General features: G+C 46.0%; 1 pseudogene; it reads right to left on the reverse strand.

The window, feature by feature from the left end:
- Nucleotides 1–19,514: 19,514 nt before the first annotated feature.
- On the reverse strand, nucleotides 19,515–72,849 carry LOC115651256 (annotated as a pseudogene).
- Nucleotides 72,850–144,179: the final 71,330 nt, after the last annotated feature.

A 144,179-nucleotide genomic window follows, 5' to 3' on the forward strand; every position in this document is an offset into this window, starting at 1 on the left:
AAGATAGTACCTGAATCACTGGACCATTCTCACCTTCACTGTGCCCAACTCAGCAATTCAGCCATGCTGAGAAAAATGCACTAAGCATCATCTCTACAGCTCACTGTGCATCCCTGCCTCTCCACCCCAAAGCAGCTGCAGTTGGATGTGTCCATCTGTGAGCAATGTGATCCAAATGTTCATGAAGGGCAAGGGCCATCTTCTTCCTGAAATAGATAATCTCAGCATTAACTCAAGGAATTTCACGTGTTTTCACCTTCCTCTGCGGCATGAGGCATGGATCATATGCTGGGCCTGGCTCATCCAATCAGTTCCCTGCCATTTCAGGAGCCTTGGGCATTGATGGTACCTTGGTCTCTCCTGTTCTCTGTCTGTGGCATGACATTAGTCTCCTGAGGACTGAAATGCTTTAGTCTAACTAAAGTCTTTGGGCTTTATATAGTAATATTTGGGTAAAAATTAAGGGCCTGCAAAGGTCCCTTCTGGCTCTAAAGTCAATGAAACTATGAATCAGAGGCTACATCTACACTATAGGATAAATTCGAATTAGCTTAAACCTATTTTATAAAACAGATATTATAAAGTCAATTGTGCGTGTCCACACTAGGCACATTAATTCAGTAGTGCGCGTCCATGGTCCAAGGCTAATGTTGATTTCTGGAGTGATGCACTGTGGGTAGCTATTGTAAAATAATGAGGCTAATAACTTCAATTTGCGTCCACACTAACCCTAATACGATATAGTAATATCAATTTTAGCATTACTCCTCTCGTTTTGTAGGAGTACAGAAATCGATTTAAAGAGCCCTTTAAATCGATATAAAGAGCAGTGTAGTGTGGACGGGTGCAACGTTAAATCGATTTAATGCTGTTAAAATCGGTTTAACAGCATAGTGTAGACCAGGCCTCATGTATCACTTTTAGCCATTCAGAACTCCAACAGGAAAAAGCGAGTGGCTTCTTTGCTATAATAACACGAGGCAGGAGGTTAATACTTTGGCCAAACCAGCAGTAAAACTCAACCCCCAGCAGAGGGTGAGGTATGAAAACTCCTTCTTCTTGGCCTGATCCAAAGGCCGTTGAAGTCAATGGGTGACTTTCCATTGATTTCACTGTACATTGGATTGGCACAATGGTCATTTTCTGACGAGAAATTAAATAGATCATGATTTACTACATGAAACACCCTTGGGTTGTAGGTATCAAAAGCCTCCATGATTCTGATGGGGGGAGAATCACAAGTGAAGTAGGAATTACTGAAATTAAGGACATCTGCCCTTTCTGGGATATTAAAGGCCAAAAAAGACAAACAGCTGCTAGAACTTGTGTCCACAACCTTTTCTGCGTCCTCCAGCAGGGCAAATTTGAAACAGACAAAAGCATTAAGTGGAACATAGAATTAAACATGGAACTCATTGCCACACAAAGGAAATAATGTAGTAATTTATGATTAGCAAATATAGTTACATTAATTACAAGGTTTACCAATCCCAGTTTTTCAAGGTATAATGTGAGCACCCTCTAGTGCCTAGATGAAATTCCCCACCAGAGGGCTAAATTTTGCAGCCTGGATGCTGATGAGCGCTTGAACTCACATAAGCGGCCCCACTAAGTCAATGAGGCAGGATTCATATGATCAAGTGTACAAACTAGACTATAATACATACCATTTCACATTTAAAACTATTATGGAGCTGTTACATGTTTTTCAGCTGCATTTTCTACTATTGGAGAAGAAAATCTATACTTCTGTCACACCTCTCTTTCAAGATATTTGATATATATCAAGCCATGCTCTTCTCTTTCTCTCTCCAGCTTTCCTAGAATCTTAGAAATTGGACCTACAGCATTAAGGCATTTAGGATCACATTTTCAAAGGTATTAGGTGCTGGAAGATTCAGATAGGCACCGAGTAGGTTTTTCAAAAATGCCTATACAGCTAAGATACCTAGCTTCCAAAGATTTCAAAGGGAGTTAGACACCTAAAAGTTTTCGAAAATTCCATTAGACACCTAATTGAATCTTCAGTCGGCACTGCATCATCATTCAGCACTGGTGAAGCCACATCTGGAATATTACGTCCAGTTTTGGGGCCCCCCACTGCAGAAAGGATGTGGACAAATTGGAGAGAGTCTAATGGAGGGCAACAAAAATGATAAGGTGGCTGGGGCACATGACTTACGAGCAGGGCCAGCTCTAGCATTTTTGCCATCCCAAGTGGCGGGAAAAAAAAAGCCGCGATCAGCAGCACTTCGGCAGCAGCTCTACCACCACCGCCTCATTCTTTGGCTGCAATTCGGCAGCAGGTCTTTCCCTGCAAGACAGACTGAGAGACCTGCAGCCCAATTGCCGCTGAAGAGCCAGACATGCCGCCTCTTGCCATTGGCCACCCCAAGCACCTGCTTGTTGCATTGGTGCCTGGAGCCAGCCTGCTTACGAGAAGAGGCTGAGGGAACTGGGCTTGCTTAGTCTGCAGAAAAGAAGAGTGAGGGGGGATTTGATAGCAGCCTTTAACTACCTAAAGTGGGGTTCCAAAGAGAATGGAGCTCGGCTGTTCTCAGTGGTGGCAGATGACACAACAAGGAGAAATGGTCTCAAGTTGTAGTGAGGGAGGTCTAGGTTGGATATTAGGAAACATTATTTCACTAGGATGGTGGTGAAACACTGGAATGGGTTACCTAGGAAGGCGGTAGAATCTCCTTCCTTGGAGGTTTTTAAGAACCGGCTTGACAAAGCCCTGGCTGGGATGATTTAGTTGGTGTTGGTTCTGCTTTGAGCAGGGGGTTGGACTGAAGGACCTCCTGAGGTCTCTCTCAAACCTAATCTTCTACAATTCTATGATTCAGTCACTTACATGTCTTCAAAAAGGGAAAAAGCAGGGGCCAGAGAACTATAGATCAGTCAGCCTCACCTCAATAGCTGGGAAGCTACTAGAGCAATGTATAAAACAGTCAATTTGTGAATACCTGGAGGATGAAGGGGTAACCACTAGCAGCCCACATGGATTTACTAAAAACAAATAATGCCAAACCAGCTTGATTTCCTTCTTTGCCAGGGTAACTGGTTTGGTGGATGGGGGAATTTGGTGAACATTATAGATCTGGATTTTAGAAAGGCTTTTGACACAGTCTCATATGACATTCTGATAAGTAAGCTGGAGAAATGCGGGCTCAGTAAAACTATCATTCAGTGGATACATAACTGGTTAAGCAATCCAAGAATAGCTGTTAATGGACTGGAAGGAGATCTCCAGTGGGGTTTAGCAAGGATCTGTTCTCTGTCCAGTGTTATTTAACATCTTTATTAAAGTACAAATGTAGGAATAAAGCATATTGAACAAATCTGCACATGACACAAAGCTGGGAGAGTGTTTGCAAACACTTTGGAGGATAGAGCTAAAATATAACGGGATTCAAAGGGATAAATTGGAGAACTGTGCTATAGAAAACAAAATGAAATTCAACAAAGACAAATGTAAGGTGCTACACTTAGGGAAGAAAAAACAAATGCACAAGTATAGAATGAGGGAAAACTGGAATGGCAGCAGCACAGCTGAGAATGATCTGGGAGCTGTGGGGAATCACAACCTCAACATGAATCAGCAATGTGATGCTGTTGCAAAAAAAAAGGAAATGGAATTTTGGGTTGCATTAGCAGAAGTATAGCATGCAAGTCGCGGGAAGTGCTAGTACGGCTCTACTCCGCACTGGTTAGTCCTCAGCTGGAGTACTGTGTCCAATTTTGGTCACCAGTGTATAGAAAGGATGTAGAAAAACTGGAAAGGTTCCAGAGGCGAGCAACGAAGTTGATCAAAGGGATGGAATACAAGCCATTTGAGGAAAGGTGGAAGGGACTGGGTAAGTTTAGTCTGGAAAAGAGGAGATTAAGTGGGAACATGATAGGGCCTTCAAATACTTGAAATGCTGCCATAAAAATATGGAGAAAAGTTATTCTCTCTTGCTACAGAGGGCAGGACAAGAGGCAATGGGTTCAAACTACAGCATAGCAGATTTAGATTAAATCTCAGGAACAGACAGCCTAGGGACCTTGTGGAAGCTCCTTCACTGGAGGTTTTCAAAAGGTGGCTGGATAGCCATCTGTCTTGGATGGTTTGACCCAAGTAATGCTGCATCTTGTTAGGGGATTAGACCAGATGACCCATGTGGTCCCTTCTAGCCCTACGGTTCTTTGATTCTATGAAAATCTGACCCTTTGTCCATCTCCAACCAAAAAAACATTTCTGATTTCACTAGTTGTCAGTTAACCTTGTTGATTAAACAAACTGTCTTTAATGAACTTACCATCAACTGCTTGCCATCTAGTCAGCAGGCTGGAAGGTACTTGCCTTTTCTAAAATGTCCAAACAAATTAATGACACTCCTGTGCCAAGAATCCAGACTCTATCTGATGTTGCTCTGGGCAGAGAATCACACCTAGCTGCAAAGGTTGCAGTAATTTAACATGATTCTAAGCTAAAATGCAAGACAGTATCACCATATCCCCTGGTTGCCAATAATTCTTTCTTAGATGATGCAGGACACTTATGTAGATACTGAAACTTTAGGACCTCAAACTCCCCCTAGATTCTTCCTTGCCAAAACGTCCTACAGAACTAAGCAATTCGTTTTTGGGGTAGCCATTTCATTGCAATCCCTTTGTATTGATCTCAGGTCCAACATCCACCAGCTTTCGTCATCTCCGATTCTTCACTGCAGAGGTTCTTAAATGTGTTCATCGTGGGGAGCCAATCTTAATTAATTGTCTCATGGGCACTTCCCCTCCCATCCAATAACATTCCTGCAGTGGCTACAGCAATTGCCTGTGTGGAAAAACAACATTAGTAAAGTATCTTAAGTATTTTTAACTGAGTTTTAATGCAATGTAATAGTTGGAAACAAGGGGGACCTGCACCATGTCAGCAGTCTGGGCCCTGCAGATCACTCATTGTTAAGGCTAAGATTTTGTCATGGTTATTTTTAGTAAAAGTCATTGAGATGTCACAGGCAATAAACAAAAATTCACAGAAGCCATGACCTGTTTGTGACTTTTGCTGCTGAAGCTCCATGGATTCCCCTGCTGGGAGATGTGGGGCCAGTTCCTCCTCTGCCTGCAGCAGCTGGGAGCTGCAAGGTGAACATATTTCCCAAAGAGAAAACAGGACAACCCCAGCCGTTTGCCCGAGGTTCTCTCTCCCCCACTGCCGCTGCAAGTCTGTCGCCCGTCACTGGAATCCCAAGGAGAACCCCCTCAGCAGTCTGTCATCTGTCACTGGAACATTGCAGGGGGCCCCCTTTGCTGATGTCGCCTGTTGCTGGAACCCTGCCAGGGCCCTGCTGGCCGCCAGCTCCAGAGTCCTGCAGCCACTGGGGCTGAAGCAGAGAATGTCACAGAGGTCTCTGGAAGTCAAAAATTCCATGAATTCCATGACCTCCATGACATAAACGTAGCCTTATTGTTCAAAGAGAGGACAGCATCCATTTCCTCTGAAAAACACAATCATCAAATTTACCTTGCAGGAGGAAGATGGTTTCTTGTTCCCACAGGAAACAGAAGTTGCCATCCTGCTTCAACTCCAGAATTAGCAATGGTTCATCTTAAAGAGACAAGGTGGGTGAGGTAATATATTTTATTGGTCCAACTTTCAAGCTCCAAAGAGCTCTTCTTCAGGGCTTGGAAAGGTGCTCAGAGCATCACAGCTAAGTACAAAGTAAAACAGATTGTTTAGCATAAGTCATTTAAACTTATTTTAAAGAACTATTCAAGGTAAAGTGGCCCATTAATACCCTTGCAGTCATAGGACAAAAAAAGACTGTTGTAAAAAGCCATAAATCCTGTGTCTTTATTAAGACCATGATTTTTGGTGTCAAGCAAAGTTATGAATTTAAGTTCCCAGGCTCATCTTTCCTTTGAGGAAAGGATTGAGAGGTCAGATATGGAGTGATCATTTTGTGAAAAGTGTTGGACCTGGGACCAACATGGCTATAATAACACAGCAAACAATGAGCTATCTTGTCCAGTATTATTCCATCTGCTTTACTGGATCAGACTATAGGTCCACCTACCGTAGCTTGGCAATGGTCAGAGAAATGGAAAAGCTCCCATAATTCATCTGCTCAGACATATAATGGTGTACTCTACATGGTAAAGTAGAAGAAACAAATAGGATCTTGCAGTACAATAGTAGCATAGCTGATTCTAGATCAGAAGGTTGTATATTCAAATCACATTGGTGGGTCAATTCTTCTTTAATCTAGCATAATGAGAGCCAAATGCTGGAAGTTGAATCTAGACTAGTTGAGAGTGGAAATAATGTGCTAACTTTTAACAATGAGGGTAATTGACCATTGAAACAGCTTATCTCAGGATTTAGTAAATGCTCTATCACTTGGCATCTTTAAATAAAGATTGGATATTTTTTCAAGAAGATACAATCTTGTTCAATCACAAGTTGCAGGGCCTGATGCAGAAATATGTAGGCGAAATTCTCTCAGCTGCATAACGCAGGAGGTCAGCACAGATAATCATAGTGGTTCCTTCTAGCCTTAAAGTCTATGAGTCTAGGAATTACTTCTCATCCCCAGCTGACCATCAATTTGTGAAGTGTGAGAATTTTAAAATTCTTTGTCACAGGCTGTCTGGCTGGTCCTTTAAGATCACTCGGCTCAGCCATACCTGTGCCAGATAAGCGAATCCCTCTTCCCCAAAACTAGTCCTGATCAGATGAGTAATTTATTTAAAAGGCTGAAGAGAGCTCAGCAGAGGGAGAGCTGGAGAAAGGGGCCTCAGTTCTCAGTAGAGCTGTAAGATGGAGGGTGTCTTTTGTGGAAGGCCTAGGAGGAGAGAGGGCAGACATCAGAGGGAGAAGAAAGCTGTCCTGCCTGTACAGCCTCAGAAGGAGGCTTATGGGCCCCTAAACCCAGGACTGGAAACGAGCTACTGGTGACCTGGAGGAACATGACCCTAAACACAGCCCATGTCCTAGGGCCAGCCCACAACATTTTGGCACCTGAGGTGGGGAGCTCAAATGGTGCCCCCTTGCCCTCTGGCTTGGGCCAAAACTTTGAAAAGTCTCAATTCTGCCTTCTTCCTGTTCTACTCCTCTCATGGTACTGCTCTGCTACCTACCCCAATAAAGGAGAACTAACAACTTAAAATACCTTGTTCAAAAATTTTAAGTAACACTTAACTTTCAAACACCTGAACAGCAAATGTAACTTTTCTTGTCTGCATAGTAAACAGTGGCATTTTTAAATGTTTGAATAATTAGAGTGGTGCTTTCTGTGCCTTCTTGGTTGCAAAGATTTGAACTGCTTCCTGAAGGTCTACAATCTGGGCCAGCTCATGCTCTCCTGAGATGGTTGCAAGACTGACCAGCCTCTCCTGTGTCATTGTGGAGAGTAGATGTGTTTTTATTAACTTCAGCTTGAAGAAGCTGTGTTCCCCACTGGCAACTGTTATAGGAAGTGTTAGAAGTATGCACAGAGCAACAAAAGCATTTGGAAAGAAAGTGGTCATCTTATTTGTGTACATATATTCCAGAACAGCCTTTGGAGTTGATCCTGCTGAAATGTATCTTGAAAGAGCTTTCAGTTTGCGCATGTGATCATGTGTCAACACTGTCTCTAGTGTCCTGCATTGCTGGTGTAGGTCTTGTTCAGGTACAGCGAGGAGTTTTGGAATATCATACAACATCCCAAATATTCTGCTGTGTTCCTTGAGCTGCATGAAATGTTCTTCAAATGACTGTATTGCATAATCTAGCACCTGGTTAAAGAATTCAACTTTGAATTGTTGTTTGGGGTCTCTTATGGGATTATCCCGTGCCTCATAATCAAAATGTCTTCTTTTTCAGTGACTCTTGTATTCTTGAATGGGTGGGAAAATCGCTTCAGTGTGAAGTTCATCTGCCAACTTCTGTGCACTCTTCAGAATGTTTTGAAATCCCTCATGTGACCGGTAAGACTGTAGGTGTGACTTTGCTTTGTCCAGTTGTTCCATTGCTCCAGATGTATCAAGGTCAATACCTTGGAGTCCCTTGCTTACATTTATTTCAAACAGTCTGTCATGCCACAACACTAAGCCACACAAAAATTTGAAGTTATGTATGTTTCTGGTGTTTCCATTTCCCTCTACCACTGTTCTCCCACGAACGGTTCCTGTCATAGTATTATCCTCCATAATGGCAACTATGGCATCATCTATCTTCCCAATTTGGCTTTATCGCCTCCTCTCGACCTTACCACCATATGGCACTCAGTGGTTTCAGTATCAGAGAGGATGTTCCCAAATGTTGCTTCAAAATTTGCCATGGATGAGTTGATGCAGAGAAAAATACATAGATGCTTTGAATTATATTAAAAAATTCAGCAGCCTCACTGGAAGCTGACACTGCATCACTGGCCACCAAGTTCAATGAATGAGAACTGCATGGGACAAAAAAAGCTCAAGGGTTTTACTCTCGGATCTGTGTCTGCACTCCTCTGTTCTGTCCTTTCATATTGGCACCATTATCGTAGCCCTGACCTCTCATGTCAGCTATCACTATTTCCATATCTTCCAGCACATTTGTCATATGAGCTCCTGTAGTATCATCAATGCCAATACATTCTAGAAAATGCTCTCTGACAGTCACCATTGCAGGGACATTTTCACTAGGTTTTGTTGTTGTTACAAAATGCACCATTAAAGTCATTAAAAACATGGCTGATGTCAGGTGTACAGTCCAGAATAACAGAGTAATATCTTGCTGACTTCAGATCTGCCACAATCTTGTACTTGACTTTTGTTGCTAGTAACTATGTGATCTCATTTTGAATTGTTTTTCCAAGGTAGTGGTGTGTGTACATTTCTTGGTGGTGACTCTTCTTAGATGCTCCTGGAGTACAGCATCAAACTCAGCCATCAGTGCCACAATTTAAAGGAAGTTTCCATTGTTTGGCACATACAGCTGATCTGAAGTGCCACACAGTGATAGGTTTTTGGTAGCAGTCTTTCTCACAATGGCAATGAGCCTTTTCAGGACATTTTGCCAGTAAAGATACTGACACAATCTTCTCTTGATGCTGATCATCTATGGTGGCCTTTAATCTTAGTCTCATCTCAAGATCTTTCCACCTATGGAATGCTCTCTGGTGATTTGCTGCCATCTCATGGCATGCCAAATTTCTTGCCAGATTTTTCCAGTCCTTTGTTCCTGTAGAACCCAATGTGCCTGGAGCATTAGACTGGAAGAGTTTGCAACAAAAACAGTATTCAGCATTCTGGGTTTTTGAGTACATAAGTCATGGCCTCTCCACTTTGTCACCACTGGGGACTTCACACCAGTAGTGTGTTGGATGGAAACTTCTATTTTCATTGTCTTTGGGGAACATGAAGTTTTTCACTTGCTGTGGCCCATGCAGTACAAAGAAGTCCCTCAGGCTACTGCTCAAGTGGGTCCACAGTCTCCTTGCGCTTCCACCACATTCTTCTCTGATCTACACTTTTCTTCAGGAATGTGCATGGTTACATCTATTTGAGACGGAGATATGGATGCTGCAGTAGCTGCCAGGTCACCTGCACTCTGACTAACTGGAAGATCAGGCATCTCCTCACCACTGACATCCTCACTGGGGCCAGAAGGTTCACCATGAACATTTGTGTCTATGTATCTCAGGAGAGCTCCTTCCTGCTTAGATAGAAAATCTTCCTTTGCTTTCATTCTTTTTCTGAATGCTGCCCCAGAGGGGTGTTTTCTTCTTTCATTCTTGACTGCTGTTCTTTGCCAGCTATAGTGGCTCTCAACACTCAATTGAAGGGGACAAATAAGCAGGCTGGTAGCAGGGCCTGAGTGAGGGAAGATATCAGAGTCTTAAGGGATTAACTGGCTCCTACTACTTCAGTTGACTGCCTGTTCGCCTCAAGTGGGTTCAGGGAAGCAGCAGGAAACAGAAAGCTCCCTGAGAAGCTGGTGTTAATTAGTCCAGGCTCCTGGGGGTGCTAGAGAGGTACATAAGAGGCTCCTCCTCCTCTCTCTCCCTGCAGCTCTGGCTGCTTTCTGCTATTCACTCTCATCTTTTCTCCTGCCTGCCTGTTATGTCTCTTGTGCCCTCCTTCCTTCAGCACAGCACTCCACCATCTCTGTGCATCTAGAGCAGAGAGAAAACATATGCACTAGCAGCAGACACACATTTCTACACTCTGGCTCCTAGTGGTGTCCCCTCACCCCCACCCCTAGTCTGGCACCTTAGGCAGCACCTCAGTTTGCCTCATGGTAAGGCCAGTCCTGCCAGGTGCCAAAGAGGTGGGGTGTTGGACTCTTGCCTAAGGAGCTGAAACCTGCATAATTGTCTACAGAGACCTAGGAAGGTCATCTGTGGGAACCCTGAATCAAGGGGAACAAGGGCTGGACTTGAAGTACAAAGGACTAATCTGTCATACTGCCAGAAGAGGCTTAAGGAATATTCCTCACAGAGGGAATCTCCGTTTAAAATATTCTGATTGGAGAGTGGCTTCTTATACGAAACAGACAAAGGGAGTAACAGGCAGTGTGCCCGTGGGTCTATGCTGTGCCACAAAGGGGTGTTGTCCCAGTACACTTTTATATGAGCTTTTAAAATTCTTGTTACTTCAATGGCTATTGCTCTACATGTAGGTACTTAATCCTTTTTTAAAGAGGACACATACAACCACAGTAGTAGTGGTGTGCATGCTCTGGTAGCAGTGAGAACTCCACATTTGTCCCATTTTGCATAGAAAAACATCTTCCTATATCCATTTTAAACATGACACCATTTAATTTCATGGGCAGCTGTCTGTTGTGAAGTTACAAAACATAGGTCCTGTTCCAAAGCCCGCTGAAATCAATGGTAAGATTCATGCTCACTTCTATGAACTCCGCATCAGGCCTGTAGTAACTGGGGTTTCTGGTGGATGTTCCTCTGTATCTATGACCCTATATATAGAGTCCTTGGAAATCAGGAAGAGGAGATACATATATATCTCCTAACTCTGATCTCCAGGAATAACTGGATTACATTCTCTTACATACACAATGGAGGAAGTCAGGCCAGATGATCTAATGGTCTCTTTGGGCCTTAAAGTCTATAAATCTATGAATATAGTCATTCTACTCTCTCCATGCATAGAGCCCACAAAGCTTGGCATAAATGTTGTTGCTCTTCTCTAGACCTGTTGCTGGTTCTTTTTTCTGATGAGATGAGCAAAATCAAACAGCACATGTCAGATGAAGAGATATAGTACCATTCATTCCTAACACACTGTAATTTTTTTTCCATAGAAATCACCTACTATCCATTAATTATTTGTATTACCCTCTTAATAAACACTCTATTCTCTCTTTATATGTATTTGCATTTTTTAACCACCTCTGTGCACTAAGCAGTCCTTTTCATTTAACTGACCACAAAGGTGCTTAGCTATTCCTCCTGAAATGTTAGAACTAATTTGTAGATTTGTAATAGTCTGACCTCTTATATAAGACAGGCCATAAAACTTCCCCAAAATAATTCTGGAGCAAATCTTTTAGAATAAACGTCCAGTCTTGATTTAAACATTGTCAGTGATGGAGAATCCACCACAACCTTCAGTAAATCATTTCAATGGTTACTTACGCTCACAGTTAAAAATTGATGCCTTATTTCCAGTTAGAATTTCTCTAGCTTCAGTATGCAGTCACTGGATTGTGCTATATCTTCCTCTGCTAGGCTGAAGAGACCATTATTAAATATTTTCCCCCATATAGCCATGCTGGCTCTAGGACTCGCCCCCCCCAGCAAAAAAAAATTTGGCCTGCCCCCCGCCCCCTGTGCCTTTTCTTCATGCCCCCCTGCTCCTGGCCCCGCCCCAATTCCACCTCTTCCGAATCCCTTCCCCAATCCCCAGCCACGCCTCCTCCCCCGGGTGTGCCGCATTTCCCCCTTCCCCCATTGCTTCCCGGGGGCCCCCTGCGACCTCCCGCCCTAGCTCACCTTCACTCCGCCTGTTCCCCCTGGTGTGCCGCAGGTCCGCTTCTCCCCCCTTCCTCTCAGGCGAGGGAGGGCAAAGAAGCGGAGCAGCAGCGCATTCAGGGAGCAGGCGGAGCGGAGCTGAGCGAGGGTGGTGGGGCGCAGGAAGTAACAGGGGGTAGAGGAACCGCTCCCCACTCCAGCTCACCTCTGCTCCACCACCACCGCCTCCCCTGCGCGCCCCCCGCTCGGCTTCTCCTGCCTCCCAGACTTGCTGCACGAAACAGCTGTTTCTTGTGTGACAAGCCTGGGAGGGAGGGCTGAGAAGCGGAGCAGCTGCGCGTTCAGGGAAGCAGGCAGAGCGGAGGTGAGCTAGGATGGGGGGGGGCCCCGCAGGAAGTAATGGGAGGTAGAGGAACTACTCCCCACTCCAGCGCATCTCCGCTCCACCAGGGCACCTCTGCTCCACCACTGCCACCTGTCCTGAGCACCCCGGCTTCTCCTTCCTCCCAGACTTGCTGCGCAAAACAGCTGTTTTGCAGCAAGCCTGAGGGGGGAAGCAGAGCGGCGGCGGCGCTCTCGGGGGAGCAGGCGGAGGTGGAGAGAAGGCGAGCTGGGGCGGCGGAGGCAACTTTTTCCCCATGCCCAGGAGCTGGTACCTTTGATGGCCGGTGCCAGAATGCCGCCCTTAGAAATGTGCCACCCCAAGCACCTGCTTGTTTTGCTGGTGCCTGGAGCTGCCCTGCCATATAAATATTTAGTCTGTGATCAAGTCACCCCTTAAGCTTCAGAATCCATCAGTGCCTATGGGCTCGTTCCCAATGGGGGGGGGAAATCGATTTTAGATACGCAACTTCAGCTATGTGGATAACGTAGCTGAAGTCGAATATCTAAGATCGGAGTACTCACCCATCCAGACGGCTCGGGATCGATGTCTGCGGCTCTCCGTGTCGATTCCAGAACTCCGTTGGGGTTGATGGAGTTCCGGAATCGATATAAGCACACTCGGATCGATATATCGCTTCTAGATTAGACGCGATATATCGATCCCCGAGCAATCGATTTTAACCCGCCGATACGGCGGGTAGTCTGGATGTACCTTATGTGTAGTTTAAACTGTTCTTTCCTATATTCAGTAGCTTGATATCACTGTAATACAGATTTTTTGTTGTTGTTGGTTGCAATTAGTGTGCTGCTGAGTCAGCTAGTTTCTAGAGATCTTCATAAACCTCCTTAGACTTAATGAACAGAGCTCATTTGAAAAAAAAAACAAAACAAATTTTCTCCTCACAGGAAATTTGATGATTTTGACAATTCATTTCATCACAGATTGAGACAAAAAGTTGAAATCTCTGATTTTTTTGCAAAATGAATGAAGACTAAAATGCCCTCTTACCTCTGGAGATGATCCCTGCAGTTCAAGGTAAAGATGCATTTTAAGGAGGCAATATTTTTGAGGAGGTTTGCCCTGTCACTGACTATTCAGTAGGTGCTGTATGGGTTATGGGGCAGAAGACTTCAGTTTCCAGAGCTGTCAATACAAGCATTGAATAAATGAGTCTTGCAAAATTTCTACCTTCTCATGTGAACAATTTAATTGAATTTAATATAATTTAGTGGCAAGTAAACTATCATCATTTTTTCATTATCTTTAATCACCATTGCTAAGGACAGGCATGTACATTTTGTGCCCAAGCTGATAAAGTTTTCAAGACAATTTCTCAAGGATGATAGAAAAAGAAAGTCACAAATCCTCTCCAAAGGAACTATGATGAGTTATATCACCTAGGATCTGTCAGAAAGTTTATTACTAACGAAACTGTAGACTGCCAACCCTGAGTGTAATATTTAATTTCAGAAGATGTTTTATTAGTACAGACAATAAAGTCTGTGGGATTGATCCAAAGCACAGTGGAGTCAGAGGGAGAATTTCCAATGACTTCAATAGATTTTGGATCAGATACTAATGGAAGCAATTATTTGATTAACCTTCCTCATTCCCACACAGATGCATAGATTATAAAGCTAGAAGGGACCATTCTGATAATCTAGTGTGACCTCCTATATAACACACACCATAGTATTCTCTGAATTAATTCCTGTTTGAACTACAGCAGATCTTTTAGAAAACATCCAGTCTTGATTTAAATATTGCCAGTGATGGAGAATCTGTCATTTCCCTTGGTAAACTCTATCAATGGCTAAGAACCTTCACTGATAAAAACTTGCATCTTCTTTCCAATCTGAATTTGTCTAGCTTCAACTTCCAGCCAGTGGATCCTGTTATACCTCTGTTTACGAGTTTGAAGAGCTCATTATCAAATGCTTGTTCCCCTTGTAGGTACTTACAGACTTTAATCAAGTCACCCCTTAACCTTCTCTTAGTTAAGCAAAAGGGATTGAGCTCCTTGAGTTTGTTACTAATGGCTTGTCTTCACTACGGGGGTAAGTTGACCTAAGTTACGCTACTCTAGCTATGTGAATAACATAGCTTGAGTGGACATAACTTAGGTCGGCTTACCCTGGTGTCTTCACAGCGCTCAGTTGACGGAAGATGCAATCCGGTCAACTTCCCTCACTCTTCTCCGAGAGCAGGAAAGCGCTCTGCCATCGATTTAGTGGGGCTTCACTAGACCCACTAAATCAACCCCTGCTGCATCAATTGCAGCAGTTTCGATTTCCCCCTAGTGGAGGCCAGCTCTATAATGCATGTTTTCCAATCCTTCAATCATTGTCTGAATTGTCTTCAATTTACCAACATCCATGTTGAACTGTGAACACCAGAACTGGACACAGTATTCCAGCAGCAGTTTAACTGTAAGAAATAAAGAGGTAACATAACCTCCCAATTCCTAATGCAAGGAACAAATATATTCCAAATCAGAAATCAATGGCTTATCTGATTAAATAACCATAAGAAGGGTTTTGAGAACCAATGACTTGTTTTTCAGAGGTGTTGTACTTCCACAAACACTAGTAATGCCAGGGGGAGAAAGAAGTATTCAGAATCTTTGGGAAAATAAGGTCGCAAATGAGGTTTGTCACCATGGAAATATGATGGCACTCTGTGGTGTCTGCCTGCCTCACCTACACTCCTGGCTAGGAGACAGAATGCAGATCATCATGCAGACTTACCATGTTCCAAGTTGCCCAAGGTAAGCCGTGCAGTTTTCACCTCCCTGTAACTGGAAATATCTAAACCCTTATGCTACTGTCTTAATCAACTAAACACTTAGTTTATTAAAAACCTACCTTTATAAATGAATACATAAAATAAATAAAAATAAAAATAAAGAAAGCTGTCATGGGATTCCCAGGCTGTCACACAACCCTGGGATCTTGCTGCTGAATTTAAGGCCAATTTGACAATTGAAGATGGGATTTTGACTTCAGAACATGGTTAAGAGAGTTGCATCAGTTTTGTACCACCAAATTTTTTTCTAACATGTCAAGAATATTAGCATTTAATCTAGTTCTTGTAAAACCCCAAATTGTAAAGATGAAAAGCAGCTATGAAAGGACTCACATCTCATTAATGCTGCCATATATCTTCATATTTCCAAGTATTTGGAACCTGGTCTCTGGGGGAGCATATAAATCTTCCAGTGACTGGAACATACAGCACCAAATAATTAAGCAATGGCTTTTATATGAATTGTGTATGGAGATTTAATTGAACACAAAAATCATTTTCCAGTTAAAACAGTTGGCAACTCTGTGAGGGCACAAATTCAGTATTAGGTACCCTAAAGCATTGTGTTAGAGATAGTAGTGACCAAACCTGCATGGAGAGGTGGTGGACAAAGGGATTTAAAGGTTCTCTTACCATTCTAATTTCTAAGAGCGGAAATGTACAAATGGCACACAGCCCAGAGTAAGGGGAACAGAAACTCTTCCAAAGACCCTGAGCACACAAGTGGGGAATATGCCCACTGCTAGACCCCTTCAGGTTTTGCTATATATTCTTCACTGCATAACCTGCTCCCTCTATGGGCTATTGCAGAGGGTAGAATCACCAGGAGCAGATCCATCTAGGCCAGACCTCTTTCTGTCCCCAATCTATCCTGTCTCTCCTCTGACCTATGCCCACCACAGGCTTTTCCCAGCCCTTGAACACTGCCCCCTGCAGCCATGACTGTTGCACAGGTGACATAGGAGATCCTGCTACACAAGGGGAATTCTCCAAAGGGGTCTCCAGGTAACATTGACTAGGGATCTCTGCCATCACCTATCTGGTCTGCTGGGTTGGAGGTGTTGGCCACTGTAATCCACAACCCACTCAGTGGTGCACTCTGCTCCCTGTAACATTGGCTGGGCCACAGACAGAGCTAGCTACCGCCTAGGGTGACAGTACTGGGTCTTTTAGTTCAGGTTATAGATTCTCATGCTTTAAAGTTCCTGGATGGATTGTTGGCCTCAGATCATTTATTTCAATTTCCACATTTTTTTTAAACTTTACATTACATTATAATTGATAAGATAACATAGCATAAAATAAAATTCAAAATGAAAAAAGCTGTTTCTAAATGAAAATCAAAACAAACCATTTTGATATTTTAAAAAGGGAATTTCATTAAAATTGACATGATATTTAGAATTTGTAGAGTCAGCATTTTATGATGTCAAACTGTTCTGACAGAATTTTAATTTTGAACAATTCTAGAAGTAATATACATAAGCAAGTTGGATATATCTAGCCTAAGAAAGATTAGATTTTTATCAGCAAATGCTGATTTCACACAGAAACTAACTAAAAATATTTTCATCAATAATCTAAATTTACAGGTTGACAAAGTAAGAAAAGTGCTGTTTGAAAAGTTATTAGAGTTTGATATTTACTTTGTATATTTTGACATGTAATATTGACAATTTGCATCTTACCAGCAATTAAGCTTTAACTTTTTGAATCTCAATGTCTACTGGTCATTAAGTAATTATTGTCTGAATCCCCCCTCTCTCCCCTAATTTCCTGAAGCTATGAATAGAGGCAAAGTTTCATCCATGACCTTTCCAGTTCTTGGAAAAACCCAGGATGATGTTAGTGACTTAGTGAGGGGTGAGATGAAAAATAAAACCCAAATGCTGGCAACTTGTGATCATCCATTTGTTGGTATGCATTTGGAACACTCCCTTCCCTGTGATATTGAGACCCCATCATGATGGGTCATTAAAGATCCACCTGCACTTTATCTAGAGTTGGGATATACTTAGCAGGTCCCACTTTGGGTAATTAGATTTTAGCTGCCTAAACTCCCTCTTTTTCTTCCTCTCTGAAACTACTGAGTAGGTTGTCGTGCATTGAGTGGATGAGGGAGTACAGGTCATTCAGGAGTGGCAGTTAAACTGTCATAACAACTTTTCCTGTTTATATCAATCATAAGAAAAACCACTGGGGGTAGGATACAGGAATATAGGAACTGCCAATCTTGGTGAGACTAGTAGCCCATCCAATCCAACTTCTTGACTCCAACAGTGGTCAGCACTAGTTGCTTCAGAGGAAAGTGCAAGAAGGTCTGCAGTGGGCACATATGTGATAATCAGAGCAGAGAGAGAGAGCGAGAGAAACTTTCATGTAGTAGTTGAGGTTGAACAGCAGAAAGAGTTGAACCCCTGCTATTTTCTATCCCTGGCCTAGCTATCAAATGCTGTTACCAAACCAAAATATTCATCTTTTCCTCTATTTCTGTGTAATAGCAATAATTGGTTTTACATCCTTTCTGCAGCAGCCAGTACTACCAGTAGTACAAGTACGTAGTTGTATAGGGTAATACTGTGATTGTAAGGCCCAGCCCCAAATTTGCAGAAGTGTGGATTATGCATCAACCCCTCTGATACGTCTCAGTGTCCTTGCAGACATGGTGTCTCTCAGAGTTCTGAAGAGGGCTGCTTATATGCCATCTAAAAAAGATCTATCCCTTCAAGAACAATTCCATTCTAAATTAAATTGCACTTGATATCAGGGGCTACATGGGGTAGCAGGAGAAGGAGGTTGCACAGGTGAAATGGCTACATTTGCTGTGGGCAGCAGCCAATCAGAAAGGAAGGAGTTGCGTAATTGCTTCATAGCCCTTGAGAAATAACTTGAATGGTGGTTATGCTGTATAGAGAAAAATGACCCTCAGCCAGTCTGAGCACAGGGATTTGCATGTTTGGAGGCGTCTAAGAAATAACAATTCAGTCATTATGCAAAACAAGAGCCCCTAACCTGTCAGAGGGCATTGCAGTGTTGATGTGAGAAATTAGTATACAGTTCAAGTCAGTTATTGTACAAGCATCCCTGTTCTTTGAATAGCTACGGTTATTCCATTCTATATTGTGCAATATAATACAGACACCTCTAATGAATGAGAGCATAAGTGGTTGATGTAATTCATTTCCATAGTCCCACTGAACTAGTCTCTTTGTATTTGGGTCAGTTACACAGATCTGTGGCACAGTTCCCAGATTTAAACTTTCATCCATGACCTTTCCATCAACAAGTGATTTATAATCTGGGGGCGTGGCTCTCTCCTGAGGTTCAAAGGAGACACTTATAGTATTTATAGCTTGGGCTTTAATGGAGCAATAACAATGCGACAGATGCTGCAAAGTGCCTAGTGCCTCCTGCATGGCTGTAAACCCGTGAGAGCATCAGACACAATAATAGCATGTTTGGGGAAAGGGACATCAGGGACTTCTGATCTCAGGGTTTGCTGTCTGGTTATTACACCAATCGTATATGTAGCTACACACTGTGTTCCTTTTTTAAAAACACATTATGTTCCATTTACTCTGTGCCATCCTGCCATATGACTTGACTGATACCGGAATTTAAAGTACTAATGTTTTTTCTCTCGCACATACCAAATTATCATTCTGTGATAAATACTTCTAATACAATTTGTCTGCCTCTTCATCTATCTATGTATGTTCTTATACAGTGCTCATCACTGTAGCATTCGAAAACTTTACAGACTGTGGCTACGTCTACACTACAGTATAAAATCGAAATTACTAAAACCGGTTTTATAAAACTGATATTATAAAGTCGATTTTATGCGTCCACACTAGGGCACATTAATTCAGTGGTGTGCATCCATGGTCCTAGGCTACCATCGATTTCCAGAGCGGTGCACTCTGGGTAGCTACAGTAAAAGAATGAGACCGATAACTTCGATTTCCGTCCACACTAACCCTAAATCGATATAGTAATATCAATTTTAGAGTTACTCCTCTCGTTGGGGAGTACAGAAATCGATTTTAAGAGCCCTTAAATCGATTTAAAGTGCCTTGTAGTGTGGACGGGTACAGCGTTAAATCGATTTAACGCCGTTTAAATCGATTTAACTGTGTAGTGTGGACCAGGCCTGTTAAAGTGAGCACATGTGGGCCTTCAAAACTAATTTAAGGTCAGTGATTTGATGCCTAGCTTTAAGTGAGCATTTCTATGAGATGTGGTTATTACTTACAATGCCTATGTAAAGAGCACTTAAGAGAGAAGCCACCTCAGCTACATTCCTCGAAAAATAAAGAAAGGAGATGAATGTGTTTGCTATTCTTTTCTAGTCATTTTAATAAATGCATTCATCTTCAAAACACTACCCTTCCCCTAAGAGCATCCTTCACCTCTTTGTTCCTCAAGCTGTAGATCAGAGGGTTCAGCATGGGGATCACTACTGTGTAGAACACTGAGGCCACCTGGTTTTGGCCCAGTGAGTAGCTGGTGTTGGGACGTAAGTATGTAAAGATCAGAGTCCCATAAAACATGGTGACGGCTGTCAGGTGGGAGGCACAAGTGTTGAAGGCTTTGTGCCTGCCCTCGACAGAGTGGATCCTCAGGATGGCACCCAGGATGTACAGGTAAGAGAAGAGGATTAGCAGGAGGGAGCTGACACTAGTGAAACCAGCTAAAATAGAAATGGTATTTTCAGCGATGGAGCTATCGGAGGATGACAGAGCTAGCAGTGGAAGGGTGTCACAGAAAAAATGGTTGATGATGTTGGAGCCACAGTATGTTAACCTGCTAATTAAACCTGCTAACAGCACTCGTGAAACTAGTGAAATAGGAACTAGCCACCAATGGGACACAGACTTTATGGGACATAACTGCTGAGTAAAGCAGTGGTTTACAGATGGCCACATAGCGGTCATACGCCATCACAGCCAGAAGCAGGCACTCAGTGCTGAGCCAGATAATAAAAAAATACAGTTGAACCAAACACCCAGAATAGGAAATGGCTTTGCTCTGTGCTAAGAAGTTCGCCAGCATCTTTGGAGTGACAACAGATGAATAGCAGATATCGACAACAGACAAATTACACAGGAAGAAGTACATGGGAGTGTGTAGTCGGGAACTGATCCTAATCAAAATGATCATCCCGAGATTCCCCACCAGGGTGATAACATAGATCACTAAAAACAACAAAAAGTAGATGACCTGCAGCTTTGACCCATCTATGAATCCCATGAGAATGAACTGGGTTGCTACAGTACAATTTTTCTCTTCCAGTATTCCCATTTCTGATACCAACTGAAAGATTAAAAAAGAGAAAATGAACTATTTAATGCTCAGTCATCATTCTGTGTACAAAGCATGCAAATGCATACATATTTCTGCATGCATACTGTTTTGAGATTTGGGCCTCAGTGATATATATTCACAAACATTCAACTCCCTACCTAAAGAAGGTAAGAAAATCTTCTCTGGGGTTTGCTTAAAATGGTTTCTATAGTGACAGGCAGATAACAAAACAACTGAGTGTTCAGTTCAGTCTTATGCATCCGATAATTTGGACGTTTTTCCAAAATGTATCCCATTGTATTTGGTATATTCTCTAAATTGGTGATTGGGTGGATGTATTGGATGGTAGATGAGTAAGTATGTGGCTGCATGAATAAATGGATGTAAATGAATAGGTGCTTAGAAGGGTGATTTGGTTTGTAACTGGATGGGAGTGTCTATTGGTTGTACTGGACAATTAGATGTGTTAGTAAACTGTTGAATTGATAGATGGGTGAGCATATTGTTGGTGTAAGAAGGAACTAGGGAATAGATGGTTGTGTAGGAAGTTGAGAAGGTGGACAAATGGGTGAGTCAGTGGGCAGTCAAATGAGTAAGTAGAAATGTGGGATTTTGAATTAGTGAGAAGATGGCTGGGAGAGGGCAGACAGTGTTGTAGTAGCCATGTTGATCTCAGGATATTACAGAGGCAAGGTGGGTGAGGTAATATCTTTTATTGGACCTACTTCTGTTGGTGGAAGAGACAAGCCTTCAAGCTACACAGGGCTATACAAAGACCTGACTATTGGTCCAGTAAAAGATATTGACAGTAATATACTGTCTCTGTAAGGCAGTAGTCAGATGAGTGAGAGAGTTTGAAGATGGGTGGATTGATGATGAGTGAGTGGTAGTGTAGGTGTTGAATGAGTCGGATAAGTTCTTGGGTCTATTTCACAGTGGAAAATGTTGTGTATGACAAATATCAACCATCAGAACTGGACCCCATTGCAGAAGCAACGGACCGGAAGCCTAGAGATTGAACTCTTACCCCAGGAAGTGGTCCTTTTAGGAACAGTATGGCAGGGAAACTTGCTCTGCTGCTGATGTTGCTGTTCTGTGAATAAAGAGAGAACTTGAGGGACCCAGAACTGTCAACACAAGAGCAGATTAGGTACAGTATTTAGTTATAAATGTATTAATCTAGCTCTTTTTCCTCAGCGAAACACCCCAGTCTAATTATTATGTTAAATGCCAACCCTGTACCCTGGATATTACTGTTACGTTATTACTACATTGATACACAAAATCTACATCAGTCTAATTAGAGTGGAAGGATAAGTCTGGTAGTTAAGGCACTGGACTGGGTCTCAGAAGATCTGGATTCAATTTGCACCTCTGCCAGACACATCCTCTCTGATCCTAAGTGCAAGTCACACAGAGAAAAATATTAAAAAATGCCCATGTAACTTAAGATCCTAAGTTCCACTTTCAAAAGTGTGAAGTCACCTTTAAAAATGAGACTCAAGCTCCTAAGTCACTTAGGCCCATTTTGAAAAATTCACCCTTAATCACTCTGTGCTTTAGTTCCCCATCTGTAGAGTGAGGATAATATTTCTTGTCTCTCATCCTGTGTCTGTCATGTCCATTTTGATTATAAACGCGTTGGGGCATGGATTGTTTCTGAGTATGTGTTTATACATTGCCTGGTTTGATGGGGACCTGATCTCAGCTAAGGCACAAATTATTAAGTCAGAGGGTTTCTTGTTAGAAGAACCAAAATCCAAGAAAATTGGTTATTTTATTTAATCCCTGCCCTTTCCAAACAAATTTCACATTAGGAGTGAAAAGTTTGGATTTTTTAAAATATTTTTTCTTTAAAACCTAAAAGTTCAGCTAATTCCCAATTCCTACACTAACTACAATGGTTTTTAAATTTCACTAATAGAATCAGACTTACCAGGAGCCAAACTGAGCTACGAACACTGCTCATGTATTGTCCCATGTTGTAAAAAGAATGTCTAAACAGAATTTCAGTTCATGCTGGCATCTGAAAGAAAAGCCCTTTCTCAGCTTTCCATCAAAGCAAAAGGGATTGCTAATGATGACTGTTGTTGTTACAGCTGTGAATATTCAGCTCTACTCCAAAGGTTGGTAAAGCCCACAACTTGAAAGAATAATTGGATCTGTGGAAAGATTCATGTTTTGATCATGCAATAATATTTATATTGTACTGGGATCTCTGGCACTATGAAGGAGACTTCCTCAAACCCCAAACATTCTAATCTCCCTTATGGAATGCACTAAGCAATTAAGCAGTGCAGCCAAGGATCAGACTGTTTTAAATACATATTCAAATTTCCAAAGGACATGCAGATACTCAGAGCTGCGCATCTTGTATGGCAGGGCATTAACTGGGGAATAGTAAATGTTAGAGAGTTTATTCCTTCACTCTTACCGTTCCCTGGTGCTTCTCGCATGAACAGAGAGCAACAGTACCCGAAGTCCGAAGGTGCAAACAATTCGATGTTTATTGGGATGAATTTCCAGCAAGCTTAAATTCAAGTTCCTTTTCCTTATTTTTCGAATCCCAAATTACTTCCTGTTTGCCCCTAATTTATATAGTAATATTTTTAGCTATATCTTAACCAATCATTCTACTAAAATTTACCTAACCAATCCTAACATATTGTAACATGATTAGCTAACCAATTTTATCCCACCACCTTAATTAGTTTACACCTAGCAAAATTAATTATACATCAGACAGAAACAATCACAGAACCAGACAGAGACCATGCAAATAAACATACAAAACAATACAGAAGTGAGGATTTCACAGTTACATCTATACAGACATAAGGGTTCTCCAGCTGTGTCTATTGATAAGTGAGTTCTTGCCAAACAGGATGCTATCAAACTAAGTTTCCTTTTACATCTTCTAGGTTCTTCCCTTTCTCTGGAGGTGATAGATCCAATCACCTTCCTAACAGTCCCAGATTGCCTTATTTTAATGTGACTAGTTTGGAATGTGAGGACATGACCATACATTTCCCAGTTTATGGCTGCTAAAGAACTGTTAGACTGTCACGGTAAGAGAAGGCCACAACACAGACAGTGATTTTTGATTCTTTCTTTTATACCTCTATAACTAGCTAAGTGATAAGAATACACCCAAAGTCTTAAAGTATAGGCCTTTGCAGACAGGCCTGAATATCTATATCCTACCACTAAAATCAAGCCCAGCTATCGTGCTTGCGTGACCATTGTAGGAAGGAAAATAAACCAGCCAGGAGGGTGGAGAAGGGAGGACAGAGTAACTGTTGGGAATGAGTTACACACCTTTTCCACTCAAGTCTGGGTTGAAAGCCCAATTGATAGTGATCAGGAATTTTGATTTATCTGTAACCCTTCTGCCCCTCTGAGTTGGCAGCAACAAGGGCCGGGTTCAGTATCCAGGGGTTCCGTTTCAATAACACAATGCCAAACCAGCTTGAGCCCCCACCCAGTGACCTGGGAAAATCTTACACACACCCCTAGGTGCCTCAAAGAGGCAATGCTTCCCCTCTCACAAGCACAGAGTCTTGGTGTAGCAGAAAAGGTTTAATTACATGAGATAAACAACAAGCACTAAATTGGGAAAACACCTCAACTAGAGTTCCTAGACCAAACCGTGAGCAAAGACCCACCCCAGGAAATAGGGCTGTGTCCTTTTCCCTGGGCTCTTGAGTCCAGCAACCCCAAATCACCTACAGTCCCAAAAGTCCCACAATCCAAAAGTCTCTGTCCTGGGTCAGTGCAGCCCCAAAGTTCAAGCATCTATCTGCAGAGGTCCCTCCCCCCAGCCTGGGTAGAAAGGGGCACCTTACGTGGTCCAGGGCCAACTGCCCTGCCTCTCCGTGGGTTCTGCTTCTACCTTCTCCACGAACTGCTCCGCTTTACCAGCCGCTCCACTCTGCTCCTCCAGCCACCCTCACAAACTGCTCCACTCCACCAGCTGCTATGCTCCACCAGCTGTCCCATGAGCTGCTCCAGTTGCCCCTGCAAACTGCTCGGCTCCACTCGCTCTGTGGGCTGCTCCACCCATCCCACAGCTACTCAGCTCTGCCAGCCACTCTGCTCCACCAGCTGTCCCCACAAGCTGCTCCACTCCACCAGCTGCTCTGTTCCACAGTATAGCTTCAGGCTACCCCACTAGTTAGCACAGTACTCAGTGCTCTCAGCTCAGTAATTTCAGCTCTTTAGTGATTTCAACTCATAGTAGGGGAGCCCTAGTGCACCGTTAGCCCAAAGTGAGTTCAGCTCAATAACCTGTATCTAGATTTTTAAGGGAATAAAAAATCAACTCTGACATTCCACAGTGGAGAGAGGAAGAGGTGGAACTGGTGCTTCTGGCTCCGCAAGGAGCCTGCACCACCAGGCACAAATATCTGCCCCCAGCCCTCTGTCTCTCTCAATTCCTGGGTTTTGGAACCCATGTCCCTTGTCTAGCAAGTACCACCCAACTGAGGTTGAGTCATTTCTGTCACAAAGCAGTCCCACAGCTCAGCAGCCTGGGATGGGGTAGGCGTGCCTATGCAAATACACTCTCTGAAATTCTTTCCACCAGATGTCAGGGTAGAGCTTATCCTGACTCTGCTTACATATCTTAGGGCTGATTGATGGCCTTTGCGATATGAATTGGGTCCCTCACTGCATCTTCTAGCATGACAGGTGACCACGTCTAGAGTTGCTTGGGACCTTTTTTTTTAACTGAAAATTTCAAATTTTAATTGAAAAATTGTAATTCGATATACCTTGGCTATACACTGAAATATTTTGGCTTGGAAATGCTGTTGCAGTGACTCATGGGAGTTGTACTTCAAGAATCTCTTGCTCCCATTTTTCTCTACAGGCTGCACTCCTTGGTTGGGCTACATGTTCCATGATGCACTATCGTCTCCCTTCTTGGTAAGGGAAGGACATGTATTATTATAGACACATGACCCCTGTACTTCTTGGGACATGTAGTCTGACTGAAGAATGGGGCCCATCAAGGAAAATTGGAGCATGACGTACCAGAACTACAGGTCCCATGAGACACCATGGTAGCATTTCAGAATTGAAGTATTTTAGTTTTCAAATTAAATCCAAAAATATTTGGGCCCTCAGGAATTCAGGTTTTGGATGACAAAACAAACAAACATTTAGTTTAAAACCAAAAATTTTATGAAAAACAATATTGATGGAAAATGTTTGACCCACATCACAAATTCCATCATTACAATTAGTGCCTATTGGTACCTTTTTGGCAACTTCAGCAGAAAAAGCAAAGAGTGATTAGGCCACAGAGACTGAATGCTCCTATCATCCCCCTGAGCTGTTGCTTCTACATCAGCATAGAGGCACATTAGTTGGAAATGACTTGTGTGTAAGTCCTTATTCTAGCTGCCCACAATGTATCTGATGTGGGTGATTGAGAGCAGTCTTCAGTCTCCAGAGATGTCAGTCAGACACCTATCACTCACACTGTGTTCACTGTAAAGTGTTGTGAGTTCTTTGAAAAGTAACTTGGGCCTGGTCCACACTACGCAGTTAAATCGATTTAAACAGCGTTAAATCCATTTAACGCTGTACCCGTCCACGCTACATTGTACTTTAAATCAATTTTAAGGGCTCTTAAAATCGATTTCTGTACTCCTCTCCAACGAGAGGAGTAATGCTAAAATCGATATTACTATATCTATTTAGGGTTAGTGTGGACGCAAATCAACATTATTGGCCTCATTCTTTTACAGTAGCTACCCACAGTGCACCGCTCCAGAAATTGATGCTAGCCTAGGACCATGGATGCACATCGCCGAATTAATGTGCCCTAGTGTGGACGCATAAAATCGACTTTATAATATCGGTACTATAAAACCGGTTTTAGTTAATTCGAAATTATGCTGTAGTGTAGACGTATCCTTGGTAAAAATGGCATTGTGGCTTTCAGTGTTGATTGTCTCTCACTAATATCTACAAATATGCTCAGATTATATCTTACTGCTAACCAGTGTGGTTTTTTAACCTCACTGCTACCCTTGCAAACTTTGCCTGGTCTCTGAGAGTCAAATGGGCCATTGTCTGCCTCATGCATCATCACTAGCCAAACTGGCCTTCAGTGACACCTATCCAGTCACAGTACCTGCTGTAGGTTTGCACAGATGGAACCAGTTGGAACTGAAGAAACAGTTTTGCTGATGATGTGTAAAATGGGAAGGAGTCCAGCTCCTTCTCTTTCAGCTATGTCAGTTCTGCAGCACTAACAGAAATAATCAGCAGTAAAAACTGACTTCTGTCACTGAAGATAGACGATGTGACTGTAATGCAGACAGGGAGCGGGTCTGTGGTGTAGGAAGGTGACATTTTTACACGGTTAGTTTTCAGAGAAACCTGTGCTTGGTATGAATGGGGAAAGGCTACAGACCAGAGAGTTTTAGGGTCATGCTATTCCTGGCCTTTACATGGATAGACTGGGTAAGAAAGGCACTGCTGAGGAGGTTTCGTGTGAGGGCGCAGAACTAACAGAGGGGGGGCTGGCAGGGCATTTTCTTGGCATGCGTTTTTTTCTACTTAGGCTTTAAAAATTGAAATATTTAAAATAAAAATTAGATCTGCTTTTCTAACCTTTTTCTGGGTTCCAGTAGTTCAAGAAAGAATACACTGATAACTTCTAAACATGTAAGTCTCTATTTTCATGCCCAGGATACTTTAAAATACAAAGAATAAAGCACAAATACATTAAGTTACTAACATCTGTTTAACTATGGATGTGTGACAACTGCTATGTTGCCAACCCTCATGATTTTATATTGCAGTCAACATTTGGTGCTTTTCTTAAAGCTCCAGCACCTTCAGTCACATGAAGCTCAGCCTTCATTTAAAGACAATTCATTGTCTAGCCCTCGTTATTACAGAGAAAAACATGTACATATGACCAACTATTTGTATCTCTATCTTATGAGCGTGCGGGACCTGTGTCATGATTTTGAATATTTGCAGTTGGCAATACTCCAGTCGCCTGACATGGGACATTGGCAGAGATTGACTCAGGACCTACTGCACTAGGGACCAGATCCAGTGCTCACTGAAGTCAATGGTAAACCTCCAATTTCCTTTGGCTGCGTAGGAGCAGGTCTTAAAAACAGGAGCATCTACACTTTGAGGTTAAATACTAAGCCCCTCTTTTTTGGCCTCTGCTATAGATTTGTTAATGTATTATGTAGACTAACCACAAGAGGGGGGCCAAAGACCTACTATGTGGCTTGAAGAAGGTTTGGTCATCATTCTGGTGTTTGCAGGAAGAATGTTTAGATGTGAGTAGGATTTGGCAGGACATTTTTCCTTTTAATCTGACTAAATTTTGGTGGAGAAAAGTTTGCCATTAGAGATGACCAAAAAAAATTAAGATGAAAAACCTTTGTAGTCACAAATAGTCTTTTTATTTTCATAAACATGTAATTTTCACAAAAAAATGTTTCATGGTATATTTTTTCATGGTATATTTTACTTGCCAATATTTCTTGTTTACATTTTTTCTGTTTTCCCTCTCCGTTCCCTGCCCTTTGTCTTTCCTTTTTAATTTCAGAAGAAAGAGGGCAAAAGAAAAGAGGAAAGCAGGAAAACTGGAAAGGGTAAAATAAAAAATATTTTGCCAAACATTTAAAATGGGTGTGTTTTGAAACCTGCAAACCAAAACATTGAAATTTTGAATCAAATTGTTTTAAACTTCTGCTTTCACCAGCTCTAGTTACAATGTGCCCAATTCTGCACCACTGAGCACCTTGTGCTGTCACTTACAACTGTGCAATATAAAGTCCTGATCAGGGCTGCTCAGAGGTGGGGGCAAGTGGGGCAATTTGCCCCAGGGCCCTACAAGAGTATTTTGGGGCCCCTGGAGCGGGGTCCTTCTCTAGCTCCGGGGATCCCGGAAAACTCTCACAGGACCCCGGCCCGTAGAGCTGCTTCTGCTACAGGTCTTTGGTGGCAATTCAGTGGCAGGAGTTCCTTCCGCTCTGGGGTGGACGGACCTCCCGCAGCCGAATTACTGCCGAAGTGGGACCCGCAACCAAAGTGCCGGGTCTTCGGCGGCAATTCGGCAGCAGGGGGCCCCCATTGCGGGTCTTCGGGGCACTTTGGCAGTGGGTCCCCGAGCGGAAGGACCCCCCCGCTGCAGAATTACTGCTGAAGGGGGGGTCCCCCGCTACCGAAGACCCCAGGCCCCGTGAATCCTCTGGGCAGCCCTGGTCCTGATCCAAACTTCTCTGAACTAAAGAGGAATCTTCCCACTGACTTCAGGGCCTTACAATGCAAAGGTATACAAGACTGTACAGTCTTCAAGGTAATACAGTAAGTGCTCACTTAAAGTCATCCTAGTTAATGTTCTTTCAGTGTTACACTGCTGATCAGTTAGAGAACTTGCTTATTTAAAGTTGCAGAATGCTCCCTTATAACATCATTTGGCAGCCACCTGCTTTGTCCCTTGCTTGCAGGAAGAGCAGCCCGTTGGAGCTAGCTGGTAGGGGCTTGGAACCAGGGTGGACTGGCAGTCCTCCTATCAGCTCCCTGTTCCCCTAAGTTCCCTGTGCAGCAGAAGCCAAGCAGGATATCAATTGCCAGCAGTTCAGCTGTCCCTCCCCCCATTGCCACATGCTGCTCCAGCCCTCTGCCTTGGAGCTGCTCGCCAGAGCCTCCTGCTTGCAGTGCGGGGGAGGAGTGGGCGGGCTAATGTCTGGGTGTTCCCCCTCTCTCTCCCCCCTGCTCCTGCACCCCACTTAACCCATTTCCATAGAGAGTGGGGAGGGGACATGACAGGGCTCACAATGGAGGGGGCTTCCCAGCAGCAGCTTCTGTCTCAACTTGCTGGTCTACTTTAAAAGGCTACATTAACAACAATGGGCTAAGCCTTGAGGGCTCTGCTGATTGCCAGTTCGTCATTTAGCAGTAAGAGATTCCTTGGGAAATAGCCCACCCGCTGACTTCACCATCTAAACCAAGCTTCACAATCATCATTGCTGTGTACCACTATTAAATTGTTTGTTTAAAACTTATACTGTGTGTGTGTATATATATACATATATAATATAGTCTTTTGTCTGGTGAAAAAGAATTATCTGGAATCTAACCCCCTCATTGATATTAATTCTTATGAGGAAACTGGATTAGCTTAACATAATTTCACTTAAAGTCACATTTTTCAGGAACATAATTACAACGTTAAATGAGGACTAACTGTATCAGTCAAATTGCAAGAGGGATGGGTGACAGGGTGGATCACTCAATGATTACCTATTCTGTTCATTCCTGCGGAAACGCCTGGCACTGGCCACTGTCAGAAGACAGGATACTGGCCTAGATGGCTCATTGATCTGACCCACTATGGCTATTCCTATGTTTCCTATGGGAGTTTGCAGGCAGAAGATGAGATGAGCCTTTTTTGCCTGGGAAACTTAAAAATATTCTTTCAAAATGTTCTGTACAGGTTTAAAACAAAACAAAACAAAAAGTCATTCACTCATTTCCAAAAAGAAAAGATTTGAGGGAAAATATTAGCATTCTTCAAACGTTACTGGTTTTTCCCAGTCAGCCATGTGAAAACTAGGTTCCCTAGTTGATCTGAATCAGCATAACTTTATTGAAGTTAATGGACAAGATCCCCACCTGGTGTGAATCATATGCCAATTTGCACTGGCAGTGGGTCTGACCTAAGGGTATGTCTACAATACGGGATAATTCCCATTTTACATAAACCGGTTTTATAAAACAGATTGTATAAAGTCGAGTGCACGCGGCCACACTAAGCACATTAATTCGGCGGTGTGCGTCCATGGTCTGAGACTAGCGTCGATTTCCTGAGCATGCACTGTGGGTAGCTATAGCTATCCCATAGTTCCCGCAGTCCCCCCGTGCCCCTTAGAATTCTGGGTTGAGAGCCCAGTGGTTGATGGTGCAAAAATCATTGTCACGAGTGGTTCTGGGTAAATGTCGTCAATCATTCCTTCCTCTGGGAAAGCAACGACAGACAATCATTTCACGCCCTTTTTCCCTGGATTGCCCTGGCAGATGCCATAGCATGGCAACCATGGAGCCCGTTCAGCTTTTTTTTTTTTTTTTTACAGTCAACTGTATGTGTACTGGTTGCCGTGGACAGAGGCGATACTCCAGTGCTACACAGCAGCATTCATTTGCTTTTGCAAGATAGCAGAGATGGTTACCAGTTGTTCTGTACTGTCTGCTGTCAGTGTAATTTGGCAATGAGATAATGGTTATCTGTCCTTCTGTGCTGTCTGTTGCTCTCATGGGTGCCTTTGGCTGAGGTTGCCTGGTGGTGCAAAAGCAAAAGTAGGAATGACTCTGTGAGTCAATTCCTCCTTTATATTTTTTAAAAATAGAGTCAGTCCTCCCTACAACTTGGGGCAAGTGTACTAGAGAAGCAGTGTATCAGAGAGTACAGCAGCTCTGTGTCAGATCCTGCAGAAAAGATGAGCTACATACCATTCATGGGGGGGTGCCCCTGCAACAACCCCACCTGTTGCTTCCCTCCCCCCCAACTTTCCTGGGCTATGGTAGCAGTGTCTCCCCCATTTGTGTCATGACATTATAAAGAACGCAGGAATAAGAAACAGTGACTTGTTAGTGAGATAAAATGAGGGGGAGGGAGCCTCCTGGTGCTATGACAGTCCAGGCAAGACATTAAGCCATGCAGAGAAGAGGAGCCCAGAATCCTGCTGCTATGATAGTTCAGGGAGTAGAGAATCTTTTCTTTACACCAGAAAAGGAGGGGACTGATGGAGCTCAGCCCCCAGTTGCTATGATGAAGATGGTTACCAGCCATTCTGTACCATCTACTGGGAACGACCAGGAATCATTTCTATTTTTAGCCAGGCCCCCCTGAGGCCAACCAGGGGTATTCAGCAGCTATCAAGCATGTACCATCTACCACCAGGGAGGGGAAAGGAGCAGATACTGCTCTTCACTGCTGCAGCATCGCGTCTACCAGCAGCATTCAGTACACATAGGGTGACATTGAAAAAAGTCAAGAAACGATTTCTTTTCCTTTTCTTTCACATGGGGGGGGAGGGAATAAATTAACGAGCTATTCCCTGAACCACGCCAGACAATGTGTTTGACCCTACAGGCATTGGGAGTTCAGCCAAGAATGCAAATACTTTTTGGAGACTTCTGTGGACTGTGGGATAGCTGGAATCCTCAGTACCCCCTCTCTCCCTCCATGAGCGTCCGTTTGAGTCTCTGGCTTCCCGTTACACTTGTCATGCAGCACTGTGTAGCCTGTAGATTTTTTTTTCAAATGCTCTGGCATTTCGTCTTCTGTAATGGAGCTCTGATAGAACAGATTTGTTTCCCTATACAGCGATCAGATTCAATATCTCCCATATGGTCCATGCTGGAGCTCTTTTTGGATTTGGGACTGCATTGCCACCGTGCTGATCAGAGCTCCACGCTGGGCAAACAGGAACTGAAAATCAAAATTTCGCGGGGCTTTTCCTGTTTACCTGGCCACTGCATCTGAGCTGAGATTGCTGTCCAGAGTGGTCACAGTGGTGCACTGTGAGAAACCGCCCGGAGGCCAATACCGTCGATTTGTGGCCACACTAACCCTAATCCGATATGGTAATACTGATTTTAGCGCTACTCCTCTTGTCAGGGAGAAGTACAGAAGCTGATTTAAAGAGCCCTTTATATCAATATAAAGGGCCTCGTAGTGTGGACGGGTACAGAGTTAAATTGGTTTAATGTTGCTAAAATTGGTTTAAACGCGTAGCGTAGACCAGGCCTGAGTGTTAGTCACAACTAGCCTAGATCATCAAAGGTATTTAGGTACCTAATTCACAATGAAATCATTTGGCCCTAGACCTGAAATCTATAGACCTATTAACTTCAGTGGGATTTACAGCAGGTCCATAGGGAACAGTACCTCCTCCCGTCAAGATCCAGTCATCTCTGCTGCCTTCTAAGGAAGAGGGGGAACATGACTCCATCTCCCCCGTGCTTTTCTCACCCTTTTGGGGATAATTCTCACTCAAAAGGGGATTAGCAGGGAGCGATGCTTGTACTCAGGAAAGCAAAGAGAATGCAGTCATGCCTGGTATCTGTTCAGGGGTGCTATGGTGGAAACTTCCCTTGCATGATCTCCTCAACCCTTCATATTCAAGCAAAGACCAGCCACAATGTGCCCATTTGCAGGCAACTATTTATCTGTGCACAAATCTCCAGGTCTAGAAAATATTTCCTTCACCAAAACACTCATGTATTGACCTCTACTATGTGTCATAATTGTTTATAGGAATCAAGACTTCAGCACTAAAGCAAAGGCCCACACCCCCTGAGCATAACAACTACATTTGCTGGTCTCAGTAGTAGATTTTTATCTTCTCTACGGACCAACCACTAGATGGGAGCAGGGTACATTTAGCTGACATGTTACATTCACTCAGAAAGTCTTCCTTGCACAAAATGTTCCCATAGAGGTTTTAATTTGATGGAATCTTCGTGTTTCCAATTTTAATTAAATATTTTTCCTTCAAACCCATTCACGTAGAAAGTTTCAAAGGCTGGAGTGATGAGGCATAAATGAACAATAATGAAAAATGCTGTTTGTTTAGACCCTTGAAAAGGTTTGCCATTATATATATAGAGGTATAATTATACTGGCAAACCTGCCTAATGTAGCCTCAACTTATACAAGCAAAAGAGAGGTTTTGCTTGTATAACTTATATTTATTCCCCAAAAGAAATGAATTACATCAGCAAAAGCACTTTTTTGTCATTATAACTACATTTCCACTAGGGGCTGGTTTACACTAGAAACTTAGATCAACCCAGCTACGTCAGTCAGGGGTGTGCAAATATCATACCCCAGGTGATGTAGTTAAGCTGACCTAAGTCCCCAAGTAGACAATAATAGCTACCGCCTCTCGAGCAGACAGATTACCTCTGCCAATAAGAGAACCCCTTTCATCAGCATTGATGGCATCTGTATTGAAGTGCTGCAGAGGTGTAGCTGTAGCACAGCAGCTGTGTTGCTGTAGCATTTCAAGTGTAGATAAACCCTAGAGGTTTTCTGGTATAACAATGTCGTTAAAAAAAATCCCATGCCTAACCCTTTTTACTATACTGGCAAAAGTTTCTAGTATACACCTGGCCTAAAGCTGGTCAAATACCAAAACCCAAACCCTAGTTTGTGAGTATTCTCATAAGTAAAAGTGCCATATTCAGCTGGCAATTATTCATATGGACATAATATAGAAGTTAGCCAAAGGAGGCTATGCATTGGTGATACTTAGGCCTGGTCTACACTACGCGTTTAAACCAATTTTAGCAGCGTTAAACTGATATAACGCTGTACCCGTCCACACTATGAGGCCCTTTATATCGATATAAAGGGATCTTTATATCGGTTTCTGTACTCCTCCCCAACAAGAGGAGTAGCACTAAAATCAGTATTACCATATCGGATTAGGGTTAGTGTGGCCACAAATCGACGGTATTGGCCTCCGGGCAGTATCTCACAGTGCACCACTGTGACCACTCTGGACAGCAATCTCAGCTCGGATGCAGTGGCCAGGTAAACAGGAAAAGCCCCCCAAAATTTTGATTTTCATTTCCTGTTTGCCCAGCCTGGAGCTCTGACCAGCACGGGTGGCAATGCAGTCCCAAATCCAAAAAGAGCTCCAGCATGGACCTTATGGGAGATACTGAATCTGATCGCTGTATGGGGAAACAAATCTGTTCTATCAAAGCTCCGTTACAGAAGACGAAATGCCAAAGCATTTGAAAAAAAAATCTACAGGCTACACAGTGCTGCCTGACAAGTGTAACCGGAAGCCAGAGACTCAAACGGATGCTCATGGAGGGAGGGAGAGAGGGGGTACTGAGGACTCCAGCTATCCCACAGTCCACAGAAGTCTCCGAAAAGTATTTGCATTCTTGGCTGAACTCAGAATGCCTGTAGGGTCAAACACATTGTCTGGCGTGGATCAGGGAATAGCTCGTTAATTTACTCCTTCTCCCCACCATGTGAAAGAAAAGGAAAAGAAATCGTTTCTTGACTTTTTTCAATGTCACCCTAGGTCTACTGAATGCTGCTTGTATACCCCTGGACGGCCTCAGGGGCGCCTGGGTAAAAATAGGAATGATTCCTGGTCATTCCCAGTAGATGGGACAGAATGGCTGGTAACTGTCTTCATCATAGCAACTGGGGGCTGAGCTCAATCAGCCCCCTTCCTTTCTGGTGTAAAAAAAAGATTCTGTATTGCCTGGACTATCACAGCAGCAGGATGCTCGGCTCCTCTTCTCCGCACCACTTAATGTCCTGCCTGGACTGTCATAGCACTGGGAGGCTGCCTTCCTGTCATTTTATCTCACTAACAAGTCATTGTTTCTTATTCCTGCATTCTTTATAACTTCATGATACAAATGTGGGGGACACTGCTACCACAGCCCAGGAAGGTTGGGGGAGGGGGGAAGCAACAGGTGGGGTTGTTGCAAGGGCAACCCCCTATGAATGGTATGTAGCTCATCATTTCTGCAGGATCTGACATAGAGCAGCTGTGCTCTCTGACACACTGGTTCTCTAGTACACTTGCTCCATATTTTAGGCAGGACAGACTTTGTTTTTGGAAACCATAAAGGAGGAATTGACTCAGAGAGTCATTCCCACTTTTGCTTTTGCACCCCCAGCTGATCTCAGCTAGGGGCACCCATGATAGTAGTAGACAGCACAAAAGGACAGATAACTGTCATCTCATTACCAAATTACACTAGCAGCAGATAGTACAGAACAACTGGTAACCATCTTTGCTATCATGCAAAAGCAAATGAATGGTGCTATGTAGCGCTGGAGTATCGCCTCTGTCCGCGGCATCCAGTACACATATGGTGACTGTAAAAAAAAAGCTGAACAGGTCCATGGTTGCCATGCTATGTCATCTGCCAGGGCAATCCAGGGAAAAAGGGCATGAAGTGATTGTCTGCCGTTGCTTTCCTGAGGAAGGAATGACTGACGACATTTACCCAGGACCATCCTAGACAATGATTTTTGCCCCATCAGCCACTGGGCTCTCAACCCAGAATTCTAAGGGGCGGGGGAGACTGCAGGATTTATGGGATAGCTACAGAATAGCTACCCACAGTGCAACGCTCCGGAAATCGACGCTAGCCTCGGACCATGGACGCACATCGCCGAATTAATGTGCTTAGTGTGGCCGAGTGCACACGACTTTATACAATCTGTTTTATAAAACCGGTTTATGTAAAATGGGAATTATCCCAAAGTCTAGATGTACCCTCACAATCTGGGCCCACGTGATCCAGCTCTTCCTTTGCTTCTATTGAATCTACCGTCCCCTCTGGAGTGTTTTGCTGTGAGTTTACGAGTCCTTTCTAGCGAGCTCTATGTACCATGAACACAGAGGTCAGCACGGTAAGCCCTCCAAGCACTAGGTTCTTGGTGGGTTCTCCATCTCTTTGTGGGTTCCTATTAAACACTTTGCTTTCTGAGACCGTCAGGTGCTTTAATGCTCAGCTCACAACTAGAGTGAGCAGATGAGAAGAAAATATCAGGGCACATGGGGGTTGGGAGGGGTCCCGCCACAGAGCAAAAAAAAAAAAAGCAGAGTCCACCAGCAGAGGGGAAAAAACACGGAGTCCTCCAGAGTCCCACCAGCAGAGGGGGGGAAAACGGAGTCCTGCCAGCCGAGAGAGAGAGAGGGGAAAAAACACATAAACTGGAGTCCCAAAGTCACGTCGGTGGGGAGGGGGGAAAAAGGCAGAGTCCAGCTGGCAGAACAAACAAAACAAAACAAAAAAACAGGCAGTTGAAATACTGGGACAAATTCCGTCCCAAGCGAACATCGATCGGGACATGGGACAAAAACCTAAACATCGGGACAGTCCTAATTTTATCGGGACATCTGGTCACCCTACTTGCAACTTCTCATCTCCAGCCTCTGACTCTATCTCAGGCTGCCTGCTACTCGTCCTTCCACAGGTGCCCCCCCAGGCGGCTACCTCTAGTCTGCCACTGCCCACTCTGATGCAGCTCACTGGCTGATCCTGATACTCCTCTGCCCTCTGGGTGTCACTGCCTTGCCTATTCACATGGCTCCCTCTACTGTCACGATACTGAACTTGGGTAAGACAGTGCCCTCTGATGGTCTTACATGAATCAGATCCCTCCCAGAATGAACTGTCACCCAATGCTTTTCCTCAAGCTAATTCGGGAGTGGGGTGGGAGGTGGGAACTGACCACTAGCCAGCAGGTTCATTATACTATCACTATATAAACATTATAACACACAGTTCCACTCCTGTCCCCGGACACTCTCTGCTCCACATTCCCTCATAGCTAGTCCAATCTGTGTGATGCTCTCAGATGCACAAGGACAGGGTGGGAGCGGAGAACTTCAGTAAACCCAGTCCATGTGGCACTTCCTTGCTCAGTATTTGTCCACACTGAGCTTGGAACTGTTGTGCTCACTAAGGTATCTCTGGGAAGGAAAAGGCCTTAGGACTTTGGACTTTCTTTAGGATAGTGATTGCAGGAAAAACCAGGCCTCCTTCGGTACACAAGCTCTCAGTGTATAAATAATTCTGCACATGTCATTCCATTACATACTGCCTTGTGCACATAAGGCGTTATTAGCTGAAAACTATTCAGTGGGCTTATGCATAGAATACTTTATGGAAAAGACTTTAGTGGACCTGTATGAGTTGAGAGGAGCAAAGATTGAAATACCAGTGGGGCTGTAGCATGACAGGATTGACAAGCATCAGCAGAGTTGTGTGGGCAGCATAGGACTGGAATACCAGGCAATCCAAGCAAAGAATTAGAGGGATTATTACAGGTCAGGACTATGTATCTAAGGCCCCCCCCCCATTTATTTATGTGTCCCCCCATTATCACAGGATCAGAACACCTGGCAATCTTTATTTGGTGCATTTGGTGCTGCAGGCAGAGGTAGCTCTTCGGTGCCCTTTGCTGCTGCCTGCACATGTCAGGCAACAGCTTACTAGAGCATCCCACTCCTTGTAGCTTATGTAGAGGGAGCTGCACACCCAGCGGGACTCTGTGCTGTCACTCCAGCCAGCCCCTGCCAGCCTGGGCTCTCATTGCCTTCCTGTGGCGAGCTCCCTTACTCCGACATCCCAGCTGGACTTCTTCCATTCTCTCCAGGTATCAGCCCCATATCTGGGCACATCCTCCTCACTCCAGCTAGGACCTACGCCCCATGTGCCCTCTGTGGTCAGCACTCAGCACTCACTATCTCCAGCCCCGCCCTTCCAGGGGGGCCCCTCATCCCACCGCTCTAGCCAGCTCCCCAGCCAGACCTCCATTTGCACTTGAAAAGTTGAACAACACAAATTGCTCAGCGTACTTTTAGAACAAAATGGGTGACCCTCCACTGTATTTAGCCTTACTCCTGAGGTAGGGGAGAACTGTGATCCCCTGTTCACATGGAACCAGATAGGGAACTGATGCAGAGGCAACCGAAGGCCCAGATTTGTAAGGTATTTAGGCATTGCTACACTTTGTGTTGCAATGCCTAACTTACTTAGGAGCCTAAATCTCATTGTCAAAAGGGAATTAGGCACCTCAGAGCCAAAAATCTCATTGACAGTCAATAGTATTTACATTTTTAAGTGCCCAAAAACCTTTCTGAAAATGAGATTTAGGCTTCTAAATCAGTTATGCATTACAACACTGAGCACAACAACTCCTAACTACCTTTAAAAATCTAGGTGTAGGTCACATTCCCATGGTCCCCCAGGAAGTCTGTGACAGGACAGGGACACAAATCCACCTTATCTAACAGGCTAGCACCCTAAATGCTAGGCTATCTAGCCTCTCAACTAAAATGTGTTGGAAGAGATTTGTGTGTGTGAGTGTGCAAGTGTAGAGGTGTCCTACATCTTAAATTTAGCGGAAACCAAGGTGAGTCAAATTAGTGTTTTGATGCATTGACAGAGCTGGGGCATGTGGGGCAGGGGTATAGGAGGAGTGCTGCAGATTAGCGATGAGATGGACAGCACTGGAATGTCAGCGGATCCAGGAATAGAATTATAGAAATAAAAATACCAGGAGGATTGCTGCAGATCAGAAGTGAAGGGCACTGTCTATTTGGAGAGTGGGTGAATTTTCAAAATATTCTTTTCTGTTTTTAGTAACTGGTTTTATTTTTTTTGTATTCTGCTCTTGAATACACTCAAACAATATGAACAAAGAGACTTCTCTTTGCTTTATTTTTAAATAGGAAATTGAGCCAGTACACAGGATCAAAGATGTTAAGGTCAGAAGAGATTGTGATTACCAGACAGTCTGATGCCCTGCATGACATTCCAATCATTCCTGCGATGAAGAGAATTATTCAGTCCTATGGGGAACCTGTTTTATAACCTGTGGCTATGCAGTTTCAGTTTAAAACATGATTATTTTACCCATATTCTTTCACTGCATTGCACTCTTTTTTCCAATGGCATTAAGGTGCATCCAATCAAGATGTGTGTGTCCTGGTTTACAAGGTCTGGATACAGACAGCGAGTTGAATATGTAGGTCAGATATTAATAGTAATATTTTACTGATACTAATATAGTCACTGGAACAAAAGTTTTACATTTCAAATGTATTTTCTGTGCAGTTTTGCAGTTAGAGATCAAATAATTAGTTTCTTTCTCTGTATGGTCGCTCTGAGGGAATTCTCTGCTGGTAATTTCCTAACCTCCCCTATGAGGAACACGATAATGCGGTTTGGAGATTATGCATGCTGGGTCTAAATAATCACCCTGACTGGCAGCAAAACAAAAATGCAAATTCCAGGGAGGTTACACTTTCAGGTGCCTCTTCTCAGGAACTGAGGTGATCAATTTAGTGTAATTGACTCATCTCTACAGAAACAATATTAGCTTCTGACCATTTTAATAAGCTCTCGGTGGGCATGATTAGAAAGTTTCTGCCTGCCAAACTGCGATTGCGTAACTTTACAAGCAAGTTTGGAAGTGTGGTTAAATTGGGTCCACTGTGCATCATTAAAATTTGAATGTGTTTCAAAGACACTGCAAATATTCACTGAAATTAGCAGCTTCCAGAGATAAACGAACAGGCGTGCTTGCTTTTCTAACTTAGGGGACTCTGAGAGGCTTCCTTAAAGGAAAAGAGTCCTGGCGAAAGAGCAACAGGATTTATAAAATGATTTCTCATCTCAAGAAAAGCTAACCTGTGCTAGCCACTGTGCTTAGCACTCTCTGATCCCCACTGTACTAACCACTAGAGGAAGCAGTTTAAGGAGTATAGATCATATTCATCTGGTTGCTTTCTGTCATTATAACAACTCATTTTTGTTGCCCTCCTCTAGCCTCTTTTCAATTTTTCCACATCCTTCTTTTAGTGTGGGCCACAAAACTGGGCACAGTACTCCAGATGAGACCTCACCAATGCTTAATAGAGGGGCATGATCACATCCCTTGATCTGCTGGCAATGCCCCTATTTATACAGCCCAAAATGGCATTAACCTTCTTGGCAACAAGGACACACTGTTGACTCATAATCAGATTCACTCATGTTGTCTACTCAAAACCTGTCCCTTATTTGTGTATTTCTGACTGCCCCCTCCTAGATACTTTCTACATACTTTGCTTTGCTAGAGTGGCACAGAGCGGTCTGAGCAGACTGATGAATCTGGCCCACAATTCCAGTATCACGGATAATAAACTCAGAGGTATGTTTGACAAAGATAAGACTGTCTGACATCTGTCCCACTGCCCAGCTGTTTCATCACACCCAGCACTCCTGTTCTGCACTGTCCTCTTGTTTGGGTCTCATACTGCTCACTCTGCCTGATAGAACAATTCACAATATGGTTCTGTTGCCAGATGTTGCACTAAAGTCAGTGGCTAGGAGGGGACAGTCACAGATACACTAATAAGGGATAAGGTTTTGAGTAGACAACATGAGTGACTTTGATTTTACTATAAACAACATTCAAATATGTGAGAAACTTGAACATAAAAGTGCTTTTGGGTAAAAACCATGGGCCATAATCATTCACAGTGTCACTCCAAATTAACTCAGCAGAGCTGCCTCTTAGATGAATTTGTCTCAATGTCAAAAATATAAACAAATGTCAAATTACAATGCCATTTTGACACCACTTTTAACACCATAAATTTTCCCTATAATAAGTACTATTCATTAGATGAGCAAAACCATGCACATTACTGCCATCTAGGGTAGGGTTCCCAAGCCCCCAGGATTGGCCTGGAGTCTCCCAGAATTGGCATCGATCTCCCAGTGACCACTGAAAGCAACACAGGCGATTTTAATAGGATATTTTAAGAAAACGACACTGTGTCATGCTGAGGGAAAAAAAATCTCCCGAAATAGTCAGAATTGGCAACTCTAGATTTATGGCCCAATCATTTTAGGTGAGCAATACTTCACAGGTACTGCCACACAGTCATGAAATCTAATAATCCATTTAGTCTTAAGGTCTCATACCTTTTGTGTGGGCAGCACCTGACAGGTGTTGCTATGCAGGTTTGTGGCCTAATAATTTTTACATAAGCAATACCTCACAATTATTAGCATATAGGTTTGTGACCCAAGAAACTTTAGAGTAGTAATATGTTACAGGCAACTCCAGGCATGAATGAGGCGTAATAATCTTTGAATGAGCAACATGTTACAAGTATTGCCATGCAGATTTGTGGCCTAATCAGCTTCATGGGAGAAATACCACACAGTTTCTGACATCTAGGGATGAGCTTTATTCATCTTTAGGTTAGCAATAGCACACAGGTACTGCCATATTGGCTTGAAGCCTAACACTCCATGTGTATGTCTACACTTCAATGTGGGGCTGTAATTCACAGCTCAAGGAGACATTTCCACGTTAGTTCTGACTAAGCTAGTGCACTAGCGTGTAGCTGGAGTGGTACAAGCAGCAGGAGGGGCTAGCCATTCCAGCTACATATCCAGCCCAGCTACACTCTATATTTTGTGTGCTAGCTCGATCAGATCTAGTATGGGCATGTCTCCTCAATCTGGGAATCATACCCCCAGCTCAAAGGATAGACATACCTTGCAGGTGAGAAATAATACAACCGTAATGCCAGCTAGGCGATACCACCAGACAGGCATGTAGCCTAATAATATTTAAATGAGCAGTACCACACAGATACTGCTATACAGGCGTGAAGCCAAATAATCTTTAGATAAGCCATACTATACAGATACCACCATGCAGGCTTAAGGTTTACTAATCTTTCGGTGAGCAATACCACACAAACCTTTAGTTTAGCAATATCTTACAGGCATAGATGCCGACTGCATGGTTGCTGGAGCACACACAGGGAAAAATTTATGGGCTCCCCACTCCGCTGTGCCTCTACCTCCTCCCCTGAGCCCCCTGCATGCTTGCTTTTTCCTCCTAGCTCCCAGTGCTTGCACCACAAAAGAGCTGTTTTGTGTGGCTGGGTGGGGGGGGACTCGGCATGCTCAGGGAAGAGGCAGGGCCAGCGGGGGGAATTGGGGAAGCAGTAAATGGGGGCAGGGAGGGGGCAGAGTTGGGGCGGGGACTTTGGGGAAAGGGTTTTTATGGCGGCAGGGCAGGGGCGGGGAAAGGGTGGGTCCCGAGGCGGTGGGACGTGAGCACCTACCAGCGCCGGGGAAAGTTGGCACCTATGCTTACAGGCAGTTTCAAGGAGTAATATTCTATTCATCAGAAATGGCACAGAGATAAGTCCATAGGCTAATAAACTTTAGGTGAGCATTACCACACAAGTACTGCCACCTAAAGCATAAGATCTATTAATATTTAGCTGAGCAATACCACACTGGTACTGCCATGAAGGCATATGGGATAATCTTTAGATGAGCAATGCCACAAAAATACGGCTATCTAGGCATAAAGTTTAATAAACTTTAGGTTAGGACTACCACATAAAGACTACCATATAGGCCTGAAAGCTAATGCTCTATGGGTGAGAAATAACACTGAGGTAATGCCATCGAGAACTAAACCCTAGTAATCTTTAGGTGAGCAATACCACTGTCACAGTTCAGACCAACTGCTCTTGTATTTCCCCCTCACTAGTCCACTAAGGGCACCCATTCTAGGGTCCCAGCTCCTCAGCCAACACCTCTCTTGGACAGAGATCTGCATCTCTCTCCCTCCTGACTGGGGACTTTCCAGGTCCCTGCCTACACTGTGATATCTCCACAAACTCAGACTGCCTAAACAGGCCAGCTTCTGTGCTTTGCTTGCTTATAAAAAATTATGAACAGTGTAATTGCCAGCAGTTATAAATTACTAAACAGCTCTTGATAAAATAGCACAGTTATTCTTAAGGTGAAAGCCTTACAGAGGAAATATTTAAAACAATAACTGGACCTACACACTTGCTAATAAGCTTACCAGCGATTACCTGCCAACTCCATCAAGGGATCTGGTAGGAGTCAGTCCTTCAAATCCCACCTAGGGCTTTTCCCTGTGACTAAAAGTTCATAACAGTATCAGCTCACAACTCACTCCCTCTGTGAATAAGTCAGTCTATCCTTTATACAGCTTTGTCCACTGATCTTGTGCCTCCAGGAATGAGTAGTAAGCAGATAAAGACACACTCTTCCAGCCAGGGGTCCCCAACGTGGTGCCCGCTGGTGCCATAGTGCCTGTGGGGGCATCTAAATGCGCCTGCATCCTGGCCGGCGGTGTCATCCAGAGGCGCATTTTGGCAGTTGCTCAACCAGTGCCACAGTCCTTCGTCTGGCACTCACCAGATGAAAAAGGTTGAGGAACCACTGTTTTACATGAAGAATTCTTGCGGAATTTGTCACCAGAACAGATCGCAAATTAAGTTCTCATTTTCAGTAATGTACACTAATGTACTCTTCCAAATCACCAGAAGTGAATCCTAATAGCAATCCGTGGAAGAGTCCATGAGAAATTTGTCACAAGCAGTGATCAGGAATGACTTTCTCATGCTTAGTATTTCTCACTAACCGAGCTCTTCCAAACCATCAATAGCGTATCCTAATAGCTTTTTGACAAAGATGCCATAGAAGGTTTTTCACTGGCACAGGTCAGAAATGACTCACTCATTTTTGTTAATTTTCACGAGCTGAACGAACTGAATGAAATTACCAGCACGGCATCCTAATGTCTTTTGTAGGAAGAGTCCATGAGGAATTTGTCACTAGCTTGGATAGGGAAGGACAGTCTAATTTTTAGTAATTTTCACGCATAGCTCTGCACCAAGCCTTGTGACCTTTTGACCTTAAATGGTCCCTTCTTACCTTAAAGTCTATGGGCTTGTCTACACTACGGGGGAAAATCGATCTTAGGGTAAATCTTCAGTATCCGACTTATCGGCGGATTACAATCGATTGCTCGGGGATCGATATATTGGGTCTCATCTCGAGACGATATATCGATCCCTGAACGCGCTTGTATTGATTCCATAAGTCCACCAACCCGAACGGAGTTGTGGAATCGACAGGGGTGCTGCGGACATAGATCCCGCACCGTGAGGACAGTGAGTAATTTGATCTTAGATACTTGGACTTCAGCTACGTTATTCACGTAACTGAAGTTGCGTATCTAAGATCGATTTTCCCCCATAGTGTAGATCAGCCCTTAGATGACGAGTCCTCACAGAATTTATCACTAGTACAGATGAATTGCTATTTTTGATCTATCTGATGAACGGATATCTTCCAAAGCGACAAAAAACAATCCTGGTCTACACTGCACGTTTAAACCAATTTTAGCAGCGTTAAACTGATTTAATGCTGTACCTGTCCACACTACGAGGCCCTTTATATCGGTTTCAGTACTCCTCCCCAATGAGAGGAGTAGCGCTAAAATCGGTATTACCATATCAGATTAGGGTTAGTGTGGCAGCAAATCGATGGTACTGGCCTCTGGGCGGTATCCCATAGTGCGCCACTGTGACCACTCTGGATAGCAATCTCAGTTTGGATGCAGTGGCCAGGTAAACAGGAAAAGCCTTGTGAAATTTTGATTTTCAGTTCCTGTTGGCCCAACATGGAGCTCTGATCAGCACAGGTGGCAATGCTGTCCCAAATCCAAAAAGAACTCCAGCATGGACCTTATGGGAGATACTGAATCTGATCGCTGTATGGGGAAACAAATCTGTTCTATCAGAGGTCCATTACAGAAGATGAAATGCCAAAGCGTTTGAAAAAAAAATCTACAGGCTACACAGTGCTGCGTGATAAGCATAACGGGAAGCCAGAGACTCAAACGGATGCTCATGGATGGAGGGAGGGAGTACTGAGGACTCCAGCTATCCCACAGTCCACAGCAGTCTCCAAAAAGTATTTGCATTCTTGGCTGAGGCTCCCAATGCCTGTAGGGTCAAACACATTGTCTGGCTTGGTTCAGGGAATAGCTCATCAATTTACTCCCTCCCCACACGTGAAAGAAAAGGGAAAGAAATTGTTTCTTGACTTTTTCATTGTCACCCTATGTCTACTGAATGCTGCTGGTAGACGCGATGCTGCAGCAGTGAAGAGCAGTATCTGCTCCTCTCCCCTCCCTGGTAGCAGATGGTACATGCTTGATAACTGCTGAATACCCCGGGTTGGCCTCAGGGGGGCCTGGCTAAAAATAGGAATGATTCCTGGTCATTCCCAGTAGATGGTACAGAACGGCTGGTAACTGTCTCCATCATAGCAACTAGGGGCTAAGCTCCATCAGCCTTCTCCTTTTCTGGTGTAAAGAAAAGATTCTGTACTGCCTGGACTGTTATAGCAGAGGGATGCTGGGCTCCTCTCCTCCGCACCACTTAATGTCCTGCCTGGACTCTCATAGGATGGGGAGGCTGCCTCCCCCTCATTTTATCTCACAAACAACTCACTGTTTCTTATTCCTGCATTCTTTATAAAGTCATGACACAAATGGGGGACACTGCCACATAGCCCAGGAAGGTTGGGGGAGGAAGGAAGCAACGGGTGGGGTTGTTGCAGGGGCACCCTCCCGTGAATGGCATGTAGTGCAGTATTTCTGCCATATCTGACACGGAGCAGTGATGCTCTCTGATACACTGTTTCTCTAGTACACTTGCCCCAAATTCTAGGCAGGACTGACTCTGTTTTTAGAAACCCTAAAAAGGAATAGACTCAGGGAACCATTCCCACTTTTGCTTTTGCACTCCCAGCTGACCTCAGCCAGGGGCAGCCATGATAGCAAGAAATAGCACAGAATGACAGATAGCCATCATCTTATTGCCAAATTACCCTAGCAGCAGACAGTACAGAACAACTGGTAACCATCACTGATATCATGCAAAAGCAAATGAATACTGCTGTGTAGCGCTGGAGTATCACCTCTGTCCGTGGCATCCAGTACACATATGGTGACTGTTAAAAAAAAAAAAAAAGCTGAAAGGGCTCCATGGTTGCCCTGCTATGGCATCTGCCAGGACAATCCAGTGAAAAAAGGGCGTGAAATGATTGTCTGCCATTGCTTTCCCAGAGTAAGGCATGACTGACGACATTTACCCAGAACCACTCGTGACAATGATTTTTGCCCCATCAGCCAGTGGGCTCTCAACTCAGAATTCTAAGGGGCAGGGGGAGACTGCGGGAACTATGGGATAGCTACGGAATAGCTACCCACAGTGCAATGCTCTGGAATTCGATACTAGCCTCGGACCACGGACACACACCGCCGAATTAATGTGCTTAGTGTGGCCATGTGCCCTCGACTTTATACAATCTGTTTTATAAAACCAGTTTATGTAAAATCAGAATTATCCTGTAGTGTAGACGTACCCCTACTAACTTTTAGACCAGGAGTCCCCAACATGGTGCGCACAGGTGCCATAGTGGGGGCATCTAAATACCCCCGTGTCCTCGCAGCCGACAATTGGGATCATCCAGAGGTGTCGCTGCTGAAATGCAGCTCGATTGCCACCACAATCCTTTGTCTGGCACCCACCAGACAAAAAAGGTTGGGGACCAGCTTCAGGCCATATCTTGAAAAGTCTGGGGTTTTGCGTAACTCAATGTGGGACATTTACATTAGCCTCTCCTTAGACATTTGCCATGAAGTGCACTTCACGTATATTGTTCTAAAAGACTATTTTTTCTGCCACATTTTTCAGTAAGGTCCTCTGATCATCCAGGGCCTGATTAATTTCTGACAACATTACTGGAAAACATCGGTGACAATCAAACAAGAACTGCTTGAAGCCTACTCATGTTTAGATTAGTAATGCCACACCAAGTACTGCCATGCAGGCATGTGGCCTAATAATAGCTTGGTAAGCAATACCAACGGGTACGGCTATACAGGATTGTGACCTAATAAACTTTAGATGAGCCATATGTCATAGGCATTGCCCAACAGGTAATTTTTAAGTAAGGAATGCTATTCAAATATTGGCATGCAGGTTTGTGGCATAGTAATCATTAAGCCAGTTATACCTCACAGATGCTTCCATCTAGCTCAAGGCCTAATAATCTTTAGGTGAGAAATGCCCTAAAGTTAAAGCCAGGCAGACTCAAAGCCTAATAATTTTTAGGTAAGGAGTAATTCATAAGTACTGCCAGGCAGATTTGTGATCTAAGAAACTTTAGGTTATTGATAATCCACAGGTACAGCCAAATATGCTCAAGGCCTAATAATATTTAGGGGGCAATATAACATAGATACTCCCATCTAGATTTAAGGTCTAATAATTTTTAGATGTGCAATATCAGATACATAATACATAGACTAGTGTCCTAAGGAAATAATTGAACCAAAAACTCATTTTGAAACAGAGAATCAAAATGTTCCAATTCAATGTCATCAAATCACTGTTTCAATTGTTTCTTCTTTAATGAGCTTTTTTTCAAAATCAGTATGTCGCCTTCGAAATGACAGTTTTGGCAAAATTAAGTTTTCTGGTTAAAAAAAAATTCTATTGGAAAATTCCCCATCTGCTCCACTAATAACCTGCAGGTAGGCCATATGTCATGAGTACTACCCTACAGGCTTGTAGCCTAATAATGTATAGGTAAGCAAATATATATAAAGCTGCAGTGCAAGTGCATCTGACGAAGAGAATATTCACCCACGAAAGCTTCTGCTCCAAAAAGTCTGTTAGTCTCTAAGGTGCCACAGGATTATTTGCTGCTTTTACAGATCCAGACTACCGGAAAAAGTTCCAGAGCCAGCGTCAAACCCATGAGGTCACATATCTACAACTAGTCAACTGGGCGCAGGGGTATGCCCGCAAGTGGACAACTGGGGCCCAAACTAAAGAGGACCTGCTTGACCTATTCATACTGGAGCACCTGTGCGAGCTGTGCCCGTCCGACTTGAGGCTGTGGTTGATGGACCAGAAGCCAGAGAACGCACAGCACTCAGGCCAGCTGACCGACCAATTTGCGGACAAAAGGAAGGGAGTGGCAGGAGAGAAGCACTTTGAGTTTGGGCTTCGGGATGTGTGGGCAGAATTCAGGGTATCCTAGCTAGGATCCAAGCACCCTGAAAGCCCAGAAGGACTCAATGGAGGGGTCCTGACTGTGCCTGCAAGTTCTGCTGTAACCTGTGTTCCTGTTGTCCAATAAACCTTCTCTTTTACTGGCTGGCTGAGAGTCACTGTGGGTCCCAAGAAGAGGGGTGCAGGACTGGACTCCCCACACTACGTGACAACTTAACACGGCTACCCCCTGATACAGTGCAGGCGCAATGAACCATTAGGACATCTTGATTATCAACAAGCTACAGTCTTCGGAACAGAAAAAACAGTTCCTTACTACTTGAGCCAAAAGATATCCCTTTAACTTTAATACATGGCTTAACTGCTACTGCTGCTCAAGCCTGATACTGGAAGGTCATATATTCATACATGCATGCATGTGCGCGCACACACTAAACCAGTGTAATACATAGGCATAAGGCCTAAAATTCTTAATTATTATCATCACATAATTACTGTGAATCTTACTCACTGATAGCATTTTGAGATTTGTCACCACTGTGAGGTAATGTTCACCTAAAGATTATAAGTCTTCAAGCCTGTAGGGAAGTACCTGTCTGGTACTGCTCAAACTCAAAATTATTAGGCCCCAGTATACACTAAAGAAAAAGCACTAGTTAAGGAACCAGCAATATAAAGAGGGTGTCCAGAAGGCTTCAGACCTGGTAGTCTGTGGGCTAGCAACAGTATTGATTCTCCTATATGATTAAGGCCTAGTTTTTTGACTAGTATAGGACACAGGCACAAGTTACCCGGAAGGTATAATAATATTTGGCCGAGAAGGATCCCATAGACAGAGCCATGTAGACTTCATTCCTGATATTTTGGGGGCTAGCAACCTCACTCAGAAAGTGCTGGCCAGACAGACAGCCTAACAATTATGGGGCTAGAGATACCTCACAAACGTTATCCTGCAGACTGCTTTCATAACCTTGGAGCTATTAATACCACAAAGACACCAGTGGCCAGATATAATGAGCCTTTCCTGTAAAAGAAGGACTCACACATTCAGCAGAGGTCAAACCCAAGACATCAGAAGATGCTTTTAGCTAGCTGAAAGTAATAGGCTATTATAGTGGTTGGGAGCAGTCACGGTCAGACAATGTATTTCACAAGCATCTATTTTAATCTTCAGGCTACTAACCTCAAAAAGCCACTGCCCTGAAATGAGAAGGTTTAATACTCTTTGAAGTAGAGACACAAAATGGCAGGCATCAGGCTTTATAACCTTGAAGATAGCAACACACCACAACGATGGACCTGTATGCAAAATTCAGACTAGAAACATCACTAAGGCTTAGTGACTGTTTGGTTAGTCTCATGACCCAACGCATCTTTTCTTGCATTAATTCCTGAAGAGCCTTTTCTCTATCTATATTGCATAGACATACAGGCATAAAGGATTAAATCTGTAACCCTTCTGCCCCTCTGAGTTGGCATCAACAAGGGCCGGGTTCAGTATCCAGGGGTTCTGTTTCAGTACCACAATGCATAACTGGCTCGAGCCCCCACCCAGTGACCTGGGACACTCACATGCCACACACCCCTGGGCACCTCTAGGAGGCAATACTTCCCCTCTCGCAAGCACGGAGTCTGAGTGTAGCAAAATCTTTTTAATAAAGGAAGGAATCAATGCGGCATCCCATTGGAGAAACACCACAAACAGGGTTATAACACAAACCATAAACAAAAACCCACCTCCAAGTACATTTGACACTGTCCTTTTTCCCCTTAGGGTTTTAAGTCCACTCACCCCAAAGTCCAACAACCCAAAAGTCTCTGGTCAATGCCACCCCAGAGTTTGAGAGTTTATCTGTAGAGGTCCCTCCCCCCAGCCTGGGTAGAAAGGGGCACCTTACGTGGTCCAGGGCCAACTGCCCTGCCTCTCTGTGGGTTCTGCTTCTGTCTTCTCCATGAACTGCTCCGCTTTACCAGCTGCTCCATTCTGCTCCTCCAGCCGTCCTCAGAAACTGCTCCGCTCCACCAGCTGCTCTGCTCCATGAGCTGCTCTGCAAACTGCTCGGCTCCTCTCGCTCTGTGGGCCACTCCACCCGTCCCACAGCTACTCCACTCTGCCCGCCGCTCTGCTGCCACCAGCAGTCCCGTGATCCGCTCCAGCCATCCCCGCAACTGCTCCACTCCACCAGCTGCTCTGTTCCACAGTATAACTGCAGGCTCCTCCACTAGTTAGCACAGTACTCAGTGCTCTCAGCTCAGTTATTTCAGCTCTTTAGTGATTTCAACTCTTAGTGATCTCAGCTCTTAGTGGGGGAGCCCCAGTGCACCATTAGCCCAAAGTGAGTTCAGCTCAGTAACCAGTATTTAGATTCTTGAGGGAATAAAAAAATCAACTTCTGACATTCCACAGTGGAGAGAGGAGGAGGAACTGGTGCTTCTGGCTCCACAGGACGGACGGACGGACGGACGGACGCCTGCCTGCCTGCCTGCCTGCCTGCCTGCCTGCCTGCCTGCCTGCCTGCCTGCCTGCCTGCCTGCCTGCCTGCCTGCCTGCCTGCCTGCCTGCCTGCCTGCCTGCCTGCCTGCCTGCCTGCCTGCCTGCCTGCCTGCCTGCCTGCCTGCCTGCCTGCCTGCCTGCCTGCCTGCCTGCCTGCCTGCCTGCCTGCCTGCCTGCCTGCCTGCCTGCCTGCCTGCCTGCCTGCCTGCCTCTCACTCAATTCACTGGGTTTTGGAACCCATGTCCCTTGTCTAGCAAGTACCACCAACTGAGGGTGAGTCATTTGTCACCAAGCAGTCCCACAGCTCGGCAGTCTGGGATAGGGTAGGCATGCATATGCAAATACACTCTCTGAAATTCTTTCCACCAGATGTCAGGGTAGAGCTTATCCTGACTCTGCTTACAAATCATAATGACCATAGAATGTGATCTTCTGCTGTAATAATAGAGAGAAGGCGGGTGAAGTAATATATTTTCTTGGACCAACTTCTGCTGGTGAAAGAGACAAATTTCCCACAGAGCTCTTCAGCTCTGGGAAAGGTACTCAGAGTGTCACAGCTAAATACAGGATGGAACAGACTATTAAGCATAAAGAGTTAACATGTTGCAAGAAACCATTCAGAATGAAATGGGCATATTTTAGAACCAACATGGGCATAACAATACTGCCAATAATAATAGTTATTAATAATTAGAAAGGCCAACAAATTTTTGGTTTAGCAATACCACACTGGTACTGCTCTGCCGGCATAAAGCCCTAAAAATTGTGGGCAAGCAACAAAACACATTTCGCCCTGCAGGTATGAATCCAACACATAAGCATATAAAAATGACACTACTTAAGCTAGTATCACAAAGTCGCTGCATTGGACACCTTTTATCTGACATTGTTAGCAACATTATTGATTCCTCTGCAGCTGTCCTTAAGGCCTGGTAATCCATGGTTTGGCAATGCAACTGCTCTATAGGTATAAATTGCAATATTCTTTGTACTATCGACATCTCACATAACCTGCTGTGTGGATGTAAGGCCTAATATAATTTTAGGGCTAGCCAACTAACACAGTGAATCCCCTGCAGGCATAAAGCCTACATCTTCGAACTAGCAATGGCACATAGTCCTTGTAGGCAGGGGATGTGATGTATCATGTTCACTGAGGCTCCACCACCTTCCATTTCAGTCCATTTCACTCCAGTTATAGATTGGGTTTTAATACAATTTTTCTCCCTCCCCTCGCATCAGCCCTGACTATATGTTAATATACTTCCTGCATCATGTAATGTACAGTAGTCTGGGAGCTGACCTTGTTCATGAAAACAAAGGCAAAAAAAGCATTGATTATATTAACTTTTTCCATATCTTCTGTCACTAGGTTGCCTCCCTCATTCAGTAAGGGGCCCATACTTTCCTTGATCACCTTCTTGTTGCTAACATACCTGAAGAAACCCTTCTTGTTACTCTTAAAATCTCTTGCTAGCTGCAACTCCAAATGTGATTTGGCTTTCTTGATTTCACTCCTCCATGCCTGAGCAATATTTTTATACTTCTCCCTGGTCATTTGTCCAAGCTTACACTTCTGGTAAGCTTCTTTTTTGCATTTAAGATCAGCAAGGATTTCACTGTTAAGCCAAGCTAATTGCCTGCCATATTTACTATTCTTCCTACACACCAGGATGTTTTTTCCCTGCATTCTCAATAATGATTATTTAAAATATAGCCAGCTCTCCTGGACTCCTTTCCCCTTCATGTTATTCTCCCAGGGAGCCTGCCCATCAGTTCCCTGAGGGAGTCAGTCTGCATTTCTGAAATCCAGGGTCTGTATTATGCTGCTCACCTTTCTTCCTTGTGTCAGGATTCTGAACCCAACCATGTCATGGTCACTGCCTCCCAGGTTCCCCTCCACTTCTGCTTCCCCTACTAATTCTTTCTCATGTGTGAGCAGCAGGTCAAGAAGAGCTCTGCCCCAGTTGGTTCCTCCAACACTTGCACAAGCAAATTGCCCCCTACACTTTTCTCAAAAGTTCCTGGATTGTCTGTGCACTGCTGTATTGCTCTCTCAGCAGATATGAAGGTGATTAAAATTTCCCATGAGAACCAGGCCTGTGATCTAGTAACTTCTGTTAGTTGCCAGAAGAAAGACTCATCCACCTCATCTCCCTAGTCTGGTGGTCTACAGCAGACTCTCACCATGACATCACCCTTGTTGCTCACACTTCTAAACTTAATCCAGAGATTCTCAGGTTTTTCTGCATTTTCATACCAGAGCTCTGAGCAGTAGAGCTAAAATCAGTATTACCATATTTGATTAGGATTAGTGTGTCCGCAAATTGACAGTATTGGCCTCCGGGCAGTATCCCACAGTGCACCACTGTGACCGTCTGGACAGCAGTCTCAACTCAGATGCAACGGCCAGGTAAACAGGAAAAGCTTCGTGAACTTTTGAATTTCATTTCCTGTTTGCCCAGTGTGGAGCTCCGATCAGCACGGGTACCGATGCAGTCCCAAATCCAAAAAGAGCTCCAGCATGGACCAGACGGATGACACTGGATCTGATCTCTGTATGGGCAGACAAATCTGTCCTATTGGAGCTCCATTACAGAAGACGAAAAGCCAAAGCGCTTGAAAAAAATCTCCAGGCTATGATACAGAGTCCACAGTACAGTGCTGTGTGACAACCGTAATGGAAAGCCAAAGAATCAAATGGACGCTCATGGAAGGAGGGAGGGGGTACTGAGGACTCCAGCTATCCCACAGTTCCCAGCAGTCTCCGAAAAATATTTACATTCTTGGCTGAGCTCCCAGTGCCTGTAGGGTCAAACACATTGTCCGGCGTGGTTCAGGGAATAGCTCGTCAATTTACTCACTCCCCCCCCCCATGTGAAAGAAAAGGAAAAGAAATCGTTTCTTGACTTTATTTCAATGTCACTGTATGTCTACTGCATACTGCTGGTAGAAACGGTGCAGAGGCAGAGCACAGTATCCTCCTCTCCTTTCCCTTCCCTGGTAGCAGATAGTACTGTACAAAAGGACTGATAGCCATCTTTGTCATCATCCCTTGAGTGCTCCTGGCTGGCCTCAGGTGAGATCAGCTGGGGGTTCCTGGGTAAAAATAGGAATGACTCTCAGTCATTCCCAGTAGATGGTACAGAATGGCTGGTAACGGTCTTCATCATAGCAACTGGGGACTGAGCTCTATCAGCCCCCTCCCATTCCTGTGTAAAGAAAAGATTCTGTACTGTCTGAGCTATCATAGCAGTGGCATGCTGGGCTCCTCTCCCCTGCACAGTTTTATGTCCTGCTTGGACTATAATAGCAGCTGGAGATTTCCTCCCTCTCATTTTATCAGAGTCCTTTGTCCTTCTTCCCAGTGCCACATACTCTGCAGTGATCCGCTCAAGGTCATTCTTGGCAGTATCATTGGTGCCCACGTGGAGAAGCAGGAAGGGGTAGTGATCCGAGGGCTTGATGAGTCTCGGCAGTCTCTCCATCACATCCTGAATCCTAGCTCCTTGCAAGCAGCTGACCTCTCGGTTTTCTTGGTCGGGCTGGCAGATAGATGACTCAGTCCCCCTGAGGAGAGAGTCCCCAGCCACCACCAGCTTCCTCCTTCCCTCAGACGTATCATGTAGTACACCCTCCGCATTAGTGCCTGTGGACAGAACATGAAAACGGTTTCTCAATTGCATCTGCATTGCTTCTCTTTCTTCTTCTGGAGGTCACATGCTGCAAAATTTCTTCACTCACCTTCTGTCCCTGCTGCGCAGCCTACTCTGCTCTTCAGAATGCTGTGCCCCTAGAAGCAGATCCTTCAGACTCTTCATTTTCTCTTATGTAACACGGCGTGGAGATTTGTTTCTCCAGCCTGGAACCTTCTGTTCCAGTACGGAGACCAGTTATACAGATAAAGTCATTTCTGTCCTGTGGAAGAAAGATAAACCTGTCCTGTGCAGGTAACAACAACTGAACGCTCACTATCCATATTAGCTTCCCTCTAAGAGCTTTTTCAGCTGTTGCAGCAAATGCTCAGAGAAGTCTGCAAGATGAAAGCCTCAGTGTGCTCTCCCTAGGTGAACTCCCAGGTAAACTCCCTCTGTTAGCCTCCGCTGTTTGCCGCTCCAAGCCACGGGAGGCTGGTTTGAACTGGTACACAGAGCGGGGAATAAAGGTCCCTGAAGGAGATGCCCCCCAAGAGACCCCAGGCCTTAAAAACCCTCCTGGGAGCTGAGGTAGATTTGAGATCACAGTGAACCGTGAATGTTCTGTGCACGAGAACAGGGGCCTTTGAGAACAGGGGCTGCTAGGGAGTTTCGTAAGGGTGTTTGGAAGGGGAGTGGGAAAGGGGCAAGGGCCCCTTGCTGTTATTTTTGTTTTAAAACCTATAAACTAAATGACAGTCAAAACATCTTGCTTTAAACAACCCCTTCATTAACTAGGAGACAATGCAGACAGTAACCCAACAGCCAAGTGGGAGCTATCCAGTTCATTGCATTGAGTGTGGCATGTATGATTAGCTGCCCTGTGAGCAGGTGGCTAATGTGTGCATTTGGTGCAAGGAGCTCCTCCTGGTCCTCAGAGACCGCTTACGGGCTTTGGAGGCCACGGAGGTGAAACTGGAGAAGCTAAGGGAGGCAGAGATGCATGTTGATGTGGCTTTCCGGGACACTATGGAATAGTCCCATCTCTGGTCAGACGCCCCTTGCGCTACTGAGGAAGTACATGTAGCAATGACATAAGGAAGGATAGGAGGAGACATCCTGGAGGCCAAATTTAGGCTGCTAGGGAAGAGAGTGAAATCAAGATGGCATTCTCAGCAATGGTCGCAGTTCCACGTGCAGGGCCAGGTAAGCAGGCAGAGCTTCAGAGTCTCAATGCTTGGATGCGACCATGGTGTAGAGAGGAGGAATTTAGAGTCATTTGGAACTGGGGATACTTTTGGGATGGGGGAGCCTATACAGAAGAGATGGGCTTCACCTAAACCAAAGTGGAACCAGACTGCTTGCACTAAACATTAAAAAGGTTGAGGAACAGTTTTTAAACTAGGAGATGGGGAAAGCTGACTGCCGCAGAGGAGCATGCGGATCGGACAGAGACTTAGAGGAGAGTCTGCTAGAGAGTCTCTAGGTTATAGTCAGGAACAGAGAATGATAGAAGATAATATAAGGGCCAGATCAGGCGAGAAACATTCACATAAAAAGGAATCTGATACATCAGAAAAGAGCAGACAATTAAAGAGTGACAAGTTTCTAAAGTGTTGGTACACAAATGAGAGAAGTCTAAATAGTAAGATGGGTGAACTAGAGTGCCTCTTGATAAAGGATATTGATATAATAGGCATCACAGAAATCTGTTGGACTGAGGACAATCAATGGGACACAATCATTCCGGGGTACAAAATATATCGGAAGGACAGAACAGGTCGTAGGGGGATGCGGGGGGCGGCGGGTGGCACTATAAGCAGGGGCAGCTCCAGGCACCAGCCTGCCTGCCGTGCTTGGAGCGGCAAAATACCTAGAGCGTCCCCTGTCTATAAGTGAAAGAAAATGTAGAATCAAGTGAAGTAAAAATCTTAAGTGAATCCACATGTTCCATAGAGATCTATTATCTACCACCTGATAGACAGTGATAACGATGATGAAATGATAAGGGAAATTAGAGAGGCTAACAAAATTAAGGACTCAGTAATAGTGGGGGATTTCAATTATCCCCATATTGACAGGGAACATGTCATCTCATGACAAAACGCAGAGACAAAATGTCTCAATACTTTACATGACTGCGTCTAGGAGCAGCTGGTACGGAAACCCACACATTGAGAGGCAACTCTACGTTTAGTCCTGAGTGGAGCGCAGGAGATGGTCCAAGAAGTAATAATAACAGGACCGCTTGGAAATAGTGACCATAATATAATAACATTTAACGTCCCTGTTGTGGGAAGAGCATCTCAACAGCCCAACACTGTGGCATTTAATTTCAAAAAGGGGAATTATGCCAAAATGACTGGGGTTAGTTAAACAGAAATTAAAAGATACAGTGACTAAAATGAAATCACTGCAAGCTGCATGGGCGCTTTTTAAAGACACCATAATAGAGGCCCAACTTCAGTGTATACCCCAAATTAAGAAACATAGTAAAAGAACTGAAAAAGCTACCGTGCCTTAACAACCATGTAAAAGAAGCAGTGAGAGATAAAAAGACTTCCTTTAAAAAGTGAAAGTCAAATCCTAGTGAGGTAAATAGAAAGGAGAATAAATACCGCCAAATAAAGTGTAAAAATGTGATAAGAAAAGCCAAAGAAGAGTTTGAAGAATGGCTAGCCAAAAATTCAAAAGGTAATAGCAAAACTGTTTTAAGTACATCAGAAGCAGGAAGTCTGCTAAACAACCAGTGGGGCCTCTCAATGATAGAGATACAAAAGGAGTGCTTAAAGACGACAAAGCCTGGTCCACACTACGCAGTTAAATCGATTTAAACACACTACAAGGCACTTTAAATCGATTTTAAGGGCTCTTAAAATCGATTTCTGTACTCCTCCCCAATGAGAGGAGTAACCCTAAAATCAATATTACTATATCGATTTAGGATTAGTGTGGACGGAAATCAAAGTTATTGGTCTCATTCTTTTACTGTAGCTACCCAGAGTGCACCACTCTGGAAATCGATGGTAGCCTAGGACCATGGACACACACCACCGAATTAATGTGTCCTAATGTGGATGCATAAAATCGATTTTATAATATCGGTTTTATAAAACTGGTTTTAGTAATTTCGATTTTATGCTGTAGTGTAGACGTAGCCTCACATTTCGGAGAAACTAAATGAATTCTTTACTTCAGTCTTTATGGCTTAGGATGTTAGGGAATTTCCCAAACCTGAGCCCGCTTTTGTAGGTGACAAATCTGAGGAATTGTCACAGATTGAAGAGTCAGTAGAAGAGTTTTTGGAATTAATTGATAAACTTAACATTAGCAACTCATGGTGACGAGATGGCATTCACCCAAGAGTTCTGAAAGAACTCAACTGTGAAATTGCAGAACTATTAACTAGGGTTTATAACCTATCCTTTAAATCGGTTCCTGTACCCCATGACTAGAACCTAGCTAATGTAAGGCCAATATTTAAAAAGGCTTTAGAGGTAATCCAGGCAATTACAGACTGGCAGGTCTAAAGTCAGTACCAGACAAATTAGTAGAAACAATAGTAATGAACAAAATTGTCAGACACATAGAAGAACATAAATTGTTGGGCAAAACTCATGGTTTCTGTTAGGGGAAATCATGTTTTATTAATCTATTACAGTGCTTTGAAGGGGTCAAGAAACATATAGACAAGGGGGAATCCAGTGGACATAGTATACTTAGAGTGCCAGAAAGCCTTTGATAAGGTCCCTCAACAAAGGCTCTTACATAAATTAAGTTGTCATGGGATAAGATGGAAGGTCCTTTCATGGACTGAGAACTGGTTAAAAGACAAGGAACAAAGGGTAAGTATTAATGGGAAATTCTCAGAATGGAGAGGGGTAACTAGTGGTGTTCCCCAAGGGTCAGTCCTCGGACCAATCCTATCCAACTTGTTCATAAATGGTCTGGAGAAAGGGGTAAAAAGGAGAGGTGACAAAGTTTGCAGGTGATGCTAAACTGCTCAGGACTGTTAAAACCAAAACAGACTGTGAAGAACTTCAAAAATATTGAACAAAACTAAGTGACTGGTCAACAAAATGGCAAATGAAATATAATGTGGATAAATGTAAAATAATGCACGTTGCTAAAAATAACCCCAACTATACATACAATATGATGGAGGCTAATTTAGCTACAACAAAGCAGGAAAAAGATCTTGAAGTCATATAGTGGATAGTTCTCTGAAGAGGTCCACGCAGTGCGCAGAGGTGATGAAAAGAGCAAACAGGATATTAGGAGTCATTAAAAAGGAATAGTGAATAAGATGGAGACTATAAGATTGCCACTATATAAATCGATGTTAGGTCCACATCTTGAATACTGCATGCCGATGTAGACTCATCTCAAAAAAGATATACTGGCACTAGAAAAGGTTCAGAAGACAACTAAAATGATTAGGGATTTGGAGAAGGTCCTGTGTGAGGCGAGATTAAAGAGGCTGGGACTTTCCAACTTGAAAAAGACTAATGGGGGATATGACAGATATATAAAATTATGAGTTATGTGAAAAAAGTAGCAAAGGAAAAGTTATTTACTTATTTCCATAATTCAAAAACTGAGGGCTGGTCTACACTACGGGGGAAAATCGATCTTAGAGATGCAACTTCAGCTACGTAAATAACGTAGCTGAAGTCGAAGTATCTGAGTGAGAGAGGTGCAGTAATGCGCCCTTTTCCTGATCGATCAGTACTGGCTTCATGCTGTGTGACTTTAGGGGCTGAATCTTTCTCAGCGAGTTCCTTCACCTCAGGTAGCTAGGTGCAGCTGCTGCACTCTATCTTTGCCACTTGTGCTAGCCATAATTTTCAGGGTTCACACTGGATCTGTCGACCTCTCATAATGCCCAAGGCAATATTTTGGAGAAGCCTTTCATTGCTGATGGCCTTGCTCCAATGACCAATCCACTACTTCAGATATTACACGCCCCCCCCCCACGATCGGTCAGACTTCGGGGATGGGGAGGCTGTAGAGGAATTAAAGAGACACTCTTACATTTCCCCAGCATTTTCTGTGACTTACTTTTTCCCTCTGGGACTTCGGCACAAAATTCCTTCTTGCTGCCAACAGAACATTGAACAGCCTGAGCCCACATTAAAAAAGTCACTACCAAAACGATTTGTATTGGCTTATCGGAGACCACAGCAACTGTCAGTTCAGCTTGCAAATACTCAGCTTCCAAGTGCAGTTTAGCCAAAGGCACTAGGATTTTGTAACCACCTACTAACTAAAGAATTTCTGATCAGGGATCCACGTAAAGAGGAAGCAAAAATCCAGGAAGCAGAAAAAGAACTTCAGATCAACACAGACTCCCCAACTAAGGAAGAGATCATTCAAACAATCAAATCCTTAAAAAATGGGATCGCTTGTAAATCCTGAGTTACTAGCATCTATCCTGGCCCATCTCTTTTCTGATAAAGGGAAAAGGCCAGATGAGTGGATCAATGGGCTTATAGTGAAGCTACCAAGGAAAGGAACTCTCAGTGATTGTAATAACTGGCGTGGTATCACACTTTTATCTGTGCCAAGCAGAGTATTGTGTTACATCATAGTTCAGCATATATCAGAGGCAGTCGATAGTGTTCTCAGAAAAAAGCAAGCCGGTTTTCAAAAACGGCGTGGATGTACAGACCAGCTCTTCACTCGAGAAAAAACAACTCCACTCAATGCATTCAGCCAGCAAATTGGAGGGAAAATCAACTGCAATAAGACAGATATGACCTTTAATATTGCCTCACCATCAGCAGTATGAATAGAAGAGTATGGTCTCACCAATGTAGAAACATTCACATACTTGGGCAGCATCATCAGCCAGGGAGGTTGAACAAGTCAGGACATCCGGAACAAAATCAGTAAAGCCAGGAACATCTTCAGGAGCTAAATACAGCCTAGTATCAGGAGGTAGCCGTGTTAGTCTGTATCTACAAAAACAACAAGTAATTCAGTGCCACTTAAAGTCTAATAGACTTATTTGGGCATAAGCTTTTTACTTGCGAAAGTTTATATGCAAATTAATCTATTAGTCTTTAAGGTGCCACAGGACTCATTGTTGTTTTTGTAAATATAGTCTGAAAATCATCAAAATACACCACCAAAACCAAAATAAATTTATCAGAACTATGTAGTTTCAACACTCCCCCGCTGCTTGCTGCCCCAGGCACTCGCTTGGAGGGCTAGTGCCTGTAGCTGCCCCCGATTGTTCGATCTTGTTTTTTGACGCTCAGGCCTTTGCGGTTGCGCAGGAGAGGACCAATTGTTTTGGCCAACTCTCTAGCTAAGCGTTGAAGAAGTGGAGCACTGTCTGCTAAAAAGGATGGAAGTGCTTGAGGCCATCTCTTAACTCGGAGGCTATAGATAGGCTTTTATCTACAGGAAGGGCATGTTGACCTAACTATAAGAAAACTGACCAGGAATTTGCAACTGAGCAAAGGACAAATGTTGCTTTAGGACACATAGGGAAATATGTCCTGGAGGGAAGCCCAGAAAAGGGTAATGGAATCTTAGAAACCCCTATGGTGGGTGCAGATTCAATGAGCTCTGTAACTGGAGGCAAACCCAGTTCAAAGAGGGAGAAAGGTACAGTGCTTGCCAGTGGAAGGTCTTGGACCGGGGCCCAGAGACAGACGTTAAGAAGAAATGTGCAGAAGTACAGGAATATGTTCCTACTAGTTACAGGGAAGGATTGCCTGGGATGAGTTTGCTGGAGTGGCTTCTGTACTTTCAGGTACTCAACCTGAGATTCAGATTTTTTAAGCGGGGACTGTGTAACTCTCCTCCCAGAGGAGAGCAGCAGTACAGCTGACCTCTTTGGAACAGAAGGGGTGACAGAGTTAGTTTTTACAAATGCAGTTGGAACAACATTTTGCAAAAGTCGGGCCCCACTTTTGCAAAATGTTCCTGCTGCACTTGTAAAAATGAACTCTCTCTCTTTAAGGCACGAAAAAAGCCTTTCCAATAGCTCAGGTGTCAGTAAATATGCTAACTCACCTGAAAAAGGGAAGGGGAAGGCCATTTCTCAGGCAGGTAAATCCCTCCCAGCAGCTAAGCAGGGAACACGGAGTAATGGGAGTGAGGAACAAAGGAATTCCAGGATGGAGCGGATTCTTCCCATGGCCTTAAGAGGAAATAAAAATCCACAGAGAGTGAGCGAGTAACCTGCAATGTCTCCATACACCTTTCCTTGCCAAAACCCCAAAAGCCTTGTGGAAGAAAAATTAAAGCAGGGTAAATATTTTAGACAGGTTTAAGGACAGAGTGACCTGTAACTCTAATCCTAACAATGCGAGAGTTGTAATGAGAGACTGCCTCATGCCTCACTATTCTGCCTCCTTTAGTTGTTAAGAATATTATGCTGATTTAAGCAGAAACCTTGAGATAAGATAGTTTCCAGAGGGAGTTTGTATAAACGAAGGAGAGCAGTTAAACTAATGGGAAGGTATAAATACTTGTCTTATGCTACTTGGAGGGGGAAGGTCTGCCTAAGGTCAGGACCTTCCCTCTGCCTAAGGTCAGGACCTTCCCTCTCCGACTGCAGTGTTAGTATGCAATTGCGTGTAATAAACTATCTCTGAACTTGTTGCTAACAAAAGCAGTGAGGACTTGTTTTCTTCCAAAACCTACATGAACTAAAAACTTTTACTGAGGGTGACAAATACAGTAAATGCTGAACAAACTGGATTATCTAAACAGAAGGTGTAGAATGAAAAATCATGCTTGGAAGCACCTCTCATGAATTTGCTGATAATTTTCTGTCTCTTACTACACAAGCTGTGTGCTAAAACAACGAATTTGGTATTGATGATAATTACTTTAAAACTATGTAACATTTTTGGAAGAAATTTTAGTACAGGCTAGGAGTGATAGCAAGAAAGTCCTATAAAATACTACTTCTCAGCCGGTATCTGTGAACAGACTTAGAGCTTGGTACAGCAGAAAAAGCATTGAAGACCGAGACTACAGTGTTAAAGGGGAAATTGAGGCATGCTCCCTCATGGCATTGGTGGCTAAATGCTCAGACACCTGCACTGTAGAAAATATTAATATCTATATTGAGTTAACAATGCTGTACTTTAAAAGGCTTTCAGGAAACTTGGGGAAAGGCACCCAGAAGTTTGTAAAAACATTGTGGGGGAGGGGCGGTGTCACTAAAATGTTTGGTAAACACTAATACATTAGGCGGCCAAAAACTAAAGAGAATTTTACATATTGCCTTTGCACTGGTCATTGACCAACCCTCCGGCAGTAATCTAAGGAGAGGTATGATATTACACATAATATTCTTCAAGAAATATTGATGATATGACTATATATAGCTTAGATGTTTTTTGCAAGATCAAGTCATGTGACATTCCATTGGAAAGGTTATGATTTCCTGAATGTGATTATCCAGTATATATGCACATATCAGTTCTGTGTCTAAAGTTAGAAAAATTTAGATTATGTGTAGGTTTTTCTAAAAACATGGCGGCGCTGCAGAAGGATCAGGGCATGAATGGTTTGGTTTTCCTGAAGGGACGCTTAGATTGCAAACGTTAGAGAAACATGACTTTATGGAAAATTCATATGGAATAAAATAGGCATGAAACTACAGAGTTCTGGATGACATAATAGGTCCATTCCATTTTTAGCTTTGTGAATCTTTGATAACTAAGAAAAGACTTATGTGTCTGCTGAGTAAATGTGAAATTCCTTAGAGATTGTGGTACCCAGGTATAATTGCAGGCAGATATTTATGAAACCTGTAGTATCAAGAAAAACACTTCCCTTTGTTCTCAAGGTAGGCAAACAAAATTGTGATTTGACAACAGAATGAATTTTTATGCTAGTATTTCTGACTGTGACTAATATTTCTATCTTGGAAATAAACTAATTTGCTCTATATAATTTGCTAATTTTCTTTTGATTAGTTAATAAACTAAACTTCATACTAACTTGTATGTAGATTTGAAAATGGAAAAGCTAAATAATATATTAATGAATTCCTAGCGTTTATGTATTTGTAGGTCAATATATATCATTATTACTACTAATAACTATACAACACTTAGAACTTCTATGGTGTATTTCAGCTGAGTTTAAACTAAAATACCATCTCCTTTATCAACCATAAAGTGATCCTTTGGACTAGACAGATGTTTTATATAAAGATCCCTGTTATTACTGTAAACTGAAATATGTCAAATCTTACATGGTCTAATATGTGATTGATGAGGGAATTTCCTTAACAACCTAATTTTTATACAACTTTTGTATAAGGAAACATAATATAATGTTCAAGCTATTTTGTGCTAGAAATAAAATTTATGTTAGGCAATTATAAACACAGCATATCATCATAATTATTCATTGCTAATAGAGAATTCACCCTTTGGACTCAATTAGTCTGTCCTTTTTATTTTGTTATAGAATGATTACTTAAGTTAGTATTTCGGATTGTGCCTAATAATATTTTTGTATTGCAAGTATAGCTATAAATAATTATGTATTTAGCATATTGGTTTAATTTGTCAAATAAATATACAAAATTAAAAGTCATATCCAATATTTATGCATGTAGGAGAATGAAAAAAATGACATTAAAAATTTCTAAATAAATTGTTACAATTTTTTGGCACCGTTTTAAGGTATTGATATTAGTATTTATTAGTATTTTGCAGTTCTGTGATGTTAGATGGTTCTTCTAGGTAAAGGGTTTTTTTATTACTGTAAATCAAAATATTTCTGTTAAAGGGTCTGATCTTAATCCCATTTAAATCACTAGCAAATATCCCAGAGAATTTAAATAGGGGAGGACTGGGTACTTACCTTGGCTGGTGCCAAACTTTTTGTAATATCCTATCTATTTTTGTATGAGTCTTACATAATGAACTATAGTATTTGAAATATCTTGTACTAATAATTACAGTTTGTGAAATTACAATGGTAAAAAAGAAAGTTTCCCCCCTAGTTTCTCTACATGAGCACAATAATTAATAATTAATAAATGAATAATTGATTACTTCACTCTTTGAACATAAAGCTGTGCTTTACGCTTAACTCCGTTCTACTTAAGTGTGCTCATTCCGTGAATAAAGTACAGTGATTGCACTTAAATAGTTCCTTTTGGTTCTATCAGTATTATCAGTTTAAGCAGTAATAATTAAATTATAGGGAACATTGCTGTCTATAAAGAGAAGGAATGTTTCAAGTGCTCCTATGGTACTACTTCATGTGAGAGGTCTGATATATTTGCCTATGGAACTCATTATCATAAGATATTGTTGAGGCAGGATTAAAAAAGGAAGGAGAATTTTATGGAGAAATAAAATATCCAGATTTATAATAAAGGTTAAAAAATTAAAAATTATTTTTGAACCAGATATAAACCCTTTTCTTTTATTGCAGAAGCCAACCTCTAACCATTGGGTGTTAGGAAGAAATTTTGGACAAACAAGTTAGCCCATATCTGAAAACTGCAGACTTTCTTTCACCTTCCTCTAAAGCAGCCAGTCCAGGCCATTGTTGAAGATTAAATTAGCTGGACTAGACTGTAGGAGATGACTAGTTTGATTCAATATGGCACTTCTTATCTTTCTGTGCCTCAATAATACCTTGAGGCACTCAGCTCGCCCTGCATTTAGAAGCAGAGATTTCAGAAACTACATTATAACAGATCATCTACCTCAGTGTTTCTCAGATGGTGAGTCATGACTCCCTAGAGGGTCATGACAATTCATTGGGGGGAGTTGTGACCTTGTGAACAACCTAAACCAAAGAAAAACTTGCCCACCTTTGGCTTTCAAGGTCAACCTCTTGAAACACACATGCAAATAAATGAGTTAGTTTTATCATATTTATCACTGATATATATTTTACTCTTAGAGTAAGTAGGAAGATGCCAGGAAAATGTTTGACTTGGAATAAAGGGTCACCAACCTGAGAAGGTTGAGAGACATTGATCTAATTGAATATGATGGATCAGACATTTTGACATATATGCATTTGCTTTTATTCCACCTGCAGTAAATTCCTATTGGCCAAGGATAGATGGAGGGAGCCAATGTCACCACAGTGGCCAAATTCATTCTCATGGTGCGTTTTCCTCTTTTTCTGTTGTGTTCTTTCATCTGTTTAGCCACACTGGCAGGGAACATGACCATCCTCATTTCCATAGGAACAGATGTTCTCCTGCACAAACCCATGTATTTCTTCCTCGGCAGCTTGTCCTTTCTGGATATCCTGTGTCCAACCATCACGGTACCAAGGAGATTTTCTGGCAGTGATGGCCTATGACAAGTATGTCACAATATGCCATCCCCTGCAATTCACGGCCATATTGAATAAAAGATTCTGTGTTCAGATGGCAGCAGGAACCTCGATATCAGGCCTGGTCCACACTACAGCGTTAAATCGATTTAAACAGCTTTAAATCGATTTAACCCTGTAACTGTCCACACTACAAGGCACTTTAAATCGATTTTAAGGGCTCTTAAAATCGATTTCTGTACTCCTCCTCAACGAGAGGAGTAACTCTAAAATCGATATTACTATATCGATTTAGGGTTAGTGTGGACGGAAATCAAAGTTATTGGTCTCATTCTTTTACTGAGCTACCCAGAGTGCACCGCTCTGGAAATCGATGGTAGCCTAGGACCATGGACGCACACCACCGAATTAATGTGCCCTAGTGTGGACGCGTAAAATTGATTTTATAAAACCAGTTTTATAAAACCGGTTTTAATAATTTTGATTTTATGCTGTAGTGTAGACGTGGCCTCAGGCTTTCTTAATTCCCTGCTGCACCCGTCATAAACCTTTAGATTATCTTTCTGTGAGTCTAATGAAGTCAATCAATATTTCTGTGATATCCCTCCAGTGGTGGCCCTCCCCTCCTCCTCCACCTACACTAGCGAAATGGTACTTCTTATCGTAGCTGGGGTCTGAGGAAGTACTGCTTTTGTGATCACCCTGGTCTCCTACATCTATAGTGTTTTTGCTATCTTGCGCATAAGCTCTGCCAAGGGCAGGCACAAAGCCATCTCCACTTGTGCCTCCCACCTCACTGTGGTTGGCCTGTTTTATGGCACCACCATTTTCACCTACGTGTGTCCTTCCTCTCACTTTATAATTTTGTACTGATTTTTCCCTGTTTGAGTAACAGTTTCTCCTTTTTTTTGTTGCTATTTTATTCAGTTGAAAGGCCAGGAGTAAGATGGTGCTAGGAAATATAGTTTAACACTTTGATTCCAATTAGCACTCCCTCCCTTTATGTATTTGGGTCTGAGGTGAGGGAATGAAGATGTTCAGTAAAGTAAAGATTTTCAAAGGGAATAGTGATTTTGGGTGCCCAGATTCAGGCACCTCAAAAGGACTTGATTTTCAGAGAGCACTGCATACACACCTAGTGAAAAATTAAGCCCCTCTAAGGGGCGGGGTGTGGCATTTTTGTCTACACAAAATTGCTAGTCACATGTTCAGCTTTGTCATTAGGATGTTTCTCTCGCTCTGTATATAAAGGCATCCTGACTAAACTATTTTGGTAGTTTAATGCTGTCTTGGCTGGACAAATGACTTAAATGGGAATCTGAACTAGTCTCACAACGTAACGCTGAGTACAGGGAAGAGAGCAGGCTTGGATTAAAGGCTGGTGTCTTTGTTGAGAACCCAAATCCAGTTTCATCTATTCTTCCCCAGCCACAAAAACATGACCAATAACCATGACCAATAAGGTACCTATCTGTTCTCCTGCAACCACATGGAAATGACAATAACAGTTCACATTTAGGTTTTTTTTTATTTCAAGGACCAAAACAAGTCCAGACATAGACATTTGCTTTTCTCTTATTAATCCAATTGGAGTCTCAGAAGGCTTCGGAATCCCTCATACTTATCAGATCGTCAGGCACAGGATGTAGGCAGTCTGACAAAATGTTCAGAGCAGAGTCAGAAGACAGGCCAGGTCAGACTGATAATCAGGGGTCAGGAGATAGGCAGAGTCAGGTTACCAAGCGATCAGGTTCCAAGCCAGAGGGTGAACAAAAGGTCAGGTGTCAGGATAGCAGAAACTCATAGTTAAGCAGGAGGAGAAGGTAGCATAAGAGAAGCCAACCTTGACACCCTTGCACAGACAACTTCCTGATCCTCTGCTTGTTTTAAATGGAAACAGAGCTCAGTCCGTCAGATCTCAGGACTGGAGTCCTCTGTCAGAGTTGATCTTCTAGTTTTAACAGCTCTTAACATATTAGTAGGAAGCATGTCAGAGATTTCTGGTCCCAGAAGCCATGCTGCTCCTGACTCTCTTATCTATTTCCCCATAATCCTAGCTTGAACACTAGAGTGGTAAAATCTAACCTTTTATGGATTCAAAGGAGTCAATGATAGCTGTAGTCTAGTCTCCTTTGTTTACTTTGGGCTCTGTACGAGACAGTTCTTGCCCCCAATGAGTTTACAGTAAAACTAGACAAGCTAAAGGATACCCAGGGTTATCTGATACAAAAGCTAGGTAACTAGTTTTCCCAGTGGTGTCAGGAGATAAATAGGGATGGGAGCACAGCACCAATGTCTAATAAAAGATTGGTACACACAAGACTGCTTCTACCCAAAAATGCTTGTCTTTATTAAGTACAAAGCACACATAGAAAATAGCAATAGACTAGAGCACCCCATAATAGACTCTAGAGTGGTGTCAAGTAGAGGCAGCAGGTTTCTGGTAGGCAGTCAAAGTCTTTTTGCGCATGGAAAATCCAAACTTCTCCAGCATACGTGTTTACTCACTAAACTGTAATAAAGCAAATAAACTCCAAATAAAGCACATAACTCAAAATATCTTCTAAGATGCTAACAATTTCCCCAGCAATAACAAAGAACTCATAATTTTTAGTTTTCAGCAAATAAACCCTGGCAAGAAACAAAGACACAGGCATCCAGCCCAAGGTCAGCTAGTCACAGTCTCGTCCATTCCCATGGATTAGCCACTTTATTCTTTCTTTCTTACTTACTTACTTACTTACTTACTTACTTACTTACTTACTTACTTACTTACTTACTAACACTGCAGCAGTGTATATGCTTTTGTTTTGTCTGCCTGAGCAAGGCCAAATTCTTCTTGACTACATATTGTTCTCACTTCCAGCTTATGGTGGGTAAGTGAATAAGATGGCTGCGGGTTATGTCAAATCCAGATCTCTCATAACAGAATAACATCTATGTAAAAACAAAGTTAGAGCAGAAAGAAGCTCACAGTTGCAGTGTAGCCAACTCCCATGATTATACTGTGAGTTTCTCAATATTCAGTAGTTTTCTTAAACCCCCGTTCCCACAAGTAAGATATTTCAGGAGAATCACAACTTTCATTTAATGAAAAAGTTAATTTCTGGCCTTTTGTATATGCAGAGGAAATCTTGAAAGCATGAGATGAATGCAGAAAGCAGATAGTAAATAAAAAGATTACCTGTTAACTTTTAAGCCAATCTTATGATACTTGGTAGGGTCAAATCTTCTGTTTTTTGAATGCTTGGGATCAGGAATACTTCAGCCTTGTCTGATTTCACTTCAGGAAGGAAAGGAATGATAGTAATGTATTATAATGGGCTGCCCATCTTCTGATCGTTGGGTGGCAGGTGAATAGGGTGTGACAGAGAGACTGGGGAAATGGGAAAATAAAATAAAATGTCCTTTTCATGAATGGTGTATTTGTTGCCAGCAGAAGGAAAGGTGGTAAGTGGTGTATGAGGGTGTGAACTGTTCCCCTGGGCAGTTTATCATCAGTAAGAATCAAACCTGAGACTTTCAAGCAGCCGCCTCAATCACCTAAGCTAAGAGACCCACATATGTTACTAAATATTATAGCAGGCTTATCAACCTGTATCTGTGGCTATCTCACCATCAGAGGGTGAGACTACGTCTACACTACAGCATAAAATCGAAATTATTAAAACCGGTTTTATAAAACTGGTTTTATAAAATCGATGTTACGCGTCCACACTAGGGCACATTAATTCGGTGGTGTGCGTCCATGGTCCTAGGCTACCATCAATTTCCGGAGCGGTGCACTCTGGGTAGCTCAGTAAAAGAATGAGACCAATAACTTCGATTTCTGTCCACACTAACCCTAAATCGATATAGTAATATCGATTTTAGGGTTACTCCTCTCGTTGGGAAGGAGTACAGAAATCGATTTTAAGAGCCCTTAAAATTGATTTAAAGTGCCTTGTAGTGTGGACGGTTACAGGGTTAAATTGATTTAACGCTGTTTAAATCGATTTAATGCTGTAGTGTGGACCAGGCCTGACATAGCACCACACTGAATTTTGTGGTCTATTACAGTTTTGTTGGCTTTTTAGACAATGTGGTCATTCGTAATTCCTTCAGACTGTCGTTATGCAACAGGATTGTTAAGATCTCATTCTTCCCACAGTCTAGAATCATTTCAATGACTGGGGAAAATCACACCAGTGTATGTAAGTTCATCCTCTATGGTGTTACGGATTGTTCACGGGTGCACTGTTTCTTCTTTGTGGCTTTCCTCATCATGCACCTTTCACGTTAGTGGGGAACAGGGGAGGCCCTAGGTATTTTGACTCCCCAAGCACGGCAGGCAGGCTGCCTTCTGCGGCTTGCCTGCAGGAGGTCCCCGGTCCCGCGGATTCAGCGGCACGCCTGCGGGAGGTCCACAGAAGCCGCAGAACCAGCGGATCCTCTGCAGGCATGCCACCGAAGGCAACCTGCCTGCTGTCTTCTCAGCAACCGGCAAAGTGCCCCCGGCAGCTTGTCGCCCCAGGCACGTGCTTGGCGTGCTGGTGCCTGGAGTCGCCCCTGGTGGGGAATATGGGGATGACTGCATCAATCAGGACTGACTCCTGGGTCAATAGCCCCCTATACTTTTTCTTCAGCTACTTGTCAATACTGATCTTGGTTATTCCTCCACCATCACCCCGAAGACGATGCCATGCTTCTTATTGGGAAGGAGGAAGATTGCTTTCCCTCGGAGCACCATTCATTTATATTACTTTGTTCTTTTAGATCCCCTTCAATATCTCCTACTAACTGTCATGACATCTGTAACTCACTGCTCTGTACAGTTAGCCTCTTCAGAGTCTTTTTCCAGCTAATTTAGGCATCCATACTATTGACGTCATCTATGCAGTACTGGAAAATAGTTTTACCTTTTGCTTATGCTTCTGCTGGCCCCAGGAGATCAATCACTACTGCACTGTCATAAGTTACAAACGTAGAGTTGGTATTGAATATTGAAGTCCTCTTGGGTGTGTGTGGATGCAACATAGCCCATGATGCTATGAGAAAGTTTTAGATTTGTCCTAGGGTCATCATGTAAGATTTATTCTCTCCCTACATTGTAGAGGAGCATAGTGGGCATTGCTTGGCTGCTGCCCTTATCCATGAGACTGTGGCTGTCTCATGCTCCTCTGCATATTCTAGGGAGGATTGATAACATCCCTTCTTATTAAGATTGCTTGACACTTCCGTTTATAAGACCCTGTTTTCAGTTGCTTACAACTTAGAAAAACTAACTGTAAAGGCTGAGATTTCCCATGTTGGTTGTTTGTATCAGACTAAATTATTTTTGGGAAATTTCACCGAAAATAGTTTAGCCCTTTCTGAGAAGGAGGCTAGAGAAAAATAGGTTGTTTTGCCCACAGTAAAAAAAATTCTTGCCACGTTTTCTTTGAATACTTTAGTCTTTCGATATTTAGTCTTTCCATATTGTCCAGTGGGTGTCCTTGAAATCAAAGATATGGTTTTTTTGCTACAATCATCTGCTTGAATTTGACCATTATAAAATCTCTGAAAAATTGAATTTGCACATGTTCAACAGGAATATCTTTGATTTTAATTTCTTTAAAATGTTCAAGAGTCTATCCTCACTATGTATGCTCCATCCCGTCACAGCTCGTACATGTGAGCAGACTCCTACATGTGCACCAAAGCCAGAGACCAAAAGAGGGTGTGCCAGCCAAGGGCTGTAAGGGTGAAGCCAGACCTTCCCTGTAACTGGTGCGTCCAGCTGCTCCAGGCCAGGATGAGGCCAGATACTGGAACATAAAGTGAACCCTTCTTTCCTGTGCTATGAATTACCTACTCCCCTCCTTGACAGCTGGGCAGTATTGGAGGAAACTGTCCAATTTGAATGCAGTGTGGACAAAAGCTGGACCAGAGGGAGGGTTAAAGAGTAGATTGGAACAAGAAGTTTGTTGAGACAGACTGAAATCAGGGCGAGACACTGGGACTAGGACTACCCAAGCAAGGAGATTTGGCCAATGAATTGCAGGTGTAGAAGTGAGGCTGAAACTGAGTTACCAAGGAGACAGCGACTGGGAGCCAACAAGGCAGCGGGAGGGAACGCTGAGATTTGGGCAATGAGATTGGGACTGGGAGTCAGAGAGGGAAGCAGTGGGACGGACTGGGAGCCACTTGGCTAGGAGACTACACTGAGTTTAGATCAGCAGCTAGACGGGAGACTGGGACCAAAACTGGCTGAGCAACAAGACTGGGACTGGGATGAGAAGCCCAAGACTGTGAAGCTAAAGAGAATGAGATAGGGACAAGAAATCAGAGGTGAAGAAAAGACAGGTCTGGGAAAAGGACATATTGGAGAGGACAGGACGAAAGGGGTCAGACTTCAGGGGGAGCAGACAGAAGTGTCTGTAGTACTAGAACGCTCCTCTCCAAATCTTGGAATGGAACCCAAGAATCCTGAGTCTCACCATTCCTATGTGGTCAGCGACTAGCTCTGAAACACACTGGCAAAGTATGTCTCATCCCCCTCTAGTGTTGGTCTACATAGGCATTAGCAACCTAATGCTTTTATCAGTTTTTTCTACTACCTCCAGTGACAGAGATCTGTGAGGTGGATCTGAAGGTGCCAATCCTGCTGCTGAACCATGTGGGTTTCAGTATGAGGCCAGATGATATAATTTTTGATTATTCAATTTGCTTTTTTTTAAAGTAGGAAATTGCTCACACAAATGAATGTCATTAAATTTGCAAATTCTAGCCCTCAAAAATTAGGAAATACCAGAATTAAGCTTGCTTTTGGAACTTTAATTGCGCTCTCTTGCAAAAATAGAGTATTTGCTTACATAGTCAGATACTGTTTTTTTCTTTAACCAGGATTAATTTATTAGCATAAATTTAGCTAGTGCCAAGTAATATAATGGTAATTAAGCAAGTGCTAAATAGCTGTCAAATGCTAAGCTAATTAAAAAGAGAGCTTGATAAAGATTAATGGGTATTTTATAGTGCTTCAAAAGCTTCTGACAAGAGAAGTTGGGTTCATTTAGGAAAATTACAGGAAGAAAAAAGCTTTATATTTATTGGACCGCTTATAAAATTAAGGGCTATATTGAACCTTTAAACTCATTCCTGAGTACAGCTAGTTAGAAAGGAGAGGGAGAGTAGAGCAAGTGATTGGGGAAGTGAGGAGGACAAACCCAGAGTCCAAGTCATCAGGGAAATGCTGGAGAGCAAAGCCAGCATTGCAGCCGCTGCGCTGCACCTGGCAGGAGAGGTGGAGCGCCAGGCCCGAGGAGGGGTCTGCTGTGCATGAGCTCAGTGCCATGGTACCTTTGGCACCATTATAAGCCTGGTACTGAGATGGGGAGTGTGAAGTTGGGGATCACTCCTGATTAACAACATCATCCCAAAATTCTCCACTTGGGTGATAATATAAATCACCATGAGCACCATGAAAAGGGGCACTTGCAGTGACGGATTGTCTGTGAATCCCACAAGAATAAATTCAGTCAATGGGGTACCATTGTCCCCAGCCATCTTTCTCCACATATTTTGTCTCTGCGATAAGGATGACAATAATTATTCCATAAGAGGTAGGGGCAGAAATGATCCCAAAGTCTAAGGGTTTCCAATTTACAAAAAAAGGAAGGATGGTCCTGTGATTAGGGCACTGACCTAAGGCTTGGGAGATTCAGCTCCAATTCCCTACTCTGCCACAAACTTCCCAGAGAGCTTTGGGCGAGTTACAGTACGTCTATAGAGCAAAAGCAGCATATAGGCTATTTTACCTGAGCTAGTTTGAATTGAGCTAATGCAGGGAGCAATAGCTGTGAAGGTAGCACAGTGTGGGGGTTCCAAAGTGAATTAAACTAAGCTAAAGTTAGGAGACTTTAACTCTGAATAACAAGGGTTGAATGCAATTAACATAAAAATGGCCATACTCTATTGATCTAGCCCAATATTCTATCTCTATGCCAGATGTTTCAGAGGGAATGAACCCAACAGGGCAATTTCAAGTGATTCTCTGTCATTCAGTCCCACCTTCTACTACGTGGCAGTTTAGGGACACCAGACCCTGGGGTTGTGTCACTGACCATCTTGGCTAATACCCATTGATTTACCCATCCTTCATTAACTTATCTAAATATTTTCCCGCACACAAATCCACTTTAAATGCCTGCCTTTAGTTAAGTCAGATAAACTGTTATGGATGCCCCTGTATAGACATGCCTTTAGTCTCGCTGTGCTTTGATTCTTCATCAGTAAAAGGGGATAATAGCAATTCCTTGCCTCACGGGGATCTGTGAAGGTATATATAGATGAAAGAATGTGACGTGCTCAGATGCTTCTGTAAGGTGGACAGTAGATAGAAAAAAGAACAGGAGTGCTTGTGGCACCTTAGGGACTAACAAATGTATTTCAGGAGAAGCTTTCTTGGTCTACAGCTAGTCTATGCATCCCTAGAACTGAGCTGTAGCCCACGAAAGCTTAAGCTGAAATACATTTCTTAGTCTTTAACGTGCCACAAGTACTCCAGTTCTTTTTGAGAATATAGACTAACATGGCTGCTACTCTGAAACCTGTCAGCAGATAGAAACTGAATCAGACAAAAACAGCAAATTATTACAAGAGCCAATGGTAGAGTAAGGAAGGAAGAGACAAGAGGTAGGTGATTTAGTAGCTGTATAGTTCTGCTATGATTAAGTGGTAAGAGAAAGGTTTCTAACCATTAGAGCAGTGAAGTTCTGGAACAGCCTTCCAAGAGGAGTGGTGGGGGCAAAAGATATATCTGGCTTTAAGACTAAGCTTGATAAGTTTATGGAGGGGATAGCCTAATTTTGGCAATTAATTTAGCAATTGATCTTTGATTATCAGCAGGTAAGTATGCCCAGTTGTCTGCAATGGGATGTTAGATGGGTTGGGATGTGAGTTACTATAGAGAATTCTTTCTTGGGTGCTGGCTGGTGAGTCTTGTTCACATGTTCAGGGTTTAATTGATCGACTGGTCCACACTACACAGTTAAATCGACTTAAACAGCATTAAATCAATTTAACTCTGTACCAGTCCACACTACAAGGCACTTTAAATCAATTTTAAGGGCTCTTAAAATCGATTTATGTACTCCTCCCCAACGAGAGGAGTAACCCTAAAATCGATATTACTATATCGATTTAGGGTTAGTGTGGACGGAAATCAAAGTTATTGGTCTCATTCCTTTAATGTAGCTACCCAGAGTGCACCGCTCTGGAAATCGATGGTAGCCTAGGACCATGGACGCACACCACCGAATTAATGTGCCCTAGTGTGGACGCATAAAATTGATTTTATAATATCAGTTTTATAAAACTGGTTTTAGTAATTTCGATTTTATGCTGTAGTATAGACGTAGCCTTATTTGGGGTTAGGAAGGAATTTTCCTCCAGGGCAGATTGGCAGAGGCCCTGGAGGTTTTCCCCTTCCTCTGCAGCATGGGGTCACTTGCTGGAGGATTCTCTGCAGCATGAGGTCTTCAAACCACAATCTGAGACTTCAATAACTCAGACATAGGTTAGGGTTTTTTTACAGCAGCGGGTGAGTGAGATTGTGTGGCCTGCATTGTGCAGGTGGTCAGACTAGATAATAATGGTCCCTTCTGACCTTGAAGTCTAGGAATCTATGCGAAATTAGCATACTGTTTAAAAGCTGATTTTTGTATGTGACCTGCATTGCTTTTCCTCATAAGGATATGGAGTTGGGTTAGTAGTCTAAATTTGGGGTGGTTTTAATATGAAATTCCATAGATCTATGCATCCATGTTGTATGTTCGGAGTAATGGGCACTAGAGCAGGTGTAGAGGCGATGTCTCGAAAAATAATTGAAGGAAATGACTCTGAAAGGGTATCAAATGCAGGTTGATATCTGATGAAGCTGTTCCAGGCATGAAAAGCTGAGGGGTGGAAGTAGAAAAATGGAGAAACATGATGACAAGAGTTAACTGGATAGCAGATAGTGAGGGGGGAATAGGACATTTGTTTTGATATGTAGGTAGGGGCACAATTATGTAGAGCCTTAAAAGTGAAGATGAGGACACCACATTTAAAGAGGAAAGACCGGGAGTGAGTGATGGGGGCTATACTGTCACGGCAATGAGAATTAAGTGTAGTAAGAAGAGGCCCTGAGATATAAACCTTGGTATCAGAGGCCTGGTATGAGGGCTAAGGCCTGAACTGAAGTAATGGTCAAGACTTTGCTAACATAAAGCAAAGTTAAGCAGTAAGCCAGAGGCAGGCACTGCTCACAGAAGCTGGCAAGGAAAGGGCTGATGCTGCACAAAGAGACATAGCTAAAAGGTATTGGACACCAAATATGAGAACATATATGAGAGAATATGGACCTGAGTCCCAGAGTCCCATCGGCAGAACAAAACAAAACAAAAAAACAGGAGTGCAAAATATCGGGACAAACAAGTGCGTTCTCTTTTAATCTTTAAGAAATTTCTCACTCTATGGAATTATAAGAGAAGTATAAGAGTGTTACACAGACCTGGCATAATCAGGTTCCAGTATTTAATGTGTATTAATCAGGGCATCATCTGTATCACTAGTCAGCCTCAAATGTAAACGTTTTCATCTTGACTCACACAACCTGCATCCAAATGCACCTGGATGGGCGGGGAGAGGGAAATTGTTTCAAGAGAACCAAAATGTTTTATTTAAATAAAATCAAACTCATTCATGCCAATTTCCACATTTTAATTTTAAGTTTTATTATGTTATAATACAAAATTAAAATAAATCTCACAATGGAAAAAAAATTTTGAAACGAAAACTCAAAATATCTCATTATAATAAGAAATTCTTCTCAGTTTTCCCCATCAATTTTTAGAGAACAGTGTTGGATATGAATTTATCAGCTCTTTTTCAGAGTGCCTTAATTTAGAAATCATTGCAGGAAAACATTGTGCCTGCTCCTACATTCCCTCATTCAAGAAAAATGTGCCAGGTAACATAGCTGTAGCACCAAGAAAGAGACTCCAAAAGGATATGTGCCCTCCTCTTCCACAAATGAAGAAGAATGAGTTGGTGGTGACTTATCTATATGTGGATGCACTGCAGATGTCTGATGGAAAGACGATGTTAAAAGTACAGTGCCAGGAAGTATAGTGCCTGGAATATCTTGGTTGATGCAGTGAGACCTTCATAAATAGAATTTTTCTTATGCAGCCAGATGGTGATAGCATTCAAACTGATGTAAACGTAGGGTAGTTCCACTGAAATCACTAAATTCCTCTGAATTTGCACTGCTGATATGGAAGTTATATCTAGCGCATCAATAGCCTTTTTTCCCCTTTAGATGCGTGACAAAGTATGACTATACTATGAAATTAGGTTGAATTTATAGAAGTAGGGTTTTTAGAAATCGGTTTCATACACTGGATTGCATGTATCCCCACACAAAATGCTCTAAATGCATTAAGTTTGCAGATTTCATCCACAGGACTGAGGCTAGCGTTGAATTCTGGAGCGTTGCACTGTGGATATCTCTCCCACAGTTCCTGCAGTCTGCACTGCCCAGTGGGATTCTGGGTTGAGATCCCAAAGTCTGATGGGGCAAAAACAGTGTCACGAGTGGTTCTGGGTACATGTCAGTCCCCCATGAAAGCAACAGCAGACAATCGTTTTGTGCCTTTTTTCCTGGGTTACCTGAGAAGATACCGTACCATGGTAAGCATGGAGCCTACTCAGCTCATCATCACCGTACGTCTCCTGGGTGCTGGCAGACATGGGACTGCATTGCTATGCAGCAGCAGCTCACTGCTTTTTGGATGCAGAAGGTGCGTTATGATTGGTAGCCATTGTCATATTCCTGACTGTTTTTTTTAGCCAACTTCAGTGAGAAGGGTCAGGGGTACCTGGGCAGACATGAGACTTACTCAGCCAGATCATTCCCATTTTCTGCTGAGTACCCAGGAGATGACGATGGCTTGCAGTTTTACTGTACTTTTTGCTGCCAGCTTAAGATATAAACGATAGATGGATCAAAACAAGAAACTGACCCATGTTTTGTGAAATCAACGGCCTTCAAAACACAGGGTTTTGAGTTCAATTCTTGAGGGGGCCAGTCTGAGTGACAGTTGTTTGTGTTTCTAGATGCAAAGCCACCCCTTTTGTTGATTTTAATTCCCTGTAAGCAATGTCCTCAGTCCACCCCTTCCTCCGTCAGAACAACGTCAGACAATTGTTTTGCTCAAAACCAGGCAAGGAGGCAATGGCAGTGGACTGAGCGGGACATGGCATAGACTTCTCACTAAGTAAGGGCCGTGCAATGTGCCCTGGCAATGTGCATATCATGCTGATGAGCTCTGCATGATCTCTGCAAACAGGCTGGCCAAATAGGAAATGAAATTCAAAATTTCGCGGACATTCTCCTGTCTATTTGGCCAGTGCGTCTGAGTGCAGAGCACTGTCTAGAGTGGTCACAATCAAGCACTGTGGGATAGCTCCCGGAGGTCAATACCGTCAAATTGCATCCACGCTATCCCAAATTCCACCCTGCAAAGACAATTTAAGTGCTAATCCCCTAGTCGGAGGTGAAGTAATGAAATTGATTAAAGAGCCCTTTAAGTCAGAAAAAAGAGCTTCGCTGTGTGGACAGGTCCGCCCTTAAATGGAGGTAACGTTGGGAATTCAACCTAAAGTAGTAGTGTAGCCGAGGCCTTAGAGAGCAAAGCAGATTTTTTTTTTTACCAATCAGAATATGTTCAGAAACTTGGATGGTGAGAATTATTTAGTACTGTCTAGCTGTTATATGGTTTTCAGTAGTATTGCAAAGCAACGTGTTCCTGCACCCAGCAGCAATGATGGTAGCTGTATAATACCTTAGGGTACCTCTAAGCTGCAAAGAGAAAAACGGCACCATGAGCCGAAGTCCATTGACCCAGCTCTGAGACTAAGTGACAAATTTCTCATGGAATCTTCCTTCAAAAGCCATTAGGATTCTCTCCTGGTGTTTTGGTAGAGATCAGTTAATAGAAAATACTAAAAGGGAGAAATCATTCCTGATCAGTGCTAACGAAAATCAGTTAATGGAATCGTCTCCTAAAAGCTATTAGAAGGCATTTTTTATGGTTTGGTAGTGATCTATACATATAGTCTCATATATATTACTCATCAAAATAACAGAAAGCAGTGCCATCTTATGGTACTACCTTTAACTATTAAAATAGAGAAACGAATAAGAATTGAATAAAAAGCTAGTTTTTGTAACTGAATCTTCTAGTTGTTTAGCCAGATAGAATATTTATATAGATATCATCACCATAGTATCTGAAATAAGCTTCAATTTCCCTATTCATTTTAAAGAAACACAATTCAAATCTTTTCTCAGTAAAAACAAAATAATGGACTCCGAAGAAAATGGCAACAACTAGCAGGGCTGGCCCTCATCTTGGTTTCCACATTCTTAATATAATAATACAGATAGTTTGTCCGTCTAATTGTTAACCCTATTGTGCTTCCGCTTCCAGAATTCCCCCATTAAAATCGGCCTCGAGCTGAAATTTAAATCAGCAGAACTACTTGGGAAATATAGCACTTCTGAACATGATTGGCAGAGTGTTGGTCTATGTCTCTGCTGATACAAGGTCTCATGTTACAAATTCAGACTTGGTAGAAAACACACACACTCTCTTTCAGAGCACACTTTGAGGCACGATGGCTTCTAAACAAATATATCAGCTTTCAATTGGCTGTGAGCTACTAGTCTGAATGCAATTATCTATTAATATAGAGGCTCTAAAAATGTGATTCCATGGAATGACTTTAAAGAAACAGTCAGCTGATGGTTTGGTGCTCTGATGTCATTTGCATGAGTGTTATAGTCCAATGGAAAAATGTGCAGCATCATTTAGCAATCACTGACACTTCAGAGACCTTTGGTGCTTGTTAGTCCCCATTCCTGAGGCAATACTTCCAACACCAGCCAAATTCTGAGTATCACAAATATCAAAATACACAACTCATCCACAGTCTCCTCCTCCAAGCACTTTTCTAGTCTAGCTCCCTCTTTATATAAGAGTTTCTGTATAATTGATCACATATTCTTCTTTATCCGGAATGCCCCACAGTAGACAAATTGTTAGTAAAATAAATCTGTGTCACTGCAGGTACAGAAAAAGCATTACATCCTTTTTACATTTTGTAGACCACCTGGAAGAGACAGGGACCTGACATTATAACACATAGAAACAGGATTCCTAAGGAAATCCCTGCATCCCTATAGAATGTGACTGCATGTGAGCCCATGTTTTTCTTTAGCAATGTCCCCCTTCCACCCAGCACCAGCGCAGTGCTGCCAGTAGCTTCCAGCCACTTTTGCTGGGTTCTATTCCCCCCTGCAATAGAATGAGAGGCCATCTTACCAAACAAATAAATAAATAATATAGCAATTTACCATGTAAGAAATGAGGCCATTTTATAGGAGCATATTGTGAAAACTGGCTGCTCATCAGCTCCACATCTTTGTGTTCATCCACTTTTTCCATAATGATGCCTGTTTGCTCAATGCAGTTAATCCTCATAGAATGTCTTTTGGTGAGTTTGTTTTATGTATGTGAGCGAAAACCTTTCAGCACCCATTTCAGTGAGATTGATGCATACTTGTTATCCCTCATTCCTGGCATCAGTAGGGAGATCATAAGACTAAATCCTTATTTTTAAACGTGGGATAAAATACAAATCTTTTATCAGAAAACAACTCACCTGAAGAGGCTACTAAGCTACCGGTGTAAAGATGTTCCCAAAGTGGATTGTGATTGAGTTTGTGGTGGATCTTACTGCAGCAGTGAAACTTTATGGACAGACTTAACTGGAAATGTTTTCCACAGTGCTTGGGTAATTAATTTCAAATCCTGGGTAACAGGCCAAACTCTGCAAAGGACCAGAGTCTAATGCCCTTGGGAAGAGCCATTCGTCTTTTCTCACAGAAATAAGACCCATATCCCTTAGGAAGAAGAATCAGAAAAACAAGGAACATTTGGACTAACAAACGTCATTCAGCAGACGATTTATGTTATGTTTAAATAGCAGCTGGGAATTGTGATTCCCAGCACTAGTTCTGCTCTAGCTAACATGCTAAAAGTAGTGATGTGGCCACAGTGGAAGGATGCTGGCTTATGCTAGGCACTCGAGCACAGTCCTGCCCAAATCCCTGGCTAAGCACTGGGGTGAGTAACCCAAACTGCTCCTCATACCACGATGGCCACACTGTGCACATTAGCTCCAGCAGAGATAGTGTTGTATGTCTATCCATGCTGGGAATCACATCTTCCAGCTGCTGTGCAGAAATACCCTATATGTGGGGAAAGAATTCTGGAGGCCAATATTCCTGAATTCTTCTGCAGGCTGTATCTATTTATTTTGATTGGAAAATTAACAATAAAGGGTGGGATTTTGCAAGGAGTCTAAGAAAACCAGATCCGCTGCTCCACAGAATTTCCTTGTTCAAACTCTCTCTGAAGAAGATATATTATTAGCTCTTCTGCTTAGTCTCAGACTGTCTGGATTACACAATGATTTTATAGGCTCCCTGTCTGAAAGCTGTTAGAAGGACTTTCCTAGAGGCCAGCACATTTTTATTGCTGGTTTAGAACTGAAATTTATCCATTCATACTAAATGAGCATGCATTTACAATGAATCTTAATTTTACATGGCTTTGTATCACAAGATGGATTAGCACATATTTGCTAGTTCTTTAACCCAATTACCATAGCAATCTACTTACAAATCCCTAGGCATGCGCACGCGCGCACACGCACACACACAAATCAGCAATGACTACTGGCATGAGTTTCAGATTATCAATACATTCTTTTTTTGCTGTAGCATGTTACAGCAACTGTTAGCTAAGCATCAGATGCAAATATAACATCCCACAAAATAATCATTAATGATTTCATATAAATAAATCAAATCTTATATGTTATCCTGTTTTAGTGTACAGAAACGTGTAAAGGATAGGGTGAAAAAGCATGCCAAATCACCTGGTGAGTGTGAGTTCTCTATCATTTATGGTGGGGATTATTCATTTGCATTTTCCTTGCTGATCATCTGAAGAAATTTCTAGCAACCTTTCACATTTAAACTGCTGCATTTAACGGAATTTTTTTATCTATTTTTAGCTACTAGCATAGCCTACATATATCCCATCCTGTGCTGTGAGCCCATCACTGCTCACAGGCTAAATATAGTTGGTCTAATACAGTACTTAGCAATACAGTAATTCTTGGCAATGCAGCAGGTAGCACTCTTCCCTCTGAGTCAGTAGTTAATTGTTCTAAGGAGGGGAGAATAACTTATTGATAAACAATATATAGTCATAAAATATACTTCTCCCTATTACTGCTCAGATTTCAGCAAAATACATGCATTCCTGTAATCTGTCAATACAATATTGAAAGCCCACTGTATATAGAGACAAGGGTGTGAGTCCATTATATATTTAGTTTCAACAAACTAAAGTTGAGGACTATTGACACGTGGTAGACTGGTCACCCTTAAAAATTGAAAACGGATAGCACTAGCTAACTAAGCATAGGAAATATCTATAGACTATTGCAGTTATTAAAGCAATATTATCCATTTATGTAAGGCAAAATTATTAAGTTTTTAAAGGTGTTCTTCAAACAACAGCTCTTTTTTTGGCATTTGAACCACATCCCACACAAAGGAACTATGTTGACTCATTGAGGATCCTGTTACTGAGATAGGACACACAGCTCTGGCCACTGCTAAAGCCTTTAAGAGGGTGCATTTTACAATCCTCCAGTGATGGTTATGCAATGCTGGCATGAAAGAAGAGAGCAGGGGTACATCAAGGTAGGCACAATGCAACACACAACAGTGGCTATAATTATAACCATTAGCAAGACTCTTTATGCATTTTTCCAAAGGCATCTCAGTTTTTTTGGTTACTGTGAAATATATTACACTTTCCTCTCTGTCCAGACAAAATATCACCACTGGATGAAGTGTGCAGACGACCAATGCATGTAATCATGTCTTTTGTGGCTAAATCCTACTACATAAGCTATAACACTGATGTCCCTTTGTATGGGTGTGTATTCTATAAAATCATATTGCTACCTAATGGCTTCAGTCCATCAAGAACATAATCCCCATTACTAAAAGCAAGAACATATCAAGGGTTATCAGTGACCCTGCCATGGAAATAACACTGAAAAGATTAGGACAGTACTATTATGAAGGCTTGAGGCACAGCTTTATAATTAAGGATGCATCTAGTCTTGTACTCTAACCTCTAGATTTCTCCCCCTTCTAATTTTAGATTGAGAATAACTGATTGATTTGTACATTGGAGTGAGAGGCCGGGAAATGGAGAGGGACCTAGAAGAGTCAAGGTAAGGAGGGAGGAAGCAAAGGGACAGGAGTGTGCCCTGGAGCAGTGAACTGTTGTAAAACATGACTTATGTATACAAAGAGATTAGATAGGCCGAGATTATTTTGCCTGAAAAAGGTAATAATAGGAGAATTGATTGAGGCTTACTAAATTATAAAGGGTATAGAGAATATTCATCAGTCTGTCTTTCAATCTGTTGTGTAAGGAAGCATTAAATAAAAATCAGGGCAGAAAATTTAAAACAAATGAAAGGACACAGTACTTCTTTACACAGTGCCCAAGCAAGCTATGGACTACACAGTCACTGCAGGTCATGTAGACAAATACTGTGGCTGGATAATTCTACGACCAACATATATCTGCAGTTATATAAATGTAGATGATGACATGAAGGAAATCAAAAAGACACTAGCACAATCATGGTCCCCAAATCTCAAATGTCTGCCATGGCATTTGGGGTTCAGCATCAGGTTGAAATGTCACAATGTTGATCACATTTTTAATTCAGATTTTTGACTTTGTCCAAACCTTAAGTATATAATATATAAAGGGCTTTAAATATTATTAAATTCTACATTCAGAATTTAATGTAACTTGCATGTCTTTGAATACTCCCATCATTAACTTAAGGGTGATATTACAAGCCCTTATGCCTTCCAGACTTCAATTTATTGACTGAAGGCAAGTGTCAAAATTTCCTGCCCACTTCAAGCAGGAGAGGCCATAAGCGGTGGGCAATTAAGCTGCATCTTAAAATGATCTTCCCATTAATCTAACTTTTGCAGACTCTAGATAATGTTGCAATGCCGAGTCTTTACTGCACAAGATTACCCTGCAGACATCACAAAGTTGAACAAATACTTCAGAAATCATGCCTGGGAGCAGCCTGTTCTAAACTGGCTGCCTGCGTTGACCAGCAGGATTCCTTTTCTTGCTTATGCAATGACTTGACAGCATTTGAAGCCAAATCTAGTTGGCTTCGCTTTTGCTCTCAAGAAACACGACTCAACAGAATTAACTAATGCATAGCAAAAGTTGATTCTTTAATAACATCCAGCGTATAGATTTAATTCCAAACATAGGAAACTGTGAGATCAGAGACGCAGTTATGCAGTTACTAGTAGCAAATGCTGTCTTTCTAATACTAACCACTATAAGTATGCTCATAAGAGGACTTTAGTTAAAAAAAAGTATCCAGCATGAACCCCATTTTGTACATTCAGTCCAGATAAGACTGTTTACTTCTCTACCAAATATAGCAATTGTAATTAACATCACGTGGGAGCTCAATAAGGATTGCAGGTTAAACTAAAAGAAAGTAACAAATGCACTCAGCTCTTGTTTTTTAAACAGTGATTTTACAAAAGAAAACTGAATAAAAATAGAATACAACAGTGCTCATTTAAATGGGCTTTTTTAGTCCTGTCTTCCAAAGTGACCTTTCATTCATATTCTATTCACAGTGATCATCAGCAGTAAATTTTCATAGCAGCAGCGTGGGCAGTAGCTCAGGGAGGGTATATGCTCTGCGTTTGCGTGCACGCACGCGCCCCTGAAATGCTGGAGGTTGAGTGATTGATGCCTTTGTCATTAATTTGAAACAAATGTTGTCAGCCTGGACCGGAAGCGCTGATGATTATGTTTGCAGGCTCACAAATTCTGTGTGAACATAGAAGATTAATCATTTACTTCCTCAGTCCCCAGTAGCATCCACTCACCTTTCCCTTCTGCCAAATTGCATGGAAGATGTGGAGTAAGTCCATGATGATGAAGTTCTGCTCTTTCTGCTACTTGCAGGACAAATGTTTATGCCATGCAGTGCTGATGACTGGACAGAATCAGTACAGAAATATTTCACATTGCAAAGACAGCAGACTTGGCAGGTGAATGAAAACCCACTGGTGGTTGTACAGATTTTCCAGGGTATCGATACTGATATCCACCCATAGGTAGTTGCCATAACCTTAACCCCTGAAATTACAGCTAGAGTTCAAAGGATGGGATTTGTGAACTGTGCAGGAGCCATCAATGGAACACACTTCCCTATACTTTTCCCACCAAAAGAGATGAGTGACTACATCAACCATAAATGTACACTTGTGATGACAGCTCCCTTGGGTCCCTTACAATAAATTATTCAAAAGCAGGAGTGTTCAAGCCTTCTGCTCTTCTAAAGGTAAATAACAGAGTTCCATACAGCTTAATGGGAGATGATCTTCCATATGAAACTCTTAAAAGGTATTAATTTACTTATAGGCATATCTATGGCACTTGACACTGAAGTGTCTTAAACTATCTGTGCCTCAGTTTTCCATTTGGAAACTGCATATGATAATGTGTCTTTAGCTTCTGGGGAAATTGTAAAAAGAACCCACAAACTTGTTAGGAGCTTAGACATAAACATTACACTCTAGGGAAAACTCTGTTCTGCAGCAGAAGAGAACAACAGATTTATACCATCTGAAGAAAAAACACAATAAGTTGCAGAGGCATTGCAACAGAATGGCGCCTTCTGCTCAACTCGGAGTGACTACACTGACAGCCCCACTAAACCTCTCCCTTTTAGAGGAAATGTAATTGAACCCATTTAAATCCCAAATTGGCTCATCGGAACCGGGGACATTGGGAGCAAAACCAGCCCCTTGAGCAGCGACTCACTTTGCTGCATGCAATGCACTCTGGGTATGGAAATGAGAGTTCCCTGCCGGCCTCCAGGGCTCAAAGGAGACTTTTCTCAGGGCTGCTCCTGCTTGTTCCACAGCTGGGCGGAGACTGGGATGCAGGGGAGGGGGAAAGCTGCTCTCTTGAGACAGTCCCGCTGAAGCCCAGGCGCATGGCAGAGGGAGCCGGGCGGGAAGACAGAGGGCAATCAGGCCCACGCTGGGTTAGCAGGCTTAAAACCTGGAGCAGATGCACTCACCTTGCAAAGGAGCAGGAGCTGGGATCTTGAACAAGTGTCAACATGGGGGGAGGGATAGCTGAGGGGCTTGAGCACTGGCCTGCTAAACCCAGGGTTGTGAGCTCAACTCCAGAGGGGACCAGGGGGGGATTTAGTGGGGGATGAGTCCTGCGTTGAGCAGGGGATTTTACTAAGATGATGCTTTAAAAAAAAGTGTACACTACAGAGTTTAGGCACGGAAGTTTCTGGTGGTCAGGAAATAACATTACAGATTATGGAAGGGGTGCAAAATTTGGTTTAAGATCAGGTAGTATAAGGAATACACCATCTGCAATAGCCCTGATTGGGAGTAAAAGGTTAACTGGTCAATGTACAGACATTGAGATAGGAGGGTAAGTTGTTCATATGACGGCTATGTTCAGGTGTGGAGTATAACGAGTGGATACAATGATGAGGCTGGATTGACCCTCATTTGGTGAGATTTAACGTTCAGTGAGCTTACGGCTCCAGTTCATACAGTACAATGGAAAAAAGTCTCTCGGTCACTGAGATTCTATCTGCCAGCCAGGGTGCAACCCAGCATTGTACCTGCTGCTTGGTCTGCCTCTGCTACAAAGTAGCTCACCTCGGGGTTCGGTGAGCTGCAGCTAACCTGATCTGATACACGAGAACAGCTTTAAACAGCGCCGTCTCTGCCTGTGCAACCAACCAACTAACCAACCATCTCCCCAACAGCCCAGAAAGGCTTAATCCCTCATACTAATGGTTGAAAAGACTCACCGCAGAAAAAAGCCCCGCCCCCAGGAGCTGCCCCGCCCCCACTCTGTGCCAGAGCTCCATCCCCAGGAGCTGCCCCACCTCCAATCTCTGGTTTTTCTTCTCCTGGCTCCTGCTTCCTTCTTCCCAGCACCCACTGCTCCCAGTTGCTCCTGTCCTGTGTCTGCAAACACCAGCCTTGGGCAGGCTGCAGCGCTCGCTGGGGTTGTCTCCAGTGGCTGAAGTTGGCTCCATCTCTGCTTCACCTGGGAGGGGAGAGGAGATGGTCACAGAGTGTGAAAGCAGAATTAGGGGGTGGGGAAAGAAGGACTGTTTGGAAAGGTGGGTTTTTGCGAGAGGGGAGGGTGATCCAGCTGGAGTTAGATGAAGTTGGGCGGCAGAGGCTCAGAGAAATTGAGGGGAACCCCCTGGGTGTCCCAGTGTTGGCCAGGGTTTGTACAGCACCTTGCACAATATGGGGTCCCTATCTCAATCATGGTCTGTGCAGCACCTGGGAGCCCTGATGTCTGTTTCCTGATCATAGGCATTGGGAATGGATAGAGGGAAAACCTCAGTACCTGAAGGGTTAATTCAGCCCTGTGTGCAATCCCCACTGGGTGGCGCTGCTGCTCTTATGAGGAGTTGACTTAGTAGACAAACATAGCAATCCTAGTCCCATAGGGCCTAGTGGTCAGGATTCCTGGTTTTCAACAAGTGACTGGGGTTCAATTCCCAGTGTGGGAATAATGCAGAGCTTTTGCTTGGAGGGGATGGGGAGGGATCCTGGAGGCAGGGCATTTGGACAATGCTGGAAGGGGATCCCAGAAGTGGGAGTGGGGGGCAGAGGTCTGAGGGGAGATCACGGAAGGCTCCCGGCAGTGTGGGAAGTGGATAGCATGGAGAGCCCAGGCCTGGCATGGGGGCTGGGAAGACTGACTCTGTCCTTCTAAACTCACCACTGGCAGACTCAGCAGGACTGGAAGAATTACGTGTTTGTTGGTAAATGTCAATTGCTGTGTAAACACACAGCCCAATGGCAAAATATTTCCATCGATAATAATCAAAATTGACAGATGGGCAAAGTAAGAAACATGCTGCTTGAGAACGTGTCCTGTTCTAATCCTATAGGGGTCCCGTCTGCCTTAGAGACCACCATGTGGGTGTTTCATTTCCCTCCCTATTTTCACACAGAGAGACAATTTCCTTTGCATGGATCCATGAACAGCAAAATCTTCCTGTGTCTCTTCTCTGAGCCAGGAAATTCGATTCCATTGAAACCTTCTCTCCTGCAATGGCAATGGTCAAACAGAGGGGAAGTGGCCACTTTTCCCTGGCAGTGAGATATTCATGCTCCTCTTTCTTCATGCTGCTGCTGTTATTCCATGAATCGTCAAGGATGGAATAAAAAGCTGAGTTTACTCCAGGGTGAGGAAAGAAAGGAGCCACCAACTCCCCGAAAAATCTCGGTGCCCCAGAGAAAAGCTGCCCCTGCTATTGGAATCACTGATGTGCTGGCGATATGATGGGAAAGGGACTGTCTGAATTATCCAGGCAGGGAATGAACAAGCTACAGCAATGTCATTAACCACAAATATCAGAGGGGTAGTCATGTTAGTCTGGATCTGTAAAAGCAGCAAAGAATCCTGTGGCACCTTATAGACTAACAGATGTTTTGGAGCATGAGCTTTTGTCGGTGAATACCCACTTCGTCAGATGCATGTAGTGGAAATTTCCAGGGGCAGGTGTATATATATGCAAGCAAGAAGCAGGCTGGAGATAACGAGGTTAGTTCAATCAGGGAGGATGAGGCCCTCTTCAAGCAGTTGAGGTGTGAAAACCAAGGGAGGAGAAACTGCTTTTGTAGTTGGCAAGCCATTCACAGTCTTTGTTTAATCCTGAGCTGATGATGTCAAATTTGCAGATGAACTGAAGCTCAGCAGTTTCTCTTTGAAGTCTGGCCCTGAAATTTTTTTGCTGCAGGATGGTCACTTTAAGATCTGCTATTGTGTGGCCAGGGAGATTGAAGTAGAACACACAATAGCAGATCTGTAGCGCATTACTGAAGATGCTCTAAGCTGATGGGAGAGAGCTGCCCCATCTGTGTAGTTAATCCACCTCCCTGAGAGGCGGTAGCTCTGTCAGTGAGGGAAGCTATATCAGTGGGTGTGCAAGCCGTGGTGCCTACATGTATATATAAAGGTTAATCAAACCCCATTTTTAAAACCATCCATGGTCTGGGAATGGAAAAGGAGCTGGTTGAAGCAGGGTCTGTTCTTCAAAGTCCCTAAGATCACAGACTCTAACAGAGCTTTGTTATGGGGGTATAGCTCAGTGGTAGAGTGTTTGACTGCAGATCAAATCATCCAAGTATCCCTTTAGAAGCCTTTTTAAATGAAAACATTCATATCCATTTCCATTATGTTCAGGAGATCCACTGAATGGGGAGCTTGAAATGAATTTGACCATTCAGCATTTTCCTGAGCAAATGAATAAAAACCCAGCTAAGCTGTCCAGCAGCTGAAATCACTTCCAATCCTCTAAGTGTCTAGTTTATGTTTTCATCAATTAAACAAAGGGATCATAGGAATGTACATTTGCAGATCCCTCTTCTCCAGGGCTGTGTTGTGCAGAAGAACAAGAATCACATCCAGTTGCAGTTCAGGAGTCTGATGAGCAAAGGCAACTTGGTGCAGGCTAAAGTCACCAGCACTTTGGCTCCTTCCCAGTCAGCCAGCAGCTGGGGCCCCAGGACAAGGCATGAGAAGAAGACAGTGGCTGTGAGCAGGAAAATAGCCACCAAGAAGCTGCTAAAGCTGTCAAGATCCCCAGGGAGGTCACCATACCCATGTCTAGAATGTGGTTGTGGAGATTAATGGAAGGAGGAGGCACACGTCAGAGCCCTAGTGGGGGCTCCCGTCAGGGCCCTAGTGGGGCTCTGGGTGATCGCTACTTCCCACCACCCAACACAGATGGAATGAGGTTGAGTAGTGTCCGCAAAAGAGAAATGAAACAGCTAATTATTCTGCCAGAAAGGTTTTTAATGACTTATGACTATAAAGCAACACAGACAGAATAAGAAAAACAGAATTAAAGACCAGCACTGAGTGAGGATTAATACAAATGGCAAGTTATGCTGGAGTCAAGCACAAGTCCAAGTAATATTATGCAATAGCTGCCTATTCCTGTAAGTGCACATATCAAAGGTAAATAATATTGAAAATAGTCACAAGCACATGCAACACTACTATTATTGATTGCCCAGCAACTTTATATGTATTGTAACCACCCCCAACAAATACAATTCTCTATGTAATACTAATACACTGATTCACTATATTTCACTAATCTGAACCTACCTATAACCTTATATAAGAACTGATAAACTTTAACTTACTTTTATGATAAACTTGATGATAACTTATACTGAAGACAGGCACAGCGACTTGTAAATCTATTATGGTTTATAAACTACTTGCTTCACCAGTGAAGGACATAAATCCACACCGTGTAGAGGTCAAGCATAGGAGTTTATTACACACAGCGCCGATGGAGTGTCACCTTGCTTATTAGGCTCGGAGACACTGTCAATCAATTGATTACAATAGAATATATAGATTTTCCATGGGCGGGGGAAAGTGACAGGGTAGGCAGTGCCACACCCCGGGATAGATTTTGCAGCAAGACAAGATAGCACATTAGCCAATGGTTAACAGGTTATATAATGTCTCCGCCCATGGTCTCAAGTTAGCAAGTTAACATTTAATGAATACTTTGATAAAATGTTATTAGTTTAAAATATACATGTTGAATTCTGATTTGGGGTCCATAGGAATGGAGCAACTCCTTTGATTGTCCACTAGGTACATTCCTAAGGGTTAAAGCAAAGAAACAGTGAAAGTATATGGCAATAAAGATTGTTTTCTGTGTATCTAAAGGCAGGCATTGGTCCCTTGGAAGGGAGGTGGAAGGATGCCGTATCTTATACTGACATGTGCCAACTTTTCATAAATTCAAGGTTGGATCTGTGGGAAGAACGTCTCCCTACAGAAGAAACAAACACAATAGAAACAGAGATTCTTTGTTCAATCTGTAACTCTGAATAAGACACAATTCTTTAGTTCTTAGCTCCAACACCTGGGAATTTGCTGACCAGGTCTATCTTAGCAGGCAAGGCTTTCTGTTTACCCCAGCTTTCTCTTAGCTGATCACTATTTGCTAGGCCTCTGGTCCCTTGACCATACTCTAGACTTTGGGTCTGGAAAAGAGCTGGCACAATCCATAGACCAGGTTGTTATATAATGCACATGGATTTGAACCCTTCACATCCAGTAATGGCAAAGTTCTTGGTTCAGGATAGTAGCAGTGATGGAATAAACTGCAGGTTGAAATCAAGTCTCTGGAGTCCATCCACAGCTGGGATGGGTCATTCAGTCCTTTGTACAGAGCTTCAGTTTGTAGCAAAGTCCCTCCAGAGGAATGAAGCAGGATTGAAGACAAGATGGAGATGAGGCATCAGCCTTTTCTAGTCTCTTGCCATGTGGTCTTTGCTTTCTTTGTCCCAAGGACACTCTATCCAGCACGTGGCATAGAAAAAACTGAGTTCCGTCCATAGGCAGGTCCTGCAAACTTTGCTTAGTCACAAGGCATATCTGCCTTCTCTCAATGGGTCAATTGTATAGCTGATGGTCCTTAATGGGCCATCAAGCAGGCTAGGCAGAATTGACACCAACTTGTCTGGCTGGGGTGTTCCCTGGAAGCATAGCACAAGTTTGAAATACGGACAGCATAGAGCCAATTTTCATAATATCAACTACAAAAATGATACACATCTAGAGATAGCATCATTATAATCAGCCAATCAGAACCTCTCCATAGATCCCTTACACCACAACCTTTCTACAATATTGGCTGCAAACATAGAACAGTGGTCGCAATGGTGATCTATACAGTTACAGATTATGTCAATAAGGTCACAGGAGGTGACACAGCATCAGTGAGACTGATATTGGAATACTGCCTCCAGTTTTGGTGTCCTCATTTGAAAAAGATGTTGTGAAATTGGAGCTGGGGCAGCAAAGAGCCACCAAAAGTTCTGAGGGCTGGAGAAAAATGCCTTCTAGTGAGCTATTGAAAGAGCTCAACCTGTTTAGCTTATCAAAGAAGATTGAAAGGTGACTTCATTGAAGTCTTCAAGGGCCTTAATGGAGAGAAAATATTGGGTATTAAAAGGCTCTTTAATCAAGCAGAGAAAGGCATAACAAGACCCAATGGCTGGAAGGTGAAAAGAGACACATTCAGATTACAACTAAGGCACAAATATTCATCAGCGAGGACAATTCACCACAGGAACAAGCTACCAAGGAAAGTGATGGATTCTCCATCTCCTGATGTCATTTAATGAAAACTAGATGCCTTTCTGGAATGTGTTTGCCCCAAAAGTAGCTCTTGTGTCATACAGGAGGCCTGTGATATGCAGGGGGTCAGATTAGATGCTCTAATGGTCTCTTCTGGACATAAAGTCGACTAATTTCTGAAAAACTGAGTGTAGCATTGGGAGCAGCGTCTGATGTTTTCCTGTCTAGCCAGCTAGCTTCCTAGAACGAATGCTCCTTGAGTGGGGTGACCACAGGGAGTAGCTCAAACCTCCAAAGTGCCTGGCCGAGGCAGGACATTAGCACAGCAAGGGAGGGGTGTGGCAGTGACATCACAAAGGCCTTTTGCAGGACCTCAGACTATTGGTCAAAGGTGGTGGGGAGGTGGTGACCTCACAGAGAGATGCTGACATCAGCCAGGCAGGACAGGGGCGAGGGGCCAGGGAAACCTCAGAGATCCCTGTGGCTTTGCTTCAGCATGTCTCATTCTCCAGGTCTCTCTTTGAGGACTGAGAGAGTATTTGGCTTCACGTATGTGAGCGCCAGGAGGAACCTCTTTCGAGTTTTCCCCTTCCCTTTTCCTGATTTTACTAGAAAACAACTGTCCCTGTTTGGAAGGTAAGAGCCTCCTCGAGGTTTGAAACCTGTTCAGTCTGATCTATCTGGTGACAGTTGAATTCTAGGCATGGAAAACATGAGCTTAAGGAGGCCGAATTTTATTCTGCACCTGGGATTTTGTCCCATAGAATCACTGGGGACATTAGGGTTTTTCCTTTTTGTTTCACCTTTTCCTCCATCCATCCCTCCCTCCTTTCTCCTTCTCTCTTGCTTCTTTTCTCCTTTCTCCTGTTTCCCTCCCAACACCAGGAGCGGGCTGTTTGTGTATGTGTGTGTGTTGCAGGGGAGTGCTCGGCAGCTCCCACTGTGGGAGGTCCACCCAAAAATGGGGGCTGAAATAGTGCTCGGGCAGTGATCCCCACCAGTGACCTGGGCCATCCTTTGGGCTCTCTGGTGAGAACCCTCGGCCTCCCGTCCTCAGTCTCTACACTGATTGGCTGAGCAGGGGGTTACTGACAGGGAGGAGACTCAGGTTCTTGTTCTTCTCTTTTAAAACCAAGTAAATAAGTCATAACCACTTATATGTTTGATGAATTTTGCTGCTTCTCTGCATTAATGGTCTCTGAGCAGTTCATGATTCTCTCTAACATTGCAGTTCTCCTCAAATACTTGCTGAATAATTACTGAGCATTGTTGTTGGTCTGGAGCTCATCCGAGAGAACTTTATTCAGGTCATTCAATGTCTGAAATTCAAGATGCGATGGTTAATTTGAAAATCAGGGCTCTTGGGTCCTATTCCCAACTCTGCCAGTGACTGGCTGTGTGACCTAAGACAAGTCAGTTCTCCTTTCTCAGCCTTAGCTTCTCCCTCTTTCAAGTAGGGATAATAATGATCCTCTCCTACCTACCTCTCGGTGGGTGGAGGATGGGGATCCATTGAAGAATGTCATGAGGAGTAGTGTGTAATATGAGGTGTCCTATCACGTTTACTCAGAGCAGATTATGACATAATAGAATAGCTGAAATAGTCTTTTTTATTTGTATTTTTTTATTTTGAAATTGTTAAGAGCAGCAACGACTTAGCTCAGACTGAAGCATCTTTTCTAATTTTTGAGATCTTAGTGTCTCCCCTTTGTGTGCGAAGAGACAATTTAACACACTGTGACAAACAGGAGATGCTTTTGTTCTGCAACAAAATATTTTTGCAAAGAACTTTCATCTCACTTGTTTTGATTTTGAGAAACAAACTGGTTTAGTCTGAAGGGGATTTTCTGACTGAAATGGTTTCAATGAAATTTCCCCACCATTTCGATTCCTGGGCTCTATCCCTGCCTCTGGGGGGGGTTTGCTGTTTGTTAAAACAGGAGTCAGGACTGGTGGCTTCTCTTTCTGGCTCTGCCACCGCCTTGCTGTGTAGGCCCTTGGGTAGGTCACTTCCCTTCTCTGGACCTCAGGCTCCTCCCCATCTGTCCAATGCGAACAGGGACAATTCTCGAACTCTGGGCAGTCGTGAGCCTGAGTGAGATAAGGGGCGTTAAAGCCCTCTGTGAAGGAGAAAGGGGAGTTTCACGGTGTTTAGCACCAAGGAATTCTAAAGTTTGCTAAAATGTCTAGTCTGTGGAAACAAGAAATGGTCGGGGCCAAACTTTTTAACCACTGCCTTTTTTAAAGCCCATTCAGGGATGTGAGTCCCTGTCTCTTAGGTGCCTGGGGTTCTTTGCCAGCAGGAGAGAAGAGGTTTCTGCCTCTGTTTTTGTGGCCTTAACAAACCAGGTGTTGTGCCCCAGTTCTCGTCTGAGATCTCTGAAAAAGAACATCTTCCCATCCATGAACAAGACAGGACCTATCTTTAAAAGGGGAACAGAGACCCCTGGGGCTTACAGACTAGCTGGCCTCACTTCCACAGTTGGAGAGATACTGGAATACGTTCTTAAACAATCAGTTTGTCAGCAGCACCTACAGGATACTTTGGTTCTTAGGACTAGTGAGCATGGATTTGTCAAGAACAAATCATTCCAAACCAATCCTCTTTCCTTCTTCGGCAGGGTTCCAGGCCTAGCGGAGATGGGTAAACAGTAGATGGGATCTATCTCGGTGTTACTAAGGCTTTTGACACAGTCCCGTAGGACAGTCTCACAAGCAAATGAGGGAAATGCGGTCTAGACGCATTCAGTGTGATGTGGGTGAAGAGCTGGTTGAAAGCCCAGACTCCAAGAGCCCTTCTCCATGTTTGGCTGTCCAACAGAGAGGGTGTACCTGTTGAGTTCGGCAGGGATCAGTCCTGGGTCTGGTACTATTCAATATTTTCATTACTGATTTGGAAAATGGAGTGGAGAGCATGCTTCTAAAATTTGCAAATGATCACAGGATTGGAATTCAAAATGCCTTTAACAAATTGGAGAATTGGTCTTGAGCCAAACTTCCTGGCTGGGCCCCTCTCCCTAGACTGGGCTGAAGTGAAACCCCAGAGCCAAACACTCCTCTTCCTGGGCAGTGCGCTCTGCCCTTGAATGGTCAGATGCTGCTTAGCACTGTCAGAGCAGCTTTGGCTGGGGGATTCTCCCAGCACTTTCCAATAGCGGGAAAGTATTAAATCCCCAGCAATGGAACTCAGGAGTCCTGACTCCCAGTCCCCTGGTCCAGTGACTCCAGCGGATCACACTCCCTCTCAAAGGCACGGGGAGCGGCCATGAGGGCCTGCTTGTAATTGCCAGCTGTGGGAGGGAGTGTGCAGCAGTGGTTAGCAAAGGGTCCTGGAAAGAAGGACTGCTGGGTCCCATCCATACATCTGACACTTCGTGTGACCCTGAGCCAGTAGCTTCCCCTCCCTAGGCCTGTTTCTCATCAGTAGGGTTGGGGTTGCAGTTCCGACAGCCCAGGGGGGTTGGGAGGCTCCAGGAAGGTGTGTAAAGTGCTGGGATTTCAGGATCCCAGAGGCGCTGTCACCCCTGCACTAGGGTGATGTTCTGCACCCCCTGCTGCTGGCCAAGTTTCTCCTTTCCCTGGCAATAAGACAGACTCTTGTTTTCCCAGCCAGCCGATCACCCAGTGTCATCACCCTGCCTGCTGGCTGGGCAGGGTAACTCCTCAGGTCACCACCCCCCTCTCCAGCCTGCCTTGGGCTTGGAGAGTGAGGAGAAGGGCGAGGGATGACACTGAACATCCTCCATCCATCGCTCCATCACCAGAGCAAGTGAGTTGCATGAGGGTTGCTCAGTGGCGTCCCCTGTTTGTCTGGGGAGAGGCAGAAAGATGTGGAGAGAATCTCTCCCAAAGGACATTGGATTTACAAACAGCCCCCAGGAGCCCCTCACTTTCAGACCGGGGAGGGGCTTCTTCAGAGCCATCTCCAGTGTGTTTGGCAAGGTCCCAGCAATGGGGCTCCCATCCCTTCCCTTGTGGGAGACTGTTCCCTAGGCTGAGAGTCTCTGAGCTGGGCCAGACCCGGAGAGCTGCTGAGCATGGAAATCAATGGGAAACGAGGGGGTCTTGGCCTTGCTATGCCTACGGACATTGAAGTGGAGAATGGTTTCCCAGGAGAAGTCCGGACTCCAGGGTTCTGTTCCTTCTCTAGCCTGGGAGTGGGGTGGAGGGGGAGGTGTGAGTGTGCCCTGGGCTGGCAGGAGGGAGCTGCTTGTCCAAAGTGACCGATGGTCTTTGTGACTGACCCCAGTGCTCAAAAAGGACGAGACTCCCCGGTTCTTGCAGCCCCAGGGATGAGGAGGGGGAATGCTGAGGGGGAGCAGATCATGCAATGAACTCCTGCCAGTGAGTGTAGCTTGCACTCCCTGCACTCCTGTGGGGGGAGGAGGAGCTGCTCTGGCTGGGGCAGGGATTGGGAGGGACCAAACAGGCTGGTTAGTGAGAGGCTGCCTTGACCCCAGACTCATGCCTGCTCCCCGCTCAGTTCCAGGATGGCCAGGCTCCTGAGGATGTTCAGGAAGAAGGCTCTGCAGGTGGCCACAGAGCCTGAGGGAAGCAGCTGCCATCTTCCCCAGGAGCGGAGTGGCCCCTCCGTCCCCACCGGTGGGGAAGGAGCCCCCGGCCGGGCCAGGAGGTGGAAGTGCCCAGCCTTCTAGAAGAGGAAACCTGCTCCCGGCGCAGGCGCCAAGGTGGGAGAGGCACCAGCCAGGTCAAAATGGAGCTGCACCAGGATGCGGCTGGGCAGGCAGGACCCAGCCCAGGAGCAGAACCAGACAAGGTGGCTCCGGGCTTTGTTGTATGGGCAGCAGTGGCCCCAGGAGCCCAGCCCCGATTTCCAGCAGGAGACATCGCCCTGCCCAGTCAGTGGGGACCTTCCAGCCTTCCCAGAGCAGGAGGTGGAGGATCCCTCTCCCAGCCCCAGCAGCTCGGCCCGCTCCCCATGGGACAGCAGCAGCGCCTGGGACTCAGACAGCAGCGTGGCCGACGGACGCTTCTGCTTTGTTCCAGGTGAGCTCAGGGAAAGGTGAGGAGGGGGCTGTGAACACCCCAGGTCCAGGCCCTCGAGCAGTGCTATGGGGGCGGGTCCCCAGCTAAGGTGGCTGGCCTGAGCCACTGAACCCCACTGACACTAAATGCTGCCACTTTAATCCTTGGTGCTCCATTGAGCAGGGGGTGGGAGGCACCTCCCAGGGAGTCCAGGACAGTGGGAGGGGGTCTCTTTGCTAGGGACTCCTGAAGGAGTTGGGGGCTTATGACACTGAGGCTACTTGGAATCAAATACATTTGAAATACAAGTACATAGACCATATTCATAACTTCAAATACAGAAATGGTACACACATATAGTCAGCATAATTATAACCAGCAAATGGTAACCTTGTCATAGACACCTCACATGCCAACCTTTGCACAATATTTGCTGCACATATATAAGTGGTGGCAACAATGATCTCCACGGTCCCAGTTCATATTAATAATATCACAGAAGGCTATAAAGAAGTGGGAGGGAGGAGTCTTCCAGCCGGCGTGTCTCATCCGTTTCTCCCTTGCCGCTTGGGCCGAGGTGGAAAGAGAGCGAAATGTGCCTGGCTGAAGGTTTTACTCTCGGCCTTGAAGATTAAGCCCGACCTCCTGGAACGGCTAGATCAGGTTGTCCTGGGCTATGTGGGCGGGGAGGGCTCAGTTGGGAGAAGGGGCAGAGGGGGGGATTTTGTTTCTGATAGATAAGGGCTTTGTCAGTGGGAAGCTGTAGGTCACATACTGGGGGTGACAGTGGGCTCTGAGCGGGGGTAGCAGCAGCTGGGGAGCAACATGTATGGGGGGGTAGGGGGGTTCACTTGGTAAAAATGAACCTGCCAAGCCACTCCCTCTGCTGGAGCAAAAGCCTCTAATTTATCTCCTCAACTCCCCTCCATGAAAATCTCCACTCCTCCCCCGGCGCTGAGAGACCCCCCTCACTCCCGTAAAGATTTGTAATTGTTCTGACTCTTCGTTGCCCTTCTCCAAAAAGTTTTCCCAGAAAAATGATCAAGGACATTTCAAATGAGAAAAACAAAACAAACCAGAGAAACTCTCACCACACACAGTTTGGGTCTGAATTTTTCTACTGAAATTTGGAGACAATAAAACTCATCCCTTTGTTGGCCAGAAACCAAAGCTAGACCTCCTCCGCTGTGGCTGTGACTTCTGCTACCAAACCACCAATGCTCTGAGTCCTCTTGTGAGACATTTCTCTGCACAATACTGCTGCTAATCCAGTTACTGACTCCAGGAAACATTTTCCTTAGCCTGGTTCCATGTGTCACTGGTTTCTCTAGCAAAGATCTGTCCCTGGCCCTGTGGTCCAGACATCCTCATTCACATCAAGCTTCAAGTTGAGAATCATTTCCCATTCCCGCTCTGTGGGAGAGGAGACTTTTAAACATGCTCTCTGTGCGACTGCACATGGCTAAGCAAAGAGAACAAACCCAAATGCCCCATGTGCTTTGGGAGCCAGGTTTGCGGTGGGAATTCTGTAGTTCAGATGACTTCAAGCCTGGACATTGTGATTCTTTACCAGTTTCTCTGGCATTGGGGCATTTTTGGGCTGATGGCTGAGTGGTTAAGGCGTTGGAGTCAAAATCCAATAGGGTTCCCCTGCGCAGTTTCAAATCCTGCTCACAGCGAGGCCTTTGTTTTAGCCAGTCTCTAACCCAGGCAATACCTCTGTACAACCTCCTGAGACACTCTCAATTCTCTCCCCACCCCAAGTAAATCCTGTTCTGCTCCTTTCATAGAGATCCCTGGGACACCACCTCACACTGTGTCCCTGAGGTGCCAGGCAAACTCTCAGCACCTCTGCCACTCACCTAGTGCCCTCTAGATCAGCCACAGTCCTGGTTCTGCTCCTCTCTCTAGAGTGCGAAAGGAGCCAAGTCAGCTAATCCATGGGAACTATGGGGCTGCAGAACCAACGGAGAAAAAATAGGGGCTCAGTACCCACTGCCAGCCAGCTCCCCACACACACACACACACACACACACACTACAGGCCTTGCAGACAAGCTCCTTCTCTTCCCCTTCAGCACCTCCCACTTGCCAGTGATCAGCTGTTCAGTGGGATTCAGGAGGCACTGGGTCAGGAGAGAGAGGAGTAGGGACGGGAAGAGGTGGGATAGGGAAAGGAATGGTGCAAGCCGGGAAGAGATGGGACAGGGGTGGGGGCTTGAGGGAAGGGGTGGAGTGGGGACAGGGCCTGGGGAGGAAAGGGAGAATTTGTCCCAGACCCCTGATGCCTCTAGGGCCGGCCCTGAAGAGAAACGCTGACTGTCACAGTGACAATAAAACTGACCAGCATTGTGGGGGAGACAGAGGGAGATCCGCACTCATCAGGTCTCTTCTCTCCCCCAAGGTGAGCCAGACACTGCACTCTCCTGACTCTCACTCTAGCAGCTGGACACCAAGGAGCCATTTCCCCACAGGAAGTGCATTGAGTGCCCCTGTGGTGCTGGGGAGGCTGGCGCTGCTGCTGTCTGTAGGGGCTGGCAGGGAGGCTGATGTCTGTACAGACTCTCAGCTGCCAGGCCGGAGGGGGCACTTGGGACCTTACCAGACTGGCTCAGTGAAGATGGGAGGTTGACAGAGCAACACAGATGCTCTCCAGGGCACGGAGCAGCAGCCACCCATGCAGCCAGGCAATGAGCATTTCCCACAGCCTGGAGCCGAGGGGGAGGCGGCAGCTGCTGTTGTAGCTCCTGGGAGACAGGCCCTGTCAGCCAACAGCCACTTCTTACTCACCACAGCTAAGAGCGTCGGGTTCCTCCGGTGGGGGTGTGGAGCAGCCATTCATTTTCCTGTTCGCACTCCTCTGTGGTGTGAAAATCGGGGAGGAGAGGCAGAAGCCCCACTTCCCTCCTGAAATGACATCCAGTGGGGGAAGCCAGGACAACAGGGTGGGGTGGTAAGTAGTGGCCAGACTCTCACTGCCAGGGTCTAGTCTAGCTCAGGGTCCAGCTCTACTTCCTCCCTGCGCCACTGGCCCCCAGTCCCCTTCCACCACCAGGTCAACCCGGGCACTAGGGCAGGAACAGGGTGAGGAACCAAGTCAAGCAGAGCAAGGCAGGCAAAAGCGAGTCTTGTCTTCATGGGCCGCTCACAATGACGTCCTTTTTGTGTCCAACTGCTGCAAAAACATCCTGGAAAGAGAAACAATAGGCCAAAATAATCCCATACAGCTGCCAAAGTAGCTCAGTTTGGTGAGCATTAGACTGATAAGCTAAAGGTCCCTGGATCAATCCCAGCCTTTAGCAGGTTCTTTCATCCTCTTTGTGCAGGGGCAGCTTGTTCTCTGGCAGCACAGCAGTGCCTGCACCCAAGAAGAGCAGGGATGGCCTAGGGAAAAAGCAATTTTGAGGGCCCCTTGCATTAAAAAAAAGTTGCAATACTGTATTCTCATGGGGACCCTGAAGGGTCTGGGGCAAATTGCCCCACTTGCCTCCCCTCTAGGTGGCACTGACGGTGAGTCTCTGATCTTGGGCTCTGCAGTAGGAAAACATAGAATGGGCTTCTGCCCCTAGTTGGCCCACCTGACCTTTAACGATGAGAACTATCTTTCCCAACATGACAGGAAGAGAGCAAGGCAGAGTGACCATCAGGAATGGTGCCAGAGGGCTGCTGGGCAGTGGCAGGCAGGGATTGGGGATGAAAACTCCTCTGCGCAGCTGAGCAAGGGCAGTACCAGGGAAGGGGCAACTGTGAAAATGGCTGTGTGGAAGGTGTAAGGGATTTGGGGGCCCAGGAGGAGGTGCTTGAGGTTCAGTGCCTTGGAACAGCTGGACTTGGACATGGTGGGTGTTCAGGAAATGCACATTAACAACTCTAGGGTAGCTCAATAGGCAGAGGGTGATTGGAGGAAGGGCCTCCTGGCCAGGGAAGAATGGTGGGGCTGGAGTCTTATTTTTCACATTTGCAGTGCAAGTACAGAAGGTGGTGGAGCTCCGACCAGGGAGGGCATTACTGGTAGACTTTGTGCTCTGTGGCACTGGTTACTGCTATATTAGTGTGTATGATCTCCAGTTAAGACATGAGAGGGAAGATCAAAGGCTCCCTTCCTCTGGACTATATGATGTTTGTTGTTGGGCAAGATTTTAATTGTATCAGCCGACCTGATGATCGCTGGTCCCATTTTCCCAACCGTCAGAAGAAACATTTTTACAACAAGCACTACCTGGCACAGGTCTGTAGTGAGGTCAGCTTAGAGAAGCTCACTCCAGCCACAGAGGAGGTTCACCTTTCTGCGGGGACAGAGCAGGACTCGCATTGACCGGATTTATGCTTAGCTTTTGTGTCTTTAGCATGTTGCTTCTCAGATTTTTTCTTGGTCTGACTTGTTACACTTTGACACTTAAGAGGCCAGAGTTTGTGCACCTTCCTATTATCCTCACTAGGATTTGATTTCCAAATTTTGAGGAATGACTTTTTGCCTCTAACAGCCTCCATTACTCAGCTGTATACCTAGAGTGGCGTTCTGCTGGTCCTCCTATTGTCGTTTCTGATTTAGGGCAAACATTTCATCTGAGCCCCTAATTGTGACATTTTAAACAGTCTGCATGCTGCTTGCAGGCACCTAACACTTGTGACAGCAGATCCTTTTAATTCTCATCTAACCATCTGTGCTTATGCTGATAGGTTGACTTTAGGTCTTTAACTTTGAGCGGTAGCTGAGAAGATGGTAAGTTGGACAGAAACCTGTTTGACAAACGTCTTCATTTCCTTGTTATTTCCTGACTTCTTCATTCATCGCCTTTTCCTTGTTTCCTGGCTGAGGTGGTGGCCTGCCAGGGAGGTCCCTGGCACCTCTGGCTGCCTGGGCTGAAGACAAGAGGCAGGCCTGGGCATGGTGAGGGCCTTCTGTCCCGGAATGAGGCCGCAGTGCTTCCTTGTCCCCTCTTCCCACTCACACCGGCAGGCGGCTGCTGTGGGAGAACACGAGGGAGGCTCTCGGGACACCAGGCAGTGCTGTGTGTGTGTGTGGCTGTCAGGGGAAAGAGCTGAGGCTCCCGACTTGACCTGCCATTGACTCGCGTGGCTCTGCACGCCGTCAGCGGGGCAGGCCAGGCTGCGGATGTAACTGAGGCTTGGGCAGCATGGCTGTGCTTTCCTGACAAGGCATGAGGCAGGCCAAGGGCTTTGCACAGCGTACAGGGAGTGGGAGGGAGGCATCTTTGAGACGGCATGTCTCCACCGCTTCCCCCTTGCTTCTTGGGCGGAGGCAGGAGGGAGTGAAACGTTCCCAGCTGAAGGTTTTACGCTCGGCTTTGAGGATTAAGCCCGAGCCTCCAGCACGGCTGCCGGGAGATGGGCTTTTGCAGCGCAGCCCCTACACTCTTCCAGCCAGCAGGTGAACCCACTGTGTCCAAGAGGGAGCCTTCGAGGTGGCAAAAGGGGAACATCACGGCTCCCAGCAGACCTTGAGGAGCCCAGGAGGAGCCTTCAGTGGCATCCCTGGGGGAGCACAACCCCCCCTCCTTTCTATTAACAGCTGAACTCACTGATCTATGACACCACAGAGACACCTACCAGCAGCTGTTTGCCAGGGCCGCTGCCCAGCACCCTGCAACGCTTCCTGCCAGTGCCAGAGCTCACAAGGCGCTAGCCTGGAGCCAGGGCCACTAGGTGCTGCTGAAGAAAAGCCAGCAGAGGGACACAGCGTCCATGTGCTGTGCCCATAACATAGAAGTGGATTAATCCAAACCCTCTTCTGCCAGCACCAGGCCTCCTTCTTCCTACACTGGGCCTGCAAGCGAGGGGCAGCTGGCACAGCGCCAGGAGTCTAACCTGTGTGACAGGAGGTGGCTGACGCCCGCAGCCTGCTGGGGAGTTCCCAGACGTTATTAAGGGACAGAGACTCCTCAATGCCCTTAGTAACAACGGTTTGGGGTTCATCGAGGCCAGTAAGGGGTCACTATGTTGGCCTTATAACCCTGTGTGTCAGGTCACTGTGCAGCTTTGATCCAGAGCTCAGATCCCAACAACCGACCAACAGCCCACAACCTCTCCCTGGGTCTGCCCCACCTGGTTACACCTTACAGGCCAACCTTACCCCGCTTCCAGCCCCGGATTCGCCCCCTAATCATCCTACTGTCGTTCAGAGCCACAGACGTGGAGGTGCTGAAGGAGGGAGGGGTGACTCTAGAGTGGGGTTCTTCGCTAAAGATGGCTGGTAGAAAGGTGGTGCTCAGGTCTGTCAGTCACCAGCCTAGTTGCCTTGCTGTCAGGGGATGCAGACATTTCTGTAAGGTGCAGAAAGGGGGTATTTGGCTTCTAAGCGAATGTGAGGAATGTGCATTTATGAGAGGGAATTTCTGTTCTTGAAGCTGTGCATCAGTGGCCTAATGGATATGGCATTAGTCTCCTGAGTCAGATATTGTGGGTTCAAATCCCACCTGTGGTGAAAACTTTCTTCATTCTTGTACACTGCAAAGAAACCTTGGTCTTATTTTCACCAAGGACGCTGGGAGATGTTTGAATACAAAATGCTGGATCTTGGGAACACTCCCCCAGAAATGTCATCCTTCACACAATAAGTGCTTCTAAACCCCTCGGTAGCAAACAGTTAATACTAGTGTTTGTCTGAGAATAGAGTGAAGGGGAGTGTTTACTCCGACATGTCCATGCGTGAAACAGACAGGAAGAGCAAGGCTGTTCTGAAAGAGAATGGATCTGTCTGGAGACAAAGCAGACCCTGAGAATGAGCAACAGTGTGAAAAGAAGAGGTTCAAATGTGTGTTAGGTTGGTCTGCCAAATTTAAAGAAAATCCCAATGCCCTTAGCATGATGCAGACACTGGCTGTTTCTGATCTTTTACTGAGAATTCATTGAGAAATGTTTTTCTTAATTATATTATGGACTATTGGGTGGGCTAGGAAGGCACCATTCTTCCTGCTTTCAGCCTTCCAGACCTCATGGCTACATGGCCTGTGGCCAATGCGCCCCTTCCAGTCAGCTACTAGAGCAGACAACAGCAACACAGACAGGGGTGGCAGCAGGGCAGACTGGAGCTCTAGGAAGACGGTGGGACCAGGTCTCATCAATGGGGAGGTGGCCACTCCCAGCATGCACAAGACTGAGCCAGCAAGTGTGGTGTGTGCTGCAGCCTGCCCCTACCCACTTTTGCAACTGTGTTGCCCTGAGGACACTCATATGTCTGGGCGGTATCAGCTCCCTGGATGGGCTCACAGAGCATCTGCGCCTCGCTTGGCAGAGCCTGGCCAGACCCCCAGGAAGGGGAGGACATGCACTCAGGCCCTGTAATGGGTGATGCCAGGGTGGTACCTCCTGCTGTTTGTCTCAGGGATTAGCTCGGTCAGCCAGTGTTCCCTCTCCTGGTGGTGCCTCGTCCATCGCTGTCACTGCTTGCAGACCTGCCTCAGTCCAAGTACTGCAGCATCCTCTTTATGACTTGCCCATCCGGCCGTGCCATGATCTGTGCTCCTCTCTTCCAGGGTGATGTAGGCGGGTGTGCGGTGAAGTGTGTCCCAATCCAGGCATTTCCCCAGTGGTGAGTGGCTGGGATCCAGGCCCACACTACTCTCGGTCCCAGCCCAGGGATCCTGTAGCTAACAGCTTCTGCTTCCTCTCCTTAACTTCCTCCACCAGTGCCTCTTCATTTCCCGAGGCCACTTCCCCACAGCCCCAGCACGTTCCTCGCTCTCTTCTCAGGGTCTCAAGCCTGCAACTCCCAGCAACCAGCCAGGAGCTCTCTCTATCTTCTCCTGGTCCCTGCCAGCCACTGCCCTGCCAGAGGAGCTGTGACCCTACTCCCCATATTCTTCATAGAGAATATGGTTATGATATGCATATGGCACAGCTAAGATGTGTTTTATGCAAGATGGGCCATGTGAGATATCACTGGAAAGGTCGAACTGTCCTTGAACTCAAGATTTAGGCGCACTAAGTCCAGAGTCGACATGGCTGTCCTTGGTTCAGGATTGCGTGAGTGAGTCAATATGGCCACCCTTTGGTTCAGGGCTGCAATGCCTAATGGCCACATCAGGAGGCTGCTTCAAAATGGGGATAGTGGCTGGATTAAGGGGAACTGGGCCCACTTGACTCCACTGGGTCCCAGCCCAAGGCCCTCTCAAGTTGAGTGCGTTCGTTACCCAGCCAGCCAGGATCCTACCGCAACATGCTGACCTTACACGGGTACAAGATACCACTGACTCTGCCTCCCGGGGCCACTTCCTACCTTGTTTCCTGAAGCTGTCGTCCATCTATCGTCAGGGTCTCCGGGTTTCCTGGCACTGGCAGCTCCATAGAACTTTGACTCCCACCAATTGACTGTAGGTAGCAAGTCTCCAGCCTGGTACCTGGGATCTCTGGTCCCACAGTCAGGGGCTGTAGCAGCTCCTGGCCTGGAGCCTCCACCAAGCGTGCATCTTCCTCAATGGCCAGCCCAGACTGAGCTGAGCTGTTCTCCTTTATACTGACACAGTAGCTGGAGCAAGACCAGCCGGGTTCGAGGGGTGGGACTTGCTCCAGCCATAGTATGGAATTAACCCTTTCTTGCCTAGAGTGGGGTATGCACACCCCATCATGCACTGTAATATTTGATCTGATTATTTGACCCCTCCCATGCGTTGCTGAAGTGCAGGAGGCACAGAGGCTTCTTCTGGGTCTCCTTTCTCCTGGCACTGAAATGGAAATGGTTCTTTCACGTGCATGTTGGGCAAGAAGTAGGACTTTCTGCAAGGGTCATTAACAGCCAGTCAGGCTGAATTGTTTTTTTTTAATTTCAGCAAAAAAGTTTCAGCCTTTTCCAGAAAGGGCCTTATGCTTGTTTTCCCAAGGCGCCATTTTTTTTACTACCATTAAACCTACAGCGTCTTCATGCTTTGGAGCAGAGAGAGGCCATTTTGCAGGAGGTGTCAGAGACTGGTCTTTTGCTCTGCCCCCACAGAACTCACTGAGCATTTTCCAGCCTGGGGTTGAGAAGGACGTTCTCAGCAATTGCTCCTCTGAGCTGTCAGAAGATGCTCTGTGGCTGACACTCCACAGTGCTACATTCACTCCGAGGACAAGTCAAATGCTGCACCAAGGGTGGTGAGTTCCCCGTGAATTCCTGTGTGAGCACACACTACCCCTGTCGTCCACACACACTGCTCATACACACACTCACACACAGTGCCACTATCCACTACACATACTGCGCACACATACACAGAGTGCCACTGTCCACCACACATACTGCAGACACACACACAGTGCAACTGTCCACCACACATACTGCACACGCACACACAGTGTCACTGTCCACCACACACACTGCACATACACACACAGTACCACTGTCCACACACACACACACAGAGTGCCACAGTCCACCACACATACTGCACATACATACACACACACACACACACAGTGCCACTGTCCACACACAGACACAGAGTGCCACTGTCCACCACACATACTGCACAGACACACACACAGTGCCACTGTCCACCACACACACTGCACACACACACACACAGTGCCACTGTCCACTACACACACTGCACAAACACACTCTCACACACACACACGGTACCACTGTCCACACACACACACACAGAGTGCCACAGTCCACCACACATACTGCACATACATACACACACACACACACACACAGTGCCACTGTCCACACACAGACACAGAGTGCCACTGTCCACCACACACACTGCACAGACACACACACAGTGCCACTGTCCACCACATATACTGCACAGACACACACACAGTGCCACTGTCCACCACACACACTGCACACACACACACACAGTGCCACTGTCCACCACACACACTGCACAGACACACACACAGTGCCACTGTCCACCACACACACACAGGGCCAGTGCTACCATTAAGGCGAACTAGGCAGTTGCCTAAGGCACCAAGATTTGGGGGCGCCAAAAAGTGGTGCCCCCAATTTTTTTTTACAGCGGTTCCTCTGCAAGCACACAGTCGCTGCTCCACTTCTCCCGCCTCCCAGGCTTGCGGCGCCAATCAGCTGTTTGGTGCCGCAAGCCTGGGAGGAGAATTAGAGTGGGGGCGGCATGCTCAGGGAGCATATGGAGCAGAGGTGAGCTGGAGTGGGGAGGCACTGCACGGCTCTCCAGCGGGGGAGCTGCCGCGGGGGGGGGGGGGCCTGACAGCATGGGAGGTAGCTGATGCAGGGCGGGGGGTAGGGGGAACAAGAAGGAAATTTTGCCTGGGGAGTGAAACTTCCTTGCACTGGCCCTGCACACACACACACACACACACACACACACAGTGCCACTGTCCACCACACACTGCACATAGACACACACACCATGCTCCTGTCCATTGCACACACTGCGCACATACACACACACTGTGCATGCTGCTCACACATCAACTGCAACAATAGAAACACAAACTATGCACTCTGGAGGCAGTTGGTTTGTTTCCAGGTTGCTTTTACTTACAAAGGTGCTGAAGTGTGATCTCTCTTCTGTTTCCGTGGGCAGAAATGCAATGGAGGAGAATCTCACATTCCTGAGCTGCCAGGTGACAGTGGCAGGAGAAAAATGCAGAGCACTGAAATTTAAAACACTCATAAATAATTTCACACTGTGAGGTTGGGGTTCCCGGAGGACCCAAGGGAAGGGACTAGGGGGATTTGGAGGAGAGGAGGGTGGTGTTACCAGGGTGCACTGTGGGACTATGGGATTTAGAGACCCCAGCGAGGACAGGCAGTGGCAGGTTGCAAGGCCCCACGGTGGCTGAAAAGGGGAACCAGGCAGGTTGGGGGGTAGCAGAGATTGGAGATGAGGAACCTCACACCCTGGGGATGGACTCGGGGAGTGGGGGATGGGAAAGTGGGGTCCAGCAATGGAGAAATGGGTTGGAGGCAATTGGGGGAGGGGTGCTGAGGATGAGGGGGAGGAGGATGTTGGGGGTGGGGCGCTGAGGGCGGGGGAGGAGGAGGTTGGAAGAGGGGCGGTGAGAGTGGGGAGGAGGTAGTAAGGGGCAGGGCACTGAGGATAGGGGGAGGAAGAGGGGGTTGGGGACGGGGGACAGGGAGGTGGCATGGGTGGGGGGAGGGGCCCCACAGACAGAGGGAGGCACTGGGGGGAGGATGGGGAAATGGGGGGGCCCAGGGACGGGCCTGAGATGGGTGTTAGTGAGGAAGAGAAGGAGAAGTGGTTGATGTGATATACCTAGACTTTAGTAAGGCATTTGATACGGTCTCGCATGATATTCTTATAGATAAACTAGGAAAGTATAATTTAGATGGGGCTACTATAAGGTGGGTGCATAACTGGCTGGATAACCGTACTCAGAGAGTAGTTGTTAATGGCTCCCAATCCTGCTGGAAAGGTATAACAAGTGGGGTTCCTCAGGGGTCTGTTTTGGGACCAGCTCTGTTCAATATCTTCATAAACGATTTAGATGTTGGCATAGAAAGTACTCTTATTAAGTTTGCGGAGGATACCAAACTGGGAGGGATTGCAACTGCTTTGGAGGACAGGGTCAAAATTCAAAATGATCTGGACAAATTGGAGAAATGGTCTGAGGTAAACAGGATGAAGTTCAATAAAGATAAATGCAAAGTGCTCCACTTAGGAAGGAACACTCAGTTTCACACATACAGAATGGGAAGAGACTGTCTAGGAAGGAGTATGGCAGAAAGAGATCTAGGGGTCATAGTAGACCACAAGCTTAATATGAGTCAACAGTGTGATACTGTTGCAAAAAAAGCAAACATGATTCTGGGATGCATTAACAGGTGTGTTGTAAACAAGACACGAGAAGTCATTCTTCCGCTTTACTCTGCGCTGGTCAGGCCTCAGCTGGAGTATTGTGTCCAATTCTGGGCACCGCATTTCAAGAAAGATGTGGAGAAATTGGAGAGGATCCAGAGAAGAGCAACAAGAATGATTAAAGGTCTTGAGAACATGACCTATGAAGGAAGGCTGAAGGAATTGGGTTTGTTTAGTTTGGAAAAGAGAAGACTGAGAGGGGACGTGATAGCAGTTTTCAGGTATCTAAAAGAGTGTCATCAGGAGGAGGGAGAAAACTTGTTCACCTTAGCCTCCAATGCTAGAACAAGAAGCAATGGGCTTAAACTGCAGCAAGGGAGATTTAGGTTGGACATTAGGAAAAAGTTCCTAACTGTCAGGGTAGTTAAACACTGGAATAGATTGTCTAGGGAAGTTGTGGAATCTCCATCTCTGGAGATATGTAAGAGCAGGTTAGATAAATGTCTATCAGGGATGGTCTAGACAATATTTGGTCCTGCCATGAGGGCAGGGGACTGGACTTGATAACCTCTCAAGGTCCCTTCCAGTCCTGGAGTCTATGAAGCCTCACTGCTAGTGCAGACTGGGCAGTTTGTTGGATGAGAGACGCTGTCCCAAAGCAGGACTAATGCTCAGACCTGGTGATCAGTGATTTCAGATCTGTTGGTCTGCAGCAAGACTCTCCATTGAGTCTTAACCAGCTCTGTTATTACACAGGGAAGAACAAAAGGGTCAAATGGTGCCTGGAACCCTTAATAAGAATCCACCTCACCAAGCACCAACACTTGTCGCTACCTGCTCTCAACCCCACGGAGAAGTCTTTGGGGCTAAATGCTCGCCCTTATCAACCTAGGGGTCTCAGAGAACCTGGAATAGCAGATGCTCCAGTGGTGCAATTGCTTAGCGCACAGTACTTACAGGACAGTGCTGAGAGGAACTGTGCTGAGGTTGTGAGTTTAAACCTCACTGAGAGCCCTGGTTTTCATTAACCAAACAGCTTCACCCCCTCGTTTGTCCTGTGGACTGTAGAATTCCAGCCCAGGGACACTGAGAAGGGGAGGAGTCAGAAATGCCCCTTTCAATTATTATCTCCTCTCTAGAGCACAGGTCAGAATCTACAATCCTCTCTCCCCCACCAGCCCCTATGCCAGGATCCCTCCTTTGGCGTCTGTACTATTGACAAAGACAAAATGACAGGGACAAAACACTCAAATCCTGCCTGGTGCGGGGAGCCAGGTTTGCTCTTCAAATTCTGTTGTTGGTACATTTCCAGGCCTGGGAATGTCCCACAACAGCGTTGAATGGGAAGTTGCCTGCAGAACAGTGACACTGCACAGAGCTCCTGTGGAGGAGGGGTGGGAATTAGTAACATTTTGAGGCTTGTTTGGGAAATGAGCCTTTGCTAACAAGATTTGTCTCTGTTCATATTTCCCCTTCAGGTGTTATGTTGAGGGATCTTTAGTATATTTCTGTGAGGTTAATAACTGTCTCAACTTTATTTACTCAACTTAAAAATTTGTGTCACCTGATTTTTGCATCTTCCTGTGAAAATACAACTGACATGTGTGACTTTCTACAGGAGTCATGATGTTAAAGTTGGGGAATTCAGTCTGTGTACTTCTGGGAGGGGGTTTTGCTTTTTTACAGCTGACTCACTGCCAGGCAGACTGGGCTGTTAGCTGCACCCACTGTCCTTGCCAGGGGCCCCTGCTGACCCCTGGGCGGCTGCACTGCACTGCTGGGGTGACTCTGCAGGGGGAGAAGCTGCTGTGGAGCAATGTAGAGCAGGTGCAGGAAGCAGATGGGGTCACTACTCACATTCTGAACTGCACAATTTTCCAAATTTGGGAATAGAAACATAGATTCATAGACTTAAGGTCAGAAGGGATCATTATGATCATCTAGTCTGACCTCCTGCACAATGCAGGCCACAGAATCTCACCCACCCACTCCTATAACAAACCCCTAACCTATGTCTTGAGTTACTGAAGTCCTCAAATCATGGCTTAAAGACCTCAAGGTGCAGGGAATCCTCCAGCAAGTGACCCGAGCCCCACGCTGCAGAGGAAGGTGAATGTCTGAGAACAATTCTAAGGGAAGGTGAGTGCAGAGCAATGATACTGGAGATGCCCAGACCTCCAGTGGAAATTAATAATGGGAAGATCATTTGTGAAATTAGTCATCATTGACAAGATTTTTCTCTGTTCCTATTTCACGCTGTGGTGTTAGAGGAATCAGTTCAGATTTTTACTATATTAATTAAGTTTTATTTAATCAAGCCAAAAACTTAGTGTCACTTATTTTTTCTCTGTCCTAGCAAGAATGAATTGAATTTTGTGACTTTCTGGAAAGTGCAGAGAGATTAAATGTGGGGAATTCAGTCTCTGTGTTTGTGAGCTGATGTTTTCCTCTCAAAGGTCAGTACCTGCATTGAAATACCAAGAGGGATCTAAGGGCTGATGTACACTGGGCACTGAACTGGCAGAGCGATGTCTCTCAGGGTGTGAAAACCCTCCACCCCCAAACCCATAGAGTTAAGCTGACCTAAGCCCTGGTTAGATAGTGCTAAAGAAAAGGAAGAACTGTTCTGTCCATGTAGCTATTACAGGGATGAGAAAACCCCTCCAGTTGCTGTCTGCTCTAGAGTGCTATAGCAGTGCCACAGTGTAGACAGAGTGAAACTAGATATGGCTCCAGTTCACACTGTGAATGCTCAGACACTGAGACTACAACAATAACAGCAGCAGCAGCAGCACAGTGCTTGCATAGTTGGCAGGATTTGACCCTGTGCAGCGAAACCCCAATGGATTTCTAGTCCAGCACCTTAACCACTTGGATACACCCATTTTACTACATGATAACTCTGTTCTCACTGAATTGTCACTTCAAATTGTTTGCTCAGACCAGCTTTCCCAGCACACTCACATCTGCGCATCAGTGTAAGTGTGTCCTTGGCTGAACAGCGAGAATTCCTGCCCATTTCCCTTCCGGCTGGAGCAGGATGAGAGTGTGTTTGTGTGAACAACATTGCTGTAGATTGTTGTTCATTCCCCACTCTGACAATTCAGACAGTCCCTTTCCTAGTCAAATCTCCAGCACATCGTTCCAATAGCAGAGGGCAGGATTTCTCTGGGGCACTGAAATATTTCCAGGGGCTGGTTCATGAACTCAGTCTTGCATTGCACCCTTGATGTTTCCTGTACTAACAGCAGCAGCAGAAAGAAAGAACCGAGCCAATATCTCACTGGCAGGGATGCAGGTACCATGTCCCCTCTGTCTGCCCATCGCAATTGCAGGAAAGAAGGGTTCACTGGAATCGAATACCCTGGCTCAGACCAGAGACACGGGGAGGTTTTGCTGTTCATGGATCTGTGCAAAGGAAATTGTCTCTGTGTGAAATTGAGGCAGGAAATGAAACGTCCACATGGTGGCCCAATGCTTCAGGGAATGTGGGTGAAGGACTTGGGCTGAGAAATGATTTAACAGGGGTTTGTTTCAATTTATTGCCCTGATTAAAAACTATGGCTAAAAGGCAGCCTCTGTTGTTAGTACTTGTACCTGTGTAGGGACACCCGAGTAGGTATCAAGTCCATTGCCTTCACCAAGGGCAGTTGATTATTTTATCAAGGTACAAATTTCTTGGTCAAGGCCTAGACTCCAGAGAAAACAATACACTGCAGATAACAAGAAGCAAATAAAAAGATTTTGCAGCTACCATGGGTATAACTATGATGTGTCGTGTTTCACTCTTTATATCTGGCACCACTTCCTTTCCCTTTAGCCTTGTAGTTGACCAAGGGCAAAGCTGAACATCTCTTCAGATAGCAGGGAGTGTTTATGTCCATTCCTGCGAACTACACAGAGGTTTGATGTTGCTGCTTTGAATCCTCTGGCTCTGCCGGGATAAGGAACAATTCAGGCTGTCACTGAACTGAAGGAGGAAGATCAGTTTGTGACAGGGAGAGGGACACCTCCTCTTAAAGGTGTTTGTCTGGCTGGCAGTCCCCACATCTTGCCCGTGGGGCTCCAGCAGTTTTGGGACCAGGTCACTCCTTTGGCCCCACCTGCCGCCCCCAGGCACTCCCCTCCCAGAGCCCTGGGCAGTGCAGTGGAGCTGAGCGGCATCTGCCTGCTCGCTCCAGTGGCTGCTGACCCTCCCCATGGCAGGGCGGGGCAGAGCTGTGCCTCTATGAGCTGTCCCCACCCCAAGCCCCTGCAGCCAATGAGACACTGCGCGGGTGATGCCCGGGGGCAGCAGCATGCGGAGGTCCCCCAGCCCACCCCACCTTGGAGCCCCGGGTAAGCGATGCTCCCCTGACTCCCTCCAGAGCCTGCACCCTCACCCCCTCCCCACATACACCCTCCTTCCCCCCAAACTCCCTCCCAGAGCCTGCACCTCCTCCACACCTCCCAGCCCCCAAACTCCCTCCCAGAGCCTACACCCCCTCCACACCTCCCAGCCCCCAAATTCCCTCCCAGCTCCTGCACTCCATCCCACCACACTTCCCAGCCCCCCAACTCCCTCCCACAGCCTGCCCCCACCCCTCCACACACCCTCTCCCACCTGCCTCCAATCTCCCTCCCAGAGCCTGCACCCCCACCCCTCCTCCTGTTCCCCCTACCCCCTGCCCCAGCCTGCATGCAGCACCCAAGCTCCATCCCACAGCCTGCACCCTAGAACTCCTCCCACACCCAAACTCCCTCCCAGAGATCAGCCTCTCACCCCTTCTGCACCCAGAGCCTGCGCCCCAATCCCCAGCCCCAATCCAGGGCCTGAACCTAGACCTACTCCCCCCACGCAACCTCCCTCCCAGAGCCTTAGGCAGCTGAGAGGCAGAGTTTTGGGAGGCGGGTTCTGAGTGGTAAGAGTGACATTACTGGCTCACTGGGAGGATTGGAGGATTGGCACTGGCCCTAAGGTAAATTGAGGTTGAGACCCTGCTTTAAGGGATTGGAGCAATGCTGGAGAGACTGACGGGCAGGGAGCTGGGGAGCTGTGTGTGCTCCGAGGAGAGTTGTTGTTGTGCTCTGGTGACACAGAGCGGGAGTGCGGAGTTTGTAAGCTGTGGTGTTTGTATAAAGTTTACTAACCCTCAGGTAAAAAACTGTTCCTGCTCTGGGCTATACATGACACTCTTTGTTGTGAGTATAGATCAGTGGGTGAATGTTTCCCTGCAGGATAATAGGTTCCTAGTTCCAATCCAAGTGATTCCCTTGAAAAACTTTTTCTAATGAAAATTGATTTCCAGACCCATCTCCAGTATGTTCAGGAGTTCGCTGAATGGGGGCAGGGGGCTTGAAATGAATTTAAACACTCAGCATTTTCCTATGCAAATGAATAAAGACCTAGCAGAGCTGTCCAGCAGCTGAAATCAGTTCCAGGCCTCAGCGTCTCTAAGAGGGACACTCTGTATCTGAGGCATGTGCAGGGCCAGCTCCAGGCCCCAGCAGGCCAAGCGCTTGCTTGGGGCGGCATGCTGGGGGGGGGGGCGCTCTGCTGGTTGCCGGGAGGGCAGCAGGCGGCTCCGGTGGACCTCCCGCAGGCATTTCTGCGGAAGGTCTGCTGGTCCCGAGGCTGCGGTGGAGCACCCGCAGGATGTGAGAGGTCCACTGGAGCCGCGGGACCAGCGAGCGGCAGAGCGCTCCCCGCGGCGTGCCGCCGTGCTTGGGGCGGCAAAATGGCTGGAGCTGGCCCTGGGCATGTGGGACACCTCTGTGGTGATGACAGGTGAAAAAATGCTGGATTCAATGAAAGATGAGATCATAGGAGGGGAAGTTGAACAGCAGCACCACACAGGGTCATAACACTGAGACACGGGGCTTCACTGTCACTGCTCCTGTGTTTTCCATCATTTATATACTACGGAACACACCCTCCCCCACACACGGTCACACACAACCTTCTCCCCTTGAGCGCAATCCAACCCTCCCCGTCTCCCACACACACTCCATGGGACACAGCCTCTCAGTGACTCACTCAGATGGGGGCTTGTCTCTGCATCTCCCCAATAGGGGAGCAGAAAGCCGAAAGGGCCACAGGAGACCAATGGAGCTAGGCAGGAATAGAAAAGATTTCCCCTCCTTTCTTTTCTCTTCTCAAGAGTCTTGTTAATCTAACCCATGGGGCATTCCAACACCAGGTGGGCTCAAAACACCAACCTTCCCCTCAGCAATGGAAGGGAGAACCAGCTCTATCATACAGAAGGAGACTCCCCACCTCTGCTGCTGCCATCCTACAGTCATTAATATGGATTTGTTTTAGCTAATGCAACCCCCTCAACCCCTAATCCATCCATGAATCAAGGAAACAAGGTCCTCAGCTAGGTACCAGAAATGCAATGGGTTAGTATGCAGGACTTATAGTAGTGATGCTGAAGTTGTGAGTTCAAACCTCACCTGGAGTGCTAGTTTTCTTTAAACAAATTGCTTCTGCCGATCATTTTGTCCTGCAGAAAATACAATTCCAGCTCAGAAGACACTGAGGTCTCCTTGCTTTACAGAGAGCAGGGCAGATTCCACAGATCTACCCGGCTCTGCTCTCCACCAGCTGCCTGTGTCAGGAGGGGTCAAGCAGAGCCCAGAGCACTGCCCCCAACTCCCACTCAATCTTTGCTCCCCAAACCACCTTTGTGCTCACCCTCTTCGCTGTGAGACTCAAAGCCTGCCTGGCTTTCTGTATGTTGGTGTGGTTTTCGTCTGTCGTGTTGATGTGCATGTGGGTCCTGTGTGATTTTTGTGGATACCTTACATAGTTTTGTGTGCGTGGGTGTGTGTGTGATTTTTGCATGCAGATTGGTTTTTTGCTTAGTATTCTTTTGGTATGTGGGTTTTGTGCTTTCTTGTTGTGGGCTTTTGCTGTATTTTTTCGTGTGGATTTGTTCTTTCTATATTTTGTGTGGCTTTCCCTTATCTGTATATGGCTCTGTGTGCTGTGTGGATTTGGTTTTTGTTATGTCTGCGTGGGTCTGTGCAGTGTGTGATTTTCTCATTCTCTCTGTGTGTTTGTCTCTCTTTTTGTATCTTCATGTGTAAATTCACTGGAACTTTTCAAAATCTCCACAGCTTTGCCAATTTTCACCAGGAAGTTTTCTCCATTAACAAATTCTCACTTGTTCCCTACCAGTTGGTGACCATTGCCCAGGGGTATGTCAGTCTCAGGGTCCTGATTTCCCATTGACCCTTTCCCCTTCTATTGGGACTGGGAACTAGCCAACCAAAATCCCACTAAGTTATAGTAAAGGGCCAACAGTCCCTTACACAAGCCAGCCCTATGAGAGTTACCAAAGTCCAGAGAAGGTAGCCCAAGCTGGTCCCATGGTGTAACGGGCAGCACTCAAGCCTCTGCAACCTGAATTCAAATTTCAGTAGGACCTTGTGTTAGCTGATGGTAAAGACCAGGTGCTCAAAGTGCTTTCCTATCTCCAGCTCTACAAGAGTGAGTCATGTAATTCCTCCCCACTAGAGGCAGGTCTTTGGTTGGGGTCTAGAAGTGGCTGTGGCTGTCTGGTGGTTGGGATTCTCACTGCTTCACCTGATGCCTGCAAGTTTGGTGCTTGTGGCCACACTTTTCCTCTTGCCCACATGGCACTTGAAGAAAGGTGTGGGAGGGCCAGGCTTGATAGACAGGAGGGAGGAAGAGTCCCAGGTGGGAGCCCAGCACACCTCTTCTCCTCTGGGCACCTAGAGCAGAGGCAGCTGGTGCTGACAGCTCCAAGGGAAGGTTTATAAGCCAGAGAGCAACTGAGGGCAGGGCTAGACAAGGGCAGGACCATGCCTATGTGTGGCCAGCAGACAGGCAACAAGAAATCCGGCCAGCCTGTTCCCTGCCATGCCAAACACCCACTGCAGGCCACCCACAGACCATCAGGTGGGGGGGGGGGCTGCTGATGCTCTGTGGCCATTATCGAAGATGGTAGGAAAGCAGGGCCAGAGCCCCTGGTGGGTTCTCTGACCGTTCCCACTCATGGTGCTGACTTTTGCAGTGGGGCAGGAGATTTTACCTTAAGAGGCTTCCCCAACTGGCGAGAAGCAGAGAAACACCCAGGCTCCCAAGGTGCTATGGAGCGACCCCCTCAAGCACAGGGACTGGTGCACATTTGGAAGAGGGAAACTGCTCTACACGCTGGCCTGGGCAGCCGCCCATTTTCTTTGGCAAGTCAGGAAGGGCAAAGGCAAGACTGGAAGCACTTGGGGCTCCTGCCCCAGCCTTTGTGACACCCAACCCCCAACTCCTTCCCGGGCTCTAGCTGAAGCCAGAGCATTGGTCTGAGCGGCCAAGAAGAGGTTCCAGCCCTGAAGGGAGCAGGACTTTCAACATGAAGGTAAAACTGCAGCAACACAACAACCAGGGGACTTGAACCCACATGTGCTTGATTTACACTCAGAGGCCTTATCCATTAGGTCATGTAGTCACAGGAGCTAGGCTGCTTTGTGCCCTTCTTTGGAAAAGGCAGACACTGTGTTTCTTAGGTCATCTGCTAAGGGGGGCTGAGTATCAGAGGGGCAGCTGTGTTAGTCTGGATCTGTAAAAGCAGCAAAGAATCCTGTGGCACATTATAGACTAACAGACGTTTTGGAGCATGAGCTCTCATGAGTGAATCCCTGCTTCGTCAGATGCATGTAGTGGGGGGCTGAGACTCTCTGGGCACAAGAAGTCAAGTTCCCAGCGAGATATGAGACTTAATTCAATGGAGCCAAGTGCAGGACTTTGTCAGGGAGGCTCAGGCATGCGGGATTGGGGTGCAGCAGGGCCGGCGCTTCCATTTAGGCAGCCTAGGCAATCGCCTAGGGTGCCAGGATTATTGATGGGCGGCGTTTTGCTGGAGGGGGTGGCAGGTGGCTCCGGTGGAGCTGCCGCAGTCATGGCTGCGGACGGTCAGCTGCTCCCGTGGCTCTGGTGGAGCTGCTGCAATTGCGACTGCGGACAGTCGGCTGCTTGGCTCCGGTGGACCTCCCGCAGGCACGACTGCAGCAGCTCCACTGGAGCTGCGGGACCAGCGCATAGGGCGGCAAAATTGCCGTGTGCCTAGGGCGCTAAAACCCCTAGCACCGGTCCTGGGGTGCAGCGGACAGACCAGCTGTCTAGGTGCTTAGATATAGTCTCACTGAGGAGGAGGAGGAATCCTGCTGATAGGCAGTGGCTGTGCAGAACAAGAGGAGGGGTTACTGGGACTGTTTTTGCCTCACGTTTGCCTGCCTGCTGGCTCTTGTGGTGAACAGTGAAACTCTTCTCAACAAATCCTGGTAGCTCAGTTGGTAAAGCATCAGGCTTTTAATTTGAGGGTCCAGGGTTTAAGCCTCAGTTTGAGTACTCAGCGTTCAAGTTGCCTTGTGTGCCAGGACTCAAATCCTGTTCACAACCACATGCAAATTCTCAAAAGCCCTGGCCATTTCCTGGAAAGGTTCCTTTCATTAGCAACCAAGAGAGAGGCCACATCCCCAGGAACAGGTGTAGAAAGCACTGTTTCTGGCTGCCAGGAAGTGTTGTGGGGCCAGGTGCTGAGAAAGCCCAGAGGGAGATCAGCAGAGGTGGGTTGGGGAGAAAGAGGGGCAATTGCAGGGAGGTTCTGGTCTGGCTATTGGGGGAACTTCCCTGGTGGACTTGGCCAGCAGAAGGATATGAGTCTCCACTCTTTCCCAGAGGCTGCCTAACCTTGAGGACTCTTTCCACTCTTGTGTGTGGCAGAGACCATGTAACCCTGGCCAACCCCCAAACTTGTCATGATCACTTGAACAGGGCTATGGTGTCCCCACTCTGGGGTACTCTCTCAGCTCTGGGCACTTCCCTGATTCACTCCTCATTGCATGAGCATCAAGCCAATACCATTTATTACCCAGCAATTAATGTAAAACATAAAGAAAGATGGAAAAGGAAAACAGGTCACCCTGTTCTGTAGTGCAGGGAGATCACAACCAGTGTCTCTGGAGTGTCAAGGCAGGTCACAGTCTCTCCCTCACATGCCCCAGGCCTCCTTCCCAGGCCCTGGCTGTGCTGCAGGGACATCATGGGCTGGACACTTGCTCTGGCAGTGGCCACATGCTCTAGGTGACAGGCCCCTTGTTCCCAGTGTCAGCCCCCATGTAGGGGATATGATCTCCCTGACCCCTGAAGGTCTGGCCTGCAAGGCCTCTTGCCTGGTTGCATCTCCTTGTGCTGGTCCTTCTGCCCAGGGTCCCCTTCACTCTCCCAAGCTGCCCACTGCACCCAACTCCAGCCCCAGTGCTGCTGCGGCTCTGCCTCCATTGCCCTGGCCTGCTCCTCTAGACTCTCTGGCTCTGCTTGCTGCAGCTCTTCTTCCAGCACAGATCTGCTCCCTGGAAAGTGTCTATGGCTCGTGCTGCTGCTGCTCGGCTCCCAGCAGGGATCTGTCCTGGTTCTCCCTGGCTGGTGCAGCTCTGCTCCCCAGCTCTTCTCAGGCTCCTGCTCTCTCCTTAACTCTGCCCCACTCTGGCCCAGGTAGTTCCAGCTCATAAGGAGGATGGGACCCCCTAGCGGGGTGACTCCCTCATTACACTGCCTGGCCTGTTAGTGCGGCTAACTTGGAGCTTTGGCCTCTCCACATTGTCCCTGGGGACTGTCAGTCTCAGGGTCCTGATTTTCCATTGGCCCTTCCTCCTTCTATTGGGACTGGGAACTAGCCAGCCAGAACCCACAGTAAGTTTTAGTAAAGGGCCAACAGTCCCTTACATGAGCCAGCCCTGTGAGAGTCACTGATGTGCAAAGGAAGCAACATGAGATGGTCCCATGGGGTAATGGGTAGCACTCAGGACTCTGAATCCTGCAATCTGAGTTCAAATTTCAGTGGGACCTTGTGGTAAAGCCCTGAAGCTCACATTGCTCAACTTCCTTGTCTCCAGCTGTACAAGAGCAGATCTTTCCCCTCCTGCTGGGTGACTTGCCTACTGGAGCTGGGTTGTGATAGCCAAAATTGGTTGGAGCTCTAGCACTTGCTACCCTGGTTGCTGATGCCTGTGGTTTGACCAGATAGTTTGGATTCTTGCTGCTTCACATGGAGCCCAAACGTTTGGCCCTTTTGCTTCCTGCCACACTTTTCCTCTTGCCCACACAGCACTTGAAGGAAGGAGTGCCAGGGCCAGGCTTGATAGTCAGGGCTAGGCAGGAGGGAGGCAGAGTCCCAGGCTGGAGCCCAGCACACCTCTCCTCCTCTGGCCACCTAGAGCAGAGGCAGCTGGTGCTGACAGCTCCAAGGGAAGCTTAAAAGCTACAGAGCAACCGAGGGCAGGGCCAGAGGAGGGGAGGACCATGCCTATGCGTAGCCAGCAGACAGCCACGAAGACACCGGCCAGCCTGCTCCCTGGCATGCCAAACCCCCACTGAAGACGTGCTTAATCCACTTGCTGATCAGGAGGAAAACCTGTCAAAATGTGTGTGCGAGGACAACCCGCTTGGCTCGGAAGGAGCGAGGAAAAGAGCAAGTGAAAAAAATAACTTGTGAGAGAGCAAGTGAAAAGAACGTGAAAGGCAGAGAAAGAAATAAAGGGAGAGAAAAAATATTAGAAAAAGAAGAAAGAAAGGAAGAGCATGAAAGGTAGAGGGGAAAAAAGAAAGCAAGAAAAAACAAGCTAGAGAAGGAAAGGAATGAAAAAGAATGAATGAACCACAAGCGCTAGTTGAAGCTGGAATGGGACAGTCAGAGAAAGGACAGATTGACCTGTTAAACAAGGTTGAACACCAGAGTCTCCATGTTGGGGGCACAGGCCCCCCATTTCCATCCTGGCCCTGCCTGAGGGGGACCATGCATAGGTGCTTATTGGCAGCCCCATGCTCTGTGGAGGGGGCAAGCCCCCTCAGGGCCTCCTAGAGCGGATACAGGCCCTGGTGAAAAAAAATTTGGGGGACCCCCAGCAAGGCCAGAGCAGCTAAACAGGGCCAATGAAGCCAGGGAAGCCAGGCCCCGGGCCCCCTTCTGGACAGCCGGGCCCCGGTAATTTGTACTGGCTTCCCCTCCCACCCCTCATCGGCCCTGCATATCCTCCCCTCGGGATGCCGGCTCTCCCCAATCTTGACCCCCTTCCCAAACGCTCCTGGGAATGGGGGGAAGGTGGGGAGAAGGCATGCTGAGCATCACCATGGGTGTCTCTCTCTGGGGCCAAGGAAGAGGATATTTTTTGTACCAGAAGGAAAGAGCAGGGGGCGGGGGTGTCATAAACAGATAGTTAAGGGTTAATGTCTCTTTTACCTGTAAAGGGTTAACAAACAGGGAAACAAACACCAGACCAGGGGACCAATCAGGAGACAAGATGCTTTCAAATCTCGGTGGAGGGAAGCCTTTGTTTGGTTTTTTTGGGTTTTGCTTTGTTCTCTCTGGGCTCTGAGAGTGACCACATGTACCTATAGGCTCTCTAATCTTCTATTCCAATTTTGTGAGTACAAAGGTAGAAAGGCGGTATAGTCTTTTTATTTGTTTTCCTTTATTTGCAAATGTGTAGTTTGCTGGAAGTATTTTAAATTGTATTTTGCTGGGGGGGAGGCTTCTTTCTAGTTTCTATAAGCTGACAGACCCTGTAACTTTTTACCATCTAAATTGCAGAGATAAACTTTTACCTTTTTTCTTTCTTTTTATTAAAAGCTTTGCTTTAAGACCTGTCTGATTTTTTTCTCCTAGTTAAGGCTCAAAGGAACTGAGTCTGTACACACCAAGGAATTGGTGGGGAGAAGGGAAAGAGAGCGGGGGGGAGGGAAAAGAGGAGGGGGGAAGGTATCATTCCTCTCTGTGTGGTGATTCAAGGAGTTTGAATCATGGTGATCTCCTAGTGTACCCAGGGCAGAAAGGAGCTGGAAGGAAGAAAGGAGGGGGAAGGAAAATGGTTTATTCCCCTTTGTTGTGAGACTCAAGGAATTTGGGTCTTGGGGTCCCCAGGGAAGGTTTTGGGGGAGACCAGAGTTTATCAGGCGCTCTACTCTAAGTCCTGATTGGTGGCAGCACTACAGGATCTAACCTGGTAATTAAGCTTAGGGGAATTCATGATAGTACCCATATTTTGGATGCTAAGGCTCAGAATTGGGAATTATATTATGACAGGGGGCGTTTGTGGAGCCGGAGTGCACAACAGAGAGAGGAACTGAATGCAGCCCAGCATGAGCCCAGTGCCAGTTGGAGCTGAGATGCCCACACCTGGAGGACCATCTCCAGAACCTACCTTGATGGTGCCGTCCATCGCCACTCCCACACAAAGCTCCCCGCCTAGACCTCCCTGGACGAGGTGAGGTGGTGCATTGGCACAGGGGGCTCTGTGTATGTGTGTGCGTGTGCATGTGTGTGTGGGCGCATACATCTAATTTTGGAACGTGAAGTCACAAACTGCTGGGGCTGGTTTCCTATTGGTGTGACCAATTTTTGCAAAGCTCCTCCCCCCCATCTTCTTCTTTTGGCGCTAGGGCTGGATGGCTTTCAGCACGGCCGTTGACAAGGGCAGCGGCACAAGGGGCTCAGGGTGCAGAATCGGGCAGCTGGGGGGGACGGTGGACGGGAGGTCACAGGGATAAGAATCACATTTAGCCCTTGCATGGCAATGGTGGTGCACTCACGCACTGCCATGCCTTTTAGTATCACAACTATATATCTGCACAACAGCAGCACCTACAGAGACCAGGACAGAATCAAGGCCCCCTTTGTGCTGGGGACTCCATAGACACAGAGACAGTCCCTGCCCCAGCTGAGATCAGGGCCCCATTGGGTCAGGCCCTGCCCAGACACAGTGAGAGACAGGCCATGCCTTAGAGAGTTTACAGGCTCCATACCCAAAAATTGGGAGGAGAAACAGAGGCCCAGTGTCACACAGCAGTACTGAAAATAAAACCCAGGAGTCCTGGCTCCTCCTGCTCAAACCACCTGACCCCACTCTGCTCCCAGTCTTGGGGACAGAACCCAGGAGCCCTGGCTCCCCAAAAGGGCAGGAGTGGGGGCCTAGTGGTTAGAGGAAAGGAAGATGGTTGTCAGGACACCTAGGTTCCAGTCCCAGTGCTGAGGTTAGAGTGGAGTCTCATATGTTAGCACAGGTGGGGCTGGGAGCCAGGACTCCTGGGTTCTTCCCATCCCCCGCCAAATCATCTAGCACAGCAGGAGGGGACTGGGCAGGAAGTGGTGATGGGGTGAAAACTACCAAGAAAAGCAAATCCTCGAAGAAGCCTGTGCCAGGAACCGGGTGGTGCAGAAACCACAGCCCCCGTCCCCACCTCTAAACTCCCCTTGGCTGGCACTGGATTGCACTGCTTGTGCCCCCAATCCACCCCCTGTGAGTCCTAGGGGGCAGGGAATAACCATGGTGCTGGGTCCCCCATCCAATTGAAGTAATCAGTGTCACAGTGACCCAAGGTTGTGCACAGAATGGGGATGGGTGTGTGTGTGGGGAGGGGGGGATGGATGGATGGATTTCTGTATGTGTTTGTGTGGTTTTCTGTATGGGTTTTGTGTAGGAGGGTGTATTATTTCAGCTGTGGGGGTTGTGTTTGTGTCTGTGCAAGTGTATGTGTTCATGTGGCTGGATTTGTGCATGTGTTTGCATCTGTTAGCAGTTGTGTTGATGTTGGCTGGATTTGTGCGGGTGTTTGTGTATATTAGCAATTGTGTGTGTGTGTGGCTGGATTCATGCATGTGTTTGTGTATGTTTGCAATTGTGTGTGTGTGCGTGTGTGCATACTCTACTGGCTCAACAGTTGTTTCTCTGTATGTCACAGCCACCATATCATCAACCCCAGTGATGATTTCCCCATCTTACAAGGGCTGGCTGGCCTGACCCTTCTCCCCTCTGCGGAGCGTGGCGGGGGCTGAAGCTCACCCCCTGTGGGGCAGGAGTGCCCAGGTGCCGGGCGCTGGGCTCTGATGCACCTGGAGAGCAGCTCAGGTGAGGCGAGGCAGAGCCTGTGGTGTCCATTCTGCATTGCCTGGTGCTGGGCCGTTGCACAATCCCCAGCAACACTGCACAGCGTGCCCTAAGAGTAGGCAGGGGGCCAAGCAGATGATCAAGCACAAAGGGGAGAGGATGTGTGGTTGGAGAGAGGAAAAGCCTTGGGATGCACTGGGGGAGTGCAGAGCAGGGGTGACACTCCAGAAACCTGCAGCAAAGGGATGGACAGGTGGGGTGGATGGATAGAAGAGGCAGCGAGCCTAAAATCTAAAAGGGGAATGTGGGGTCTAGTGGTCAAAGCAGGGGGGGTGGGCTGGTGGTCAGAATTCCTGGGTTCTATCTCCAGCCCTGGGAGAGGAGTGAGGTACAGTGGTTAGAGTGTATGTCGGGGAAGAGCCAGGACTCCTGGGTTCTCTCCCTGTCTCTGACTCTCTCTTGTGCAATCCCTCGCCAGTTACCCAACTCGCCAGCATGTGGGAGTGAGGGGCTGGAGAGACATGGCCCACAGTCCTGTGCTGCCCCTTTCTTACACAACCCGGGGTAGGTTGACAGAGCAATATAGACGCTCTCCAGAGCACGGAGCAGCATCCACCCATGCAGCCAGGCAATGAGCATTTCCCACAGCCTGGAGCCAAGAGGGAGGCAGCAGCTGCTGTTCCAGCTCCCCGGGGACAGGCCCTGTCAGCCAACAGACACTTCTTATTCACCACAGCTAAGGGCATCAGGTTCCTCCGGTGGGGGTGTGGAGCAGCCGTTCATTTTCCTGTTCGCACTCCTCTGCCGTGTGAAAATCGGGGAGGAGAGGCAGAAGCCCCACTTCCCTCCCAAAATGATGTCCAGTGGGGGAAGCTAGGACAAGAGGGTGGGGCGGCAAATGGTGACCAGACTCTCACTGCCAGGGTCTAGTCTAGCTCAGGGTCCAGCTCAACTTCCTCCCCGCGCCACTGGCCCCCAGTCCCCTTCCACCACCAGGTCAACCCAGGCCCTAGGGCAGGAACTGGGTGAGACAGCAAGTCAAGCTGATCAAAGCAGGCCAAAGTGAGTCTTGTCTTCATGGCCGCTGACAATGACGTCCTTTTTGTGTGCAACTGCTGCAAAAACATTCCGAACAGAGAGGCAACAGGCCAAAATAATCCCATACAGCTACCAAAGTAGCTCAGCTGTGAGCGCATTAGACTGAAGATGTAAAGGTCCTGGGTTAAATCCCAGGCTTTGGCAGGTCCTTTCATCTTTCTTTGTGCAGGGATGGCTTGCTCTCTGGGAGCACAGCAGTGCCTGCACCCAAGGTGAGTCCCTGAGCTTGGGCTCTGCAGTAGAGAAAGATACTGTGGGCTTCTGCCTCTAGTTGTCTGGCCTGACCTTCAACAATGAGGGAAAGGAGCTGTCTCTCCTACATGAGTTATTGGTGCACCCAATATGGCAGGAAGAGAGTGAGACAGGGTGGCCCTCAGGAATGGTGCCAGAGGGCTGCTGGGCAGTGACAGGCTGGGATTGGGGATGAAAACTCCTTTGTGCATCTTAGCAAGGGCAGTCCCCTGGAAGGGGCATCTGTGAAAACAGCTGTGTGGAAGGGATTTGGGGGCCAAGGAGGAGGCACTTGATGTTCAGTGCCTTAGGGAAGCTGGACTTGGACATGGTGGGTGTTTAGAAAATGCACATTCATGAGTTTAGGGTAGATTAACAGGAAGAGGTTGAGTGGAAGAAGGGCCCATCTCTCTGGTCCTCCAGGCCAGGGAAGAACCATAGGGTTGGGGTCTTGTTCTTCACATTCACGGTGTGAGTACAGAAGGTGGTGGAGCTCTGACCAGGGAAGGCATTACTGGTGGGCTTTGTGCTCTGTAGCACTGGTTACGGCTATATTAGTGTGTATGGTCCCCAGTTAAAGCATGAATGGAAAGATCAGTGGAAGAAACTGGCTCTCTTCCTCTGGACTGTTTGGTGTTGGGGGGATTTTAATTGTGTCAGCTGGCCTGTGGACTGCTGGTCCTGTTTTCCTGACTGTCAGAAGAAACGTTTTTACAATGAGTACTACCTGGCACAGGTCTGTAGTGAGGTGGGCTTAGAGGAGCTCACACCAGCCCCAAAGAGGGTTCACCTTTCTGCGGGGACAGGCCAGGAGTTGCATTGACCGGATTTACATGAAGGAGAGCACGTCGACAACCCAGTACAGGGTAGTGCCTTTGGACTGTTTGGATCACGCAGTTCTCACAGTGTACTCAATGTGGGCAATTCCCTGACCAGGGGCGTCTCTATGTATTTTGCCGCCCCAAGGATGGCAGTCAGGCAGCCTTCAGCGACATGCTTCCGGGAGGTCCTCTGGTAACGCGGATTCGGTGGCATGCCTGCAGGAGGTCTTCCGGTCCCGCGAGTTCGGCGTACCCGCTGCCGAATTGCCACAGAAGCTGTGGGACTGGCAGAGCTCCTGCAGGCATGCCGCCTAATCCGCATTACCAGAGGACCTCCTGCAGGCATGTCACCTAATCCGCATTACTAGAGGACCTCCTGCAGGCATGCTGCCAAAGGCAGCCTGACTGCAACCCTCAGAGTGACCGGCAGGCAGCTCCCAGCAGCTTGCCATCCCAGGCACGTGCTTGCTGCGCTGGTGCCTGGAGCCGCCCCTGTCCCTGACCCAGGGCAGAGGACATTGGAAGCTGAACATCCAGAGCTTGCAAGATAAAAGAGCAGGGGGGCGAGGCCTGGCGGTGTTGGCAGAACAGGAAAGCATCAGAGGGTTCTATGGCAACCAGGGGATTGACGGAAGTCGGTGAGAGAGGAGTTGGCAGCTTTGTTCCAATGATCAGGCAAACACCGCAACATCAAAGAAACCAACGGTGCCATGTTCTGCAGTGTCACCTGTGGGATTTCCACAAGAGCATCCAGGCTGGGAAGCCAGTCAGCCTGTGAATATATGACCGGATCAAGTGACAGCTGCCCGAGTTCCAGGAGATGAGACTGCAGCTGGCCGATATGAGCGGGAGCACCGAGTGAAGGGAGGAGAGGCCTCCCCTGACATTTTTGCAGCCTGCAGGGAATGGAGACCAAGCAGGTAGATGTGGGGACTCAGGGCAGGACCCGCGGATCCCATAGTGCAGGACCACAGTCGCTGCAGGAGGAGAGAGAGAGTCTTGTGAGAGGAAGCCGCTGGTTGGAAGCAGTAAGTGCAGAGTGCAAACCAGCCAGCCAAGAGACACAGGGGTCTAGAAAACAAAACAGCAGCTGGTTCCATGGTGTAATGGGCAGGCTGCAGGATTTTGAATCCTGGAATCTGAGTTCAAAACTCAGTGGGACTTCCTGGAGATATTGTGGTTTGTTGCAGAGCTTGGCGCTCAATGTGTATGGTTACCCTCTACCTGGGTAAACTAAAGCATTTTTTCTCCTCCTTCTGGGTCACTGATGCCCATTGCAGATAGGTCTTTGGTCCAGCTGGCCGCTGGTGGGTGGGGTCCTAGAACTTAACTGTCTGGCTAGAGATTCCTGCGGGTTGAACTGATGGAGAGGTTTCTTGCTGCTTCACATGATGTCCACAACTTTGGTCCCTGAAGCTGCAGCTCTTCTTCTTGCCCACATGGCATTTAAAGGAAGGAGTGCCAGATCCAGGCTTCCCAGGCTGGAGCCCAGCACACCTCTCCTCCTCTGGGCACCTAGAGGAGAGGTGGGTGGCGCTGAGGGCTCCAAGGGAAGCCTTAAAAGCCACAGAACAACCAAGGTCAGGGCAATAGGAGGGCAGGACCATGCCTATGTGTGGTCTTCAGACAGGCACAAAAACACTCAGCCAGGCTGCTCCCTGCCATGCCAAACACTCACTGAAGGCCACCTGCGACCGCTGATGCTCTGTGGCCAACGTCACAAGATGGTAGGAAAGCAGGGCCAGACCCCCTAGTTGGGCCTCTTACTGTTCCCACTCAAGGTGCTCACTTTTGCAGTGGGGCAGGAGATTTTACCATAAGAGGCTTTTCCCCAGCTGGCGAGAAGCAGAGAAACACCCAGGCTCCCAAGGCACTATGTAGCGACCCCCTCAAGCACAGGGACTGGCGCACCTTTGGAAGAGGGAAACTGCTCTACACACTGGCCTGGGCAGCCGCCCATTTTCTTTGGCAAGTCAGGAAGGCCAAAGGCTAGACTGGAAGCACCTGCGGCTCCTGCCCCAGCCTTTGTGACATCCAACCCCCAACTCCTTCCCGGGGCTCTAGCTGCAGCCAGAGCATTGGCCTGAGCAGCCCAGAAGAGGTTCCAGCTCTGAAGGGAGCAGGACTTTCAGCACAATTGTAAAACTGCACAAGCACAACCACAAAGGGACTCGAACTCTCAATCGCCTGATCCGAAGTCCTTCAGGCCACATAGAAAAAGGCCCTCCAAGCACTTCTTTGGAAAAGGCAGACACTGATGCATCAAACGAAGTGGGGATTCACCCACGAAAGCTCATGCTCCAATGCTAACAATGCTGTTAGTCTATAAGGTGCCACACGACTCTTTGCTGCTGTTGCAGACACTGTGTTTCTCAGGTGAGCTACTGAGGGGGGCCGAGACACTCTGGGCACAAGAAGTTGAGTTCTCAGTGAGATGTGAGACTTAATTCTCTGGAGCCGGGTGCAGGGCTTTGGCAGGGAGGCTCAGGCATGGGGCATTGTGGTGCAGCGGATGGAGAGGCTGTCTAGGTGCGGAGATTTAATCTCACTGAGGAGGAGGAGGAGGAATCCTGCTGATAGGCAGTGTCCAGGGCCGGTGCAAACACTAGGCGAACTAGTTGGCAGCCTAGGGTGCCAAGTGGTTGGGGGCACCAAAAAGCGCACTCAGGGGTTTCAGTGGAGTGGAGGTGAGCTCGAGCAAGGAGTTGGGGGGGGTGCAGGGGAGGGCTGCCAGCAGCAAGTAATGGGGGGGGGTGCAGGGGAACCGCTCCCTGTCCCAGCTCACCTCTGCTCCTCTAATTCTCCTCCCTTCCCGGACTTGCTGCACTAAACAGCTGATTGGCACTGCAAGCCTGGGAGGCGGGAGAAGTGGAGCGGCACTGGCGTGCTTAAGGGAGAAGGCGGAGAAGAGGTGAGCTGGGGTGGGGAGCTGCTGCAGGGGTGACTGGCCGGCTCTTCCCAAAGGCCCCCGCCCCTGCACTCACTGCATCGTAAGTGGAGTGACCCAGCCTCAGCCTAGTCCATTCCCCTGGCTCCCAGTTACGCCACCGGTGAGTGCTGTGGGGCGGTTCCCCCGTCCCCCCAACTTGGGAGCCAGGGGAGGTCTATGGGCCTGGGTCTCTCACCCCTTCATCCCACCCCTGCCCCCAATATCCCTCTTGGGCTCTGTGGGGCTGGGTCTCTCTCCCTGCCCCTGTGCTCCCCCCTGCACAGCATGTCCTGGGAGTGACTCAGTTTCCCTGGACCAACATTTCACACTCCACACGTCTCTTCTGTCTCCCAGCTCCCTCACCCCACCCCATTTCCCCTGCAGCCCAGGCTGGGTCTCTACTAACCCCCTCTCCTCTCTTCCTGACCCCAATATCCCCTGCCCCTACGGGTCTATGGGGCTGAGTCTCTCCCTCCCCCCATCCCCTCCCCCAATATCTCCCTGCCCCAGGCTGTGATGTGCTATGACGTGTGCTGGGGCCGGGGCTGGCTCCAGGGTGTTTTCCACCCCAAGCAGCGTGGAAAAGAAACAACCCACGATCGCAATAGGCGGCAGCTCCACTGTGCAGCCTTTTTCTTCGGCGGCAATTCGGTGGCAGGTCCTTCCCTCTGAGAGGGACCGAGGGATCCGCCGCAGAATTGCTGCCGAAGAGCCCGACATGCTGCCCCTTCCCCTTGGCCGCCCCAAGCACCTGCTTGCTGAGCTGGTGCCTGGAACCCACACTGGCTGGGGCTGTGATGTGCACTGGGGCTGTGACCTGCCCACTCCCCAAGGGCAACTCACTCACTTGAAACCAGCAGGACCGAAGGAGTCACGTGTCCATGGGCGGGGTTATGCAGATGAGCAGTGTCTGGTGGCAGTAGGGAGAGCAGCGAAATGAACTGAAGGAGCCGTAAAAGCAGCAAAGAATCCTGTGGCACCTTATAGACTAACAGACGTTTTGGAGCATGAGCTTTCGTGGGTGAATACCCACTTCTTCATATGCATGAGGGAGCCAGGCAGAGAGAATTCTCTGTGTGTGGACAGAATCCGGTGTGGGGAGTTCGTGTGCAGAGTGCCTGCACCGGAGTCACTTCGGGGCCACTGAGTTACGTAGTGACAAAAGGTGTGTGAATGGGGTGTGGTGCCTGGCTGGGAGCAGCTCGTGGTGATAAGAATAGTGGAGGGAGCAAGAAGTTCTGTCCTAGCAGGGGATGTATACCCTGAGAGGGTGTTTTGTGGGTGCAAGTAGGTTTGGAGACTTCTTGTAATGACAAGGGATGTCTGTAGCTAGAGCCCTCCTAACCCCCCTAGTTTTCTCTGTGTTGGGGGGGCAGATTCTGTGCTGTCACAGCACCTAGGGGAGGTGTTTGAATCATAACTCCAAAGTGGGAGAACAAGTCCCCCCCTCCTTCTCAGTTTCCACTAGGGGGCTGGGCTGGGATCTCTAGGGAGAGAAGCACAGGGAAAAACAGTCTCCCCTATGGATCCCAGTCCCCCTGCTCTAGACCCCCTCCACTTCCAGAGCCAAGGATAGATCCCAAGGGTCCTGGTGCCCAGCCCCCTCCCTGCTCTGACCCCTAAACTCCACTGCCCTCCCAGGGTGGTACAGGGGTCACTGGGTCTGTGTCCCAGCTCTGCTAAGGGCCTTGACTGATTTTCCCAAAGTGCTTCCTTCTGAATCTAGCCGACAAAGTGGGGATTCACCCACAAAAGCTCATGCTCCAGTACGTCAGTTGGTCTATAAGGTGCCACAGGACTCTCTGCTGCTTTTACAGGTCCAGCACATCTGCCCTCCCGCCCGATCACTACCCACCCCCGTGTGGGGGCACCAGCACTGTGCTGGGTCATGATGGGAAATTGTCCAAGCTGGGCCAGGGGAGACGTGTGTGTCCCTGCTGCCCTCTGCTGGTGGGGCTGAGCCTGCTCTGTGTGTGTGTGCAGCTGTGACACTGTTTGTATCAGTGTGTTGCTGGGCTAACCACTAGGAAATGGCTTTGCAGGATTTTGTATTCTGCAGCAAGTGACACACACACACTCAAAGGGACTCACACAATCCCAAGAACACTCACACACAACACACCCAGAGGGACATGCTAGCCCAACCCCCAAAGAGACAACAATCACACACCCCCAGCCACACTCACAATCACTCTCCCACACACACCATAACATTCACACTTGTGCTCAGAGACGCAACTGTACTCAGTTCACTCCCACTGCTCCAAATACAAGGTCTTCCTGCCCCACACAGCATGTGCCAAGGCCTGTTGAACTCACTGCCACTGGACAGCTAACAATGAGAATGACCCCCTCATGCTGGATCATCTGCTTGGCCTCCCACTCCCTCCCGGGGCATGCTTTGTGGCGTGGTTGGGAATTGTGCAATGGCCCAGCACCAGGCAACGCAGAACAGACACCACACGCCTTGCCCCGCCTCACCTGAGCTGCTCTCCAGGTGCATTGGAGCCCAGCACCCCACACCTTGGCACTTCTGCCCCACAGGGGGTGAGCTGCAGCCCCCATCACACTCCACAGAGGGGAGAAGGGTCAGGCCAGCCAGCCCTTGTAAGATGAAATCACCACCGGGGTCGACGGTATGGGGGCTGTGACATACGGAGAAATGGTTGTCACGCCAGCAGAGGGCAGCAGAATACACACACACACACACACACACACAATTGCAAACATATGCATGAATCCAGCCACACACACACACAATTGCTAATATACACAAAAATGTGCACAAATCCAGACCACATCAACACAAGCCTGGGACCAGGGCAGTAGAGCAGACTGGGGCCAGATCACTCCACTTCTCGCAGGAAGTAGCCAGCACCCCGTCCCCCACAGAGGCCTGGGACCAGCCCCCCTGTCATAAACAGATAGTTACGGGTTAATGCCTCTTTTACCTGTAAAGGGTTAAGAAGCTCAGTAAACCTGGCTGACAACTGACCAGAGGACCAATAAAGGGACAAGATACATTCAGATCTTGGTGGGGGGGGAAGTCTTTTGTTTGTGCTCTTTGTTTTGGGGGTTGTTCACTCTTAGGACTAAGAGGGACCTGACATCCACCCAGGTGCTCCAAATCTTTCTGAATCAGTCTCTCATGTTTCAAACTTGCAAGTAACAGCCAGGCAAGGTGTGTTAGTCTTATTTTTGTTTACTCAACTTGTAAATGTTCCTTTTTACTGAGAGAATTTTACCTCTATTTGCTGTAACTTTGAACCTAAAGCTAGAGGGGGTTCCTCTGGGCTATATGAATCTGATTACCCTGTAAAGTATTTTCCATCCTGATTTTACAGAGATGATTTTTACCTTTCTTTCTTTAATTCAAAGCTTTCTTTTTAAGAATCTGATTGATTTTTCCTTGTTTTAAGATCCATGGGGATTGGATCTGGACTCACCAGGAATTGGTGGGGGAAAGGAGGGGGGTATGGTTAAATTCTCCTTGTGTTAAGATCCAAGGAGTTGGATCAGTGTTCACCAGGAACTTGGTGAAAAAGCCTCTCAAGGCTGCCCAGGGAGGGGAAGGTTTTGGGGGGACAGGAAGTGTTCCAGACACTAAAATTTCTGGATGGTGGCAGAGTTACCAGATCTAAGCTAGTAATTAAGCTTAGAAGTGTCCATGCAGGTCCCCACATCTTGTACCCTTAAGTTCAGAGTGGGAGGGGAACCCTGACACCCTGTTTGCTTCCCCCCACACAGGCCTGGGGCCCGAGCCTGCTCTGCTCCCCTGGCTCCCAAGTTTGGGGGGAGGGGGGAACCGCCCCACAGCACTCGCCGGCAGCATGGCTGGGAGCCACAGGAGTGGACCAGGCTGGGGCTGGGTCACTCCACTTACCATGCAGTGAGTGCAGGCGCGGGGGGTCCGGGGCTGGGGTGGAGCAGGGGCGGGGACCATGGGGAAGAGCCGGGAAGCCCCCTCTGCAGGAGCTCCCCACCCCAGCTCACCTCTGCTCCGCCTTCTCCCTTGAGCACGCCGGTGCCGCTCTATTTCTCCCGCCTCCCAGGCTTGCGGTGTCAATCAGCTGTTTAGTGAGGAAAGCCTGGGAGGGGAGGAGAATTAGAGTGGGGGCAGCGTGCTGTCAGGGACTCTAACCCCGATGGCAAAGTTCGTTGTCTGACTGCGAGAGAGACAGGCAATACCAGCAAGATCCGATCAAAAGCTCTTTATTGACAAGTGCACACATCAATAGAGAGCAGCTCGTCTCCAGAGAGAACCAGCCTGCCCTTTACATCTCAGTATAAGCCTATATAGACAGTTCTGTCACGTCATAAATTATTCACTAGAGCAACCCACCCCCTTCTTCTAACAACTAGAAACTAGACACCTTTAGTATACATGCATGCCTAAAGTTAGAAATGTAGGGGAGTTAAAAACAAACAAAGAACAAAACCAGGGAGTGAAGACAAGGAGGCTGGGAAACTAGGGCTCTTATCAGTTCTTCGAACGAGCTACCCTAACACAGCACATCTGGTACTATGCCAGGAATGTAGCTTCTCTCTTATCTCACTTTTTCCCAGTGCTTGTGAGACAGGCTGCTGCTTCTCAGTGTCTTCCACTCAGGGATTACTCACAAACCTCTGTTAGCCTGACTTTGGTCAGGTTGGCATACCTGGTTTTGTCTGCTATATCTTTATTCAGGCCTAACAATCCCCCCTTTGTCCCTAGAGGACCATAATGGGACTCTTGGGACACATATCCATTTAACAATTGTATGGGAGACGCTAGTAAACCATGACCCAAGGTCTGGGTGGAGGTCCTCAAAACTAAAGTGTAATCAAGAGATACAGCATGGAAAACAACAGCAACATTCTTAATATCTTGTAAATCCTTGTCAATTAAGCCAGAGTGATTAACAGAAAAGCAACATTTTTCCCCAATGCGAGCACAAGCCCCCCCTAATTCAGCATTCATGGCATCTAGCACATGTCTATTTTGCAAAGTTACTTTCGCTACTTCAGTCTCTCGTTGCAACTTTTGGAAAGCATCTATTAACGCATTAGCTGTTTTTTTCAAGCTCTGCAGAAATATTTACAACTGCTCTCTTGAGCTTAGCCACCCACAATCCAGGAATGAGTGCACGGACAAAAGAGTGGAATCCTGTTTGTCTGACAACTAAGGGATTGGGGCACTGACTATAAATCAGTTAGGTATACCAAGTGGTTTGTTTCGGTGAATAATCCAGTCCCATGTGTATCCTCCCTATGGACCCGTCAGGATTCGGTATGTGGAAGCCCACACCCCCCGGTCCAAATGCTTGGAAGGAGCACTGTAAATGTTCACACTTCCACCCAGAAAGTCTTTAGTATATCTCCATGACCACAGATCAGATGGTACTGCTGATGTGTCTGTAAGGGCAGTGGGCCAAGTCTGGTACTCAAGATCACTCCGAATGGCCATCAGCTGGTCATTCAGGAAATTCTGAATTCCTAAACATACTAGATCCCACTGCAATGCCTTCTCAGCCTGAGTGATATTTAATACCATCTTTCCTTGGTGTAGTACTATATTACATTTGTTAATTAACTATTCTCAAGTACTTTTAAAAGGCATTGACATTAATAGCATAGGAGGGGGGTACATTATTAGTCACTGGAATGGTTTCAATACAGGTAAAATTTCCAGTGGCAGAACAAACTCTTTGGGTAATTGTTATTTAAAATCCAATTAGAGAGAGCAATACATGCTGAAGAATTTATCCAGAACACAGGGCACAGCCTGTAGAATAAACCCCAAAATCCAATCAATAACACATTCCCAAGCATGGGTCTCACAAATTTTTTCTGCCAGTGTACAATTCTTTGTTTCTTCACCAGGGTCAGTTCTTAATGTCCATTCTAGTCAGGAATTCCTGGACTTTGGCAATTTCAGTGGAGTGAGTGTTCCTTCTTCTTTCCCAAAACAGTCGTGGTGCAGCATCCTACAGGGCCGAGGTTACTAGCACAACCCTGTAATGGCTTTGCTTTTTGTAGAAAAATTCAAAGGCACAATAGATCTGTTGGTGGACAAGGGAGAGGTTACTAGCACGTCACCTTGTACTTTTTCCCTACTGTCCAGAAGACACAGTGGAGCTAGAAGGAGAAATAGGCTAATCATCAGTAGGAGAATTCTCCTGAGTTGGAGGGGTCTTTTTGCAGTGAGAATCATGGGTCCAAGCAGTCAGCCTTTGGCACTTTACAGTGGTGTTGGTAGATAGCAGGACTTGATAAGGGCCTTTCCAGGGTGGAGCCAAGGCAGTCTTTCATTGGTGGACCTTTACATCAATCCAGTTTCCTGATTTCAAGGAGTGGCAGGGCTGCTAGGGTCTTTGGGTAGCGCTTCTTTACCTGTAAGAAAAGAAACTTAACACATTTCATTAGTGCCTGGCAGTGTTTTGCAAACCTTATAGCTGCGTGGGCAAATTCAAGCCCTCCTTTTCCTGGTTGTTAGCCAAGTCTTAACTGTGAGCAGTGTCCTTGAATGGAGTTAGTGTCTTATCTATAGCCTGAGCTTGCTATTTTTTTTTGTGGGTTTTTTTTTCAATTAACTCATTCTGTTCTTTGTTCTTCTTTCCTTCTTGGCTTCTTTTAACCTGCAAAGGAAACTTCCACTTTTACTTATACACCTTTTTCCCAACCATGAACACATAAACATTGCCATTATACAGTACATTAGTCTTATTATTCAATGTATGCCACATATACCCTTTCACTAAAATAACTTTATTACAGAACTTTGGAGCAACAGGCCAGGACAAGCACACCCACTTTGAGGAGTTAACTTAATACAACCTCTAGTCCAATAGCTTCCCACCATCCCCAGCCCTCTGGCTAGAAATCTGAGGTAGCCAGAAGGATCCCATGTACAATATGGGGAGTGGGTTAACTTTTCATGTCCTTGCTTTCAAAGACTGTTGATATGCAAATTTTAACAACAATTTTTGCAATTAACAGTTTGACCAATGAAGTTTCTTTTCCTTACTTAAGGAAATGCATTAGACTTTAGTATATCACATTCTCCTGATTTATCCAAACACTTTGTATTCCAAGTTGAACAAAACAAGTATCTGCATTTTAATTTAACCTTTTTGCCTGATTCCAAACCAGACCATCCCATGAAAACACTAAATACAACAATTCTGGCCACAAGACAAACACCACAAGACAGAACATAGAACACAAAACATAATTCCTATTATGCCAGTAAATGCATGGTACGTTGAATGCTGTTCAGCTGGCATCAGTTTTCTCTGATTATCTGAAAGACAAAAAAAACAGAGGTCTACCCCTTCTGGGCAGTCAATCATTGCTTAAAATAGACAAATACTCTTGTTGATTTCAGGAGAAACAGAGGAATTATCCCATATTTTATGTGTTTCATAGGTAGCCCAGATTTCAGTGGCTTCTACCTTATCAGTTAAAAAATTTGCATTAATACAGATGCTTTCTGGCTGGCTTTTTACTTTTAACTCTTGCTTTCAAACATTGAAAGAAAACATCACCACTTATAGCGCCCTTAGAGCCTAATAAAATTTCAATTACATAGCACTGTCTACATTCTTCAGCTAATTCAACTAAATTCTAAATGATTGCAATTAACAATTTTTTGCCTCAATTTATTTACAAACATTTCAAAGACACCAAGAACTTTCCTCTTTAGCATTTTTACAAAGTTCAACTGCTGTTTTCTCCAGCAACTACAGAGTTAACTTCTCACTCCCTTAAATCACTTGCTTGTCTCCCAACAGCCACTTTTATCAACTCAAATCACCATTCCAAGTCAGTCCTGGGTATTTGAAATCCCCATGCTTACACTTACTTACTCCTTCCTTCCACTACACCCTCAAAATTTTCCAACCTGTTTTCCAACCTCTCTGTCTGTTGCCTGCCCGCCTGGGCCCAATCCTGCGTTTCTCACTGAACCGTCCCTTCCATAGGCACCGGTTTGTTCCACTACCAGTTTAGCTAGGAGGGTGGGCTTCTCAACTAGCCCCCACCCCTCCTGGTCTCTTCCCTTAAACATTCTTACTCACAAGACTACCCGAGTCCTCCTTCATGAGGCTTGCCACCTGGATAAAAACACATGGCCCATTCGGCAAAGGCCATTTACTTAACATATAAGTTAAAGGACTATTCTTAGAGGGTTTACCCAGAGACTCATTCATCTGTTTGACACTTAAACAGAAAAGAGAATTACACAGAGATCAGAGGGAATTACAGTCTAAGCCAGACTTTCCCACTTCTATACACTGACAGCTACAGGGGACGGGACAGAAGGATCTCAATTCAACCTCAGAGCTTTCTCGCACACATGGCTTCCACTCCGAGGAATTACAAACGAGAGGTTCAGTTCCGCCCACACTCCTGACACCCAAATGAACAGAGCAAAAAAACAACAGTAACCGGTTAAATAGAACAGAACCAGAACCAGATAGTGTTTCCTTATCCTATTAGGACTCACTTTTACTCATGCAGTTCTCAGTATATAACACCGACAGTACCAAGCAAAGCAAACACAAAATAACAAGGGTAAAACAAATAGATGGTGTAAATTCTGCAGGGCTCCCCCCTTCTTAATTGCTCACCAAACTGTGACAAATTTCTGTTACCAATCTATCCCTCTTGTCAGGTGATCAGGCTGACACTACAGGATCGTTGGGGGAAGATAAAGAAAACACACCATATAACTGAATTTTAAAGCTTCATTAATAAAATAATAAAACAACAACGGAGAGTGTTGGGAACGCTCCCACATCACTCAGGAAAATATTAATGCCCCAAGCGCGAAGCCCCTTTCATACTCACACACGTCACAGACACCAAAAACTTTTTTTTTCTTTTCCTCTCTCCCATTAAACATTCTAGTAGCAATGCTAACTACTTCAGACAAACTTTTTCCTTGTGTACCATCCGGATGCTCTCTAAATCTCTTTGCAATATCCTTTGCACATTGTTACATGAAAACCATTTTAACCATCTCCTTTCCATGATCAGTTTCAGGATTTAAATTCCCATGCTTTTTAACTTCACAAATCAGTCGAGCACAAAAGTCAGAAGAGTGCTTGTCTGGACGGTGAACACAAGCAGTCACCTTGCTCCAATTTGGAGTAGCCTCCCCTGCATCTCTAATACCATTCAAAACAGCTTTCAAAAATTTATCCAACTTGGTCTTTTGAGCTGGATTATTGGGATTCCAGTTAGGGTCAGTAATTAGCCAAGGAGCATTCAAATAAGCTGCAGATTTTTCTTTTACTTTTTGTCTTTCATCTTCTGTCATGAGAGTATCTAATAACTGATTTACATTTGCCCAAGTGGGCACATGAGTGAAAAAGATTGTGCAGAACATTCTTTCCACTGCCTCAGGATTGTCTCATAAGTGAGGCATAGTGCACTGCCAGTTAAACAAATCTGAAGTTGCAAACAGGGTATGGGTAAAACCATCTCACGTTCCCCAGCAACCAGTAGAACCAGATAAGTTCTCAACTAGGCTTGTAATATCAGGGGTGTCTCAGAAACATTCTGCCTCATGGAGTTAAGTAACCTAGTGGGGGTCCACAAGGGCAAGGACGAGGGCTGCTGTAGTATTGGGGGTGTTCGAAAAGCAGTCCCTGACCAAGTTTGCAAAAGGCTGGCTGGAGGCTGCACAGAGGGGGTGAGGCTGCCTGATTCTTCTGAAGATGAGGGAACATCACTGTGAACTCCCTCTTGATTCTCCTCTGTCCCTGAACTGTCCCTAACCTGCTTTTGAATCCTTGCACTCCATCAGGCGGGGAAGAACAGGAACAAAATTGTCCTCCTCCCGGTGCGGCTCTGGGGCATATGGTGGGGGATTTTTTTACAAAAGCTCTCCATACAAACAGCTTCAAAAGCTATCCATCCCTCCATGGGTTCATAATTATACCATACAAACAAGTAATCCATTTGTCCCGGCCTAAGATCAACCAAAATATCCCTTAAGGAGTTCATTCTATCTGTGGAAATGGTTTCACCCTCCGGCCAGTCTCTAGTCGGGGACAAATGAAAGGTAAGTGATGGCCATTGGATCTAACACAGATTTCTCATCTTAAATTTAACTAGACCAGCGGTCTCAGAAATCGCTTTCCAATCTCTAAGTATCAGAGACAACTGTGCATCCCCCAGGCACTTACTGCCAACTTGTCCCATTTTAATGAAGGGACTCTAACCCCTCTTTGTGAAGGGACTCTAACCCTTCTTCCCTGGGTCAAGGTAAAGGGACTCTAACCCCAACCTCCCTGTGTCGAGCGCTCACTTACTTCTCCAGGGACTTGCACACCTGGACTGGGACTCAAACCCAGGCTGGGACTCTAACCCAGACAACTTGGATCTTGCGCAAACCTGGACTGGGACTTTAACCCAGACCTGGACTGGGACTCTAACCCAGGCCTAAGTTGTCAGGGACTCTAACCCTGACAACCTGGACCCTACTCAACGGGTAAGTGGACGTTGCTGGATTTCTACGAGCTTCAGCTGGTTCACAGAACACACCTTATCGCCGATGCAGAGATCAGATCACTAGGCAAGGCTCCTCTAAAGTGGAGGATGCGCGCTGCATTGCCTCAGGGTCCGATCCCCCTCCGGAGAGTCAGACGGGTCCTGGTGGAGTCGCCAAAGATGTCAGGGACTCTAACCTCGACGGCAAAGTTCGTTGTCTGACCGCGAGAGAGACAGGCAACACCAGCAAGGTCCGATCAAAAGCTCTTTATTGACAAGTGCACGCATCAATACAGAGCAGCTCATCTCCAGAGAGAACCAGCCTGCCCTTTACATCTCAGTATAAGCCTATATAGACAGTTCCGTCGCATCGTAAATTATTCACGAGAGCAACCCACCCCCTTCTTCTAACAACTAGAAACTAGACACCTTTAGTATACATGCATGCCTAAAGTTAGAAATGTAGGGGAGTTAAAAACAAACAAAGAACAAAACCAGGGAGTGAAGACAAGGAGGCTGGGAAACTAGAGCTCTTATCAGTTCTTCGAACGAGCTACCCTAACACAGCACATCTGGTACTATGCCAGGAACGTAGCTTCTCTTTTATCTCACTTTTTCCCAGCGCTTGTGAGACATGCTGCTGCTTCTCAGTGTCTTCCACTCAGGGATTACTCACAAACCTCTGTTAGCCTGACTTTGGTCAGGTTGGCATACCTGGTTTTGTCTGCTATATCTTTATTCAGGCCTAACAGTGCTCAGGGGATAAGACGGAGCAGAAGTGAGCTGGGACAGGGAGCAGTTCACCTGCACACTCCACCCCCATTACTTGCTGCAGGCAGCTCTCCCCCTGCACCCCCCCCAGCCAACTGCCCCAGCTCACCTCCACTCCACTGCCTCCCCTGAGTGCACTTTTTGGTTCCCCCAACCACTTGGCACCCTAGGCTGCTGACTAGTTCGCCTAGTGGTTGCACCGGCCTTGGCCACTGCCTATCAGCAGGATTCCTCCTCCTCCTCAGTGAGACTAAATCTCCGCACCTAGACAGCTGGTCCGTCAGCTGCACCACAATTCCCCATGTCTGAGCCTCCCTGCCAAAGCCCTGCATCCGGCTCCAGACAATTAAGTCTCACATCTCACTGGGAACTTGACTTCTTGTGCCCAGAGTCTCAGCTCCCTTCAGTAGCTGACCTGAGAAACACAGTGTCATAAACAAATAAGAAAAGTTAATAGCACAGAAGTACTCTATATCTCTTTGACTGTAAAGGGTTAACAAGTTCAGTAAGCCTGGCTGTCACCTGATCAGAGGACCAATCAGAGGACAGGATACTTTCAAATCTTAAGGGAGGGAAGTTTTTGTGCTGTGCTGTTAGTTTTGGTTGTAGTTCACTCTGGGGGCTCAGAGGGAGTAGATGTGCAACCAGGTTTCTCTCCAATCTCTCCAGTACAGGCTCTTATAAGTTCAGACTTGTGAGTACTAGGTAGATAAAGCAAATTAGGCTTATGGTTGTTTTCTTTATTTGCAAATGTGCATTTGGCTGAAAGGAGTTTAATTGTGTATTTGGCTGAAAGGAGTTCAAATTTGTATTTTTGCTGAAAGGATTTTAATTTGTATTTGTATACTTAGGCTGGGAGGGTGTTCTCAGTGTCTATAGCTGAAAGACCCTGTACTTATTCTATTTTAAATTTACAAAGATAATTTCTACTGTTTTTCTCTCTTTAATTAAAAGCTTTTCTTGTTTAAGAACCTGATTGTTTTTTTATTCTGGTGTAAGACCCCAGGGGAGGGGGTCTGGATCCACCAGGGAATTGGTGGGGAGAAAGGAGGGAAGGGGGAGAGAGAGGCTAAATTCTCTCTGTGTTAGGATTACTGTCTCTCTCAGGGAGAATCTGGGAGGGGAAGAGAGAAGGAGGGGGGAAGGTGCATTTTCCTCTCTGTTTTGTGATTCAAGGAGTTTGAATCACAAAACAGAGATTTTTTCACTGTGTTTGAATCACAAACAAGGAGTTTGAATCACAGTGATCTTCCAGGGTAACCCAGGGAGGGGAAGTCTGAGAGAGGTAACGGTGGGGGAAAGGGTTTACTTTCCTTGTGTTAAGATCCAAAGGGTCTGGGTCTTGCGGGGTCCCCGGGCAAGGTTTTGAGGGGACCAGAGTGTACCAGGCACTGGAATTCCTGGTTGGTGGCAGCGCTACAGGTTCTAAGCTGGTAATTAAGCTTAGAGGAATTCATGCTGGTACCCCATCTTTTGGACACTAAGGTTCAGAGTGGGGAATTGTACCACGACATGGTAGGCAGTGTGTGGGATAAGATAGAATCCAAAAGCCAGTGAGGTTTTTATTTCTCTCCCTGCTAGCTATCTGCAGGCAGACTAAGAGGTTTGGGTTTAAAAGCAAAAGTCGGTAGGATTTTTTCTTTCTCTTCCCCTGCTAGCTGTGTGTAAAGCAGGCTAGAGGAGATTGTATCAAAAGCAAAGGTCTGCAAGTTCTTTGGTCTCTCCCTTCTGAGTACTCTGAAGGCATAGGCATTAGGGTTTAACAAGGATCTTTTTTAAACAAAGGGACTCCAGTTGTGAGTCACCATATACCAGCAAAACACATTTGCAAATGAATGGTTTTTTTTCTTTCTAACTCTGTCAGGAATAGCTAAGTAGAAGGAGTTTTAAAAAGACTCTGTTGCTAAGCAACCATAAGGAGGCAACAGAGAAGCAGCATTTCAGGCAGTAAACAGCAAAGAGAGCCCCAATACAAGAAAACAGAAACCATGACTACCAAGGATACCCTGAAACAGAAACGTGCGAGACTAGAGGCAGAGGAACAAATCAAAGATGCAGACCACAGGTGAGACATGGAAAAAAAACCACAAGAGATCGAGCTGAGAGAAAGAGAAAGAGAGGCCGCCCACAGGAGAGAGCTGGAGATAAAAGAGAAAGAGTTGGAACTCTAGAGGGAGACCCACCGGCAGGCCCTGGAATTAGCGCTGGCTAGGCAGCATGCTCCAGCCAACCCTAACAACCCTTCGCCAGTTATTGTTCCACATCCCAAGAGATTTTCCACTTACAAGACAGGTGATGATACTGAAGCCTTCTTAGAGAATTTTGAAAGAGCCTGCCTTGAGTACAACATCCCTGAAGACCAGTACATGATAGAACTGAGGCCACAGCTCAGTGGACCCTTAGCAGAGGTGGTGGCTGAAATGCCTAAGGAGAACATGAACGACTATAAACTTTTTCAAACCAAAGCCAGATACAGAATGGGGATAACACCTGAACAGGCCCATCAGTGGTTCAGAGCCCTAAAATGGAAACCAGATGTGTCATTTCCCCGACACGCCTACCACATTGCAAAGAATTATGAAGCCTGGATATCAGGAGCCAATGTTAAATCTCTGGACGACATGCACCTCCTAATACAATTGGAGCAGTTCTTAGAGGGTGTTCCGGAGGAAATCGAAAGGTACATCCTAGATGGGAAGCCCAAAACTGTAACTGAGGAGGGGGAGATTGGAGCCAGATGGGTGGAAGTGGCAGAAAAGAAAAGAGCTACTATCAAGGGGAGCGAATATCACAGAGGTCACCCTGACAATAAACCCTATATCCGAGGGCAAACCAAGACCGCACCTACAACCCAAGTAAAGCTGTCGACTCCCTATTCTCTCACCTCACCAATCTCCAGTAACCCACCTCGGCCCAGTGACCAGTCAGCTGGGCGATGCTTCAAGTGTAATGAACTCGGACATATCAAGGCCAACTGCCCCAAGAACCCCAACCAAATGCAGTTCATTTTATCTCCATCACTCCAAAGATCCCCAGACCCAGATGCCTCTCAAATACCCTCGGAGCAAAGGGAAATTTTGAGAGTGGGCAGAAAGAAGGTTATCGCATGGAGAGACACGGGGGCATAAGTGTCAGCTATCCACCAGTCCTTGGTGGACCCCAAATTCATCAACCCAAAGGCTCAAGTGACAATTTTCCCCTTCATGTCCCAAGCGGTAAACTTGCCTACAGCTAAACTGCCTGTCCAGTACAAAGGCTGGTCAGGAATGTGGACTTTTGCAGTCTATAACAATTATCACATCCCCATGCTACTGGGGGAAGACTTGGCCATTCAGGTAAAATGGGCCAAGACGGTGGGAATGGTTACACGCAGCCAAGCCAGGCAAGCCTCCAGACCCATCCCTGTTCCTGAACCGTTCACAGAGGCCCCGTCTGTGTTGGCAGAGACCCAGACAAAGGTAGTGGACCCGTATCCCCTGCCAACGACTGCAACAGCCACAGTACTTCCAGTTCCAGACCCAGACCTGGAAACGCAACCAGCACCAGAACCATTGCCAGCACTGATGCCAGCACTTGCAAACGCATCTTCAACCCCAGCACCAGAGGGCACCAGCGAGTCTGAACTGGCAGAAACAGCAGACAACCATACCCAGGAGGCTCAGCCTGAGCCTGAAATACCACCTGGTGCACCAGCGGAGAGCGGTTCACCAGCCACGAAAACAACCCCATCACCTACATCGCTTCCCGAAGGACCAAGCCGAAGTCTACAGTCTAAGAAAGAACTGGTGTCTCCAGCTTCAAGGGAACAGTTCCAGACTGAGTAGGAAGCAGATGACAGCCTTCACAAAGCTTGGACGATGGCACGGAGCACCCCACCGCTTCTCAACTCTTCTAACCGATCCAGGTTTGTTATAGAACAAGAGCTTTTATATAAGGAGACTCTTTCTGGTGGACACCGGGAAGACTGGCATCCACAAAAACAGTTGGTGGTTCCAACTAAGTACAGGGGAAAGCTCTTAAGCTTGGCCCATGATCATCCCAGTGGCCATGCTGGGGTGAACAGAACCAAAGACAGGTTGGGGAATTCCTTCCACTGGGAGGGGATGGGCAAGGATGTTGCCAAGTATGTCTGGTCTGGTGAGGTGTGCCAAAAAGTGGGAAAGCCCCAAGACCAGGCCAAGGCCCCTCTCCAGCCACTCCCCATAATAGAGGTCCCATTTCAGCAAGTAGCTGTGGATATTCAGGGTCCTTTCCCAAAAAAGACCCCCAGAGGAAAGCAGTACATATTAACATTCGTGGACTTTGCTACCTGATGGCCAGAAGCGGTAGCTCTAGGCAACATTAGGGCTAAAACTGTGTGCCAGGCTCTAATAGACATTTTTGCCAGGGTAGGTTGGCCCTCCGATATCCTTACGGATTCAGGGACAAATTTCCTGGCAGGGACCATAAAAGAACTGTGGGAAACTCATGGGGTGAATCACTTGGTTGCCATCCCGTACCACCATCAAACC

Source organism: Gopherus evgoodei, chromosome 4 (assembly GCF_007399415.2).
Source record: "Gopherus evgoodei ecotype Sinaloan lineage chromosome 4, rGopEvg1_v1.p, whole genome shotgun sequence".
NCBI classification, from domain to species: Eukaryota; Metazoa; Chordata; order Testudines; family Testudinidae; genus Gopherus; species Gopherus evgoodei.